General features: G+C 42.2%; 12 protein-coding genes and 3 long non-coding RNA genes across 16 annotated transcripts in view; all 15 read right to left on the minus strand.

Moving 5' to 3' along the window:
• Positions 1-2,364: 2,364 nt before the first annotated feature.
• On the minus strand, positions 2,365-5,119 carry LOC128455508 (eukaryotic translation initiation factor 4 gamma 3). Its single transcript, XM_053439179.1, has 6 exons — positions 4,991-5,119; positions 4,604-4,708; positions 4,331-4,442; positions 3,880-3,992; positions 3,425-3,559; positions 2,365-2,484 (listed from the first exon to the last, which is right to left on the minus strand). The coding sequence occupies exons 1-6, from the start codon at positions 5,117-5,119 to the stop codon at positions 2,365-2,367; spliced, it is 714 nt and encodes a 237-aa protein (XP_053295154.1).
• Positions 5,120-5,306: 187 nt separating this feature from the next.
• LOC128456526 (putative methyltransferase DDB_G0268948) lies at positions 5,307-10,587 on the minus strand. The gene is made up of 6 exons (XM_053440735.1): positions 10,322-10,587; positions 10,067-10,227; positions 9,014-9,230; positions 8,412-8,515; positions 8,165-8,302; positions 5,307-7,666 (listed from the first exon to the last, which is right to left on the minus strand). Exons 1-6 carry the CDS (start codon positions 10,430-10,432, stop codon positions 7,570-7,572), a joined length of 828 nt encoding a protein of 275 aa, XP_053296710.1. The 5' UTR covers positions 10,433-10,587; the 3' UTR covers positions 5,307-7,569.
• Positions 10,588-22,899: 12,312 nt separating this feature from the next.
• On the minus strand, positions 22,900-25,845 carry LOC128456154 (putative methyltransferase DDB_G0268948). Its single transcript, XM_053440222.1, has 6 exons — positions 25,546-25,845; positions 25,291-25,451; positions 24,394-24,610; positions 23,801-23,904; positions 23,531-23,668; positions 22,900-23,035 (listed from the first exon to the last, which is right to left on the minus strand). Exons 1-6 carry the CDS (start codon positions 25,654-25,656, stop codon positions 22,939-22,941), a joined length of 828 nt encoding a protein of 275 aa, XP_053296197.1. The 5' UTR covers positions 25,657-25,845; the 3' UTR covers positions 22,900-22,938.
• A 910-nt stretch (positions 25,846-26,755) lies between these two features.
• LOC128455509 (uncharacterized) lies at positions 26,756-29,662 on the minus strand. Its single transcript, XM_053439180.1, has 6 exons — positions 29,657-29,662; positions 29,335-29,495; positions 28,421-28,637; positions 27,680-27,783; positions 27,064-27,198; positions 26,756-26,846 (listed from the first exon to the last, which is right to left on the minus strand). Exons 1-6 carry the CDS (start codon positions 29,660-29,662, stop codon positions 26,756-26,758), a joined length of 714 nt encoding a protein of 237 aa, XP_053295155.1.
• A 382-nt stretch (positions 29,663-30,044) lies between these two features.
• On the minus strand, positions 30,045-32,992 carry LOC128456468 (uncharacterized). Of its 2 annotated transcripts, XR_008341840.1 has the most exons (5): positions 32,906-32,992; positions 32,315-32,497; positions 31,610-31,696; positions 30,702-30,849; positions 30,045-30,471 (listed from the first exon to the last, which is right to left on the minus strand). It is a non-coding gene; the product is annotated as an uncharacterized LOC128456468 (long non-coding RNA). The 2 variants fall into 2 exon arrangements; XR_008341839.1 differs by having other exon boundaries at positions 31,610-32,497.
• Positions 32,993-43,020: 10,028 nt separating this feature from the next.
• Positions 43,021-54,055, minus strand: LOC128456466 (putative methyltransferase DDB_G0268948). Its single transcript, XM_053440650.1, has 6 exons — positions 53,753-54,055; positions 53,497-53,657; positions 52,435-52,651; positions 51,842-51,945; positions 51,584-51,721; positions 43,021-44,084 (listed from the first exon to the last, which is right to left on the minus strand). The coding sequence occupies exons 1-6, from the start codon at positions 53,861-53,863 to the stop codon at positions 43,988-43,990; spliced, it is 828 nt and encodes a 275-aa protein (XP_053296625.1). The 5' UTR covers positions 53,864-54,055; the 3' UTR covers positions 43,021-43,987.
• LOC128456467 (piggyBac transposable element-derived protein 2) lies at positions 44,871-47,244 on the minus strand. Its single transcript, XM_053440651.1, has 2 exons — positions 46,938-47,244; positions 44,871-46,283 (listed from the first exon to the last, which is right to left on the minus strand). The coding sequence occupies exon 2, from the start codon at positions 45,734-45,736 to the stop codon at positions 45,059-45,061; it is 678 nt and encodes a 225-aa protein (XP_053296626.1). The 5' UTR covers positions 45,737-46,283; positions 46,938-47,244; the 3' UTR covers positions 44,871-45,058.
• A 790-nt stretch (positions 54,056-54,845) lies between the features above and the next one.
• Positions 54,846-57,692, minus strand: LOC128455510 (uncharacterized). The gene is made up of 6 exons (XM_053439181.1): positions 57,687-57,692; positions 57,353-57,513; positions 56,433-56,655; positions 55,697-55,800; positions 55,080-55,214; positions 54,846-54,936 (listed from the first exon to the last, which is right to left on the minus strand). The coding sequence occupies exons 1-6, from the start codon at positions 57,690-57,692 to the stop codon at positions 54,846-54,848; spliced, it is 720 nt and encodes a 239-aa protein (XP_053295156.1).
• Positions 57,693-63,125: 5,433 nt separating this feature from the next.
• On the minus strand, positions 63,126-65,596 carry LOC128455879 (uncharacterized). Its single transcript, XR_008341770.1, has 2 exons — positions 64,711-65,596; positions 63,126-64,560 (listed from the first exon to the last, which is right to left on the minus strand). It is a non-coding gene; the product is annotated as an uncharacterized LOC128455879 (long non-coding RNA).
• Positions 65,597-78,190: 12,594 nt separating this feature from the next.
• Positions 78,191-81,606, minus strand: LOC128455876 (putative methyltransferase DDB_G0268948). Its single transcript, XM_053439827.1, has 6 exons — positions 81,305-81,606; positions 81,049-81,209; positions 80,192-80,408; positions 79,599-79,702; positions 79,333-79,470; positions 78,191-78,837 (listed from the first exon to the last, which is right to left on the minus strand). The coding sequence occupies exons 1-6, from the start codon at positions 81,413-81,415 to the stop codon at positions 78,741-78,743; spliced, it is 828 nt and encodes a 275-aa protein (XP_053295802.1). The 5' UTR covers positions 81,416-81,606; the 3' UTR covers positions 78,191-78,740.
• A 14,627-nt stretch (positions 81,607-96,233) lies between these two features.
• On the minus strand, positions 96,234-99,320 carry LOC128455878 (putative methyltransferase DDB_G0268948). The gene is made up of 6 exons (XM_053439829.1): positions 99,036-99,320; positions 98,781-98,941; positions 97,719-97,935; positions 97,116-97,219; positions 96,869-97,006; positions 96,234-96,391 (listed from the first exon to the last, which is right to left on the minus strand). Exons 1-6 carry the CDS (start codon positions 99,144-99,146, stop codon positions 96,295-96,297), a joined length of 828 nt encoding a protein of 275 aa, XP_053295804.1. The 5' UTR covers positions 99,147-99,320; the 3' UTR covers positions 96,234-96,294.
• A 15,135-nt stretch (positions 99,321-114,455) lies between these two features.
• LOC128455877 (putative methyltransferase DDB_G0268948) lies at positions 114,456-121,100 on the minus strand. The gene is made up of 6 exons (XM_053439828.1): positions 120,767-121,100; positions 119,583-119,743; positions 118,554-118,770; positions 115,372-115,475; positions 115,088-115,225; positions 114,456-114,592 (listed from the first exon to the last, which is right to left on the minus strand). The coding sequence occupies exons 1-6, from the start codon at positions 120,875-120,877 to the stop codon at positions 114,496-114,498; spliced, it is 828 nt and encodes a 275-aa protein (XP_053295803.1). The 5' UTR covers positions 120,878-121,100; the 3' UTR covers positions 114,456-114,495.
• A 921-nt stretch (positions 121,101-122,021) lies between these two features.
• LOC128455511 (uncharacterized) lies at positions 122,022-131,218 on the minus strand. Its single transcript, XM_053439182.1, has 8 exons — positions 131,212-131,218; positions 130,944-130,965; positions 127,606-127,627; positions 124,523-124,674; positions 123,609-123,825; positions 122,867-122,970; positions 122,251-122,385; positions 122,022-122,112 (listed from the first exon to the last, which is right to left on the minus strand). Exons 1-8 carry the CDS (start codon positions 131,216-131,218, stop codon positions 122,022-122,024), a joined length of 750 nt encoding a protein of 249 aa, XP_053295157.1.
• On the minus strand, positions 125,287-127,528 carry LOC128455881 (uncharacterized). The gene is made up of 3 exons (XR_008341771.1): positions 126,829-127,528; positions 125,921-126,068; positions 125,287-125,690 (listed from the first exon to the last, which is right to left on the minus strand). It is a non-coding gene; the product is annotated as an uncharacterized LOC128455881 (long non-coding RNA).
• A 7,618-nt stretch (positions 131,219-138,836) lies between the features above and the next one.
• LOC128455880 (putative methyltransferase DDB_G0268948) overlaps positions 138,837-140,986 on the minus strand; it is a 3,694-nt gene continuing 1,544 nt past the window's right edge. Inside the window, exons 3-6 of the mRNA XM_053439831.1 lie at positions 140,941-140,986; positions 140,339-140,442; positions 140,093-140,230; positions 138,837-139,615 (exon numbers count right to left, since the gene is read on the minus strand). The exon at positions 140,941-140,986 is cut by the window's right edge and continues 171 nt beyond it. Coding sequence (XP_053295806.1) covers positions 139,519-139,615; positions 140,093-140,230; positions 140,339-140,442; positions 140,941-140,986 — 385 coding nt within the window. The 3' untranslated portion in view covers positions 138,837-139,518. The remainder of the gene's footprint in view (positions 139,616-140,092; positions 140,231-140,338; positions 140,443-140,940) is intronic.

Raw genomic sequence — 140,986 nt, forward strand, 5'->3', positions numbered from 1 at the left:
ACATATTATCTTTTACTTCTGATCAGTCTTCTTTCATTTGAATACAGCAGGAGGGAAAGTTGTTGGTTGGGACTAATACAAATGAGTTCTAAATCCTATTTATATGTTCAGCTCTTATGTAATGTGTTAAATCTATGCACATGAAATCATTGGCGACATTGACAACCTGTTATAAGAGGGAACATCCAATTGTGAAAAGAGACATCAATAGAAATGAATCACTTGAGTTGAGTGTGTATTTGTGTGAGAAGAGAGAGTCGGAGCTGCTGAAGTTTAAACTGGTGCAACTGAAACAACAAATAGAAAGGAAGGTTTGTTTGGCCCAGATCGAGCAAATGTTTTTTTTAAGTGAACACTGGGAACACTTGCATTTTGCCTCACTTGGTATTTGTAATGAAACACTTAATTAAACACAATCATTTTAAAGATTTTACTGTTTTCTTGGAGAATGCTTTTATTCTCTACGTAACAGGGGATTATATCAATTATATTTTAGTTCATCAACGTGGAAGAGGGTAAAGGCAAAGACTTTGAAAATCAAAGTGAAATGATAAAATGTTTAATTAAATATTTATAGATATCAAGAATATTTAATATGTGGAAAAATCTTTTGCAGTCTGTGACTGTTTGAAGTGTTGGACCCTCAGACATCAGCAGACTCTCCTTGAATGTTCCCTGGTGATTATCTTCCACTAGAGCCTCATTCAGCTATTCACATTGTTCTGCTCTCCACCAACTCCAACACAAAGCTGCACTGAGATCAGGTGAGTGATTCGGCCAATGGAAGATGTCGCCAGCCCATAGTGCTGCCAGGTCCAGACAGTACAGTTATGGAACCCTCTAAAATCTCTACCACCACATCTGTATCTCTGTCACATGATAAAAAGGGAGGACTTGTGTAAAACATGACAAACCTGCAGGGCACACACACTCTGAGACACTAAGGCCATGTGAATAGAGAAGTGAGAGCTAAGTTTCAGTTGGAAATCCTGCAAAGTGGCTATTGATACCTCACCTGAGAGATGGTTCTCTGGAATAACATGTCATGGGTGGAAATAAATGTACCAAGAGGCACAAGTCATCCTGAGGAACTTTTTTTTCCTTATGCACAGATCATCGGAGGTTATTGAAGGTGACTGGATGTTTTCCACTCTTTGGTGCCTCCCAGGAAACTGAGTGGGGTTAGTGCTACTGGTTTCCTGCCAAGTCACAGAGCTACAGGCAGTGTCCTCTTCAGATCATCTCACCCTGAGCCTGCGTGTCAGTGGTGATTTGCCTGTGCTCTGTTAGACTTATGTTGAGTGTTTATTCACACACATTCACACGTGGATCTGAATGGTTTGTGTTCAAATGTAGCTGTTAAAAGAAGTTTAAAAAGTGGATTCAAGCAAACATTGTGACCTCTGGTTTAAGTTTCCCCTGAACACCTGTCTGGAATCAGAGATTAGAGGAGCAGACGATCAAAGAGATCAGTGACAATCTTGGAAAGCAAGTGTGGAGATGTCTGAGAATGATTCTCCACCGAGACTCTTCTGGAGCAGAAGAAGCAAGATCCGTCTCAGCTCTGTCACCACAACACAGAGAAATTCTCCTCAAAGACTCATCTAGGATCATTTAATAAAAGTCTTGTAGAGAAAAATATTTAAAGGTTCACAGCTTTTCTAAAATTAAGACCAAATATTGGAAAATGTAAAAAGAAGGAATCGTGGGATCTTCTCGAGGAACAGAATGTTGGCTTCTTGAAATTGTTGTCACATCAAGCAGCTGAAGACGTTCTTATACTTCCATGTTTGCTTTTCTTTCACCTTCTGTCCATTTCACCTCAAACCAGCTTCATCAGGTTTAAGTTCGTAGACCAGGGGTGTCCAAACTACGGCCCGCGGGCCATCTGCGGCCCCCCATCCATTTTAAATTGGCCCGCCTCAATAAAAAAAATAATAATAATAATAAATTAAAAAAATAAAAAAATTAAATATTTTTTTTTAAACTAGCAATTTAGTAACACTTAAATGAAACTTAATTATAGCACTATGTAGTTTTGCTCCATTTTTGAAGAAATTGTACTTTCTTGATTCTTGTTGTTCGGGGTTTGTTCCCTCGGGTACCCTTGAATGCATTGATTGTGAATCGCTTTGGATTAAAGCGTCAGCTAAATGAATTGTAATGTAATGGACTATTGCCCACTGTATTGTACTTCTCAGTTTAGACACTAGGTGGCGCCCATCTCACCCCTGACCTACCAGCTGTCCCTCAGAACACCGCCACGCCCCCCGCCCTGAGCGATGCAATTGAGGGGCACTGTCAACGGTCCGCTCCAGGGCATGGGGGCGGGGCGGCGTAAGTGGCCAGAAAGGTAATTGGCTATCACCAATACCACTCGTAGACACTCGGTCTGCGTGGCATGGCTCCCTCATGCTCCAGCTCCTCCGGGGCTGGACTCTCCAGCAGCTCCTTCGAACTGGTTCCCCAGGTCAACGGATCAGGCTGAGACAAAGCAGGCGCATTGTGCAGCAGATTGTAGAGGCGATTCCTACGGTTCCTGTTCTTATTGCCTCTTCTGCGTGGGGGACGAATAAACAAAGAGTCAGGAAGGATGGCAGTGTAAATGAGAAACTCTGAATATCAAGCTTTTCCACCAATTTGGAACCTACTACAAAATTATTATCACTGACCTAAACAGAAGCAAAACTTAAATGTATTTTTAAATTAATGGATTCTAGTTAATCAAAGTTCAAAATATCCTGCTAGCAGAAAAGATTAATATCAAAATCACAGAGACACTCTTCTCAACTTTCTGAGAGACCTAACACCAACAGGATCCTTCAAATCAGACAGCGTTGTCATCTCATACCTTCCGTCGAAGTCTGCCTTCTCTTGAGGAGGGGTGGAGGGTTGTGGTGAGGGGCTGGACTGCAGCGCTGAGAAGCAGTTGAGCCCTGCAGAGATGAAACGTTAAAAGAGAGAAAAGTGAAAAATAACGATTGTGGGTGATCAGAGTCAAGGTCCAGACATTAAGAGGAAGATGCTTCACCTGACTCCATGTACAGGATATGCTGTAAGTTACTGTTTTATATCAGGGTTTCATCTAGTTCAATTTAAAACCTTTTTAAGAACATAATGAAGGAAATTCTGGTAAAATGTAATAGATATGAAAGACTATCAGACCCCCAGATTTCTAACAAGCTTCATATCTTAGATGAATCAGTGACAACTACAGCTAAACAGAGCGGAGCAGCCGAAACATTGTGAAGTGAGTGACACCCTTCCATCGTTAAGTGTTGTAGTATGAACTCCAAACAGGGACACGACTCCTGATCAGCAGGTCATGAAGTGTGAACTGCACAGTGATCTGATAGGTTTGAAAGTCATGTGGTGTGACCTCACCTGAGTCACCGGCCTTGGCTCCTCCACCACTGCCCTTCACCAATGGGACTTGAGCCCAGGGGCCCTGCTGGATCTTCTCGTCCACTTTTCTCTGCTCCTCCTTCTCTTTATTCTTTGCCTCCTTGTGGACAATGGTTAGCGGACCCTGCCTGGGTCCTCTGGACACCCAGTTGTTCTGAAAAAAAATAAATGTACATTTTCAAAGTAATTTAAATGTTTGAAGTCTGTAGCCAATTCTCCAGATTTTACCCGGCCGTCACGTCTGACACCGATTTAAGTTTCCATGGAACATGACCAGTTACCACATGGTAATTGTTTGTCATTGTTTTTGTGATTCCAATGTAGAAATATGAGCAAATCAACTATTAGGGACAGAGAGTAAATAGCAGCTTCACGTCTCCTGTATGCAGTGCATTTGTACAATCCTCACAGTAGAAGGTTAGAAAAACGTAGAATGGTAAGATCTGTGTCAAAGCCTCAGACAGCTCATCTCACCTTGGAGACCTTTGGGATATTCTTGGAGTCTCTGGTCCTTCTTTTGGTCCTATTAGGCACAGTGGTCCAGGGCTCCTCGTTCTTCACAAGCTGATCTCTCTGCTCACTTGGATCTGTGGAGACACACCCACACACAAAACAAAAAAAAAACGAACAGGGAAATATAGGTTTAAGATTAGTTCACAGGAAATACAGTGCAGTCAGACGGCTGTGAAAGTGGCAGACAGAGTGACATTTCTGACTGTTTCTGTGGCATGCTGTGTTACAAGATGAAATATTATAGCTCAGCTAGCAGATGGGAGGGAGTGAGGGGGCTTCCTGTCTGCTGTTGGGCCTGAAAGCATCTCTGCAGGTTATATGGACAGGAAGTCTACAGACTGGTTTCCTGAGTCACTATAGCTGTGTCGATGTGATTCTAAACCTTAAAGAGGATTTAGACTGCAGGACTGACCTGGCTGTCTCCCGGTGTCATTGGAGAGCAGTTGTTGTTGCACTTCTCTTGGCTCCTCCTGCTCGTCAATGGTGTTCAGACCCTGCTCGGGTCCTCCGGACACCCAGTTGTGCTGAAGAAAAAAAAATGTTCAGAACCACAATGACTTCAAACCTGAATCAGTGTTAAACAGATTTCATTGCTCTTTATCTTTGACAGATCAGAGAATTTAGGAGCATGTGTGGGTTTTATCACACAGTCCTAGATACATTTTGGCATAAACAGAGGACTCACCAATCTCAGGTCTATAATAGCCTGCAACATTAATCGTATTTGAGATGAAGTTTTCCCCTCTTCGACGATCTTTTCAATCTGGATAAAATACTCATCCATCTGAGGCTGGTGAGACACAGAGGGAGAGTGGTTAATTTGAGACATGAAGTTCATGTTCAGCATGTCTCCATTCAATCTACCAGACACTGCTGACAAAAAGTTCACATCACATCTTCATCCCTGCAAACAACGCATTTCTCTTAATATTTAGTTTTGGAAAGGGAAACCAGCCGCATATTATCCTCTAGATTATATTCGAAGCTTTCAATCTGTAGCCCTTCAGACCTTTTCTAAGACCGTAATAAAATACATTTAGGATTTATGTCAAATGTACTACTTCCAGCTCACCTTGGCCTCCTCTAAGTCAAGGACCTTGCCCATGGTGGTGAGCAGGTCACACAGACACTCTACAGACTCTTTGTCTCGGTGGTTCAGCAGCCTGACCACGCAGTCATGAATGATGGCCGCCGTTTGCATCTTGAGCTTGAAGATTTCGCTGTCCTCGGCCTTCTGCAGATTTATCAGAAGTCGGTGACGATCCGTCTAATGGGACCAAGGAAACAAACATATGGACAGAGTTGAAACCAAAACTAAAAGACGTTTCGGGAAAGATCCGGCGTCACACTTAAGTCAGGCAAATCAGGCTTGAAACAATCATTGAAACATTTAGTGTAACCAATGACACTGACACGATATGCAGATCAAGTTGCTTTCAGACATGTACATGAGAACTGAAATGTCTGTGTCAGTTGCTACGGACACTGTCTGGAACTTTTCCAACCGGTTCCTGATGAAAATGTGCAGAAATGTTGATAACATGAAAAACATATACACAAGTCAGGATGCAAAAGAGATGTAATAGACGTGGCAGACGCCATTAAAGACATCAGGGCCAAAGCCTGTGCTGTGTCGTTTCTTGATGTATCACTCAGCCCTTGGACTTAATCGGACAAAGATCATAGGCAAAGTTTGCAAATAGAACAGGGAGCTAGGCAATAAAACGATATCAATAAGTATCGTTATATAATTCTCATCAATAGCTGAATAAATAAAGTCAGTCTCTTATATCTTTATCTTCTAACACTGGGAAAATGTACGGTTACACAGACAAAGGGGTGGATCCAGGGAGTTATTTTGTCACTGTCTTTTGACATTGTGGGATAGGATTTTTTTTAAAGTTTTACCAATAACCAGGGAATAATTCGTGGATCAGGGCTTCAAATCAGAGACTTTAGGCCCCTGGTGAAGCCTTTTTTGCAAGCAGGTACCAGCAAACTATTATGATGATGATGGTGGAAGAAGAGAAGCAGGAGGGAACATACAGTTGGGTAAATTACCTGATGATGAATTGTCTGTCTCGGCTCCGTAGCAAACTTGTGGGTTTTGAGGAGATGTCCAGCAAGGTAAGAGAGGAGGGATGACATCTAAAGGTCAAGAACTTCAAAGCACATTATAGGACCGGAGCATCACTCATTTTGATAAAGGCATTAAATCTGCCTTTAAACGATTGGGCAACATCCTGTGAAAAACTGCAGTTCACTGGATGGCCACTAGTGGCCGGCTCCATGTTAAAAAGCCTGAATTAATATTCAAGGCGATAATAGAAAACAGTCCACATCATTTCTCTTCACTTCTCTGTGAAAACATAATTATATAATGAATAATAATAATAATAATAAATACACCTGTGTATTGATTTTTGTGAAGATCGGTCAATGTGAACACGTTCCGGGGGGGAGACAGTGCTGCTCCTCCATCAGTTGGAGTCTCTGCCTGGTTCCGTTCTGTTCTACTTTTTTTGAGGGTTCTCTAAAACCTTTTCACCAATTGTGTACAACATGGAAAAAGTGCATTACATTGGGTCATATATGTTTATTATGAAAATGTATGAGCTGGTGAATGCTATATTGTGACGTTCCAAGCACCAGTGGCAATAATCATAGACTTGTCATCACTTTTGATCAAATACCACCCTCTAGTGGTATTGTCTGTGTACTTCAACAAATCCCTGATGCAATTCAAACATGCTTTGTGAATGTGAGCGTCAGCACTATGAGCGGAGAGCGAGCAGAGGTTAAAAATACTGAAGAGTGCGTGCTGCTTATTTCTAAGGAATCAGTATATAGTATCAGGGATAGGTCACCCTCCTTCTCTACTCACCATTATGCCGATGGAGGAGTGGGTGAAGTGTTTGAGTCCACAAATCACTTCTGGAGTTTCAGGGGTAAACTTTGTTGCAGCAGAATTGAATCCAATAGAAGTCAAAGGTGAGTCATTATTCAGACTTAATCAAACAACAGAAAAAACACAACATGCCTCCATGTGTCCGGAAGCCCCGACATTCATATTCAACTCAAACAGGGTCATGTACATTGTGTTTTGTTTGTTTGAATGTTTAAAATTCCATTCAGGTTGTCTGACTAGTAGACTGAAATGTTGAAATACAATTTTTTTGTAAAGTATCAAGAGATATTAATAATATTCAACATTGTGTGTAGTCAGTGAAAGGTGTTTGACCCACAGCTATCAGCCGACTCTTTGCCAGTTTCTAATGTGTTTCTGTCTCCAGCAGAAGAATCCCACTATGAGGCCCATCACCTCTATCATTAAAATCTTAATTACTGCTGATAAAATCAAATGAAGATTCGACGCAAAATCAGTATTGTGGAGGAGTCAGGGCAAATAAAACTACAGTGGTCTGCAAATAAAGAGAATATACGTCTCTGAGATTATGTAAAGTGGATAAAGGCCACATGAAAAACTGCCCAACAAAATTAACATAGACAGTGAAAGCAGAGACAATAAACACATGGAGTCTTGATTCAAGTGTCACCCTCTAGTGGTATTTTATAAAACAACCTCACACATAGATCTCCTGTGTCCACGACATTGCTGGCCGGTGTTGAAAGTGTGAGAGGTGGTCGGACTCAGGCCTCCTCTGGTTTACAGGCCAGCAGGTAGTAATACTTCACAGCCACCACCACCTCTGCCTCTGCTGAGGTCACCTGCATCACGGACTTCAGCCTGGACAGAGAGGAGCATGGGAAATAAAGTGTTATGAGTCATTCAGAGAGTAAAGTCAGGGACAACATCCTGTCCCTGTGGCAGATCTTATCTCTCAGCGTGTCATATAACAACTAGAATGGTGCAAACCTCCCCCTAAGTCTCAACAGTCTCCTTAAATTCAATGAAGCTGCACCAGATGTCACACACTCATAGATATCTGTCCCTTAAATATTCATTTCTCCCTGAGTAAAAACTAAATTCGAGATTCGGATCATCACTTAAATTCAATAGGTTCTTCAATGACAAATCTCTCCAGCAAGTTTCTTTCTCACAAACAAATAAAGATACAAACCAACAAACCAACAAACAACCAGACAGGGCAGAAATATGAAATCCTTGGCACAGGTAATTTCCTAATAATACTAATAATATCATCATATGTGTCATTTTTCTTCATTTTCACGGACATGTGTGTTATTTGCATTCGTGTGCATAGTGTGGTGCATCAGTATTTACTTTTGACAGATGTCCTGGGAGAGTTGCTCGGCCTTCTGCGGGTCGGCTCTCAGCAGAATCTGATAGCTGGAGAAAGACTCCATCATCCCCATGTAGCCGGACAGAGGCATGGCCTTTCTCACTCTCACACACTCTTGCCTTTAGGAACACACACAAACACACACATCTGACTACTGTACTGCCCGAAGTGATAAAATATTGGAAAACTAATATTTAGAATTTGGCAGAGAGGAATGTGTTCACTCACCACTCCTTGTCCGGGTAAGGGATGGATTCATACGCCGCCCGGTACAACTCAATAGTGCTGGGACCAATGTGAGGGTAGCGGTAGAGTTTTAAAGCTGCATGAAACTGATCAAATCATCAGAAGAGTCCGTCAACTCACTGATGTCATTATACACAACTTGAGTCAGGTGTTTTACTAACTGATGGGCTTTGCACAATAATAACCACTAGATGGCGATGTTCTGCGATGTGATTTGCTTGTGTTGTTTGTATTTGCCCTGATGATATTTGCCTGTTTAGTTTGTGTCAGTGGGATGAATCCTGTCTGAACACGTGCAATCTTACATATTAAAGGAAAAATGCTGTCCTCATACTCACAGCCCACAGTCCTCATGGTAAATAAACACAATTGCTTGTGGTGGGACTCTGATCTTTCAATATGCAGATATACATGAACAGTTCATGACTATTAATGGATCCCTACTATTATTATTATGCTGCTACACATGCTTTTCATTTACCTTATCATGTGTCCTGACATGTAAGTATTTCTATAACAGGAAAAAACATTTGAAATTGTATTCATGTGCACATTCACAGTAACCTCTCTCACTCTGCGTGTACCTCTTTGCAGACTTGGTTGAGTGCTTGCGAGCAGCAGCCGTCGTAGCTGAGCTCCATGTCCATGGTGTAGCTGAGCAGAGCCAGGCAGCCGCGGGGCTTCAGGACTCTGTGGGCCTCCAGGAGAAAGCGTGGCCTGTCGAACCAGTGGAACGCAGTCATAACCGTCAGCAGGTCCACTGAGCTGTCAGCCAACGGCAGCTCCTCAGCCGCACACTCTCTGAAGATGGGAAGGTAGCAGGAACTGAATCAAACTCCACACACACACACACACACCAGGTGAAACCACGTTTGGGCCTTTCCACATTCTACAACTAATGAATCCTTACATACAAAAATCAAGTCAGATTAAACAATTAATTTCTGAGTTTTAATGGTGCACCAAATGCAATACATGATTAACTCCACCTTGTATCAATCCAGGTTTTACTGATATTAATGTAGATATTCTAAAATATCTCAAATACTGGGAATAAATACTGGGTTTATTAAATCAATGTGCTCCATGCTTTGCATATTAATTTTGTTAACTATTTCTGTTGCATATATTATATTTCAAACAATACATAGGGGATTATTATTCAGTTGACTCAGTGCCGGGTCTAGACAGGCATGTATGAGGGGGCAGCCACAAATCTTGAGGGGGCATTGTGCCTAACCCTAACCCTAACCCTGTTTAGTTTGAGGGGGCACAACATTTATTTGAGGGGGCCAGGCCCCCTCTTGCCCCTGCCTAGACCCGGCCCTGGTTGACTGTATGTTGGTTCTGCAGTGTGGGCCTCACAGCATGACCGACTTTCACCAGACAAGGTTCCCATTGTTCTCTCTTGTCGCCAAGTTGCTCAACAGAGCAGTAAATAAAAACATGTTAGTGTTATCTTGATATCTCGCCATGCATTTTTTGAATGGTTGGCTTGATTCCTCCCTCTGTAGCCAGGTAAACATGGAACAGACAAACTAAAAAGAGACCCATGAAGCTTGAATTAGCCTTTGACCTACGGTCTCATGTAAAATCCTAAAAATATGAATCCTGACTGCAGGTTGGTCCATGCTCACCTATATGTGATGTTTGCCTCCAGGGCATACTGGACAGCCAAATCCAGCTGGGCAGGACTCACATCTGTCCCCACCACGGAAGCAAAGTGTTGGGCCAGCAGCCGAGTGCCCTGTCCCGAGCCACAACCCACATCCACTGCCAGCTCAAAGGGACGAGCTTTCTGTCAAAATAACATCGCTGTGCAGTTAGTTTTAACATTTCTCCTCCAATAGTTATATTCCAGAGGCTGTCAGCCTCTTCCTACTTGCACTTACCCGTTTTTCCAGGAATCCAAGGACCTGTTGTATAAGATGTTCTGATGGGGAGACCCTGTACTTTAAGTAAGAAGCTGCATGCTTCTTGCCCTCAAACAGACGGTGAGCCATTGTTAACTGATGCCTCCGTGAACAGCTGATTTATTATAAGCTTCATAAAGAGCTAAAAAAAAATCGACTTTACCTTCTATTTCGTCTGCAGGCAGGCATTCAGAACCACACACACACACATACACACATGCATGGACGCACACACACAAGAGGGAAACAACGGGGTGCAAGGGAACTGGGAGGCTCCTTTATCTCTGCTGGTATGTGGTGTGTTTCATAATGAGGGTGTTTAAAGGGACAGCTCCCTCTCTGTGTGCAACAATGCTGAGTGACCTGAATGTAATAATAAAAATAACACATTTAGGCAAAGCTCACAGGTCTGGGTCGGTTCATGGGTGATGTCAGAACAAGCTGGTGAGGATTGATGTGGCTGAGGTATAATACGTAAGTGTGTAACTATAGTATTGCAATGACGTGTTGTGTGCAACTAAGTGTGTGCGTCTGTTGGCTTCTAAATCTCATGGTACTCTTTAACTAAGGTTGTTAATTATTAACAGTCACTGCTTATAAACCTCTACAGCTGCTGGTCAGCAGAATTTAGTTCAGTCCATTTCCTGCAAGGGCTGTGGGGACATTAATAATAAACTGCTCATATAATAATCATTGGAATTTTAATCTTGATTCTGCAATGTATCAGTTATATCTGGTTGTCAATTAAATATAAGAAGTACTAAGTCTTTTTTGTTGTATTATTGGCGTCTTCAGAAAGTACTTTTAATGGCAATGCAGTATGATGTCACTAGTGTCACTACACTACACATATTTTCATGTTGCACAAAGTAGAAGTGACAAGTTACCTTCAACAGAATGAAAAATAGCACAAAATAAAGAAGTCACACTGAAGTGCGGCGCCAACAGACGAGTGGTCTGGCCTGTCCCACATCCCAGATCTACTGCCATGTGGCTGTCCCTTCTGAGGATGTCAACATTGATGTTGTTGTTGTTGTTGGTGGTGGTGGTGGTGGTGCTGGTTTTGTTGATGTTGTTATTGTTATTATTATTATTATTATTATTATTATTATTATTATTATTATTATTATTATTATTATTATTACGTTGCTACAATCGCTCTAACATAAGAGTTAGGAAGAAGTACCACATGCACACTCGCATTTGTACACACACACACACACACACACAAACAAACTTACTATGGTTATTTTTGGATAAATTCATCTAATTCATTTCCAGGAGACTTATCATAACTAAGCATAATCATAACCACTACTTGCTTACAATAACCCTAACCCAACATTGACCTTGACGCTAACTTTAACCTCAACCACTGACCCACAAATTTAAAGGATGGTTGGCTGGCAGACACACACACAAACACACACACTCTCTCTCTCTCTCTCTCTCTCTCTCTCTCTCTTTGGATTTGATTTGATTTGATCTCATCTGTTTGGACAGGTGTTGGCCATAAGGCTTCCTGCGATGCTGATACACTAAAGGATTTGCCCCCGTGATAATGGTATGTATGTTCACTCCTCCTCACAGGGTGCGCTTCACAGTTTGCTTTTGTTATTCTGCCGAAGTCAAGTGAGGACAAATTGTTCAACTGTGTTTATTTATAGGAGTGGTATTAGCATATTGTAGAGAGAGATCAGAGAAGCTCTCCAACTACAACTTTATCAGCTTGAGTTAAAACATATGCAGTCAAAAGAGATAAAGTACAGTAGATGTCCTAAATTTGAATGGGATCAGGGAGGACAATATACTGAAGATAGTAACAAATAAAACTTTACAACTTATCCTCAAATGAACCGTAAAGAAAAAAGAGAAAATCCAGTTGTGAAAACAATCATTTCTGTCACTTCTGGTTCTTCAGGCTCCACAACAGTGTATAAGAGGATTCAAAGGGGGGAAAAAGCCTTTCTGGCAAAAGGGGGCAATTAACTGACAGAAAAAGCGCCTCAAGGAATTTCAGACATCTTTTCAGAAACCTTTGAAAAATTCCGATGTGGAAAATGTGGAAAATGTTCACCTATAATGTTATCTGCTGTTTGTATATCGCATACAAATATGCTAGGAATTTGTCTCCTGCTTCAATGTTGTTTGCAACACTGAGTTAGGGTTGTGTTGAAAGCTTTCAACCACTATCATCTGTGTTTTTTTGTTGGTTTTTATTTTAAATAAGTGACTTTAAAATTGATATATAAAGCAATCCTTATCACTCCAACCATTTTTCAACCCAAAACCTTTATTCTTTACTTAAACATCACAGAAGGTCTGTGGCCATGCAGCAGCTTTGTGAGGCTGGGATCAAGGCTCAGCTGTGTTTTGACAAAAGAATGTATATGGTTTCAGCTCAGGCAAATCCGACACCGGACATCTGGTGGACAGCCCAAGGGAAACCACAGCCACCCCTGACATCACAACTGCAGCCATTAAGGAAGCTCAGTCAGACAGAAGTGGATTTGACAGAAGGAAAGTCAATGCCATTCGTGGTAGAATACAATCTTGTTGTGATCACTTGTTGTGATCGGCTTCCTCCATGATCAAGATCCACTATCACAATCTCCCGTATTCAGTGTTGGGATCAAACTTGGTCCGACCATGTGGAGAGTGTTGCAGTTGTTACTGAGAAAACTTAAATTTTAATGAGTTGAGCTATAGAGAGCGAATTGGTTAACAATCTGACACCTTGAAGAAAGCTGGCAACATTCAGGAAATAAGACAAGACGTCAGGACAAGAGGAAACCAGCTGCGACATCACCCACGTGTTTGTGAGCTGCTGCTGCTTCTAAGACTTGAGTTTGGAAGTTAATCAGCAGCAACTTGTCTTTTTAAACAAGAAATAACCATATTATTGGAGCCTGACTGAGAACTCCAGGTCACTGCACACCCACCCACACCTGCAAACTACCGGAAACTTGAGATTCTAAAGTCCCAGGGAACCTTTTTACTTTGTATTAAAGTTTTCATATAGACTTCAATACAAATTTACTTATTTTTCCAACCAAAGGAGTCGCCCTCTGCTGGTCTATTGAGATAATACAGGTCTCAGGCACTCCCGTATTGGCATCACTTTTTAAACAGGCTATGATTCCAAAGTATCAGCTATAGGGTTTATATTGTCCTTACATCCAGATTGACCCTCTCAATAACAGAACCTCCTGCTGTCTTGACACCTGCAGGGTTTTCCAAAGATATCATCAAATGCATGGAATCAGATTTTCAAGCAAATATTTGACACTTATCAAAGCTTTTTACCACTTACCCTGAAGCAGCAATTATTAAACCTCTATGGTGTCCTTCATAAGGTTGTTTGTCAACAGCCTAACATCTTATAGCCCCTAAACATCTGTTTTTGATGTTTTCTAGACAAGATTTCAACCACGTCACAGAACAAGTCTTTACTGTAGATTAAGTCTTGAATGACATTCCACCTCCACAGTGGAAAAGTTCTGCAGTAAACGATTGTATGAACATGTTAACACAATTACAAAACCAAGCTTTACCTCAATGAACACAATAGGAATCGGAGAACTGGAATGATGTCTCTATTATGACATCATTCCAGTTCTCCGATTTTTAAACTGGCTTCCTGTGTGTTTAAATACATTTTCTTGTTATGATGTTTCCATTCCTCTCAGACCATCTGGGACACGTCTGCTTTCTGTTCCGAAGCTACAGTAAACATGGAGAAGCAGCACTCAATTTGTATCTATCATATATCTGGGACGAATTCCAAGAAAACTTTTGCTCCTCTACAAATACCATTTTGTTTTAATCAAAGTGTAAAACATCACAATCAATTCACTTTATAGCTACTCACAAGGTGCTTCTGAATGTCAAATGATGTTTGATCATAAACAAAAGTATTAGAGAAATTAAAAATAAGATTTGAAAGTTTTTTAATCTATATTTGGTGGCTTAATCCCACAAACAATTGGAGAATCGTGTCTTTCACTTACAACACTTACACCACTACTTACTGTGTGTGTCACATGTGGCTGTCAGTTCACATCCAGCTGTGACTGTGACAGCAGCAGTGACATCAGCCCCACCGGCCTTGAGTCTTAATCTTGCAGAAAGCGAGCCTGACACCGGGGGGGGGGGGGGGGGGGGTTCGCTCTCCCTGCTGGAAACACATGACCCAGATGTCAGCGTATCTTGTCGACTCAATTTACCGGAGAAAAACTCCTCTGCGAGAACATGACTAACGCACTTGTCATAACGATACATATCCTGTTTTATACCTTGTTTGCTTTAGTTATGCTCAGAGGCTGTTGGGAAAATTAAGAAGGGCTGTAACTCTTTTTGTAAATATAAAAGCAAACTATTAATAACCAGGCTAGGGGTCATCAAAAGAGAATATCATCAGGTGACTACATGATGAAAACAAGTGGAAAAGTAGTGGATATAGATATTTCAGTTCGGGCAAAATCATATAGTAACATAAGGAATATCTGAATATAGAACTCAGTAGTCAGGGAGGACGTTCAGCTTCAGCACATGTGAGTGGAGATGAGAACATGTGTACAACAGACCTGCTTCTTGTTTGAAGTCGCTCCAACTCTCTGAGCAGCGTTTGACCAGAGAGAGGAAACATAATCCAAGTGTGAGTTATTATCCGAGTCTGACATCACCCACGTTAATATCTCATCAATATACTCTGTCAAAAACTGTACTTGCTCCCATTTGAACTCTTAACACCCACATATTATCTTTTACTTCTGATCAGTCTTCTTTCATTTGAATACAGCAGGAGGGAAAGTTGTTGGTTGGGACTAATACAAATGAGTATTAAATCCTATTTGTATGTTCAGCTCTTATGTAATGTGTTAAATCTATGCACATGAAATCATTGGCGACATTGACAACCTGTTATAAGAGGGAACATCCAATTGTGAAAAGAGACATCAATAGAAATGAATCACTTGAGTTGAGTGTGTATTTGTGTGAGAAGAGAGAGTCTGAGCTGCTGAAGTTTAAACTGGTGCAACTGAAACAACAAATAGAAAGGAAGGTTTGTTTGTCCCAGATCGAGCAAATGTTTTTTTTAAGTGAACACTGGGAACACTTGCATTTTGCCTCACTTGGTATTTGTAATGAAACACTTAATTAAACACAATCATTTTAAAGATTTTACTGTTTTCTTGAAGAATGCTTTTATTCTCTACGTAACAGGGGATCATATCAATTATATTTTAGTTCATCAACGTGGAAGAGGGTAAAGGCAAAGACTTTGAAAAGCAAAGTGAAATGATAAAATGTTTAATTAAATATTTATAGATATCAAGAATATTTAATATGTGGAAAAATCTTTTGCAGTCTGTGACTGTTTGAAGTGTTGGACCCTCAGACATCAGCAGACTCTCCTTGAATGTTCCCAGGTGATTATCTTCCACAAGAGCCTCATTCAGCTCTTCACATTGTTCTGCTCTCCACCAACTCCAACACAAAGCTGCACTGAGATCAGGTGAGTGATTCGGCCAATGGAAGATGTCGCCAGCCCATAGTGCTGCCAGGTCCAGACAGTACAGTTATCGAACCCTTTAAAATCTCTACCACCACATCTGTATCTCTGTCACATGATAAAAAGGGAGGACTTGTGTAAAACATGACAAACCTGCAGGGCACACACACTCTGAGACACTAAGGCCATGTGAATAGAGAAGTGAGAGCTAAGTTTCAGTTGGAAATCCTGCAAAGTGGCTATTGATACCTCACCTGAGAGATGGTTATCTGGAATAACATGTCATGGGTGGAAATAAATGTCCTAAAAGGCACAAGTCATCCTGAGGAACTTTTTTTTCCTTATGCACAGATCATCGGAGGTTATTAAAGGTGACTGGATGTTTTCCACTCTTTGGTGCCTCCCAGGAAACTGAGTGGGGTTAGTGCTACTGGTTTCCTGCCAAGTCACAGAGCTACAGGCAGTGTCCTCTTCAGATCATCTCACCCTGAGCCTGCGTATCAGTGGTGATTTGCCTGTGCTCTGTTAGACTTATGTTGAGTGTTTATTCACACACATTCACACGTGGATCTGAATGGTTTGTGTTTAAATGTAGCTGTTAAAAGAAGTTTAAAAAGTGGATTCAAGCAAACATTGTGACCTCTGGTTTAAGTTTCCCCTGAACACCTGTCTGGAATCAGAGATTAGAGGAGCAGACGATCAAAGAGATCAGTGACAATCTTGGAAAGCAAGTGTGGAGATGTCTGAGAATGATTCTCCACCGAGACTCTTCTGGAGCAGAAGAAGCAAGATCCGTCTCAGCTCTGTCACCACAACACAGAGAAATTCTCCTCAAAGACTCATCTAGGATCATTTAATAAAAGTCTTGTAGAGAAAAATATTTAAAGGTTCACAGCTTTTCTAAAATTAAGACCAAATATTGGAAAATGTAAAAAGAAGGAATCGTGGGATCTTCTCGAGGAACAGAATGTTGGCTTCTTGAAATTGTTGTCACATCAAGCAGCTGAAGACGTTCTTATACTTCCATGTTTGCTTTTCTTTCACCTTCTGTCCATTTCACCTCAAACCAGCTTCATCAGGTTTAAGTTCGTAGACCAGGGGTGTCCAAACTACGGCCCGCGGGCCATCTGCGGCCCCCCATCCATTTTAAATTGGCCCGCCTCAAAAAAAATAAAATAATAATAATACTAAATTAAAAAAATTAAAAATTTTTTTTTTTTTTTTTAAACTAGCAATTTAGTAACACTTAAATGAAACTTAATCATAGCACTATGTAGTTTTGCTCCATTTTTGAAGAAATTGTACTTTCTTGATTCTTGTTGTTCGGGGTTTGTTCCCTCGGGTACCCTTGAATGCATTGATTGTGAATCGCTTCGGATTAAAGCGTCAGCTAAATGAATTGTAATGTAATGGACTATTGCCCACTGTATTGTACTTCTCAGTTTAGACACTAGGTGGCGCCCATCTCACCCCTGACCTGCCAGCTGTCCCTCAGAACACCGCCACGCCCCCCGCCCTGAGCGATGCAATTGAGGGGCACTGTCAACGGTCCGCTCCAGGGCATGGGGGCGGGGCGGCGTAAGTGGCCAGAAAGGTAATTGGTTATCACCAATACCACTCGTAGACACTCGGTCTGCGTGGCATGGCTCCCTCATGCTCCAGCTCCTCCGGGGCTGGACTCTCCAGCAGCTCCTTCGAACTGGTTCCCCTGGTCAACGGATCAGGCTGAGACAAAGCAGGCGCATTGTGCAGCAGATTGTAGAGGCGATTCCTACGGTTCCTGTTCTTATTGCCTCTTCTGCGTGGGGGACGAATAAACAAAGAGTCAGGAAGGATGGCAGTGTAATTGAGAAACTCTGAATATCAAGCTTTTCCACCAATTTGAAACCTACTACAAATTATTATCACTGACCTAAACAGAAGCAAAACAAAACCCTAATAACTGATTTATTTTTAAATTAATGGATTCTAGTTAATCAAAGTTCAAAATATCCTGCTAGCAGAAAAGATAAATATCAAAATTACAGAGACACTCTTCTCAAGTTTCAGAGAAACCTAACACCAACAGGATCCTTCAAATCAGACAGCGTTGTCATCTCATACCTTCCGTCGAAGTCTGCCTTCTCTTGAGGAGGGGTGGAGGGTTGTGGTGAGGGGCTGGACTGCAGCGCTGAGAAGCAGTTGAGCCCTGCAGAGATGAAACGTTAAAAGAGAGAAAAGTGAAAAATAATGATTGTGGGTGATCAGAGTCAAGGTCCAGTCATTAAGAGGAAGATGCTTCACCTGACTCCATGTACAGGATATGCTGTAAGTTACTGTTTTATATCAGGGTTTCATCTAGTTCAATTTAAAACCTTTTTAAGAACATAATGAAGGAAATTCTGGTAAAATGTAATAGATATGAAAGACTATCAGACCCCCAGATTTCTAACAAGCTTCATATCTTAGATGAATCAGTGACAACTACAGCTAAACAGAGCGGAGCAGCCGAAACATTGTGAAGTGAGTGACACCCTTCCATCGTTAAGTGTTGTAGTATGAACTCCAAACAGGGACACGACCTCCTGATCAGCAGGTCATGAAGTGTGAACTGCACAGTGATCTGATAGGTTTGAAAGTCATGTGGTGTGACCTCACCTGAGTCACCGGCCTTGGCTCCTCCACCACTGCCCTTCACCAATGGGACTTGAGCCCAGGGGCCCTGCTGGATGTTCTCGTCCACTTTTCTCTGATCCTCCTTCTCTTTAATTGCCTCCTTGTGGACAATGGTTAGCGGACCCTGCCCGGGTCCTCTGGACACCCAGTTGTTCTGAAAAAAAAATAAATGTACATTTTCAAAGTAATTTAAATGTTTGAAGTCTGTAGCCAATCCTCCAGATTTTACCCGGCCGTCACGTCTGACACCGATTTAAGTTTCCATGGAACATGACCAGTTACCACATGGTAATTGTTTGTCATTGTTTTTGTGATTCCAATGTAGAAATATGAGCAAATCAACTATTAGGGACAGAGAGTAAATAGCAGCTTCACGTCTCCTGTATGCAGTGCATTTGTACAATCCTCACAGTAGAAGGTTTGAAAAAGGTAGAATGGTAAGATCTGTGTCAAAGCCTCAGACAGCTCATCTCACCTTGGAGACCTTTGGGATATTCTTGGAGTCTCTGGTCCTTCTTTTGGTCCTATTAGGCACAGTGGTCCAGGGCTCCTCGTTCTTCACAAGCTGATCTCTCTGCTCACTTGGATCTGTGGAGACACAACCACACACAAAAAAAAAAAAACGAACAGGGAAATATAGGTTTAAGATTAGTTCACAGGAAATACAGTGCAGTCAGACGGCTGTGAAAGTGGCAGACAGAGTGACATTTCTGACAGTTTCTGTGGCATGCTGCGTTACAAGATGAAATATTATAGCTCAGCTAGCAGATGGGAGGGAGTGAGGGGGCTTCCTGTCTGCTGTTGGGCCTGAAAGCATCTCTGCAGGTTATATGGACAGGAAGTCTACAGACTGGTTTCCTGAGTCACTATAGCTGTGTCGATGTGATTCTAAACCTTAAAGAGGATTTAGACTGCAGGACTGACCTGGCTGTCTCCCGGTGTCATTGGAGAGCAGTTGTTGTTGCATTTCTCTTGGCTCCTCCTGCTCGTCAATGGTGTTCAGACCCTGCTCGGGTCCTCTGGACACCCAGTTGTGCTGAAGAAAAAATAATGTTCAGAACCACAATGACTTCAAACCTGAATCAGTGTTAAACAGATTTCATTGCTCTTTATCTTTGACAGATCAGAGAATTTAGGAGCATGTGTGGGTTTTATCACACAGTCCTAGATACATTTTGGCATAAACAGAGGACTCACCAATCTCAGGTCTATAATAGCCTGCAACATTAATCGTATTTGAGATGAAGTTTTCCCCTCTTCGACGATCTTTTCAATCTGGATAAAATACTCATCCATCTGAGGCTGGTGAGACACAGAGGGAGAGTGGTTAATTTGAGACATGAAGTTCATGTTCAGCATGTCTCCATTCAATCTACCAGACACTGCTGACAAAAAGTTCACATCACATCTTCATCCCTGCAAACAACGCATTTCTCTTAATATTTAGTTTTGGAAAGGGAAACCAGCCGCATATTATCCTCTAGATTATATTCGAAGCTTTCAATCTGTAGCCCTTCAGACCTTTTCTAAGACCGTAATAAAATAAATTTAGGATTTATGTCAAATGTACTACTTCCAGCTCACCTTGGCCTCCTCTAAGTCAAGGACCTTGCCCATGGTGGTGAGCAGGTCACACAGACACTCTACAGACTCTTTGTCTCGGTGGTTCAGCAGCCTGACCACGCAGTCATGAATGATGGCCGCCGTTTGCATCTTGAGCTTGAAGATTTCGCTGTCCTCGGCCTTCTGCAGATTTATCAGAAGTCGGTGACGATCCGTCTAATGGGACCAAGGAAACAAACATATGGACAGAGTTGAAACCAAAACTAAAAGACGTTTCGGGAAAGATCCGGCGTCACACTTAAGTCAGGTAAATCAGGCTTGAAACAATCATTGAAACATTTAGTGTAACCAATGACACTGACACGATATGCAGATCTAGTTGCTTTCAGACATATGAGAACTGAAATGTCTGTGTCAGTTGCTACGGACACTGTCTGGAACTTTTCCAACCGGTTCCTGAGGGAAATGTGCAGAAATGTTGATAACATGAAAAACATATATACAAGTCAGGATGCAAAAGAGATGTAATAGACGTGGCAGACGCCATTAAAGGCATCAGGGCCAAAGCCTGTGCTGTGTCGTTTCTTGATGTATCACTCAGCCCTTGGACTTAAGTGGACAAAGATCATAGCCAAAGTTTGCAAATAGAACAGGGAGCTAGGCAATAAAACGATATCAATAAGTATCGTTATATAATTCTCATCAATAGCTGAATAAATAAAGTCAGTCTCTTATATCTTTATCTTCTAACACTGGGAAATTGTACGGTTACACAGACAAAGGGGTGGATCCAGGGAGTTATTTTGTCACTGTCTTTTGACATTGTGGGATAGGATTTTTTTAAAAGTTTTACCAATAACCAGGGAATAATTTGTGGATCAGGGCTTCAAATCAGAGACTTTAGGCCCCTGGTGAAGCCTTTTTTGCAAGCAGGTACCAGCAAACTATTATGATGATGATGGTGGAAGAAGAGAAGCAGGAGGGAACATACAGTTGGGTAAATTACCTGATGATGCGTCTGTCTCGGCTCCGTAGCAAACTTGTGGGTTTTGAGGAGATGTCCAGCAAGGTAAGAGAGGAGGGATGACAACTAAAGGTCAAGAACTTCAAAGCACATTATAGGACCGGAGCATCACTCATTTTTATAAAGGCATTAAATCTGCCTTTAAACGATTGGGCAACATCCTGTGAAAAACTGCAGTTCACTGGATGGCCACTAGTGGCCAGCTCCATGTTAAAAAGCCTGAATTAATATTCAAGGTGATAATCTCCCACAGAGCTGTTGATAACAGTCCACATCATGTCTCTTCACTTCTCTGTGAAAACATAATTATATAATGAATAATAATAATAATAATAAATACACCTGTGTATTGATTTTTGTGAAGATCGGTCAATGTGAACACGTTCCGGGGTGTAGACAGTGCTGCTCCTCCATCAGTTGGAGTCTCTGCCTGGTTCCGTTCTGTTCTACTTTTTTTGAGGGTTCTCTAAAACCTTTTCACCAATTGTGTACAACATGGCAAAAGTGCATTACATTGGGTCATATATGTTTATTATGAAAATGTATGAGCTGGTGAATGCTATATTGTGACGTTCCAAGCACCAGTGGCAATAATCATAGACTTGTCATCACTTTTGATCAAATACCACCCTCTAGTGGTATTGTCTGTGTACTTCAACAAATCCCTGATGCAATTCAAACATGCTCTGTGAATGTGAGCGTCAGCACTATGAGCGGAGAGCGAGCAGAGGTTAAAAATACTGAAGAGTGCGTGCTGCTTATTTCTGAGGAATCAGTATGTAGTATCAGGGATAGGTCACCCTCCTTCTCTACTCACCATTATGCCGATGGAGGAGTGGGTGTAGTGTTTGAGTCCACAAAACACTTCTGGAGTTTCAGGGGTAAACTTTGTTGCAGCAGAATTCAATCCAATAGAAGTCAAAGGTGAGTCATTATTCAGACGTAATCAAACAACAGAAAAAACACAACATGCCTCCATGTGTCCGGAAGCCCCGACATTCATATTCAACTCAAACAGGGTCATGTACATTGTGTTTTGTTTGTTTGAATGTTTACAATTCCATTCAGGTTGTCTGACTAGTTGACTGAAATGTTGAAATACAATTTTTTTGTAAAGTATCAAGAGATATTAATAATATTCAACATTGTGTGTAGTCAGTGAAAGGTGTTTGACCCACAGCTATCAGCCGACTCTTTGAATGTCCCCTGGTGATCCAGCTTCACTGCAGCTTCCCTCAGCTCCTCCGCTTGCTGCCTCTCAGCCGCCAGTCTGCTCTTCATCAGGTGGAACGTGGCTCAGTCGAGCTGAGAACATGTGACTGACAGCTGAGGACGCACAACTTGCTGGCACAGTGTAGAGAAATACGGAGGAAAACAAACTCGTCCACTCAGAACACCATTATCAGTCAAGTGGAGTCAGGCAATGAGACAGAAGGCTTAATGCCTCCTCTCTGCCAGTTTCTAATGTGTGTCTGTCTCCAGCAGAAGAATCCCACTATGAGGTTCATCACCTCTATCATTGAAATCTTAATTACTGCTGATAAAATCAAATGAAGATTCGACGCAAAATCAGTATTGTGGAGGAGTCAGGGCAAATAAAACTACAGTGGTCTGCAAATAAAGAGAATATACGTCTCTGAGATTGTGTAAAGTGGATGAAGGCCACATGAAAAACTGCCCAACAAAATTAACATAGACAGTGAAAGCAGAGACAATGAACACATGGAGTCTTGATTCGAATGTCACCCCTAGTGGTATTTTATAAAACAACCTCACACATAGATCTCCTGTGTCCACGACATTGCTGGCCGGTGTTGAAAGTGTGAGAGGTGGTCAGACTCAGGCCTCCTCTGGTTTACAGGCCAGCAGGTAGTAATACTTCACAGCCACCACCACCTCTGCGTCTGCTGAGGTCACCTGCATCACGGACATCAGCCTGGACAGAGAGGAGCATGGGAAATAAAGTGTTATGAGTCATTCAGAGAGTAAAGTCAGGGACAACATCCTGTTCCTGTGGCAGATCTTATCTCTCAGCGTGTCATATAACAACTAGAATGGTGCAAACCTCCCCCTAAGTCTCAACAGTCTCCTTAAATTCAATGAAGGTGCACCAGATGTCACACACTCATAGATATGTGTCCCTTAAATATTCATTTCTCCCTGAGTAAAAACTAAATTCGAGATTCGGATCATCACTTAAATTGAATAGGTTCTTCAATAAATCTCTCCAGAAAGTTTCTATCTCACAAACAAATAAAGATACAAACCAACAAACCAACAAACAACCAGACAGGGCAGAAATATGAAATCCTTGGCACAGGTAATTTCCTAATAATACTAATAATATCATCATATGAGTCATTTTTCTTCATTTTCACGGACATGTGTGTTATTTGCATGCGTGTGCATAGTGTGGTGCATCAGTATTTACTTTTGACAGATGTCCTGGGAGAGTTCCTCGGCCTTCTGCGGGTCGGCTCTCAGCAGAATCTGATAGCTGGAGAAAGACTCCACCATCCCCATGTAGCCGGACAGAGGCATGGCCTTTCTCACTCTCACACACTCTTGCCTTTATGAACACACACACACACACACACACACACACACACACACACACACAAATCATACTACTGTACTGACCGAAGTGACAAAGATTGGAAATTAATATTTAGAATTGAGAGAGAGGAATGTGTTCACTCACCACTCCTTGTCCGGGTAAGGGATGGATTCATACGCCGCCCGGTACAACTCAATAGTGCTGGGACCAATGTGAGGGTCGCGGTAGAGTTTTAAAGCTGCATAAAACTGATCAAATCATCAGAAGAGTCCGTCAACTCACTGATGTCATTATACACAACATGAGTCAGGTGTTTTACTAACTGATGGGCTTAACACAATAATAACCACTAGATGGCGATGTTGTGCGATATGATTTGCTTGGGTTGTTTGTATTTGCCCTGATGATATTTGCCTGTTTGGTTTGTGTCAGTGGGATGAATCCTGTCTGAACAGGTGCAATCTTACATATTAAAGGAAAAATGCTCTCCTCAAACTCACAGCCCACAGTCCTCATGGGACTCTGGTCTTTCAATATGCAGATATACGAACAGGTCATGACTATGAATGGTTCCCTGAAGCAGGATTGATCCCTGCTATCTTTATTATGCGGGTACACATGCTTTTCATTTACCTTATCATGTGTCCTGACATGTAAGTATTTCTATAACAGGAAAAAACATTTGAAATCTGTATGTATGTGCACATTCACAGTAACCTCTCTCACTCTGCGTGTACCTCTTTGCAGACTTGGTTGAGTGCTTGCGAGCAGCAGCCGTCGTAGCTGAGCTCCATGTCCATGGTGTAGCTGAGCAGAGCCAGGCAGCCGCGGGGCTTCAGGACTCTGTGGGCCTCCAGGAGAAAGCGTGGCCTGTCGAACCAGTGGAACGCAGTCATAACAGTCAGCAGGTCCACTGAGCTGTCAGCCAACGGCAGCTCCTCAGCCGCACACTCTCTGAAGATGGGAAGGTAGCAGGAACTGAATCAAACTCCACACACACACACACACCAGGTGAAACCACGTTTGGGCCTTTCCACATTCTACAACTAATGAATCCTTACATACAAAAATCAAGTCAGATTAAACAATTAATTTCTGAGTTTTAATGGTGCACCAAATGCAATACATGATTAACTCCACCTTGTATCCATCCAGGTTTTACTGATATTAATGTAGATATTCTAAAATATCTCAAATACTGGGAATAAATACTCCATTGATACTGGGTTTATTAAACAATGTGCTCCATGCTTTGCATATTAATTTTGTTAACTATTTGTGTTGTATATATTATATTTCAAACAATACATAGGGGATTATTATTCAGTTGACTGTATGTTGGTTCTGCAGTGTGGGCCTCACAGCATGACCGACTTTCACCAGACAAGGTTCCAATTGTTCTCTCTTGTCACCAAGTGGCTCAACAGAGCAGTAAATAAAAACATGTTGGTGTTATCTTGATATCTCTCCATGCATTTTTTGAATGGTTGGCTTGATTCCTCCCTCTGTAGCCAGGTAAACATGGAACAGACAAACTAAAAAGAGACCCATGAAGCTTGAATTAGCCTTTGACCTACGGTCTCATGTAAAAACCTAAAAATATGAATCCTGACTGCAGGTTGGTCCATGCTCACCTATATGTGATGTTTGCCTCCAGGGCATACTGGACAGCCAAATCCAGCTGGGCAGGACTCACATCTGTCCCCACCACAGAAGCAAAGTGTTGGGCCAGCAGCCGAGTGCCCTGTCCCGAGCCACAACCCACATCCACTGCCAGCTCAAAGGGACGAGCTTTCTGTCAAAATAACATCGCTGTGCAGTTAGTTTCAACATTTCTCCTCCAGTAGTTATATTTCAGAGGCTGTCATCCTCTTCCTACTTGCACTTACCCGTTTTTCCAGGAATCCAAGGACCTGTTGTATAAGATGTTCTGATGGGGAGACCCTGTACTTTAAGTAAGAAGCTGCATGCTTCTTGCCCTCAAACAGACGGTGAGCCATTGTTAACTGATGCCTCCGTGAACAGCTGATTTATCATAAGCTTCATAAAGAGCTAAAAAAAAATCGACTTTACCTTCTATTTCGTCTGCAGGCAGGCATTCAGAACCACACACACACATACACACATGCATGGACGCACACACACAAGAGGGAAACAACGGGGTGCAAGGGAACTGGGAGGCTCCATTATCTCTGCTGGTATGTGGTGTGTTTCATAATGAGGGTGTTTAAAGGGACAGCTCCCTCTCTGTGTGCAACAATGCTGAGTGACCTGAATGTAATAATAAAAATAACACATTTAGGCAAAGCTCACAGGTCTGGGTCGGTTCATGGGTGATGTCAGAACAAGCTGGTGAGGATGATGTGGCCGAGGTCCGATTTGTATGTGTGTAATTATAATACTGCAAAGACGTGTTGTGTGCAGCTGTGTGTGCGTCTGTTGGCTTCTAAATGTCATGGTACTCTTTAACTAAGGTTGTTAATTATTAACAGTCACTGCTTATACACCTCTACAGCTGCTGGTCAGCAGAATTTAGTTCAGTCCATTTCCTGCAAGGGCTGTGAGGACATTAATAATAAACTGCTCATATAATAATTATTGGTATTTTAAACTTGACTCTGCAATGTATCAGTTATATCTGGTTGTCAATTAAATATAAGAAGTACTTAGTCTTTTTTGTTGTATTATTGGCGTCTTCAGAAAGTACTTTTAATGGCAATGCAGTATGATGTCACTAGTGTCATTACACTACACATATTTTCATGTTGCACAAAGTAGAAGTGACAAGTTACCTTCAACAGAATGAAAAATAGCACAAAATAAAGAAGTCACACTGAAGCAGTTACAACAAATAAGTCTGTGAAGGTTCAGCTGCTTTTGGAAATGTTTTGAATTGTAGTTTTTGTGCCAAAACACAGTGTGTTAAGGATTAGATTGGAAAGCTTTTCATACAGAGTTTACATTACATACAAAAGGTCAGTAAGAGTTTGACTGGGGAAAAACACAGAAATGTCCAAATTCAATATGCACACTCTTTAATACATCAGAGGCTTTAACATCCCAGAATCAGTTTTTCTTTTTCTGTTTCTGTATTGTTGATCATTTTGGTTTAGATGCCAGGACACAGAAATATTCCATCGTCCACTCTATTTCAGTGTCCAGAGACGTGACTCCCATTTCATCCAGAAACCTGTGAAGCAGTGAGAAACAGAGTCTGATTATATAACTTGTAGAGAACCAAGAAGACATTCAGTAAATTATTTAAAAAAAATGGATACCTGGAGAAATGCTGGTGTGTGTGTGTGTGTGTGTGTGTGTGTGTGTGTGTGTGTGTGTGTGTGTGTGTGTGTGTGTGTGTGTGTGTGTGTGTGTGTGTGTGTGTGTGTGTGTGTGTGTGTGTGTTTTACCTCTTCTCAGTGTTGAGCAGCAGGTCGTTAGCCGCCTGAGGGTCTTTCTCCTTGTAGGTTTGGAACATGGACAGGGTCTCAATAAATCCCACCAGGTTTTTCAAAGTGATGAAAGATTTCACTTCTGTTTCGATCCTGTGGTTTCAATAAAGTAGATCAATTTTTTTTATTCAAGACAAAAATGAGAATTAGAAATAATACATTTATCTGAGTCGTAACTTTCTTTATAACTTGTCTTTTAATTTATTTTATTGAGCATTTTATATGGCACTTGTATTTGTATACTAATTTATTTTACCTGTTTCTTCTAAACCTGATGATTTAATAAAGATTATTGTTATTTTATTAAAACCACATTTGAATTTACTTTATCGAGTCTTTTATTTTGGTCTTGCACAAACTCATGAATAACGTTCCCCTAAATAGGACACAGATGTTCTTTAAAGGACCAAAACTTATTCTCTGAGAAACCAAACAAAATGTTTAAACACTTTTGTTATCCGTATTTTAAAGGCTAGGATATATAATGAGGCCTAATTTGTCAGCCGACAGTTAATTCTAGGTATTACAGAGGTGTACTTGGCATTGGTCAGTTAAGTGTCTGTGTTGTAATTACCGTTCTTTGTCTGGAAAAGGGATGGCAGAGTATAACTCCTCCAGTTTACTGTTACACTGAGCTTCTGGGATGTTGCTGGTGTATGGCATCAGCAGCTGTTTCACCTGGAAGTGAATAAAGATAAAAACATGAATCCTTTACTCTATGCACTGACTTTTGTTGTGTGTCTGTATGTATGTTTAAATAATATATAATGTAAGTAATATAAACTAACATTGAAAACAAATTTAACAGTAAAAACTGCAGTTTTATAAATCTGTATGTTTGCTGTTGTTATTAATGATGGTAGTGGCAGGAGCTAGAGAGCAGCTCCAGGAGAACCTGGGGGAGTTGATTGGCTGATTAGTTGGACAATTAACTCTCCCTTGATTCAAAAGAGCGGCCACAGGGGAAGAGACACGAAAGAGACACGAAAGAGACACGAAGGAGACACATGAGGAGAAACTCATGAGAGTCACAGAGACAGACAAAGAGACAGATGACGGAGCTGAGCTGCTACGTCGTGAGAAACTGCTTGTCAATGTATGTTTAGTGATTTGGAATCTATGTTTGGTGCAGTTTAATTAATAAAAAAGAGGCTTAAAAGCAACAGGTTCACCTCTGGCAGTGGTGGGGGAGACCCCGGTGGCATCGACATGAGTCACAGTAGCATTATCTCCACTTTACTGGATACCTTTGGAAGTTGTGGTGTTCTCTTATTTTCACATTTGAATAAACAAGGATTTTAGTTATTACACCCACCTCTTCATAGAGGCTGTTAAGTTGTTCTCCACAGTTCTGGTAGGAAAGACTGTTGTTCTGATTGGTGTAACTCAGCAGAGCAATGCAGCCCCGGGGCTTCAGAACCCGATTGGCCTCAGCCAGGAACCTGGAGTGGTCAAACCAGTGGGCTGCTGCTGATGCCGTCACCAAGTCTACAGAGCCGTCAGAGAATGGAAGCTCCTCTGCTCTCCCTTTCCTGCAGGTGCAACGGACAGAACATCCTGTGAGTCCAGATAAATAGCACAGAGAGAGACAACTGGACACTGTTCACTAACACAACCATGACCACTGGTTATATGAACGCTTCTCTTGAAAGTGATTTTGCCCAAGAATAAACCACTACAGGTAGGTATCTGGGTACCATAGAAACATAACTCAACCTCACAGTTAAGTCTCCTTCAGGGGCTTATCTAGAAGGATTTCACACTTCATACATGAGAATACCCTCACTGACACCTCAGAAAAGGTGCCTAGTATTTCTGGGATTCCCGGGTGCCTGTAACACATTGGAGTTGTCGCCAAGCTGATCAGAGAGGTACACTAAGGGAAGGGGGGCCTAGTTGTGTATTGACATGACCCCATTAAGGCATTTGGCTCAATACCCAATGGTTGAGATTACTCTTACATAGGAAATTGAAGGCAGAGGCCCTCAGTCCAAGTGCTAGAGCCGTTTTGGACAAATTCGCTGTCACCAAATCATCACTGTCTAGAGATAGGGGTGGATCCTAGTAAAGCTAATTTCTGCAGCCTAGGCAGAGCACTTTATGAGAGGAACAATAAACTCCATATCACAATCAGGAGCCTCGAAGAATATTTATACAAATTAACAAACACTATTTTACACTATTTAGGTTGTTTCCAGGTTAGCGTAACACCGCCTCCAGATGTCTTACCTGTACTCGATGTTGGAGAACCCGGGCACAGCTCTGGCCTCCTCCAGCTGACACTCACTGATGTCAATTCCCACGACTTCTTTAAAGTGCGGCGCCAACAGACGAGTGGTCTGGCCTGTCCCACATCCCAGATCTACTGCCAGCACATGTGGCTGTCCCTTCTGAGGATGTCAACATTGATGTTGTTGTTGTTGGTGGTGGTGGTGGTGGTGCTGGTTTTGTTGATGTTGTTATTGTTATTATTATTATTATTATTATTATTATTACTAGGTTGCTAGAATCGCTCTAACATAACAGTTAGGAAGAAGTACCACATGCACACTCGCATTTGTACACACACACACACACACACACACAAACACACTTACTATGGTTATTTTTGGATAAATTCATCTAATTCATTTCCAGGAGACTTATCATAACTAAGCATAATCATAACCACTACTTGCTTACAATAACCCTAACCCAACATTGACCTTGACGCTAACTTTAACCTCAACCACTGACCCACAAATTTAAAGGATGGTTGGCTGGCAGACACACACACAAACACACACACACACTCTCTCTCTCTCTCTCTCTCTCTCTCTCTCTCTTTGGATTTGATTTGATTTGATCTCATCAACCAGACCTGTTTGCTTTGCTGTGACTATAAATGACTGGAACCTCAGATAAAGAAAGTTATTTTCTGACTTCCATAACTGAGGCATTCTCTACAGAATGTAATGTGCCCATTCTACTTCAGATCCATTGGATCATTGTTTGTTTATGTTGCTTAAAGAAGAGCATTCACTGCTTTAATGTAATCAGCATCTTATCTGCCAATATCATGGTGTAGAAGTGCAAGGAAATACCATTATGTTATGATCAATGTCATTTATTGTGCACAAACATTATATTAAGGCATCTGCTGGAAATGATATGATCAACAATTCTCATGCAAAAAATACTTTAAAAACTACACAAATAGTGTTTTGGAGAGGGGGGTTTCAGAGGGAGGGGGCAGCTCTGGAGAAAGGTCTGTCAATCCAGGTCTGCTGCTTGGTGTGATGGAGACATGAGGTTAGCATCAGGAGCGGAGGCTGCAGGAGGGACCGTGGAGCTGAGGCACACCTGTACTGCTTCTCTTGAGAAGAACTGAAGGACACAAACAAACCATAGTGTTAAATTATGAAGATGGTTCCCTCTGATTTTTTTTTAACATAAACGTCAGACAGGCCACTAAAAACTAAAAATGCTGAAGCTAACAGCTACCACACAGCAAGCTAATGCCTTCCTAAGGCTGCCAGGGAGTAGCATGAGTAGCATTGTAGCAAGAGAGTGTAGCTAATCACAGCCCTCACAGTTCTTCATCAGTGGAGAAGTACCTCGCCATGTTTTCATCTTCAGAGGAGTCATCTAAAGACTGTGCTGCTGTTCCAGAATATGTCAGGCCCGCTGCAGCCTGCTGGGCTTGAACTCTGAGCACGCAGAGTAGGCCCTCACGTCCCCTCTCAGTAAATGCATCAGTACTGCCTGAGAATATATGATAAAAGACAAAAACGTCTCAATTGTGCATTTGTGTGTATGTATACATACACACATACAAGGCTTTCTTTTCTACAGAAATATTTTTCCTGAGTTGATGACTCTGCTTATTGCCATCTAGAATGTGAAACCAAATATATTTTTTGGTGTACCCATACAAGATGTCCAATGTAACACCAATAAAATCCAATCTACTACACTACGGTTTTAATGCCTCTGCAATAGCGAGTCGCCGGAGGCATAACTGCATGTTTTCGGATTGTCTAACTTTGTATTTGTCTTAAAGTAAAAAGGTCAAGGCCACACTGACCTCATCTTATGGTTTCAGTTGTCAAGAGATACAGTGTCATTTATATGAGAGAAAATATGTAGAAATATGTAGACGGACACTGCTCTGGTTAGCGGAGTCATACAACGCAGTGTGGTAATTCTAGTGTAGTTTTTTTGTAATAAATGGGTTATCTATTTTTACAATCTACAAAAAGTTATCTATACATTTGGTCACGGAATGTTACACAAATAAATTGGCATTAAAGTTGGCATCTTGCTGTCTGGCCAGTCTGACGATGCAGCTGAAGCATCCATCAAGGGTGTTCTGCAGGTAATTTGGATTGTTTGTTTCTTTTGACGAGGAGAATAACATGAATTCGTACCGATATCAGTTTACAATCAAACCTTTTTGTGTTGACCTTGTTTAAACAGAGTCAAAGGACATTGTACAACAATGACACACATTTTCCCACAGTACCTGTCGTTCACTACTGAACTTCTGACACCCATTACTGGACTGTGTCTTCCTGTAGAGTGGTGATGTTCTCAACGTTCTTTTCACAGTCTGTCAAAACAAAATTAGAGTTACAAATGTTAATGCCCCACAACCCATTGCAGATACGGTTGTATTTGCACACCACATCGGATCAAAACAAAACTGCAGTCTGTGAAACAAGCAGTTTTGGTAGATATAAGGGAAATGCTAATATTTCTACATGAAACATATTCAGTCCCTTAAGCAAAATAACAATGATGGCAGGCCGCAACCTCGATGCCTTCGTCTGCTTTGCTTACAGACTAGTTTGCGGAGTCTCGTGCTGCCGCCCACTGACCGATACATCATCGCTCTTTTCTGAAACTAATGAAGGCAAATTCACACATGTAGACAGAAATAAACAGTATAAATTAAAAGGTGTAAATATTGCTAACATTATGTTTGATGGGGGTCATCATTATACATAACAGAGGAAAACTTTGCACATGTATTCCTTAAATTTACTTGCCTTCCTGTGGAAAAAGTTGTTTTCCCAGTTAAACAATCACAGCAGGGAAGCATGATTGATCAAAATTCTTTCAGTGTGATATAAACTTGTATTTCAGCAAGCGTACTTTGGGGATGTAATAAAATGTATATTTAGCACATTATATAAAATGGTGTTTCTGGTATGTAACTTAAAAGTACCTCTTTAATGGTAGGATCATCTCTCTCCCTCATCTTCCTCGTGGTACGTGGATGATGGTAGTGGGCTCAACCCGGCTTCTCTTTCTCTCCAGGCTGCCCTTCCTGCTCTTCATCAAGCAAAACAAACCGTTCGGTCCAAGTTGTTGACGTTAATGAAACTCCTGTAGCTTCACTTTGATACTCCTTGATTAAAAAACAGAACATAGCAATTGTTTTATAAAATGAATCGCAACTCCATAACATGGAAACATTATTGTCATAGTGCATACTATACATTAAACCAAATTGACCTGATATTGTGGAGTAATGGTAGACAAATACACTCCTTATTAATCTAAAGCATTCATAAATCAAATTCATGTTTATATTTATATTGTAGCGTCCCTCAATGATGAGCTAAGCGTCTTGAACTGCTTTCAACAACCATGTATTCACCTCCCAGGTAGCACAGGCTACCGTGGGCTGAAGCATGTGGCTAACAATGGCGTATTAGCTGATGAACAGCGTCCATAGTGTGGATTGACGGACTCTCTCCGCACTCGGACTGTAAACCTAGATCGTAACGATCTTTAAAAACAATAAACTACTTACCTGACAGAAGGAAGATGACATCGTGGTCTTCCAAGCGCTCCGTGTTTATAACGCAGCCCCGAGTTAAAGGGCTGGTTGTTTACAAATAGGGTTTTTACAACAGCCACACGTCATGTCCGCTCGCGCACTCGGGCCGCTCGCGCACTCGGGCCGCTCGCGCACTCGGGCCGCTCGCGCACTCGGGCCGGCCTCGGTATGAACAGACTCGCAGGTACCTTCTCATTAGAGATGTAATCTAGCCTCAAATATTACTATTATATAACATGAATAACATTCACGATCACTGAAGGACACCACGCAGGGACTGTGATTTAAACACCAAGCTGCGCCGTGGTGGCATGGCAACCGTCATAGCAACGATAAAAACATGCGTGATAACTATTAAAATATTTATCATAAGCACAAACTGGCTGAAGACTGTGGAAGCAAAGAGCCCATTTCTCGCTAGAAATGGTGTCAGAATGTATTTTTATGCCCAAACTAAGTTACAAAATTATATTTTTATCTGAAAAAACAGGGAATCTCCGCAATGTTTTCCTCTCCGCAGACGGGAGCTTGAGAGTCACGTGACGTGAGAACACGCCAATGCAAAACAAAGGGAGGACTAAATGTTACCATCTCACAATCTGGCCTCTCAGATTGTGAGATGGTAACGTCGTTCCAAATGGACCAACGTTGCCATTGAACGTTTTCTGATGAGACTGGGTTGGTGTATAAGAGGATTCAAAGGGGGGAAAAAGCCTTTCTGGCAAAAGGGGGCAATTAACTGACAGAAAAAGCGCCTCAAGGAATTTCAGACATCTTTTCAGAAACCTTTGAAAAAGCCCGATGTGGAAAATGTGGAAAATGTTCACCTATAATGTTATCTGCTGTTTGTATATCGCATACAAATATGCTAGGAATTTGTCTCCTGCTTCAATGTTGTTTGCAACACTGAGTTAGGGTTGTGTTGAAAGCTTTCAACCACTATCATCTGTGTTTTTTTGTTGGTTTTTATTTTAAATAAGTGACTTTAAAATTGATATATAAAGCAATCCTTATCACTCCAACCATTTTTCAAGCCAAAACCTTTATTCTTTACTTAAACATCACAGAAGGTCTGTGGCCATGCAGCAGCTTTGTGAGGCTGGGATCAAGGCTCAGCTGTGTTTTGACAAAAGAATGTATATGGTTTCAGCTCAGGCAAATCCGACACCGGACATCTGGTGGACAGCCCAAGGCAAACCACAGCCACCCCTGACATCATAACTGCAGCCATTAAGGAAGCTCAGTCAGACAGAAGTGGATTTGACAGAAGGAAAGTCAATGCCATTCATGGTAGAATATGTGAGCAGGCGTATTGTATATCAAGCAGTCTTGTTGTGATCACTTGTTGTGATCGGCTTCCTCCATGATCAAGATTCACTATCACAATCTCCCGTATTCAGTGTTAGGATCAAACTTGGTCCGACCGTGTGGAGAGTGTTGCAGTTGTTACTGAGAAAACTTTAATTTTAATGAGTTGAGCTATAGAGAGCGAATTGGTTAACAATCTGACACCTCGAAGAAAGCTGGCAACATTCAGGAAATAAGACAAGACGTCAGGACAAGAGGAAACCAGCTGCGACATCACCCACGTGTTTGTGAGCTGCTGCTGCTTCTAAGACTTGAGTTTGGAATTTTAATCAGCAGCATCTTGGCTTTCTTTAAATAAGAAATAACCATATTATTGGAGCCTGACAGAGAACTCCAGGGCACTGCACACCCACCCACACCTGCAAACTACCGGAAACTTGAGATTCTAAAGTCCCAGGGAACCTTTTTACTTTGTATTGAAGTTTTCATATAGACTTCAATACAAATTTAATTATTTTTCCAACCAAAGGAGTCGCCCTCTGCTGGTCTATTGAGATAATACAGGTCTCAGGCACTCCCGTATTGGCATCACTTTCTAAACAGGCTATGATTCCAAAGTATCAGCTGTAGGGTTTATATTGTCCTTACATCCAGATTGACCCTCTCAATAACAGAACTTCCTGCTGTCTTGACACCTGCAGGGTTTTCCAAAGATATCATCAAATGCATGGAATCAGATTTTCAAGCAAATATTTGACACTTATCAAAGCTTTTTACCACTTACCCTGAAGCAGCAATTATTAAACCTCTATGGTGTCCTTCATAAGGTTGTTTGTCAACAGCCTAACATCTTATAGCCCCTAAACATCTGTTTTTGATGTTTTCTAGACAAGATTTCAACCACGTCACAGAACAAGTCTTTACTGTAGATTAAGTCTTGAATGACATTCCACCTCCACAGTGGAAAAGTTCTGCAGTAAACGATTGTATGAACATGTTAACACAATTACAAAACCAAGCTTTACCTCAATGAACACAATAGGAATCGGAGAACTGGAATGATGTCTCTATTATGACATCATTCCAGTTCTCCGATTTTTAAACTGGCTTCCTGTGTGTTTAAATACATTTTCTTGTTATGATGTTTCCATTCCTCTCAGACCATCTGGGACACGTCCTGCTTCCTGTTCCGAAGCTACAGTAAACATGGAGAAGCAGCACTCAATTTGTATCTATCATATATCTGGGACAAATTCCAAGAAAACTTTTTCTCCTCTACAAATACCATTTTGTTTTAATCAAAGTGTAAAACATCACAATCAATTCACTTTATAGCTACTCACAAGGTGCTTCTGAATGTCGAATGATGTTTGATCATAAACAAAAGTATTAGAGAAATTGGGGGGGGGGGGGGGGGGGGGGGGGTTCGCTCTCCCTGCTGGAAACACATGACCCAGATGTCAGCGTATGTTGTCGACTCAATTTACCGGAGAAAAACTCCTCTGCGAGAACATGACTAACGCACTTGTCATAACGATACATAACCTGTTTTTCTACCTTTTTTGCTTTAGTTATGCTCAGAGGCGGTTGGGAAAATTAAGAAGGGCTGTAACTCTTTTTGTAAATATAAAAGCAAACTATTAATAACCAGGCTAGGGGTCATCAAAAGAGAATATCATCAGGTGACTACATGATGAAAACAAGTGGAAAAGTAGTGGATATAGATATTTCAGTTCGGGCAAAATCATATAGTAACATAAGGAATATCTGAATATAGAACTCAGTAGTCAGGGAGGACGTTCAGCTTCAGCACATGTGAGTGGAGATGAGAACATGTGTACAGCAGACCTGCTTCCTGTTTGAAGTCGCTCCAACTCCCTGAGCAGCGTTTGACCAGAGAGAGGAAACATAATCCAAGTGTGAGTTATTATCCGAGTCTGACATCACCGACGTTAATATCTCATCAATATACTCTGTCAAAAACTGTACTTGCTCCCATTTGAACTCTTAACACCCACATATTATCTTTTACTTCTGATCAGTCTTCTTTCATTTGAATACAGCAGGAGGGAAAGTTGTTGGTTGGGACTAATACAAATGAGTTCTAAATCCTATTTTTATGTTCAGCTCTTATGTAATGTGTTAAATCTATGCACATGAAATCATTGGCGACATTGACAACCTGTTATAAGAGGGAACATCCAATTGTGAAAAGAGACATCAATAGAAATGAATCACTTGAGTTGAGTGTGTATTTGTGTGAGAAGAGAGAGTCGGAGCTGCTGAAGTTTAAACTGGTGCAACTGAAACAACAAATAGAAAGGAAGGTTTGTTTGTCCCAGATCGAGCAAATGTTTCCAGTGAACACTGGGAACACTTGCATTTTGCCTCACTTGGTATTTGTAATGAAACACTTAATTAAACACAATCATTTTAAAGATTTGACTGTTTTCTTGAAGAATGCTTTTATTCTCTACGTAACAGGGGATCATATCAATTATATTTTAGTTCATCAACGTGGAAGAGGGTAAAGGCAAAGACTTTGAAAAGCAAAGTGAAATGATAAAATGTTTAATTAAATATTTATAGATATCAAGAATATTTAATGTGTGGAAAAATCTTTTGCAGTCTGTGACTGTTTGAAGTGTTGGACCCTCAGACATCAGCAGACTCTCCTTGAATGTTCCCTGGTGATTATCTTCCACTAGAGCCTCATTCAGCTCTTCACATTGTTCTGCTCTCCACCAACTCCAACACAAAGCTGCACTGAGATCAGGTGAGTGATTCGGCCAATGGAAGATGTCGCCAGCCCATAGTGCTGCCAGGTCCAGACAGTACAGTTATCGAACCCTTTAAAATCTCTACCACCACATCTGTATCTCTGTCACATGATAAAAAGGGAGGACTTGTGTAAAACATGACAAACCTGCAGGGCACACACACTCTGAGACACTAAGGCCATGTGAATAGAGAAGTGAGAGCTAAGTTTCAGTTGGAAATCCTGCAAAGTGGCTATTGATACCTCACCTGAGAGATGGTTCTCTGGAATAACATGTCATGGGTGGAAATAAATGTACTAAGAGGCACAAGTCATCCTGAGGAACTTTTTTTCCCTTATGCACAGATCATCGGAGGTTATTAAAGGTGACTGGATGTTTTCCACTCTTTGGTGCCTCCCAGGAAACTGAGTGGGGTTAGTGCTACTGGTTTCCTGCCAAGTCACAGAGCTACAGGCAGTGTCCTCTTCAGATCATCTCACCCTGAGCCTGCGTGTCAGTGGTGATTTGCCTGTGCTCTGTTAGACTTATGTTGAGTGTTTATTCACACACATTCACACGTGGATCTGAATGGTTTGTGTTCAAATGTAGCTGTTAAAAGAAGTTTAAAAAGTGGATTCAAGCAAACATTGTGACCTCTGGTTTAAGTTTCCCCTGAACACCTGTCTGGAATCAGAGATTAGAGGAGCAGACGATCAAAGAGATCAGTGACAATCTTGGAAAGCAAGTGTGGAGATGTCTGAGAATGATTCTCCACCGAGACTCTTCTGGAGCAGAAGAAGCAAGATCCGTCTCAGCTCTGTCACCACAACACAGAGAAATTCTCCTCAAAGACTCATCTAGGATCATTTAATAAAAGTCTTGTAGAGAAAAATATTTAAAGGTTCACAGCTTTTCTAAAATTAAGACCAAATATTGGAAAATGTAAAAAGAAGGAATCGTGGGATCTTCTCGAGGAACAGAATGTTGGCTTCTTGAAATTGTTGTCACATCAAGCAGCTGAAGACGTTCTTATACTTCCATGTTTGCTTTTCTTTCACCTTCTGTCCATTTCACCTCAAACCAGCTTCATCAGGTTTAAGTTCGTAGACCAGGGGTGTCCAAACTACGGCCCGCGGGCCATCTGCGGCCCCCCATCCATTTTAAATTGGCCCGCCTCAAAAAAAATAAAATAATAATAAATTAAAAAAATTAAAAAATTAAATATTTTTTTTTAAACTAGCAATTTAGTAACACTTAAATGAAACTTAATTATAGCACTATGTAGTTTTGCTCCATTTTTGAAGAAATTGTACTTTCTTGATTCTTGTTGTTCGGGGTTTGTTCCCTCGGGTACCCTTGAATGCATTGATTGTGAATCGCTTTGGATTAAAGCGTCAGCTAAATGAATTGTAATGTAATGGATTATTGCCCACTGTATTGTACTTCTCAGTTTAGACACTAGGTGGCGCCCATCTCACCCCTGACCTGCCAGCTGTCCCTCAGAACACCGCCACGCCCCCCAACCTGAGCGATGCAATTGAGGGGCATTGTCAACGGTCCGCTCCAGGGCATGGGGGCGGGGCGGCGTAAGTGGCCAGAAAGGTAATTGGCTATCACCAATACCACTCGTAGACACTCGGTCTGCGTGGCATGGCTCCCTCACACTCCAGCTCCTCCCGGGCTGGACTCTCCAGCCGCTCCTTCGAACTGGTTCCCCAGGTCAACGGATCAGGCTGAGACAAAGCAGGCGCATTGTGCAGCAGATTGTAGAGGCGATTCCTACGGTTCCTGTTCTTATTGCCTCTTCTGCGTGGGGGACGAATAAACAAAGAGTCAGGAAGGATGGCAGTGTAAATGAGAAACTCTGAATATCAAGCTTTTCCACCAATTTGGAACCTACTACAAAATTATTATCACTGACCTAAACAGAAGCAAAACAAAACCCTAATAACTGATTTATTTTTAAATTAATGGATTCTAGTTAATCAAAGTTAAAAATATCCTGCCAGCAGAAAAGATAAATATCAAAATCACAGAGACACTCTCCTCAAGTTTCAGAGAAACCTAACACCAACAGGATCCTTCAAATCAGACAGCGTTGTCATCTCATACCTTCCGTCGAAGTCTGCCTTCTCTTGAGGAGGGGTGGAGGGTTGTGGTGAGGGGCTGGACTGCAGCGCTGAGAAGCAGTTGAGCCCTGCAGAGATGAAACGTTAAAAGAGAGAAAAGTGAAAAATAACGATTGTGGGTGATCAGAGTCAAGGTCCAGTCATTAAGAGGAAGATGCTTCACCTGACTCCATGTACAGGATATGCTGTAAGTTACTGTTTTATATCAGGGTTTCATCAAGTTCAATTTAAAACCTTTTTAAGAACATAATGAAGGAAATTCTGGTAAAATGTAATAGATATGAAAGACTATCAGACCCCCAGATTTCTAACAAGCTTCATATCTTAGATGAATCAGTGACAACTACAGCTAAACAGAGCGGAGCAGCCGAAACATTGTTAAGTGAGTGACACCCTTCCATCGTTAAGTGTTGTAGTATGAACTCCAAACAGGGACACGACTCCTGATCAGCAGGTCATGAAGTGTGAACTGCACAGTGATCTGATAGGTTTGAAAGTCATGTGGTGTGACCTCACCTGAGTCACCGGCCTTGGCTCCTCCACCACTCCCCTTCACCAATGGGACTTGAGCCCAGGGGCCCTGCTGGATCTTCTCGTCCACTTTTCTCTGCTCCTCCTTCTCTTTAATTGCCTCTTTGTGGACAATGGTTAGCGGACCCTGCTCGGGTCCTCTGGACACCCAGTTGTTCTGAAAAAAAATAAATGTACATTTTCAAAGTAATTTAAATTTTTGAAGTCTGTAGCCAATTCTCCAGATTTTACCCGGCCGTCACGTCTGACACCGATTTAAGTTTCCATGGAACACGACCAGTTACCACATGGTAATTGTTTGTCATTGTTTTTGGGATTCCAATGTAGAAATATGAGCAAATCAACTATTAGGGACAGAAAGTAAATAGCAGCTTCACGTCTCCTGTATGCAGTGTATTTGTATAATCCTCACAGTAGAAGGTTAGAAAAAGGTAGAATGGTAAGATCTGTGTCAAAGCCTCGGACAGCTCATCTCACCTTGGAGACCTTTGGGATATTCTTGGAGTCTCTGGTCCTTCTTTTGGTCCTATTAGGCACAGTGGTCCAGGGCTCCTCGTTCTTCACAAGCTGATCTCTCTGCTCACTTGGATCTGTGGAGACACACCCACACACAAAACAAAAAAAAAACGAACAGGGAAATATAGGTTTAAGATTAGTTCACAGGAAATACAGTGCATTCAGACGGCTGTGAAAGTGGCAGACAGAGTGACATTTCTGACAGTTTCTGTGGCATGCTGCGTTACAAGATGAAATATTATAGCTCAGCTAGCAGATGGGAAGGAGTGAGGGGGCTTCCTGTCTGCTGTTGGGCCTGAAAGCATCTCTGCAGGTTATATGGACAGGAAGTCTACAGACTGGTTTCCTGAGTCACTATAGCTGTGTCGATGTGATTCTAAACCTTAAAGAGGATTTAGACTGCAGGACTGACCTGGCTGTCTCCCGGTGTCATTGGAGAGCAGTTGTTGTTGCACTTCTCTTGGCTCCTCCTGCTCGTCAATGGTGTTCAGACCCTGCTCGGGTCCTCCGGACACCCAGTTGTGCTGAAGAAAAAAAAATGTTCAGAACCACAATGACTTCAAACCTGAATCAGTGTTAAACAGATTTCATTGCTCTTTATCTTTGACAGATCAGAGAATTTAGGAGCATGTGTGGGTTTTATCACACAGTCCTAGATACATTTTGGCATAAACAGAGGACTCACCAATCTCAGGTCTATAATAGCCTGCAACATTAATCGTATTTGAGATGAAGTTTTCCCCTCTTCGACGATCTTTTCAATCTGGATAAAATACTCATCCATCTGAGGCTGGTGAGACACAGAGGGAGAGTGGTTAATTTGAGACATGAAGTTCATGTTCAGCATGTCTCCATTCAATCTACCAGACACTGCTGACAAAAAGTTCACATCACATCTTCATCCCTGCAAACAACGCATTTCTCTTAATATTTAGTTTTGGAAAGGGAAACCAGCCGCATATTATCCTCTAGATTATATTCGAAGCTTTCAATCTGTAGCCCTTCAGACCTTTTCTAAGACCGTAATAAAATAAATTTAGGATTTATGTCAAATGTACTACTTCCAGCTCACCTTGGCCTCCTCTAAGTCAAGGACCTTGCCCATGGTGGTGAGCAGGTCACACAGACACTCTACAGACTCTTTGTCTCGGTGGTTCAGCAGCCTGACCACGCAGTCATGAATGATGGCCGCCGTTTGCATCTTGAGCTTGAAGATTTCGCTGTCCTCGGCCTTCTGCAGATTTATCAGAAGTCGGTGACGATCCGTCTAATGGGACCAAGGAAACAAACATTTAGTGTAACCAATGACACTGACACGATATGCAGATCTAGTTGCTTTCAGACATGTACATGAGAACTGAAATGTCTGTGTCAGTTGCTACGGACACTGTCTGGAACTTTTCCAACCGGTTCCTGATGAAAATGTGCAGAAATGTTGATAACATGAAAAACATATACACAAGTCAGGATGCAAAAGAGATGTAATAGACGTGGCAGACGCCATTAAAGGCATCAGGGCCAAAGCCTGTGCTGTGTCGTTTCTTGATGTATCACTCAGCCCTTGGACTTAATCGGACAAAGATCATAGGCAAAGTTTGCAAATAGAACAGGGAGCTAGGCAATAAAACGATATCAATAAGTATCGTTATATAATTCTCATCAATAGCTGAATAAATAAAGTCAGTCTCTTATATCTTTATCTTCTAACACTGGGAAAATGTACAGTTACACAGACAAAGGGGTGGATCCAGGGAGTTATTTTGTCACTGTCTTTTGACATTGTGGGATAGGATTTTTTTACCAATAACCAGGGAATAATTCGTGGATCAGGGCTTCAAATCAGAGACTTTAGGCCCCTGGTGAAGCCTTTTTTGCAAGCAGGTACCAGCAAACTATTATGATGATGATGGTGGAAGAAGAGAAGCAGGAGGGAACATACAGTTGGGTAAATTACCTGATGATGCGTCTGTCTCGGCTCCGTAGCAAACTTATGGGTTTTGAGGAAATGTCCAGCAAGGTAAGAGAGGAGGGATGACAACTAAAGGTCAAGAACTTCAAAGCACATTATAGGACCGGAGCATCACTCATTTTGATAAAGGCATTAAATCTGCCTTTAAACGATTGGGCAACATCCTGTGAAAAACTGCAGTTCACTGGATGGCCACTAGTGGCCAGCTCCATGTTAAAAAGCCTGAATTAATATTCAAGGTGATAATCTCCCACAGAGCTGTTGATAACAGTCCACATCATGTCTCTTCACTTCTCTGTGAAAACATAATTATATAATGAATAACAATAATAATAATAAATACACCTGTGTATTGATTTTTGTGAAGATCGGTCAATGTGAACACGTTCCGGGGTGTAGACAGTGCTGCTCCTCCATCAGTTGGAGTCTCTGCCTGGTTCCGTTCTGTTCTACTTTTTTTGAGGGTTCTCTAAAACCTTTTCACCAATTGTGTACAACATGGCAAAGGTGCATTACATTGGGTCATATATGTTTATTATGAAAATGTATGAGCTGGTGAATGCTATATTGTGACGTTCCAAGCACCAGTGGCAATAATCATAGACTTGTCATCACTTTTGATCAAATACCACCCTCTAGTGGTATTGTCTGTGTACTTCAACAAATCCCTGATGCAATTCAAACATGCTCTGTGAATGTGAGCGTCAGCACCATGAGCGGAGAGCGAGCAGAGGTTAAAAATACTGAAGAGTGCGTGCTGCTTATTTCTAAGGAATCAGTATATAGTATCAGGGATAGGTCACCCTCCTTCTCTACTCACCATTATGCCAATGGAGGAGTGGGTGTAGTGTTTGAGTCCACAAATCACTTCTGGAGTTTCAGGGGTAAACTTTGTTGCAGCAGAATTCAATCCAATAGAAGTCAAAGGTGAGTCATTATTCAGACGTAATCAAACAACAGAAAAAACACAACATGCCTCCATGTGTCCGGAAGCCCCGACATTCATATTCAACTCAAACAGGGTCATGTACATTGTGTTTTGTTTGTTTGAATGTTTACAATTCCATTCAGGTCGTCTGACTATTGAACTGAAATGTTGAAATACAATTTTTTTGTTAAGTATCAAGAGATATTAATAATATTCAATATTATGTGTAGTCAGTGAGAGGTGTTTGACCCACAGCTATCAGCCAACTCTTTGAATGTCCCCTGGTGATCCAGCTTCACTGCAGCTTCCCTCAGCTCCTCCGCTTGCTGCCTCTCAGCCGCCAGTCTGCTCTTCATCAGGTGGAACGTGGCTCAGTCGAGCTGAGAACATGTGACTGACAGCTGCGGACGCACAACTTGCTGGCACAGTGTAGAGAAATGCAGAGGAAAACAAACTCGTCCACTCAGAACACCATTATCAGTCAAGTGGAGTCAGGCAATGAGACAGAAGGCTTAATGCCTCCTCTCTGCCAGTTTCTAATGTGTGTCTGTCTCCAGCAGAAGAATCCCACTATGAGGTTCATCACCTCTATCATTGAAATCTTAATTACTGCTGATAAAATCAAATGAAGATTCGACGCAAAATCAGTATTGTGGAGGAGTCACGGGAAATAAAACTACAGTGGTCTGCAAATAAAGAGAATATACGTCTCTGAGATTATGTAAAGTGGATGAAGGCCACATGAAAAACTGCCCAACAAAATGAACATAGACAGTGAAAGCAGAGACAATAAACACATGGAGTCTTGATTCAAGTGTCACCCTCTAGTGGTATTTTATAAAACAACCTCACACATAGATCTCCTGTGTCCACGACATTGCTGGCCGGTGTTGAAAGTGTGAGAGGTGGTCGGACTCAGGCCTCCTCTGGTTTACAGGCCAGCAGGTAGTAATACTTCACAGCCACCACCACCTCTGCCTCTGCTGAGGTCACCTGCATCACGGACATCAGCCTGGACAGAGAGGAGCATGGGAAATAAAGTGTTATGAGTCATTCAGGTGTTGGAGTTTACCCCGGTAGACGAGAGGGTCACCTCCCTGCGCCTAAGGGTTGTAGGGGGGAAAACTCTGACTGTTGTTTGTGCGTATGCACCAAACAGCAGCTCAGAGTACTCGACCTTCTTGGAGACCCTGAATGGAGTCCTGCATGGGGCTCCAGTAGGGGACTCCGTAGTTCTGCTGGGTGACTTCAACGCCCACGTGGGCAACGATGGAGATACCTGGAGAGGCGTGGTGGGGAGGAACGGCCTCCCTGATCTGAACCCGAGCGGTCGTTTGTTATTGGACTTCTGTGCTAGTCATGGATTATCCATAACAAACACCATGTTCGAACATAAGGGTGCTCATAAGTGTACCTGGTACCAGAGTACCCTAGCCCTGTAAGACCCAAATATAGAAAAACCAACAAAAAAAATTATTTGACCTTTCAGGTCATGTTGTATGAGGCCTTTGATGCAGAAATGAAAGATTTTTAAAAAAAATAAAGTTTATTTACGTTTTTAGAGAAATGTTGTAATATTGCAACATTGGGCTTAGTTGGGAGCAGGATTTCTGTATTTGTACTCACGTTGTGTGAACAATTCAGAACAACTAAGGGTTCATTTGCAGGGTTGATTGCTTACTTAGCCCCATAACGGTATATAACATTAATAATAATCACACATTAGTCATATTTTTATGAAGTCATTTATTAAAATTATTAAAAATATTAAACAAGATAAAACTCTTAAATAGCGCGTTTTTTCCCTCTTTTTTTCTTTTTATGACATTGGTCATGAAGACTTTCATTGGTGGTGAAAGTCCCAAAAACAGTCCCTGTTGTCTAAAAAGCAAAGGCGAACATCACACTTTCTGCATTGCGTGTTGGTGTATCCTTTATTGCACTGTCTGCAGCGTCCTCTCCCTGTCTTCCTTGGGAAATGACCAACTAGGTCCTTGCTGGGCTCCCTTTGCCTGAAGATGGCCGTCCTCTCTTTGGAGTTTGAAGTGTTGCGTTTACCTGGATAAGAGAGGATGCTAGCTGTGCCTGAAACTGTCTCCTGTTCATTGTCTCTTTGCTAGACACCTTGAGCGCTTTACAGTCCCGCTTGTAGAGCAGCCAGGCATTGATCACAGCGAGGATGATGGTGTGCCAGAAGATGTACATGTACCAGCGACGGGATTTGATGGGGAACTTATATTTGGCTGTAAATGAGTCCAACAAATCCACACCTCCCATGTACTTGTTGTAGGCACCAACAATGTAAGGCCTCTCAACTTCAATGAAGGTTTTGTTGGCTTTGTCCCAGCGTTGAATCTTCTGCACAGGTTCAGGTCCAGCAAAGGATGACACAAGTGTGACGGCCCTGCTGTCATACCATTTGACAGCACAGATGTTGTGATTCCCCTCCACTCTGACGTCATAGCTTCCTCTCCCCTTTTTCTTCAAGCTCTTCTCGTCTTCAAGGTTACAGTTGGGTAGGCGCACCTGCCTGGCTGTTCCCACGTAATGAATTCTCCGATCAAGGAGCTTCACTAATAATGGAACACAGGTGAAGTAGTTGTCTGCATACAGTTTGTAGTTCTGACCTTCTGGAAGGGTTAGGGTTAGGGTTAGGGTTGGCATCACATCAGCAACAGGGGAGTACCGCGTCTCTGTCTCTCAATACATACGGGTTCCAGCCATTTGTACCAGGCCCATCTTCAGGTACATGCCAAGCATTTTTTCAATTTCCTTTGCAGTGGTGTTTACAGATGTTCCATGCACCTGAAAGCTGTACTCATTCATGTTTTGTGTCAGAGCCTCAATCATGTCTTCGGACACAAACTTCTGGAAGTATTCCAATGGTGTGTGGAGGGAAATGTCATCTGCTGTGATATCCAGACCAGAAAAATCTGTGTTGGGACTGATGAAATCTTTTTTCAGCCAGCGATACCTGTCACGGGGCATGGTGTGTTTCCTTGTTTTTGGCTCGATGTCCACGTAATTATCAGCTGGACAGACCATGGGTGGTTGGTTTTCTTTGTCCACTTCTTTACAGACATCTTTATCTGAGTCTTCATCACTCTCATCTGTGTCACTGATTTCAATCTCAACCTCACTCTCTCCATTTTGGACCAGGTCAATAACATCCTGCACCGTGTATCGCGGCTCTCTCCTTGCTGGTGGCATTCTGAAAATAAAATATCAATTAATTAACATGAATATATGTTTTATATATTGTAGTACATAACCTGAAGGAATAGATAGGGTGGTGGACCAAGTGCTCAGGGTAGAAATGTTTTCCATGCAGACAATACTGTCTGCCTGGTAAGTCGCTTTGGACAAAAGCGTCTGCTAAATTCCCTAAATGTAAATGTAAATGTAAATGGTTTAATGGCTCTAATTATCATACTAAAAGGAAAACATGCATCCCCCCACTTACATCCACGCCCCACATTCAGGAACATTCCTGAATTGTTCCATGGACAAAGTCATGGAATTTTAGGTTAGGCTGATCAAATTAACTACATTTTTTACAGATAAAACTTTTAAATCAGTCAAATTTGACCAGAACACAACACAAGGGTAGAATGTATACTATCCATGTATAAAGAAAATACTCTGTTTCAGGCAGTGGTGTAGTGGAGGGAACACAACCTGTTTGAGCCCACTGCAACAAGCCAGCTATTTTGACTACCACATTCACCCAGTGTTGTATAATTGCAACAATTATATAATAAGCTCTAAAAGAAATTTGATGCATCTATTCCACACTAACTACATATGTACATGCTCTAGACATTATAATAACAACCAAAAAAAATATAAAAGACATTTTACTTACATGCATCTGATGAATCCAGTCCAATGAAACCAATAGATGTTGTTCGAAGGAAACCTTGAGAGGTTGTGTGAGTTCATGGCCAGAAGGCGTGACTTATAAACAAATGTACGATCCAATAACATTGTGAGACTGAACAATAGGACCCAATGACTATGTAAATGTGGTAAAAAAACAAGAAAAAAAAAGCCAGATTGTTTTTTAGGATGGTTAAAGGTAACGTTGTAATTTTACAACAAGGGGTGCTACAGGGCTAGGCCGAAGATCAATGATCGATTTTGTGATCGTGTCATCTGATCTGAGGCCGCATGTTTTGGACACTCGGGTAAAGAGAGGGGCGGAACTGTCAACCGACCACCATCTGGTTGTGAGTTGGATCAGGGAATGGGGGAAATTTCCGGATAGACCTGGTAAGCCCAAACGAGTAGTGCGGGTGAACTGGGAACGTCTGGAGGAGGCCCCCGTCCTAGGTATCTTCAACTCACACCTCCGGCGGAGTTTTTCTGGCATTCCTGTGGAGGTTGGGGACATTGAGCCGGAGTGGGCAGTGTTCAAAGCCTCCATTGCTGAAGCTGCGGCGGCTAGCTGTGGCCTCAGGGTCTTAGGTTCCTCAAGGGGCGGTAACCCTCGGACACCGTGGTGGACACCGGTGGTCAGGGAAGCCGTCCGATTGAAGAAGGAGGCCTTCCGGGATATGATATCCTGGAGGACTCCTGACTCGGTTGCAGGGTACCGACAGGCCCGAAGGGCTGCAGCTGCTGCCGTGTCGGAGGCTAAGCAGCGGGTGTGGGAGAAGTTCGGAGAGGTCATGGAGAAGGACTTTCGGTCGGCACCAAAGTGTTTCTGGAAGACTATCCGGCACCTCAGGAGGGGGAAACGGGGAACCATCCAAGCTGTGTACAGTAAGGATGGGACTCTGTTGACCTCAACTGAGGAGGTCGTCGGACGTTGGAAGGAACACTTTGAGGAACTCCTGAATCCGAATAACACGCCCTCTATGTTGGAGGCAGAGCTCGAGGTTGATGGTGTTTCGTCGTCAATTTCCCTGGTGGAGGTCACTGAGGTAGTCAAACATCTCCGCAGTGGCAAAGCCCCAGGGATTGATGAGATCCAGCCAGAAATGCTAAAGGCTCTGGGTGTTGAGGGGCTGTCATGGTTGACACGCCTATTCAACATCGCGTGGGAGTCGGGTACAGTGCCAAAGGAGTGGCAAACCGGGGTGGTGGTTCCCCTGTTAAAAAAAGGGGGACCAGAGAGTGTGTACCAATTATCGGGGTATCACACTTCTCAGCCTCCCTGGTAAAGTCTACTCCAAGGTGCTGGAAAGGAGGGTTCGGCCGATCGTCGAACCTCAGATTGAAGAGGAACAATGCGGTTTTCGCCCCGGACGTGGAACTACGGACCAGCTCTTCACTCTCGCAAGGATCCTGGAGGGGGCCTGGGAGTATGCCCATCCGGTCCACTTGTGTTTTGTGGATCTGGAGAAGGCGTATGACCGGGTCCCCCGGGAGAAACTGTGGGAGGTGCTGCGGGAGTATGGGGTAAGGGGGTCTCTCCTCAGGGCCATCCAATCTCTGTACTCCCAAAGCGAGAGCTGTGTTCGGGTCCTCGGCAGCCAGTCAGTTTCGTTCTCAGTGGGTGCTGGTCTCCGCCAGGGCTGCGCCTTGTCACCAATCCTGTTTGTGATATACATGGACAGGATATCGAGGCGTAGTCGTGGTGGGGAGGGGTTGCAGTTCGGTGGTCTGAGGATCTCGTCACTGCTTTTTGCGGATGATGTGGTCCTCATTGGATCATCGGCTTGTGACCTTCAGCACTCACTGGATCGGCTGGCGGCCGAGTGTGAAGCGGCTGGGATGAGGATCAGCACCGCTAAATCTGAGGCCATGACTCTTAGCAGGAAACCGATGGATTGCTTACTCCGGGTAGGAAATGAGTCCTTAGCCCAAGTGAAGGAGTTCAAGTACCTCGGGGTCTTGTTCGCGAGTGAGGGTACTATGGAGCGTGAGATTGGCCGGAGAATCGGAGCAGCGGGGGCGGTATTGCGTTCGCTTTACCGCACCGTTGTAACGAAAAGAGAGCTGAGCCGCAAGGCAAAGCTCTCGATCTACCGGTCGATCTTCGTTCCTATCCTCACCTATGGTCATGAGGGCTGGGTGATGACCGAAAGGACGAGATCGCGGGTACAAGCGGCCGAGATGAGTTTTCTCAGAAGGGTGGCTGGCGTCTCCCTTAGGGATAGGGTGAGAAGCTCAGTCATCCGTGAGGGACTCGGATTAGAGCCGCTGCTCCTTTACTTAGAAAGGAGTCAGCTGAGGTGGTTCGGGCATCTGGTAAGGATGCCCACTGGGCGCCTCCCTTGGGAGGTGTTTCAGGCACGTCCAGTGGGGAGGAGACCTCGGGGAAGACCCAGGACTAGGTGGAGAGATTACAGTGCCTTGCATAAGTATTCACCCCCTTTGGACTTTTCTACATTTTGTCATGGTATAACCACAGATTAAAATTTATTTCATCGTGAGTTTATGTAATGGACCAACACAAAATAGTGCATCATTTGGAAGTGGGGGGAAATATTACATGGATTTCACAATTATTTACAAATAAAAATCTGAAAAGTGTTGAGTGCATATGTATTCACCCCCTTTACTGTGAAACCCCTAACAAAGATCTGGTGCGACCAATTGCATTCACAAGTCACATTTGCAAGTCACATAATTAGTAAATAGGGTCCACCTGTCTGCAATTTAATCTCAGTATAAATACACCTGTTCTGTGACAGACTCAGAGTTTGTTGGAGATCATTACTGAACAAACAGCATCATGAAGACCAAGGAGCTCACCAAACAGGTCAGGGATAAAGTTGTGGAGAAATATGAAGCAGGGTTAGGTTATAAAAAAATATCCAGAGCTTTGAACATCTCTCTGAGCACCATAAAATCCATCATAAGAAAATGGAAAGAATATGGCACAACCGCAAACCTACCAAGAGGAGGCCGTCCACCCAAACTGAAGAGTCGGACAAGGAGAAAATTAATCAGAGAAGCAACCAGGAGGCCCATGGTTACTCTGGAGGAGTTGCAGAGATCCACAGCTGAGGTGGGAGAATCTGTCCACAGGACAACTATTAGTCGTCTACTCCACCAATCTGGCCTTTATGGAAGAGTGGCAAGAAGAAAGCCATTGTTGAAAGGGATCCATAAAAAATCCCGTTTGGAGTTTGCCAGAAGCCATGTGGGAGACACAGCAAACATGTGGAAGAAGGTGCTCTGGTCAGATGAGACCAACATTGAACTTTTTGGCCTCAATGCAAAACGCTATGTGTGGCGAAAACCCAACACTGCCCATCACCCTGAGCACACCATCCCAACAGTGAAACATGGTGGTGGTAGCATCATGCTGTGGGGATGCTTCTCTTCAGCAGGTACAGGGAAACTGGTCAGAATAGAGGGAAAGATGGATGGAGCCAAATACAGGGAAATCCTTGAAGAAAATCTGATGCAGTCTGCAAAAGACTTGAGACTGGGGCGGAGGTTCATCTTCCAGCAGGACAATGACCCTAAACATACAGCCAGAGCTACAAAGGAATGGTTTGGATTAAAGAATGTTAATGTCTTAAAATGGCCCAGTCAAAGCCCAGACCTCAATCCAATAGAGAATCTATGGCAAGACTTGAAGATTGCGGTTCACAGACGGTCTCCATCCAATCTGACTGAGCTTCATCTTTTTTGCCAAGAAGAATGGACAAACCTTTCCATCTCTAGATGTGCAAAGCTGGTAGAGACATACCCCAAAAGACTTGCAGCTGTGATTGCAGCGAAAGGGGGTTCTACCAAGTATTGACACAGGGGGGTGAATACTTATGCACCCAACAGATGTCAACTTTTTTGTTCTCATTATTGTTTGTGTCACAATAAAATTTATTTTGCACCTCCAAAGTACTATGCATGTTTTGTTGATCAAACGGGAAAAAGTTTATTTAAGTCTATTTGAATTCCAGTTAGTAACAGTACATAATGGGAAAAAGTCCAAGGGGGGTGAATACTTATGCAAGGCACTGTATATCTCAACACTGGCCTGGGAACGCCTCGGGATCCCCCCGTCAGAGCTGGTCAATGTGGCCCGGGAAAGGGAAGTCTGGGGCCCCCTGCTTGAGCTGCTCCCCCCGCGACCCGACCCCGGATAAGCGGATGACGATGAGATGAGACGATGAGATGAGATGAGTCATTCAGAGAGTAAAGTCAGGGACAATATCCTGTTCCTGTGGCAGATCTTATCTCTCAGCATGTCATATAACAAACAGTCTCCTTAAATTCAATGAAGCTGCACCAGATGTCACACACTCATAGATATGTGTCCCTTAAATATTCATTTCTCCCTGAGTAAAAACTAAATTCGAGATTCGGATCATCACTTAAATTCAATAGGTTCTTCAATGACAAATCTCTCCAGCAAGTTTCTTTCTCACAAACAAATAAAGATACAAACCAACAAACCAACAAACAACCAGACAGGGCAGAAATATGAAATCCTTGGCACAGGTAATTTCCTAATAATACTAATAATATCATCATATGAGTCATTTTTCTTCATTTTCACGGACATGTGTGTTATTTGCATTCGTGTGCATAGTGTGGTGCATCAGTATTTACTTTTGACAGATGTCCTGGGAGAGTTGCTCGGCCTTCTGCGGGTCGGCTCTCAGCAAAATCTGATAGCTGGAGAAAGACTCCACCATCCCCATGTAGCCGGACAGAGGCATGGCCTTTGTCACTCTCACACACTCTTGCCTTTATGAACACACACACACACACACACACACACACAAAAATCATACTACTGTACTGACCGAAGTGACAAAGATTGGAAATTAATATTTAGAATTGAGAGAGAGGAATGTGTTCACTCACCACTCCTTGTCTGGGTAAGGGATGGATTCATACGCCGCCCGGTACAACTCAATAGTGCTGGGACCAATGTGAGGGTCGCGATAGAGTTTTAAAGCTGCATAAAACTGATCAAATCATCAGAAGAGTCCATCAACCCACTGATGTCATTATACACAACATGAGTCAGGTGTTTTACTAACTGATGGGCTTAACACAATAATAACCACTAGATGGCGATGTTGTGCAATGTGATTTGCTTGTGTTGTTTGTATTTGCTCTGATGATATTTGCCTGTTTAGTATGTGTCAGTGGGATGAATCCTGTCTGAACACGTGCAATCTTAAATCTTAAAGGAAAAATGCTGTCCTCATACTCACAGCCCAAAGTCCTCATGGGACTCTGGTCTTTCAATATGCAGATTTACGAACAGGTCATGACTATGAATGGTTCCCTGAAGCAGGATTGATCCCTGCTATCTTTATTATGCGGGTACACATGCTTTTCATTTACCTTATCATGTGTCCTGACATGTAAGTATTTCTATAACAGGAAAAAACATTTGAAATCTGTATTCATGTGCACATTCACAGTAGCCTCTCTCACTCTGCGTGTACCTCTGTGCAGACTTGGTTGAGTGCTTGCGAGCAGCAGCCGTCGTAGCTGAGCTCCATGTCCATGGTGTAGCTGAGCAGAGCCAGGCAGCCGCGGGGCTTCAGGACTCTGTGGGCCTCCAGGAGAAAGCGTGGCCTGTCGAACCAGTGGAACGCAGTCATAACCGTCAGCAGGTCCACTGAGCTGTCAGCCAACGGCAGCTCCTCAGCCGCACACTCTCTGAAGATGGGAAGGCAGCAGGAACTGAATCAAACTCCACACACACACACACACCAGGTGAAACCACGTTTGGGCCTTTCCACATTCTACAACTAATGAATCCTTACATACAAAAATCAAGTCAGATTAAACAATTAATTTCTGAGTTTTAATGGTGCACCAAATGCAATACATGATTAACTCCACCTTGTATCCATCCAGGTTTTACTGATATTAATGTAGATATTCTAAAATATCTCAAATACTGGGAATAAATACTCCATTGATACTGGGTTTATTAAATCAATGTGCTCCATGCTTTGCATATTAATTTTGTTAACTATTTGTGTTGTATATATTATATTTCAAACAATACATAGGGGATTATTATTCAGTTGACTCAGGGCCGGGTCTAGACAGGCATGTATGAGGGGGCAGCCACAAATCTTGAGGGGGCATTGTGCCTAACCCTAACCCTAACCCTGTTTAGTTTGAGGGGGCACAACATTTATTTGAGGGGGCCAGGCCCCCTCTTGCCCCTGCCTAGACCCGGCCCTGGTTGACTGTATGTTGGTTCTGCAGTGTGGGCCTCACAGCATGACCGACTTTCACCAGACAAGGTTCCCATTGTTCTCTCTTGTCGCCAAGTTGCTCAATAGAGCAGTAAATAAAAACATGTTGGTGTTATCTTGATATCTCGCCATGCATTTTTTGAATGGTTGGCTTGATTCCTCCCTCTGTAGCCAGGTAAACATGGAACAGACAAACTAAAAAGAGACCCATGAAGCTTGAATTAGCCTTTGACCTACAGTCTCATGTAAAAACCTAAAAATATGAATCCTGACTGCAGGTTGGTCCATGCTCACCTATATGTGATGTTTGCCTCCAGAGCATACTGCACAGCCAAATCCAGCTGGGCAGGACTCACATCTGTACCAACCACGGAAGCAAAGTGTTGGGCCAGCAGCTGAGTGCCCTGTCCCGAGCCACAACCCACATCCACTGCCAGCTCAAAGGGACGAGCTTTCTGTCAAAATAACATCGCTGTGCAGTTAGTTTCAACATTTGTCCTCCAGTACTTAATATTCCAGAGGCTGTCATCCTCTTTCTACTTGCACTTACCCGTTTTTCCAGGAATCCAAGGACCTGTTGTATAAGATGTTCTGAGGGGGAGACCCTGTACTTTAAGTAAGAAGCTGCATGCTTCTTGCCCTCAAACAGACGGTGAGCCATTGTTAACTGATGCCTCCGTGAACAGCTGATTTATTATAAGCTTCATAAAGAGCTAAAAAAAAATCCACTTTACCTTCTATTTCGTCTGCAGGCAGGCATTCAGAACCACACACACACACATACACACATGCATGGACGCACACACACAAGAGGGAAACAACGGGGTGCAAGGGAACTGGGAGGCTCCTTTATCTCTGCTGGTATGTGGTGTGTTTCATAATGAGGGTGTTTAAAGGGACAGCTCCCTCTCTGTGTGCAACAATGCTGAGTGACCTGAATGTAATAATAAAAATAACACATTTAGGCAAAGCTCACAGGTCTGGGTCGGTTCATGGGTGATGTCAGAACAAGCTGGTGAGGATTGATATGGCTGAGGTATGATACGTAAGTGTGTAACTATAGTATTGCAATGATGTGTTGTGTGCAACTAAGTGTGTGCGTCTGTTGGCTTCTAAATCTCATGGTACTCTTTAACTAAGGTTGTTAATTATTAACAGTCACTGCTTATAAACCTCTACAGCTGCTGGTCAGCAGAATTTAGTTCAGTCCATTTCCTGCAAGGGCTGTGAGGAAATTAATAATAAACTGCTCATATAATAATCATTGGAATTTTAATCTTGATTCTGCAATGTATCAGTTATATCTGGTTGTCAATTAAATATAAGAAGTACTTAGTCTTTTTTGTTGTATTATTGGCGTCTTCAGAAAGTACTTTTAATGGCAATGCAGTATGATGTCACTAGTGTCATTACACTACACATATTTTCATGTTGCACAAAGTAGAAGTGACAAGTTACCTTCAACAGAATGAAAAATAGCACAAAATAAAGAAGTCACACTGAAGCAGTTACAACAAATAAGTCTGTGAAGGTTCAGCTGCTTTTGGAAATGTTTTGAATTGTAGTTTTTGTGCCAAAACACAGTGTGTTAAGGATTAACATCCCAGAATCAGTTTATTCTTTTTCTTTTTCTGTATTGTTGATCATTTTGGTTTAGATGCCAGGACACAGAAATATTCCATCGTCCACTCTATTTCAGTGTCCGGAGACGTGACTCCCATTTCATCCAGAAACCTGTGAAGCAGTGAGAAACAGAGTCTGATTATATAACTTGTAGAGCGCCAGGAAGACATTCAGTAAATTATTTTTTAAAAATCAAAAAATGGATACCTGGAGAAATGCTGGTGTGTGTGTGTGTGTGTGTGTGTGTGTTTTACCTCTTCTCAGTGTTGAGCAGCAGGTCGTTAGCCGCCTGAGGGTCTTTCTCCTTGTAAGTTTGGAACATGGACAGGGTCTCAATAAATCCCACCAGGTTTTTCAAAGTGATGAAAGATTTCACTTCTGTTTCGATCCTGTGGTTTCAATAAAGTAGATCAATTTTTTTTATTCAAGACAAAAATGAGAAATAGAAATAATACATTTATCTGAGTCGTAACTTTCTTTATAACTTGTCTTTTAATTTATTTTATTGAGCATTTTATATGGCATATGGTATTTGTATACTAATTTATTTTACCTGTTTCTTCTAAACCTGATGATTTAATAAAGATTATTGTTATTTTATTAAAACCACATTTGAATTTACTTTATCGAGTCTTTTATTTTGGTCTTGCACAAACTCATGAATAACGTTCCCCTAAATAGGACACAGATGTTCTTTAAAGGACCAAAACTTATTCTCTGAGAAACCAAACAAAATGTTTAAACACTTTTGTTATCCGTATTTTAAAGGCTAGGATATATAATGAGGCCTAATTTGTCAGCCGGCAGTTAATTCTAGGTATTACAGAGGTGTACTTGGCATTGGTCAGTTAAGTGTCTGTGTTGTAATTACCGTTCTTTGTCTGGAAAAGGGATGGCAGAGTATAACTCCTCCAGTTTACTGTTACACTGAGCTTCTGGGATGTTGCTGGTGTATGGCATCAGCAGCTGTTTCACCTGGAAGTGAATAAAGATAAAAACATGAATCCTTTACTCTATGCACTGACTTTTGTTGTGTGTCTGTATGTATGTCTAAATAATATATAATGTAAGTAATATAAACTAACATTGAAAACAAATTTAACAGTAAAAACTGCAGTTTTATAAATCTGTATGTTTGCTGTTGTTATTAATGATGGTAGTGGCAGGAGCTAGAGAGCAGCTCCAGGAGAACCTGGGGGAGTTGATTGGCTGATTAGTTGGACAATTAACTCTCCCTTGATTCAAAAGAGCGGCCACAGGGGAAGAGACACAAAAGAGACACGAAAGAGACACGAAGGAGACACATGAGGAGAAACTCATGAGAGTCACAGAGACAGACAAAGAGACAGATGACGGAGCTGAGCTGCTACGTCGTGAGAAACTGCTTGTCAATGTATGTTTAGTGATTTGGAATCTATGTTTGGTGCAGTTTAATTAATAAAAAAGAGGCTTAAAAGCAACAGGTTCACCTCTGGCAGTGGTGGGGGAGACCCCGGTGGCATCGACATGAGTCACAGTAGCATTATCTCCACTTTACTGGATACCTTTGGAAGTTGTGGTGTTCTCTTATTTTCACATTTGACTAAAACAATGATTTTAGTTATTACACCCACCTCTTCATAGAGGCTGTTAAGTTGTTCTCCACAGTTCTGGTAGGAAAGACTGTTGTTCTGATTGGTGTAACTCAGCAGAGCAATGCAGCCCCGGGGCTTCAGAACCCGATTGGCCTCAGCCAGGAACCTGGAGTGGTCAAACCAGTGGGCTGCTGCTGATGCCGTCACCAAGTCTACAGAGCCGTCAGAGAATGGAAGCTCCTCTGCTCTCCCTTTCCTGCAGGTGCAACGGACAGAACATCCTGTGAGTCCAGATAAATAGCACAGAGAGAGACAACTGGACACTGTTCACTAACACAACCATTACCACTGGTTATATGAACGCTTCTCTTGGAAGTGATTTTGCCCAAGAATAAACCACTACAGGTAGGTATCTGGGTACCATAGAAACATAACTCAACCTCACAGTTAAGTCTCCTTCAGGGGCTTATCTAGAAGGATTTCACACTTCATACATGAGAATACCCTCACTGACACCTCAGAAAAGGTGCCTAGTATTTCTGGGATTCCCGGGTGCCTGTAACACATTGGAGTTGTCGCCAAGCTGATCAGAGAGGTACACTAAGGGAAGGGGGGCCTAGTTGTGTATTGACATGACCCCATTAAGGCATTTGGCTCAATACCCAATGGTTGAGATTACTCTTACATAGGAAATTGAAGGCAGAGGCCCTCAGTCCAAGTGCTAGAGCCGTTTTGGACAAATTCGCTGTCACCAAATCATCACTGTCTAGAGATAGGGGTGGATCCTAGTAAAGCTAATTTCTGCAGCCTAGGCAGAGCACTTTATGAGAGGAACAATAAACTCCATATCACAATCAGGAGCCTCGAAGAATATTTGTACAAATTAACAAACACTATTTTACACAATTTAGGTTGTTTCCAGGTTAGCGTAACACCGCCTCCAGATGTCTTACCTGTACTCGATGTTGGAGAACCCGGGCACAGCTCTGGCCTCCTCCAGCTGACACTCACTGATGTCAATTCCCACGACTTCTTTAAAGTGCGGCGCCAACAGACAAGTGGTCTGGCCTGTCCCACATCCCAGATCTACTGCCAGCACATGTGGCTGTCCCTTCTGAGGATGTCAACATTGATGTTGTTGTTGTTGTTGGTGGTGGTGGTGGTGGTGCTGGTTTTGTTGATGTTGTTATTGTTATTATTATTATTATTATTATTATTATTATTATTATTATTAGGTTGCTAGAATCGCTCTAACATAACAGTTAGGAAGAAGTACCACATGCACACTCGCATTTGTACACACACACACACACACACAAACACACTTACTATGGTTATTTTTGGATAAATTCATCTAATTCATTTCCAGGAGACTTATCATAACTAAGCATAATCATAACCACTACTTGCTTACAATAACCCTAACCCAACATTGACCTTGACGCTAACTTTAACCTCAACCACTGACCCACAAATTTAAAGGATGGTTGGCTGGCAGACACACACACAAACACACACACACTCTCTCTCTCTCTCTCCTTCTCTCTCTCTCTCTCTCTCTCTCTCTTTGGATTTGATTTGATTTGATCTCATCTGTTTGGACAGGTGTTGGCCATAAGGCTTCCTGCGATGCTGATACACCAAAGGATTTGCCCCTGTGACAATGGTATGTATGTTCACTCCTCCTCACAGGGTGCGCTTCACAGTTTGCTTTTGTTATTCTGCCGAAGTCAAGTGAGGACAAATTGTTCAACTGTGTTTATTTATAGGAGTGGTATTAGCATATTGTAGAGAGAGATCGGAGAAGCTCTCCAACTAAAACTTTATCAGCTTGAGTTAAAACATATGCAGTCCAGAATCTAAACATCGAAAGAGATAAAGTACAGTAGATGTCCTAAATTTGAATGGGATCAGGGAGGACAATATACTGAAGATAGTAACAAATAAAACTTTCCAACTTATCCTCAAATGAACCGTAAAGGAAAAAGAGTCCAAAAAAATCCAGTGAAAACAATCATTTCTGTCACTTCTGGTTCTTCAGGCTCCACAACAGTGTATAAGAGGATTCAAAGGGGGGAAAAAGCCTTTTTGGCAAAATGGGGCAATTAACTGAGAAAAAGCGCCTCAAGGAATTTCAGACATCTTTTCAGAAACCTTTGAAAAAGCTTGATGTGGAAAATGTGGAAAATGTTCACCTATAATGTTATCTGCTGTTTGTATATCGCATACAAATATGCTAGGAATTTGTCTCCTGCTTCTATGCTGTGTACAACACTGAGTTAGGGTTGTGTTGAAAGCTTTCAACCACTATCATCTTTGTTTTTTTGGTGGTTTTTATTTTAAATAAGTGACTTTAAAATTGATATAAAGCAATCCTTATCACTCCAACCATTTTTCAACCCAAAACCTTTATTCTTTACTTAAACATCACAGAAGGTCTGTGGCCATGCAGCAGCTTTGTGAGGCTGGGATCAAGGCTCAGCTGTGTTTTGACAAAAGAATGTATATGGTTTCAGCTCAGGCAAATCCGACACCGGACATCTGGTGGGCAGCCCAAGGCGAACCACAGCCACCCCTGACATCACAACTGCAGCCATTAAGGAAGCTCAGTCAGACAGAAGTGGATTTGACAGAAGGAAAGTCAATGCCATTCATGGTGTCAGGGCCCCTGCCTCACCTGCCTTCTAGTGTCTCTCTCTCTCTCTTTCTCTCTCTCTCGCTTGTTGCAGGTGGCGTCACTAATTATTGATGAGGTCCTGGTGTGCTGGAGTTGGGGCCTTGATTGACCAGCTGCCTTTATAAGCTCCACTCCTGCTCTCAGTCGGTGCCGGACTATAGACTAAGCTTAGTCAGTTGTCACAGCCAAAGAAATCAAGTTAGACTCTGAAGCCTGTTTGTTCCCTGTCTGACCTCCTCTGTCTCCCTGCCCAGGACCAGCAGCTGGACTATTTGCCCCGACTCCAGCCCCAGCCTACCTGCCTTCCTGCCTGCCTGCCTGCCTGCCTGCCTGCCTGCCTGCCTGTTATTTGACTATTGGATTCCAATAAAGCATCCTTTAACTTTACTTCTGCCTCAGCCTCTGTCTCTGCCTCTAAGTCCCAAGACCTGGCCTTAACAGTATAGTCCGGCCACTATGGACTTGGCAGAGCGAGCTGAGGCCCTCAGACAGGCAATGGCTCTCCAAGGAGCACAGCTGGGTCACCACGATGAGGCTCTGCATGACATCCAGGACAAGGTGGATCGGATCACCACCGCCCTGTCTGCTCTCATCGCTCGGCTGGACGCGGCTCCTGCCCCCGCCGTTCAGGTCCCTGCTTCTGTTCCACAACCCCCCACAGCTGCTCCACCTACTCCATCTACAGGCGCTGCTGCCCTCGAACCCCGGATTCCCCCACCAGCTAAGTACTCCGGTGATCCCAACACCTGTCGACAGTTTCTCACACAATGCCAGCTAGCTTTCAATGCTCAGCCCATTAGATATGCTAGTGATAATGCTAGAGTTGCTTACCTGGTCAATTTACTCGAGGGTCGGCCGCTCAGCTTCTATAATGCCCTCTTTGAACAACACTCCCCGCTGGCCACATCTGCCGAGGCCTTCGCTACGGAGCTCAAGCGGATGTTCGACCACCCGGTACGGGGCCAGCAAGCCGGACAGCAGCTTTCAAAGATCCGTCAGGGAAGACTGACCGTCCGGGAGTTTGTCATTCATTTCCAGAGTTTGGCGGTGGAGTCGGGCTGGAACGATGCCGCGCTGATTACGGCGTTCCAAAATGGATTAAACCGGGAGATTGGGACGGAGATTGCACTCCGCGGGGACTTTAAAACATTGAACGAGGCAATTCAACTCGCCATTAAGACCGGTGACCATCTCCTTCTGTGGCGTGCGGAGTCCGCTTGTTCCCCGGAGTACGGAAGCCCTGAGCAGCGGACTTCCCGCGGGGCTCGCCGGGAGATGCCGGAGGTTTACGAGTCAGAGCCCATGCAACTGGACGGCCTCCATCTGTCCCCCGGGGAGAAGAACCGCAGAAGAAAGACCCAGTCCTGCCTGTACTGTGGGCGAACTGGTCATTTCCTCGCTAATTGTCCCGTCCGTCATGTAAAAGATCCGGCTCGGCAGTAGTGGGAGAGATACTGTCGAGCCGTGTGATGAGTCCCTCTTCACCGGACCGTCCGCAGCTCGAGGCCTCCCTCTGGTGGCAAGGGAGGGCATTTCCATTCACGGCTCTAATTGATTCAGGGGCTGATGAGAGCTTCATTGACAGCAGGGTTTGTCAGCAGTTGGACATCGAAACAGAGCTCCTTGATGTTCCACTGGATACCAAGGCCCTAAACGGTATACTACTGGCCAGGGTTGACCGTAGAACCGTCCCCATACCCGTAAGGTTATCTGGGAATCACCAGGAGAGGATCCAGTTTCACATTATCGACTGTCCACATGTTCCCCTACTCCTGGGATTTCCCTGGTTGAAGCTCCACAACCCACATTTCGATTGGACTACAGGAAAGATCCGTTCCTGGAGCCCATATTGCCACTCTCACTGTCTCCGTTCTGCCCAAAGCCCCACATCGGAGCCACCATCTGTAGCGAAGCCTCCAGACCTGTCCTCGGTTCCCCAAGTATACCATGACCTCGCTCCAGTCTTCAGCAAGGAGCATGCTCTCACTCTTCCTCCTCATCGGCCGTATGACTGTGCCATTGAGCTGCTTCCTGGGGCTCCTCATCCCAGCAGCCGACTATATAACCTCAATCGCCCGGAGCAGCTGGCCATGGAGAAGTACATCCAGGAGTCCCTGACGGCTGGGCTCATCCGTCCATCATCCTCTCCAGTGGGTGCTGGATTTTTCTTCGTCGGGAAGAAGGACGGCCCCTTAAGACCATGTATTGATTATAGAGGGCTCAACAACATCACAGTAAAGAACAAATATCCTCTGCCACTCATCGACTCTGCCTTTGTTCCTCTTCAGGGAGCTTCCATCTTCACCACCCTGGACCTACGCAACGCCTATCATCTGGTGCGCATCAGGAAGGGCGACGAATGGAAGACGGCTTTCAATACACCGTTGGGCCATTTCGAGTACCGGGTTATGCCTTTCGGCCTCTCCAATGCCCCAGCAGTCTTCCAAGCCCTGGTTAACGATGTGCTCTGGGATATGCTAGGTCGTTTTGTGTTCGTATATCTAGACGACATTCTTATCTACTCCCGCTCTCTTCAGGAACATCAGGATCATGTTCGCACAGTGCTGCAGCGACTTCTGGAGAACAAACTCTATGTAAAGACCGAGAAATGTGAGTTTCATGCCACCACCACATCCTTTCTCGGTTTTGTCATCGCTCAGGGGGAGCTCCGGATGGATCCTGCCAAGGTCTCGGCTGTCGCAGACTGGCCCACTCCCACCAATCGCAAACAGCTGCAGCGGTTCAATGGGTTTGCGAACTTCTACAGGAGGTTTGTGAGAAACTTCAGCACTATAACAGCTCCTCTGACAGCACTCACTTCCTCCTCAGTCCCTTTCCACTGGAATGCTAAAGCCGAGGCGGCCTTCTCCGATCTCAAGCGCCGGTTCATCTCCTCACCCATCCTGATCTACCCTGACCAGTCACGGCAATTCGTTGTGGAGGTGGATGCGTCGGAGACTGGGGTAGGTGGTATACTCTCTCAGCGCTCTCCCGACGATAACAAGATGCATCCTTGTGCTTTCTTCTCCCACAAGCTGGATCCCCCGGAGAGGAATTATGATGTCGGGAATCGGGAGCTACTTGCTGTGGTGTTGGCGCTGGAGGAGTGGCGACACTGGCTTGAGGGTGCAGAGCACCCCTTCCTTGTGTGGACAGACCACAGGAACCTGTCCTATATTCAGACGGCCAAGCGTCTGAACTCTCGCCAGGCAAGGTGGGCCCTGTTCTTGGGAAGATTCAATTTCACCCTGACTTTCCGCCCAGGTTCCAGGAACGTGAAGCCAGATGCCCTGTCCCGCCAGTTCACGGTGGAGGAGGGTCTCGCGGAACCAGAGACCATCATTCCTCCTTCCTGCATTGTTGCGGTCCTCACCTGGGAGATCGAAGCCACGATCCGTCGGGCTCAGACCACTCAGCCAGATCCAGGTACTGGTCCTCCTAACTGTCTCTTTGTCCCAGACACTGTCCGCTCTCAGGTCCTGCAGTGGGCCCACTCCTCCCGCCTTACCTGTCATCCAGGGATCCACCGTACCATCTCGTTCCTCAAGCGTCGCTTCTGGTGGCCGACCATGGACAAGGATACGCGCTTGTTTGTAGCAGCCTGCACCATCTGTTCCCGTAATAAGACCTCCACCAAGCGCAGTTCTGGTTTGCTCCGTCCCCTGCCGATCCCTGGCCGTCCGTGGTCTCATATTGCCCTGGACTTTGTGACCGGTCTTCCCCCCTCTGGAGGCAATACGGTGGTCCTCACGGTTATTGACCGGTTCTCCAAGGCTGCGCACTTCATTGCTCTGCCCAAACTACCCTCTGCTCTGGAGACTGCTGAACTATTGGTGCAGAATGTCTTCCGCATCCATGGTCTACCTTCAGACATCGTCTCCGACAGAGAGCCACAATTTACGTACCAGGTGTGGAGGGCTTTCTGCACGGCCCTGGGAGCGACCGCAAGCCTGACTTCAGGATATCACCCCCAATCCAAAGGCCAGACCGAACGGGCCAATCAGGTGTGATGGAAATTCATCTTGAGATTTGAAATAATGAAATCAGACTGGAGTTGCCATTGAGTCTTTATAATAGTAATCTCTGCAGAGATACACAACAAGCACGGGTGCTCAGGATGGAACAACTGGCTGCGAAGGTGAAAAAGCCAGGACTTATACAAAGAGGCGTTTCACAAGACAGCATGAGAAAAAGAAGACATTCCAGAATTAATACAAAAAGGTGCTTCATAAAACTTAATATGAAAAAGATATGAAATCCTCCTCAGTGCTCATCTGCTGTGTCCGTCCGCTGTAGCAAACTCCCAGTTTGCCAAGGCCACAGTAGTGAGACACCTGGTCTGTTGAATTTTCCCTCACACTCCCCCATTTGATCATCAATAAAAATATGATCACTAACGAAAATAATCAAGAAACATCATAATCATTATCAATAACAAACATCAAATCATAGAAGAAAAATCGACGAGTCTGCAACCCTGGTACCTTGCATACATACAGAATCACTGGCGATGAGGCCACAATAGGTAGCCACTGCTGTTTTTGTGGAAAGGAAACAAAAAAAAAAAATTCTTTCCCTGTAATGGAGCAAGCGTCCAAAATGAAAAAAATATGGAAGGAAATCAGGTCAAACAAAATCATTTTCTCATTAACCATTATCAAAATGTAACACACTGTATTGATTGGCAAAAGTAACTCATATTAAAATGTAATAAAACGTTAAATGTCAACATAAAGTATATCTAAGGTTGAAAATATCATAGGCCTTTAACATGGTGTGACATCTTCTGCCCTTAACCCTCATAAAGCGTAAGGAAGAAAACTACTCAAAAAACCCTTTTCACAGGGTGAAAAATAAGTAGAAACCTTAGAGAGAGCCACATGTGAGGGATTCCTCACCCAGGACGGACAGAAGTGGTATGTATATATTATTAAGTATGTACAAACTTCATAAAGTAACACATCAACCTTAAAAATTCAGAGATTTAAATTAAGGCATCAGAAAATATGAAGTTGAAAGGATAATTGCAGTAGCTGTTTTTTGTCTAGTGAAATCACTAAGAAACACATAAGCAAGCTGGAGGGAGAAAATAACATAAAAATGAAAATGAAAATGAAAAATAAAAAGAGTAAAATAAAACTAAATTTGAGTATCGTCATCAGAATCATCTGTGCTGTCAGTGTCCAGGTAAGTAGTGATGTGGAATAGGTTACAGATCAAGGGGACCTGAATCACTTTTCTCGTGTCTAGTAAATTTGCATGTGCTGGACGGGTCTGAGAGGACACTGTAGGTAAAGAGGAGTTTGTTAGATCATCAGAAGCTTTTCTAGGAGGGTGTCTCGACAAAATAATTGGAAAAACAATAATTAAGGAGATCATGGATAACACGAATAGTGAGCCTCTGAGGCTTTTGTCTCTGATCTTCTTAACTGGGAACAGTGGAGTGTGGACCGGTGCATCAGGGAAGGGGACATTTACACCAGCCTGCAAAAAAGATTCAGAAACAGGACGTATACCCTCCACTGCTTCTTGTCTGAGTGGATATTGTTGTTTACATGGTCTATAATCAGATTTTGGAGTGATTTTGACTGGATCACAGTTTCTGATGAGGCCCACATCAGATTTGTCCTTTACCTACAATGTTTCAGGCAGATCTGAAAGTAGAGGAGAAACATCAGAGGGGCTGGTCAACATCGCATAAGAATGAAGGTGATTTTCAGTCACAACAAATGAGCATGTGTCTGTCACATGTGAAGTGCAGTGCAATGAATCCGTGTGCATAACATCAGAAAAAAGGGTGATAAGAGAGTGTGACGTGGAGAGCAGATCAGTGGAGGCATTTATAGGAAGTTGCAACTGATATGCAAACAGCTGCTCATGTGTGGTCTGTGACATTGTGAAGGTGGGTGAAGAAGAATTGTGTGTAACCGTCACTCCATCAGGGGAGGATACTAAATTGAGGCCTAACACAATCATCAAATCTCTTCCTAATAGATTAACTGGCCAACAGGTAGACAACAGAAAATCATGTTCAAACCTTATGGGATGTTTGTCTAACTGAGCGGCGCATTTGAAAGAATATAAAGCGACCATTCAGCTCAGGAGATGTGGGCAAATCTGACATCCTAACCACAGAATAACCTGCACCAGAGTCGACCATTACATTAAGTTTGTGACCGTTAACTTGGAGTTAAGGCATTTTCTTAAAGGCATTACTATTGTACTTAACATAAGAACCACAAAGTTGTGTGTAATCTGGTGTGTGTGTGTGTGTGTGTGTGTGCGGTTAGTAATGCAAGCTGATACTTCTTTGCAGTGGCATGTATTTGTGTGTGTGCTGGAGCTTCTGTGTGTGTGTTTCCCTTCCCTTCTCTGATCCTCGGTGGGTAGGCTGGACGTCTCCTCCCCGTCTGCCCCCCCCTCACTTTCTGCAAAGTTCAGTCGGCAGTGAAAGTTCTTGTCTCCCCGTCCCTTCGCCGTTGGGGGCATTTCGTTGCCCAGTGTCCTTTTCCTCTGCAGATGAAACACTCATCTTTGTGAATTTGGGGTCGTCGAGAGAGCTTCTCCCACGGCCACGTCCCCCTCTTCCTGGTTCAGTGAAGTTGGCTCTGCTATCAGTGCTATCTTGTCTGCTTAGCCTTGACAGGGTGGACACAGCCTGCATCATAACGCTGTGTTGATTAAACAGGACAGTCAGACTTGTGAGGAAATCTCCTAAGATTTCGTCTGGTTGTTGTTTGCACCCCGTTATTTTGGACATGTCACTTTTATTGGGGAAGGCGGTCCTCAGGGCGTTGAGGAGTGTGTTGAGAGCGTTGACGTATGTTGCATTACCCGCATCATCCCAGTCTGGTGGAGTCAGACGGAGATCTCCCCCACAGTGCGGACACATCTTTGCAAAGTCAGTGGGGCCTAAGGATGAGGAAGAGGTGGCGTCATGATTCAGTCCTCCCGCTGCCCTGTCTCCATAGACTGGGAGAGCGGTGGGTGGCGTCTGAGATGGGCCTGAGCATTGATTGGTGGAGTCTGGTCTCTGCATCATGTGGAGGAGGGTTTTGTCGTTGGTGAGGAGAAGGCAGGCGTTGAGAAGAGGACTGCCACACCCTTTCAAAAGGAGAATACAGAGATCTATATGATTACTTTTCAACATTCTTTCCAACATTATCACTTTCCTTCTTGTCAACCTTAGACAGAAAACGACCTTTAAATTATCGTTTTCTGTCCCTACACTCTTTATTTATGTTATTTTTTGTTGCCCTTTTTTTTTTTTTGATTCTTCCTCTTTCTCGAGGAGTTTCTCTCTTAAAAGTAAAAAAAATTTAATGTCGACACTGAATGACCCGTTATGAGGAAAAGCAAAGTCTCTGGACCATACTGGAAGAAATGTCACACTATCCCATCCGTGCCTTGCAACCACAGAGTCCACAATAGGACCCTCTGGGCTTTGGGGTCCTTGACTTCCCTTGTTACCCATCCTATCTGGTCTATGAAATTGGCTTATCAACAATTTTCATAACCTTATTAATTAGCTGTGTGAAAAAGGACTCATCAACTATTTTCACAACACTCTAATTTAAGACGTGGACGTCTCCACGAATCCTTGTTTCTTTCTCCGGCAAAACAGGAAAAATGCCTTCAACTAGGATGATTGCCACAAGATGGGTCAGATTAACATTAATAATCCACAGTAATCCAGAGAGAATGACTAATACACCTGTTCCAAATAAAACCCTTTAAATGTATTATTTCTTATGTTTGATTTCGTATTTGAGAAATCATCTAAACAGTCGTGAAAATCAGAATTTCAACATCTCACCAGATTTAAGATGACCAAAGAGAGGTCTTTGGATCCCTGTGAAGAAGGTCCAGAACCCCAGTTTTTTTCGGTCCTCTCTTCTCTTCAGTGTTGGAGGTAGAGGCAGAAGATTTTCTCTCCTGGGTGATCAGCCACCGAAGACTTCTCGGGTCCAGACGATCTTTCAAGGGATCCTGTTCGTGACGCCAAAATTGTGATGGAAATTCATCTTGAGATTTGAAATAATGAAATCAGACTGGAGTTGCCATTGAGTCTTTATAATAGTAATCTCTGCAGAGATACACAACAAGCACGGGTGCTCAGGATGGAACAACTGGCTGCGAAGGTGAAAAAGCCAGGACTTATACAAAGAGGCGTTTCACAAGACAGCATGAGAAAAAGAAGACATGCCAGAATTAATACAAAGAGGTGCTTCATAAAACTTAATATGAAAAAGATATGAAATCCTCCTCAGTGCTCATCTGCTGTGTCCGTCCGCTGTAGCAAACTCCCAGTTTGCCAAGGCCACAGTAGTGAGACACCTGGTCTGTTGAATTTTCCCTCACACAGGAGATGGAGGCGGCACTCCGCTGCGTCTCCGCTGCTGAGCCATCATCCTGGAGTGCTCGTCTGCCATGGGTGGAGTACGCCCACAACACACTTCCTAACGCCTCCTCTGGTATGTCACCCTTCCTCTGTTCCCTGGGCTATGAAACCCCGCTGTTTCCAGATCAGGAGGGAGAGATCACCGTCCCTTCGGTCCAGGCCAATATGCGTCGTTGCCGTGGTACTTGGAGGCGTGCCCGTGCAGCCCTGCTCCGTGCTTCCTCCAGGACCCAAATCCAGGCCAACCGTCACCGTGCCCCGGCACCCGCTTATGCTCCTGGGGAGAAGGTTTGGCTCCTGTCCAGGGATCTTCCCCTACAGGTGGACTCCAGGAAACTTGCCCCCCGGTATGTTGGGCCATTTGAAGTAGAGGCTGTCGTGAACCCCTGTGCTGTCCGGCTGAAGCTCCCTGCCTCCTTTCGTAGGGTTCACCCCACTTTTCATGTGTCCCAGCTAAAACCGGTTCAGTCGAGTCCCCTCTCTCCACCTGATGCTGCCCCCCCTCCCCCCCGGATGGTGGACGGCGGGCCCGTTTACACAGTGCGGCGCATCCTTGATATGCGGCGCATGGGGCGTGGCTTCCGCTACTTGGTGGACTGGGAGGGTTATGGTCCAGAGGAACGCTGTTGGGTGCCCAGGCGGGACATCTTTGACAACTCCCTCATCACCGACTTCCGTCGGGATCACCCCGACCGGTTTCTAGGGGCGCCAGGTGGTGCCCGTAGAGGGGGGGGTACTGTCAGGGCCCCTGCCTCACCTGCCTTCTAGTGTCTCTCTCTCTCTCTTTCTCTCTCTCTCGCTTGTTGCAGGTGGCGTCACTAATTATTGATGAGGTCCTGGTGTGCTGGAGTTGGGGCCTTGATTGACCAGCTGCCTTTATAAGCTCCACTCCTGCTCTCAGTCGGTGCCGGACTATAGACTAAGCTTAGTCAGTTGTCACAGCCAAAGAAATCAAGTTAGACTCTGAAGCCTGTTTGTTCCCTGTCTGACCTCCTCTGTCTCCCTGCCCAGGACCAGCAGCTGGACTATTTGCCCCGACTCCAGCCCCAGCCTGCCTGCCTGCCTGCCTGCCTGCCTGCCTGCCTGCCTGCCTGCCTGCCTGCCTGCCTGCCTGCCTGCCTGCCTGCCTGCCTGCCTGCCTGCCTGCCTGTTATTTGACTATTGGATTCCAACAAAGCATCCTTTAACTTTACTTCTGCCTCAGCCTCTGTCTCTGCCTCTAAGTCCCAAGACCTGGCCTTAACACATGGTAGAATATGTGAGCAGGCGTATTGTATATCAAGCAGTCTTGTTGTGATCACTTGTTGTGATCGGCTTCCTCCATGATCAAGATCCACTATCACAATCTCCCGTATTCAGTGTTAGGATCAAACTTGGTCCGACCGTGTGGAGAGTGTGGCAGTTGTTACTGAGAAAACTTAATGAGTTGAGCTATAGAGAGCGAATTGGTTAACAATCTGACACCTTGAAGAAAGCTGGCAACATTCAGAAAATAAGACAAGACGTCAGGACAAGAGGAAACCAGCTGCGACATCACCCACGTGTTTGTGAGCTGCTGCTGCTTCTAAGACTTGAGTTTGGAATTTTAATCAGCAGCATCTTGGCTTTCTTTAAATAAGAAATAACCATATTGTTGGAGCCTGACTGAGAACTCCAGGTCACTGCACACCCACCCACACCTGCAAACTACCGGAAACTTGAGATTCTAAAGTCCCAGGGAACCTTTTTACTTTGTATTGAAGTTTTCATATAGACTTCAATACAAATTTACTTATTTTTCCAACCAAAGGAGTCGCCCTCTGCTGGTCTATTGAGATAATACAGGTCTCAGGCACTCCCGTATTGGCATCACTTTCTAAACAGGCTATGATTCCAACGTATCAGCTATAGGGTTTATATTGTCCTTACATCCAGATTGACCCTCTCAATAACAGAACCTCCTGCTGTCTTGACACCTGCAGGGTTTTCCAAAGATATCATCAAATGCATGGAATCAGATTTTCAAGCAAATATTTGACACTTATCAAAGCTTTTTACCACTTACCCTGAAGCAGCAATTATTAAACCTCTATGGTGTCAACAGCCTAACATCTTCTAGCCCCTAAACATCTGTTTTTGATGTTTTCTAGACAAGATTTCAACCACGTCACAGAACAAGTCTTTACTGTAGATTAAGTCTTGAATGACATTCCACCTCCACAGTGGAAAAGTTCTGCAGTGAACGATTGAATGAACATGTTAACACAATTACAAAACCAAGCTTTACCTCAATGAACACAATAGGAATCGGAGAACTGGAATGATGTCTCTATTATGACATCATTCCAGTTCTCCGATTTTTAAACTGGCTTCCTGTGTGTTTAAATACATTTTCTTGTTATGATGTTTCCATTCCTCTCAGACCATCTGGGACACGTCTGCTTCCTGTTCCGAAGCTACAGTAAACATGGAGAAGCAGCACTCAATTTGTATCTATCATATATCTGGGACGAATTCCAAGAAAACTTTTGCTCCTCTACAAATCCCATTTTGTTTTAATCAAAGTGTAAAACATCACAATCAATTCACTTTATAGCTACTCACAAGGTGCTTCTGAATGTCAAATGATGTTTGATCATAAACAAAAGTATTAGAGAAATAAAAAATAAGATTTGAAAGTTTTTTAATCTATATTTGGTGGCTTAATCCCACAAACAATTGGAGAATTGTGTCTTTCATTTACAACACTTACACCACTACTTACTGTGTGTGTCACATGTGGCTGTCAGTTCACATCCAGCTGTGACTGTGACAGCAGCAGTGACATCAGCCCCCCCAGCCTTGAGGGGGGGGGGGGGGGGGGGGGGTTCGCTCTCCCTGCTGGAAACACATGACCCAGATGTCAGCGTATCTTGTCGACTCAATTTACCGGAGAAAAACTCCTCTGCGAGAACATGACTAACGCACTTGTCATAACGATACATATCCTGTTTTATACCTTGTTTGCTTTAGTTATGCTCAGAGGCTGTTGGGAAAATTAAGAAGGGCTGTAACTCTTTTTGTAAATATAAAAGCAAACTATTAATAAGCAGGGTAGGGGTCATCAAAAGAGAATATCATCAGGTGACTACATGATGAAAACAAGTGGAAAAGTAGTGGACATAGATATTTCAGCTCTGGCAAAATCATATAGTAACATAAAGAATATCTGAATATAGAACTCAGTAGTCAGGGAGGACGTTCAGCTTCAGCACATGTGAGTGGAGATGAGAACATGTGTACAGCAGACCTGCTTCCTGTTTGAAGTCGCTCCAACTCCCTGAGCAGCGTTTGACCAGAGAGAGGAAACATAATCAAAGTGTGAGTTATTATCCGAGTCTGACATCACCGACGTTAATATCTCATCAATATACTCTGTCAAAAACTGTACTTGCTCCCATTTGAACTCTTAACACCCACATATTATCTTTTACTTCTGATCAGTCTTCTTTCATTTGAATACAGCAGGAGGGAAAGTTGTTGGTTGGGACTAATACAAATGAGTTCTAAATCCTATTTGTATGTTCAGCTCTTATGTAATGTGTTAAATCTATGCACATGAAATCATTGGCGACATTGACAACCTGTTATAAGAGGGAACATCCAATTGTGAAAAGAGACATCAATAGAAATGAATCACTTGAGTTGAGTGTGTATTTTTGTGAGAAGAGAGAGTCTGAGCTGCTGAAGTTTAAACTGGTGCAACTGAAACAACAAATAGAAAGGAAGGTTTGTTTGTCCCAGATCGAGCAAATGTTTTTTTTAAGTGAACACTGGGAACACTTGCATTTTGCCTCACTTGGTATTTGTAATGAAACACTTAATTAAACACAATCATTTTAAAGATTTTACTGTTTTCTTGAAGAATGCTTTTATTCTCTACGTAACAGGGGATTATATCAATTATATTTTAGTTCATCAACGTGGAAGAGGGTAAAGGCAAAGACTTTGAAAAGCAAAGTGAAATGATAAAATGTTTAATTAAATATTTATAGATATCAAGAATATTTAATATGTGGAAAAATCTTTTGCAGTCTGTGACTGTTTGAAGTGTTGGACCCTCAGACATCAGCAGACTCTCCTTGAATGTTCCCTGGTGATTATCTTCCACTAGAGCCTCATTCAGCTCTTCACATTGTTCTGCTCTCCACCAACTCCAACACAAAGCTGCACTGAGATCAGGTGAGTGATTCGGCCAATGGAAGATGTCGCCAGCCCATAGTGCTGCCAGGTCCAGACAGTACAGTTATCGAACCCTTTAAAATCTCTACCGCCACATCTGTATCTCTGTCACATGATAAAAAGGGAGGACTTGTGTAAAACATGACAAACCTGCAGGGCACACACACTCTGAGACACTAAGGCCATGTGAATAGAGAAGTGAGAGCTAAGTTTCAGTTGGAAATCCTGCAAAGTGGCTATTGATACCTCACCTGACAGATGGTTCTCTGGAATAACATGTCATGGGTGGAAATAAATGTACTAAGAGGCACAAGTCATCCTGAGGAACATTTTTTTTACTTATGCACAGATCATCGGAGGTTATTGAAGGTGACTGGATGTTTTCCACGCTTTGGTGCCTCCCAGGAAACTGAGTGGGGTTAGTGCTACTGGTTTCCTGCCAAGTCACAGAGCTACAGGCAGTGTCCTCTTCAGATCATCTCACCCTGAGCCTGCGTGTCAGTGGTGATTTGCCTGTGCTCTGTTAGACTTCTGTTGAGTGTTTATTCACACACATTCACACGTGGATCTGAATGGTTTGTGTTCAAATGTAGCTGTTAAAAGAAGTTTAAAAAGTGGATTCAAGCAAACATTGTGACCTCTGGTTTAAGTTTCCCCTGAACACCTGTCTGGAATCAGAGATTAGAGGAGCAGACGATCAAAGAGATCAGTGACAATCTTGGAAAGCAAGTGTGGAGATGTCTGAGAATGATTCTCCACCGAGACTCTTCTGGAGCAGAAGAAGCAAGATCCGTCTCAGGTCTGTCACCACAACACAGAGAAATTCTCCTCAAAGACTCATCTAGGATCATTTAATAAAAGTCTTGTAGAGAAAAATATTTAAAGGTTCACAGCTTTTCTAAAATTAAGACCAAATATTGGAAAATGTAAAAAGAAGGAATCGTGGGATCTTCTCGAGGAACAGAATGTTGGCTTCTTGAAATTGTTGTCACATCAAGCAGCTGAAGACGTTCTTATACTTCCATGTTTGCTTTTCTTTCACCTTCTGTCCATTTCACCTCAAACCAGCTTCATCAGGTTTAAGTTCATAGACCAGGGGTGTCCAAACTACGGCCCGCGGGCCATCTGCGGCCCCCCATCCATTTTAAATTGGCCCGCCTCAAAAAAAATGAAATAATAATAATAATAAATTAAAAAAATTAAAAAATTAAATATTTTTTTTTAAACTAGCAATTTAGTAACACTTAAATGAAACTTAATTATAGCACTATGTAGTTTTGCTCCATTTTTGAAGAAATTGTACTTTCTTGATTCTTGTTGTTCGGGGTTTGTTCCCTCGGGTACCCTTGAATGCATTGATTGTGAATCGCTTTGGATTAAAGCGTCAGCTAAATGAATTGTAATGTAATGGACTATTGCCCACTGTATTGTACTTCTCAGTTTAGACACTAGGTGGCGCCCATCTCACCCCTGACCTACCAGCTGTCCCTCAGAACACCGCCACGCCCCCCGCCCTGAGCGATGCAATTGAGGGGCACTGTCAACGGTCCGCTCCAGGGCATGGGGGCGGGGCGGCGTAAGTGGCCAGAAAGGTAATTGGCTATCACCAATACCACTCGTAGACACTCGGTCTGCCTGGCATGGCTCCCTCATGCTCCAGCTCCTCCGGGGCTGGACTCTCCAGCAGCTCCTTCGAACTGGTTCCCCTGGTCAACGGATCAGGCTGAGACAAAGCAGGCGCATTGTGCAGCAGATTGTAGAGGCGATTCCTACGGTTCCTGTTCTTATTGCCTCTTCTGCGTGGGGGACGAATAAACAAAGAGTCAGGAAGGATGGCAGTGTAAATGAGAAACTCTGAATATCAAGCTTTTCCACCAATTTGGAACCTACTACAAAATTATTATCACTGACCTAAACAGAAGCAAAACAAAACCCTAATAACTGATTTATTTTTAAATTAATGGATTCTAGTTAATCAAAGTTAAAAATATCCTGCTAGCAGAAAAGATAAATATCAAAATCACAGAGACACTCTCCTCAAGTTTCAGAGAAACCTAACACCAACAGCATCCTTCAAATCAGACAGCGTTGTCATCTCATACCTTCCGTCGAAGTCTGCCTTCTCTTGAGGAGGGGTGGAGGGTTGTGGTGAGGGGCTGGACTGCAGCGCTGAGAAGCAGTTGAGCCCTGCAGAGATGAAACGTTAAAAGAGAGAAAAGTGAAAAATAACGATTGTGGGTGATGAGAGTCAAGGTCCAGTCATTAAGAGGAAGATGCTTCACCTGACTCCATGTACAGGATATGCTGTAAGTTACTGTTTTATATCAGGGTTTCATCAAGTTCAATTTAAAACCTTTTTAAGAACATAATGAAGGAAATTCTGGTAAAATGTAATAGATATGAAAGACTATCAGACTCCCAGATTTCTAACAAGCTTCATATCTTAGATGAATCAGTGACAACTACAGCTAAACAGAGCGGAGCAGCTGAAACATTGTGAAGTGAGTGACACCCTTCCATCGTTAAGTGTTGTAGTATGAACTCCAAACAGGGACACGACTCCTGATCAGCAGGTCATGAAGTGTGAACTGCACAGTGATCTGATAGGTTTGAAAGTCATGTGGTGTGACCTCACCTGAGTCACCGGCCTTGGCTCCTCCACCACTGCCCTTCACCAATGGGACTTTAGCCCAGGGGCCCTGCTGGATCTTCTCGTCCACTTTTCTCGGTTCCTCCTTCTCTTTATTCTTTGCCTCCTTGTGGACAATGGTTAGCGGACCCTGCCTGGGTCCTCTGGACACCCAGTTGTTCTGAAAAAAAAATAAATGTACATTTTCAAAGTAATTTAAATGTTTGAAGTCTGTAGCCAATCCTCCAGATTTTACCCGGCCGTCACGTCTGACACCGATTTAAGTTTCCATGGAACATGACCAGTTACCACATGGTAATTGTTTGTCATTGTTTTTGGGATTCCAATGTAGAAATATGAGCAAATCAACTATTAGGGACAGAGAGTAAATAGCAGCTTCACGTCTCCTGTATGCAGTGCATTTGTACAATCCTCACAGTAGAAGGTTTGAAAAACGTAGAATGGTAAGATCTGTGTCAAAGCCTCAGACAGCTCATCTCACCTTGGAGACCTTTGGGATATTCTTGGAGTCTCTGGTCCTTCTTTTGGTCCTATTAGGCACAGTGGTCCAGGACTCCTCGTTCTTCACAAGCTGATCTCTCTGCTCACTTGGATCTGTGGAGACACACCCACACAAAAAAAAAAAAAACGAACAGGGAAATATAGGTTTAAGATTAGTTCACAGGAAATACAGTGCATTCAGACGGCTGTGAAAGTGGCAGACAGAGTGACATTTCTGACAGTTTCTGTGGCATGCTGCGTTACAAGATGAAATATTATAGCTCAGCTAGCAGATGGGAGGGAGTGAGGGGGCTTCCTGTCTGCTGTTGGGCCTGAAAGCATCTCTGCAGGTTATATGGACAGGAAGTCTACAGACTGGTTTCCTGAGTCACTATAGCTGTGTCGATGTGATTCTAAACCTTAAAGAGGATTTAGACTGCAGGACTGACCTGGCTGTCTCTTGGTGTCATTGGAGAGCAGTTGTTGTTGCACTTTCGGACCCTGCTCGGGTTCTCTGGACACCCAGTTGTGCTGAAGAAAAAAAAATGTTCAGAACCACAATGACTTCAAACCTGAATCAGTGTTAAACAGATTTCATTGCTCTTTATCTTTGACAGATCAGAGAATTTAGGAGCATGTGTGGGTTTTATCACACAGTCCTAGATACATTTTGGCATAAACAGAGGACTCACCAATCTCAGGTCTATAATAGCCTGCAACATTAATCGTATTTGAGATGAAGTTTTCCCCTCTTCGACGATCTTTTCAATCTGGATAAAATACTCATCCATCTGAGGCTGGTGAGACACAGAGGGAGAGTGGTTAATTTGAGACATGAAGTTCATGTTCAGCATGTCTCCATTCAATCTACCAGACACTGCTGACAAAAAGTTCACATCACATCTTCATCCCTGCAAACAACGCATTTCTCTTAATATTTAGTTTTGGAAAGGGAAACCAGCCGCATATTATCCTCTAGATTATATTCGAAGCTTTCAATCTGTAGCCCTTCAGACCTTTTCTAAGACCGTAATAAAATAAATTTAGGATTTATGTCAAATGTACTACTTCCAGCTCACCTTGGCCTCCTCTAAGTCAAGGACCTTGCCCATGGTGGTGAGCAGGTCACACAGACACTCTACAGACTCTTTGTCTCGGTGGTTCAGCAGCCTGACCACGCAGTCATGAATGATGGCCGCCGTTTGCATCTTGAGCTTGAAGATTTCGCTGTCCTCGGCCTTCTGCAGATTTATCAGAAGTCGGTGACGATCCGTCTAATGGGACCAAGGAAACAGACATATGGACAGAGTTGAAACCAAAACTAAAAGACGTTTCGGGAAAGATCCGGCGTCACACTTAAGTCAGGTAAATCAGGCTTGAAACAATCATTGAAACATTTAGTGTAACCAATGACACTGACACGATATGCAGATCTAGTTGCTTTCAGACATATGAGAACTGAAATGTCTGTGTCAGTTGCTACGGACACTGTCTGGAACTTTTCCAACCGGTTCCTGATGAAAATGTGCAGAAATGTTGATAACATGAAAAACATATATACAAGTCAGGATGCAAAAGAGATGTAATAGACGTGGCAGACGCCATTAAAGACATCAGGGCCAAAGCCTGTGCTGTGTCCTTTCTTGATGTATCACTCAGCCCTTGGACTTAAGTGGAAAAAGATCATAGCCAAAGTTTGCAAATAGAACAGGGAGCTAGGCAATAAAACGATATCAATAAGTATCGTTATATAATTCTCATCAATAGCTGAATAAATAAAGTCAGTCTCTTATATCTTTATCTTCTAACACTGGGAAATTGTACGGTTACACAGACAAAGGGGTGGATCCAGGGAGTTATTTTGTCACTGTCTTTTGACATTGTGGGATAGGATTTTTTTAAAAGTTTTACCAATAACCAGGGAATAATTCGTGGATCAGAGCTTCAAATCAGAGACTTTAGGCCCCTGGTGAAGCCTTTTTTGCAAGCAGGTACCAGCAAACTATTATGATGATGATGGTGGAAGAAGAGAAGCAGGAGGGAACATACAGTTGGGTAAATTACCTGATGATGCGTCTGTCTCGGCTCCGTAGCAAACTTGTGGGTTTTGAGGAGATGTCCAGCAAGGTAAGAGAGGAGGGATGACAACTAAAGGTCAAGAACTTCAAAGCACATTATAGGACCGGAGCATCACACATTTTGATAAAGGCATTAAATCTGCCTTTAAACGATTGGGCAACATCCTGTGAAAAACTGCAGTTCACTGGATGGCCACTAGTGGCCGGCTCCATGTTAAAAAGCCTGAATTAATATTCAAGGCGATAATCTCCCACAGAGCTGTTGATAACAGTCTACATCATTTCTCTTCACTTCTCTGTGAAAACATAATTATATAATGAATAATAATAATAATAATAATAAATACACCTGTGTATTGATTTTTGTGAAGATCGGTCAATGTGAACACGTTCCGGGGTGTAGACAGTGCTGCTCCTCCATCAGTTGGAGTCTCTGCCTGGTTCCGTTCTGTTCTACTTTTTTTGAGGGTTCTCTAAAACCTTTTCACCAATTGTGTACAATATGGAAAAAGTGCATTACATTGGGTCATATATGTTTATTATGAAAATGTATGAGCTGGTGAATGCTATATTGTGACGTTCCAAGCACCAGTGGCAATAATCATAGACTTGTCATCACTTTTGATCAAATACCACCCTCTAGTGGTATTGTCTGTGTACTTCAACAAATCCCTGATGCAATTCAAACATGCTTTGTGAATGTGAGCGTCAGCACTATGAGCGGAGAGCGAGCAGAGGTTAAAAATACTGAAGAGTGCGTGCTGCTTATTTCTAAGGAATCAGTATATAGTATCAGGGATAGGTCACCCTCCTTCTCTACTCACCATTATGCCGATGGTGGAGTGGGTGTAGTGTTTGAGTCCACAAATCACTTCTGGAGTTTCAGGGGTAAACTTTGTTGCAGCAGAATTCAATCCAATAGAAGTCAAAGGTGAGTCATTATTCAGACGTAATCAAACAACAGAAAAAACACAACATGCCTCCATGTGTCCGGAAGCCCCGACATTCATATTCAACTCAAACAGGGTCATGTACATTGTGTTTTGTTTGTTTGAATGTTTAAAATTCCATTCAGGTCGTCTGACTAGTAGACTGAAATGTTGAAATACAATTTTTTTGTAAAGTATCAAGAGATATTAATAATATTCAATATTATGTGTAGTCAGTGAGAGGTGTTTGACCCACAGCTATCAGCCGACTCTTTGAATGTCCCCTGGTGATCCAGCTTCACTGCAGCTTCTCCGCAGCTTCTCCGCTTGCAGACTGGCGGCCTCTCAGCCGCCAGTCTGCTCTTCATCAGGTGGAACGTGGCTCAGTCGAGCTGAGAACATGTGACTGACAGCTGAGGACGCACAACTTGCTGGCACAGTGTAGAGAAATGCAGAGGAAAACAAACTCGTCCACTCAGAACACCATTATCAGTCAAGTGGAGTCAGGCAATGAGACAGAAGGCTTAATGCCTCCTCTCTGCCAGTTTCTAATGTGTGTCTGTCTCCAGCAGAAGAATCCCACTATGAGGTTCATCACCTCTATCATTGAAATCTTAATTACTGCTGATAAAATCAAATGAAGATTCGACGCAAAATCAGTATTGTGGAGGAGTCAGGGCAAATAAAACTACAGTGGTCTGCAAATAAAGAGAATATACGTCTCTGAGATTATGTAAAGTGGATGAAGGCCACATGAAAAACTGCCCAACAAAATTAACATAGACTGTGAAAGCAGAGACAATAAACACATGGAGTCTTGATTCGAATGTCACCCTCTAGTGGTATTTTATAAAACAACCTCACACATAGATCTCCTGTGTCCACGACATTGCTGGCCGGTGTTGAAAGTGTGAGAGGTGTCGGACTCAGGCCTCCTCTGGTTTACAGGCCAGCAGGTAGTAATACTTCACAGCCACCACCACCTCTGCCTCTGCTGAGGTCACCTGCATCACGGACTTCAGCCTGGACAGAGAGGAGCATGGGAAATAAAGTGTTATGAGTCATTCAGAGAGTAAAGTCAGGGACAACATCCTGTTCCTGTGGCAGATCTTATCTCTCAGCGTGTCATATAACAACTAGAATGGTGCAAACCTCCCCCTAAGTCTCAACAGTCTCCTTAAATTCAATGAAGCTGCACCAGATGTCACACACTCATAGATATGTGTCCCTTAAATATTCATTTCTCCCTGACTAAAAACTAAATTCGAGATTCGGATCATCACTTAAATTTAATAGGTTCTTCAATAAATCTCTCCAGAAAGTTTCTATCTCACAAACAAATAAAGATACAAACCAACAAACCAACAAACAACCAGACAGGGCAGAAATATGAAATCCTTGGCACAGGTAATTTCCTAATAATACTAATAATATCATCATATGAGTCATTTTTCTTCATTTTCACGGACATGTGTGTTATTTGCATGCGTGTGCATAGTGTGGTGCATCAGTATTTACTTTTGACAGATGTCCTGGGAGAGTTGCTCGGCCTTCTGCGGGTCGGCTCTCAGCAGAATCTGATAGCTGGAGAAAGACTCCACCATCCCCATGTAGCCGGACAGAGGCATGGCCTTTCTCACTCTCACACACTCTTGCCTTTATGAACACACACACACACACACACACACACACACACACACACAAATCATACTACTGTACTGACCGAAGTGACAAAGATTGGAAATTAATATTTAGAATTGAGAGAGAGGAATGTGTTCACTCACCACTCCTTGTCCGGGTAAGGGATGGATTCATACGCCGCCCGGTACAACTCAATAGTGCTGGGACCAATGTGAGGGTCGCGGTAGAGTTTTAAAGCTGCATAAAACTGATCAAATCATCAGAAGAGTCCATCAACCCACTGATGTCATTATACACAACATGAGTCAGGTGTTTTACTAACTGATGGGCTTAACACAATAATAACCACTAGATGGCGATGTTGTGCGATGTGATTTGCTTGTGTTGTTTGTATTTGCTCTGATGATATTTGCCTGTTTGGTTTGTGTCAGTGGGATGAATCCTGTCTGAACACGTGCAATCTTACATATTAAAGGTAAAATGCTGTCCTCATACTCACAGCCCACAGTCCTCATGGGACTCTGGTCTTTCAATATGCAGATTTACGAACAGGTCATGACTATGAATGGTTCCCTGAAGCAGGATTGATCCCTGCTATCTTTATTATGCGGGTACACATGCTTTTCATTTACCTTATCATGTGTCCTGACATGTAAGTATTTCTATAACAGGAAAAAACATTTGAAATCTGTATGTATGTGCACATTCACAGTAACCTCTCTCACTCTGCGTGTACCTCTGTGCAGACTTGGTTGAGTGCTTGCGAGCAGCAGCCGTCGTAGCTGAGCTCCATGTCCATGGTGTAGCTGAGCAGAGCCAGGCAGCCGCGGGGCTTCAGGACTCTGTGGGCCTCCAGGAGAAAGCGTGGCCTGTCGAACCAGTGGAACGCAGTCATAACCGTCAGCAGGTCCACTGAGCTGTCAGCCAACGGCAGCTCCTCAGCCGCACACTCTCTGAAGATGGGAAGGCAGCAGGAACTGAATCAAACTCCACACACACACCAGGTGAAACGCAATATGGGCCTTTCCACATTGTACAACTAATGGATTTTTAAGTACAAAAATCACTAAATCAGATTAAACTATTCATTTCTGAGTTTTAATGTTGCACCAATGCAATACATGATTAAGTCCACCATGTAACCATCTAGGTTTTACTGATACTAATATAGATATTCTAAAATATCTCAAACATTGGGAATAAATACTCCATTGATACTGGGTTTATTTAATCAATGTTCTCCATGCTTTGCGTATTCATTTTTTAAATATTTGTGTTCTTTATATTATATTGCCAAACAATACATAGGGGATTATTATTCAGTTGACTGTATGTTGGTTCTGCAGTGTGGGCCTCACAGCATGACCGACTTTCACCAGACAAGGTTCCCATTGTTCTCTCTTGTCGCCAAGTGGCTCAACAGAGCAGTAAATATAAAATATTGGTGTTATCTTGATATCTCGCCATGCATTTTTGGAATGGTTGGCTTGATTTCTCCCTCTGTAGCCAGGCAAACATGGCACAAACAAACTAACAACTGTTAAGTTCAAGAATAAAAATATGAATCCTGATTGCAGGTTAGTCCATGCTCACCTATATGTGATGTTTGCCTCCAGGGCATACTGGACAGCCAAATCCAGCTGGGCAGGACTCACATCTGTCCCCACCACGGAAGCAAAGTGTTGGGCCAGCAGCTGAGTGCCCTGTCCCGAGCCACAACCCACATCCACTGCCAGCTCAAAGGGACGAGCTTTCTGTCAAAATAACATCGCTGTGCAGTTAGTTTTAACATTTCTCCTCCAGTACTTAATATTCCAGAGGCTGTCATCCTCTTCCCACTTGCACTTACCCGTTTTTCCAGGAATCCAAGGACCTGTTGTATAAGATGTTCTGATGGGGAGACCCTGTACTTTAAGTAAGAAGCTGCATGCTTCTTGCCCTCAAACAGACGGTGAGCCATTGTTAACTGATGCCTCCGTGAACAGCTGATTTATCATAAGCTTCATAAAGAGCTAAAAAAAAATCGACTTTACCTTCTATTTCGTCTGCAGGCAGGCATTCAGAACCACACACACACACATACACACATGCATAGACACACACACACAAGAGGGAAACAACGGGGTGCAAGGGAAATGGGAGGCTCCTTTATCTCTGCTGGTATGTGGTGTGTTTCATAATGAGGGTGTTTAAAGGGACAGCTCCCTCTCTGTGTGCAACAATGCTGAGTGACCTGAATGTAATAATAAAAATAACACATTTAGGCAAAGCTCACAGGTCTGGGTCGGTTCATGGGTGATGTCAGAACAAGCTGGTGAGGATTGATGTGGCTGAGGTATGATACGTAAGTGTGTAACTATAGTATTGCAAAGACGTGTTGTGTGCAACTAAGTGTGTGCGTCTGTTGGCTTCTAAATCTCATGGTACTCTTTAACTAAGGTTGTTAATTATTAACAGTCACTGCTTATAAACCTCTATAGCTGCTGGTCAGCAGAATTTAGTTCGGTCCATTTCCTGCAAGGGCTGTGAGGACATTAATAATAAACTGCTTATATAATAATCATTGGAATTTTAATCTTGATTCTGCAATGTATCAGTTATATCTGGTTGTCAATTAAATATAAGAAGTACTTAGTCTTTTTTGTTGTATTATTGGCGTCTTCAGAAAGTACTTTTAATGGCAATGCAGTATGATGTCACTAGTGTCATTACACTACACATATTTTCATGTTGCACAAAGTAGAAGTGACAAGTTACCTTCAACAGAAATTTAGAAAAATAGCACAAAATAAAGAAGTCACACTGAAGCAGTTACAACAAATAAGTCTGTGAAGGTTCAGCTGCTTTTGGAAATGTTTTGAATTGTAGTTTTTGTGCCAAAACACAGTGTGTTAAGGATTAGATTGTAAAGCTTTTCATACAGAGTTTACATTACATACAAAAGGTCAGTAAGAGTTTGACTGGGTAAAAACACAGAAATGTCCAAATTCAATATGCACACTCTTTAATACATCAGAGGCTTTAACATCCCAGAATCAGTTTATTCTTTTTCTTTTTCTGTATTGTTGATCATTTTGGTTTAGATGCCAGGACACAGAAATATTCCATCGTCCACTCTATTTCAGTGTCCGGAGACGTGACTCCCATTTCATCCAGAAACCTGTGAAGCAGTGAGAAACAGAGTCTGATTATATAACTTGTAGAGCGCCAGGAAGACATTCAGTAAATTATTTTTTAAAAAATAAAAAAATGGATACCTGGAGAAATGCTGGTGTGTGTGTGTGTGTGTGTGTGTGTGTGTGTGTGTGTGTGTGTGTGTGTGTGTGTTTTACCTCTTCTCAGTGTTGAGCAGCAGGTCGTTAGCCGCCTGAGGGTCTTTCTCCTTGTAGGTTTGGAACATGGACAGGGTCTCAATAAATCCCACCAGGTTTTTCAAAGTGATGAAAGATTTCACTTCTGTTTCGATCCTGTGGTTTCAATAAAGTAGATCAATTTTTTTTATTCAAGACAAAAATGAGAAATAGAAATAATAAATTTATCTGAGTCGTAACTTTCTTTATAACTTGTCTTTTAATTTATTTTATTGAGCATTTTATATGGCACTTGTATTTGTATACTAATTTATTTGACCTGTTTCTTCTAAACCTGATGATTTAATAAAGATTATTGTTATTTTATTAAAACCACATTTGAATTTACTTTATCGAGTCTTTTATTTTGGTCTTGCACAAACTCATGAATAACGTTCCCCTAAATAGGACACAGATGTTCTTTAAAGGACCAAAACTTATTCTCTGAGAAACCAAACAAAATGTTTAAACACTTTTGTTATCCGTATTTTAAAGGCTAGGATATATAATGAGGCCTAATTTGTCAGCCGACAGTTAATTCTAGGTATTACAGAGGTGTACTTGGCATTGGTCAGTTAAGTGTCTGTGTTGTAATTACCGTTCTTTGTCTGGAAAAGGGATGGCAGAGTATAACTCCTCCAGTTTACTGTTACACTGAGCTTCTGGGATGTTGCTGGTGTATGGCATCAGCAGCTGTTTCACCTGGAAGTGAATAAAGATAAAAACATGAATCCTTTACTCTATGCACTGACTTTTGTTGTGTGTCTGTATGTATGTTTAAATAATATATAATGTAAGTAATATAAACTAACATTGAAAACAAATTTAACAGTAAAAACTGCAGTTTTATAAATCTGTATGTTTGCTGTTGTTATTAATGATGGTAGTGGCAGGAGCTAGAGAGCAGCTCCAGGAGAACCTGGGGGAGTTGATTGGCTGATTAGTTGGACAATTAACTCTCCCTTGATTCAAAAGAGCGGCCACAGGGGAAGAGACACGAAAGAGACACGAAGGAGACACATGAGGAGAAACTCATGAGAGTCACAGAGACAGACAAAGAGACAGATGACGGAGCTGAGCTGCTACGTCGTGAGAAACTGCTTGTCAATGTATGTTTAGTGATTTGGAATCTATGTTTGGTGCAGTTTAATTAATAAAAAAGAGGCTTAAAAGCAACAGGTTCACCTCTGGCAGTGGTGGGGGAGACCCCGGTGGCATCGACATGAGTCACAGTAGCATTATCTCCACTTTACTGGATACCTTTGGAAGTTGTGGTGTTCTCTTATTTTCACATTTGACTAAAACAATGATTTTAGTTATTACACCCACCTCTTCATAGAGGCTGTTAAGTTGTTCTCCACAGTTCTGGTAGGAAAGACTGTTGTTCTGATTGGTGTAACTCAGCAGAGCAATGCAGCCCCGGGGCTTCAGAACCCGATTGGCCTCATCCAGGAACCTGGAGTGGTCAAACCAGTGGGCTGCTGCTGATGCCGTCACCCAGTCTACAGAGCCGTCAGAGAATGGAAGCTCCTCTGCTCTCCCTTTCCTGCAGGTGCAACGGACAGAACATCCTGTGAGTCCAGATAAATAGCACAGAGAGAGACAACTGGACACTGTTCACTAACACAACCATTACCACTGGTTATATGAACGCATCTCTTGGAAGTGATTTTGCCCAAGAATAAACCACTACAGGTAGGTATCTGGGTACCATAGAAACATAACTCAACCTCACAGTTAAGTCTCCTTCAGGGGCTTATCTAGAAGGATTTCACACTTCATACATGAGAATAGCCTCACTGACACCTCAGAAAAGGTGCCTAGTATTTCTGGGATTCCCGGGTGCCTGTAACACATTGGAGTTGTCGCCAAGCTGATCAGAGAGGTACACTAAGGGAAGGGGGGCCTAGTTGTGTATTGACATGACCCCATTAAGGCATTTGGCTCAATACCCAATGGTTGAGATTACTCTTACATAGGAAATTGAAGGCAGAGGCCCTCTGTCCAAGTGCTAGAGCCGTTTTGGACAAATTCGCTGTCACCAAATCATCACTGTCTAGAGATAGGGGTGGATCCTAGTAAAGCTAATTTCTGCAGCCTAGGCAGAGCACTTTATGAGAGGAACAATAAACTCCATATCACAATCAGGAGCCTCGAAGAATATTTATACAAATTAACAAACACTATTTTACACTATTTAGGTTGTTTCCAGGTTAGCGTAACACCGCCTCCAGATGTCTTACCTGTACTCGATGTTGGAGAACCCGGGCACAGCTCTGGCCTCCTCCAGCTGACACTCACTGATGTCAATTCCCACGACTTCTTTAAAGTGCGGCGCCAACAGACGAGTGGTCTGGCCTGTCCCACATCCCAGATCTACTGCCAGCACATGTGGCTGTCCCTTCTGAGGATGTCAACATTGATGTTGTTGTTGTTGTTGGTGGTGGTGGTGGTGGTGCTGGTTTTGTTGATGTTGTTATTGTTATTATTATTATTATTATTATTATTATTATTATTATTATTATTATTATTATTAGGTTGCTAGAATCGCTCTAACATAACAGTTAGGAAGAAGTACCACATGCACACTTGCATTTGTACACACACACACACACACACACACACACACACACACAAACACACTTACTATGGTTATTTTTGGATAAATTCATCTAATTCATTTCCAGGAGACTTATCATAACTAAGCATAATCATAACCACTACTTGCTTACAATAACCCTAACCCAACATTGACCTTGACGCTAACTTTAACCTCAACCACTGACCCACAAATTTAAAGGATGGTTGGCTGGCAGACACACACACAAACACACACACATACTCTCTCTCTCTCTCCTTCTCTCTCTCTCTCTCTCTCTCTCTTTGGATTTGATTTGATTTGATCTCATCTGTTTGGACAGGTGTTGGACATAAGGCTTCCTGCGATGCTGATACACCAAAGGATTTGCCCCCGTGATAATGGTATGTATGTTCACTCCTCCTCACAGGGTGCGCTTCACAGTTTGCTTTTGTTATTCTGCCGAAGTCAAGTGAGGACAAATTGTTCAACTGTGTTTATTTATAGGAGTGGTATTAGCATATTGTAGAGAGAGATCGGAGAAGCTCTCCAACTACAACTTTATCAGCTTGAGTTAAAACATATGCAGTCCAGAATCTAAACATCGAAAGAGATAAAGTACAGTAGATGTCCTAAATTTGAATGGGATCAGGGAGGACAATATACTGAAGATAGTAACAAATAAAACTTTCCAACTTATCCTCAAATGAACCGTAAAAAAAAAAGAGAAAATCCAGTTGTGAAAACAGTCATTTCTGTCACTTCTGGTTTTTCAGGCTCCACAACAGTGTATAAGAGGATTCAAAGGGGGGAAAAAGCCTTTCTGGCAAAAGGGGGCAATTAACTGACAGAAAAAGCGCCTCAAGGAATTTCAGACATCTTTTCAGAAACCTTTGAAAAAGCCCGATGTGGAAAATGTGGAAAATGTTCACCTATAATGTTATCTGCTGTTTGTATATCGCATACAAATATGCTAGGAATTTGTCTCCTGCTTCAATGTTGTTTGCAACACTGAGTTAGGGTTGTGTTGAAAGCTTTCAACCACTATCATCTGTGTTTTTTTGTTGGTTTTTATTTTAAATAAGTGACTTTAAAATTGATATATAAAGCAATCCTTATCACTCCAACCATTTTTCAACCCAAAACCTTTATTCTTTACTTAAACATCACAGAAGGTCTGTGGCCATGCAGCAGCTTTGTGAGGCTGGGATCAAGGCTCAGCTGTGTTTTGACAAAAGAATGTATATGGTTTCAGCTCAGGCAAATCCGACACCGGACATCTGGTGGACAGCCCAAGGCGAACCACAGCCACCCCTGACATCATAACTGCAGCCATTAAGGAAGCTCAGTCAGACAGAAGTGGATTTGACAGAAGGAAAGTCAATGCCATTCGTGGTAGAATACAATCTTGTTGTGATCACTTGTTGTGATCGGCTTCCTCCATGATCAAGATCCACTATCACAATCTCCCGTATTCAGTGTTAGGATCAAACTTGGTCCGACCGTGTGAAGAGTGTTGCAGTTGTTACTGAGAAAACTTTAATTTTAATGAGTTGAGCTATAGAGAGCGAATTGGTTAACAATCTGACACCTCGAAGAAAGCTGGCAACATTCAGGAAATAAGACAAGACGTCAGGACAAGAGGAAACCAGCTGCGACATCACCCACGTGTTTGTGAGCTGCTGCTGCTTCTAAGACTTGAGTTTGGAATTTTAATCAGCAGCATCTTGTCTTTTTAAACAAGAAATAACCATATTGTTGGAGCCTGACTGAGAACTCCAGGTCACTGCACACCCACCCACACCTGCAAACTACCTGAAACTTGAGATTCTAAAGTCCCAGGGAACCTTTTTACTTTGTATTGAAGTTTTCATATAGACTTCAATACAAATTTACTTATTTTTCCAACCAAAGGAGTCGCCCTCTGCTGGTCTATTGAGATAATACAGGTCTCAGGCACTCCCGTATTGGCATCACTTTCTAAACAGGCTATGATTCCAAAGTATCAGCTATAGGGTTTATATTGTCCTTACATCCAGATTGACCCTCTCAATAACAGAACCTCCTGCTGTCTTGACACCTGCAGGGTTTTCCAAAGATATCATCAAATGCATGGAATCAGATTTTCAAGCAAATATTTGACACTTATCAAAGCTTTTTACCACTTACCCTGAAGCAGCAATTATTAAACCTCTATGGTGTCCTTCATAAGGTTGTTTGTCAACAGCCTAACATCTTCTAGCCCCTAAACATCTGTTTTTGATGTTTTCTAGACAAGATTTCAACCACGTCACAGAACAAGTCTTTACTGTAGATTAAGTCTTGAATGACATTCCACCTCCACAGTGGAAAAGTTCTGCAGTGAACGATTGTATGAACATGTTAACACAATTACAAAACCAAGCTTTACCTCAATGAACACAATAGGAATCGGAGAACTGGAATGATGTCTCTATTATGACATCATTCCAGTTCTCCGATTTTTAAACTGGCTTCCTGTGTGTTTAAATACATTTTCTTCTTATGACGTTTCCCTTCCTCTCAGACCATCTGGGACACGTCTGCTTCCTGTTCCGAAGCTACAGTAAACATGGAGAAGCAGCACTCAATTTGTATCTATCATATATCTGGGACGAATTCCAAGAAAACTTTTGCTCCTCTACAAATCCCATTTTGTTTTAATCAAAGTGTAAAACATCACAATCAATTCACTTTATAGCTACTCACAAGGTGCTTCTGAATGTCAAATGATGTTTGATCATAAACAAAAGTATTAGAGAAATTGGGGGGGGGGGGGGGGGGGGGGTTTCGCTCTCCCTGCTGGAAACACATGACCCAGATGTCAGCGTATGTTGTCGACTCAATTTACCGGAGAAAAACTCCTCTGCGAGAACATGACTAACGCACTTGTCATAACGATACATATCCTGTTTTTCTACCTTGTTTGCTTTAGTTATGCTCAGAGGCGGTTGGGAAAATTAAGAAGGGCTGTAACTCTTTTTGTAAATATAAAAGCAAACTATTAATAACCAGGCTAGGGGTCATCAAAAGAGAATATCATCAGGTGACTACATGATGAAAACAAGTGGAAAAGTAGTGGATATAGATATTTCAGTTCGGGCAAAATCATATAGTAACATAAGGAATATCTGAATATAGAACTCAGTAGTCAGGGAGGACGTTCAGCTTCAGCACATGTGAGTGGAGATGAGAACATGTTTACAACAGACCTGCTTCCTGTTTGAAGTCGCTCCAACTCCCTGAGCAGCGTTTGACCAGAGAGAGGAAACATAATCCAAGTGTGAGTTATTATCCGAGTCTATCATCACCGACGTTAATATCTCGTCAATATACTCTGTCAAAAACTGTACTTGCTCCCATTTTAACTCTTAACACCCATATATTATCTTTTACTTCTGATCAGTCTTCTTTCATTTGAATACAGCAGGAGGGAAAGTTGTTGGTTGGGACTAATACAAATGAGTTCTAAATCCTATTTGTATGTTCAGCTCTTATGTAATGTGTTAAATCTATGCACAGGAAATCATTGGCGACATTGACAACCTGTTATAAGAGGGAACATCCAATTGTGAAAAGAGACATCAATAGAAATGAATCACTTGAGTTGAGTGTGTATTTGTGTGAGAAGAGAGAGTCGGAGCTGCTGAAGTTTAAACTGGTGCAACTGAAACAACAAATAGAAAGGAAGGTTTGTTTGTCCCAGATCGAGCAAATGTTTTTTTTAAGTGAACACTGGGAACACTTTGTATTTGTAAAGAAACACTTAATTAAACACAATCATTTTAAAGATTTTACTGTTTTCTTGAAGAATGCTTTTATTCTCTACGTAACAGGGGATTATATCAATTATATTTTAGTTCATCAACGTGGAGGAGGGTAAAGGCAAAGACTTGGAAAAGCAGAGTGAAATGATCAAATGTTTAATATTTAATATGTGGAAAAATCTTTTGCAGTCTGTGACTGTTTGAAGTGTTGGACCCTCAGACATCAGCAGACTCTCCTTGAATGTTCCCTGGTGATTATCTTCCACTAGAGCCTCATTCAGCTCTTCACATTGTTCTGCTCTCCACCAACTCCAACACAAAGCTGCACTGAGATCAGGTGAGTGATTCGGCCAATGGAAGATGTCGCCAGCCCATAGTGCTGCCAGGTCCAGACAGTACAGTTATCCAACCCTTTAAAATCTCTACCACCACATCTGTATCTCTGTCACATGATAAAAAGGGAGGACTTGTGTAAAACATGACAAACCTGCAGGGCACACACACTCTGAGACACTAAGGCCATGTGAATAGAGAAGTGAGAGCTACGTTTCAGTTGGAAATCCTGCAAAGTGGCTATTGATACCTCACCTGAGAGATGGTTCTCTGGAATAACATGTCATGGGTGGAAATAAATGTACTAAGAGGCACAAGTCATCCTGAGGAACTTTTTTTTCCTTATGCACAGATCATCGGAGGTTATTGAAGGTGACTGGATGTTTTCCACTCTTTGGTGCCTCCCAGGAAACTGAGTGGGGTTAGTGCTACTGGTTTCCTGCCAAGTCACAGAGCTACAGGCAGTGTCCTCTTCAGATCATCTCACCCTGAGCCTGCGTGTCAGTGGTGATTTGCCTGTGCTCTGTTAGACTTATGTTGAGTGTTTATTCACACACATTCACACGTGGATCTGAATGGTTTGTGTTCAAATGTAGCTGTTAAAAGAAGTTTAAAAAGTGGATTCAAGCAAACATTGTGACCTCTGGTTTAAGTTTCCCCTGAACACCTGTCTGGAATCAGAGATTAGAGGAGCAGACGATCAAAGAGATCAGTGACAATCTTGGAAAGCAAGTGTGGAGATGTCTGAGAATGATTCTCCACCGAGACTCTTCTGGGGCAGAAGAAGCAAGATCCGTCTCAGCTCTGTCACCACAACACAGAGAAATTCTCCTCAAAGACTCATCTAGGATCATTTAATAAAAGTCTTGAAGAGAAAAATATTTAAAGGTTCACAGCTTTTCTAAAATTAAGACCAAATATTGGAAAATGTAAAAAGAAGGAATCGTGGGATCTTCTCGAGGAACAGAATGTTGGCTTCTTGAAATTGTCGTCACATCAAGCAGCTGAAGACGTTCTTATACTTCCATGTTTGCTTTTCTTTCACCTTCTGTCCATTTCACCTCAAACCAGCTTCATCAGGTTTAAGTTCGTAGACCAGGGGTGTCCAAACTACGGCCCGCGGGCCATCTGCGGCCCCCCATCCATTTTAAATTGGCCCGCCTCAAAAAAAATAAAATAATAATAATAATAAATTAAAAAAATTTAAAAATTAAATATTTTTTTTTAAACTAGCAATTTAGTAACACTTAAATGAAACTTAATTATAGCACTATGTAGTTTTGCTCCATTTTTGAAGAAATTGTACTTTCTTGATTCTTGTTGTTCGGGGTTTGTTCCCTCGGGTACCCTTGAATGCATTGATTGTAAATCACTTTGGATTAAAGCGTCAGCTAAATGAATTGTAATGTAATGGACTATTGCCCACTGTATTGTACTTCTCAGTTTAGACACTAGGTGGCGCCCATCTCACCCCTGACCTGCCAGCTGTCCCTCAGAACACCGCCACGCCCCCCGCCCTGAGCGATGCAATTGAGGGGCACTGTCAACGGTCCGCTCCAGGGCATGGGGGCGGGGCGGCGTAAGTGGCCAGAAAGGTAATTGGCTATCACCAATACCACTCGTAGACACTCGGTCTGCGTGGCATGGCTCCCTCACACTCCAGCTCCTCCCGGGCTGGACTCTCCAGCAGCTCCTTCGAACTGGTTCCCCTGGTCAACGGATCAGGCTGAGACAAAGCAGGCGCATTGTGCAGCAGATTGTAGAGGCGATTCCTTCGGTTCCTGTTCTTATTGCCTCTTCTGCGTGGGGGACGAATAAACAAAGAGTCAGGAAGGATGGCAGTGTAAATGAGAAACTCTGAATATCAAGCTTTTCCACCAATTTGGAACCTACTACAAAATTATTATCACTGACCTAAACAGAAGCAAAACAAAACCCTAATAACTGATTTATTTTTAAATTAATGGATTCTAGTTAATCAAAGTTAAAAATATCCTGCTAGCAGAAAAGATAAATATCAAAATCACAGAGACACTCTCCTCAAGTTTCAGAGAAATCTAACACCAACAGGATCCTTCAAATCAGACAGCGTTGTCATCTCATACCTTCCGTCGAAGTCTGCCTTCTCTTGAGGAGGGGTGGAGGGTTGTGGTGAGGGGCTGGACTGCAGCGCTGAGAAGCAGTTGAGCCCTGCAGAGATGAAACGTTAAAAGAGAGAAAAGTGAAAAATAACGATTGTGGGTGATCAGAGTCAAGGTCCAGACATTAAGAGGAAGATGCTTCACCTGACTCCGTGTACAGGATATGCTGTAAGTTACTGTTTTATATCAGGGTTTCATCAAGTTCAATTTAAAACCTTTTTAAGAACATAATGAAGGAAATTCTGGTAAAATGTAATAGATATGAAAGACTATCAGACCCCCAGATTTCTAACAAGCTTCATATCTTAGATGAATCAGTGACAACTACAGCTAAACAGAGCGGAGCAGCCGAAACATTGTGAAGTGAGTGACACCCTTCCATCGTTAAGTGTTGTAGTATGAACTCCAAACAGGGACACGACTCCTGATCAGCAGGTCATGAAGTGTGAACTGCACAGTGATCTGATAGGTTTGAAAGTCATGTGGTGTGACCTCACCTGAGTCACCGGCCTTGGCTCCTCCACCACTGCCCTTCACCAATGGGACTTGAGCCCAGGGGCCCTGCTGGATCTTCTCGTCCACTTTTCTTGGTTCCTCCTTCTCTTTAATTGCCTCCTTGTGGACAATGGTTAGCGGACCCTGCCTGGGTCCTCTGGACACCCAGTTGTTCTGAAAAAAAATAAATGTACATTTTCAAAGTAATTTAAATGTTTGAAGTCTGTAGCCAATCCTCCAGATTTTACCCGGCCGTCACGTCTGACACCGATTTAAGTTTCCATGGAACATGACCAGTTACCACATGGTAATTGTTTGTCATTGTTTTTGTGATTCCAATGTAGAAATATGAGCAAATCAACTATTAGGGACAGAAAGTAAATAGCAGCTTCACGTCTCCTGTATGCAGTGCATTTGTACAATCCTCACAGTAGAAGGTTTGAAAAACGTAGAATGGTAAGATCTGTGTCAAAGCCTCAGACAGCTCATCTCACCTTGGAGACCTTTGGGATATTCCTGGAGTCTCTGGTCCTTCTTTTGGTCCTATTAGGCACAGTGGTCCAGGGCTCCTCCTTCTTCACAAGCTGATCTCTCTGCTCACTTGGATCTGTGGAGACACACCCACACACAAAACAAAAAAAACGAACAGGGAAATATAGGTTTAAGATTAGTTCACAGGAAATACAGTGCAGTCAGACGGCTATGAAAGTGGCAGACGGAGTGACATTTCTGACAGTTTCTGTGGCATGCTGCGTTACAAGATGAAATATTATAGCTCAGCTAGCAGATGGGAGGGAGTGAGGGGGCTTCCTGTCTGCTGTTGGGCCTGAAAGCATCTCTGCAGGTTATATGGACAGGAAGTCTACAGACTGGTTTCCTGAGTCACTATAGCTGTGTCGATGTGATTCTAAACCTTAAAGAGGATTTAGACTGCAGGACTGACCTGGCTGTCTCTTGGTGTCATTGGAGAGCAGTTGTTGTTGCACTTTCGGACCCTGCTCAGGTCCTCTGGACACCCAGTTGTGCTGAAGAAAAAAAAATGTTCAGAACCACAATGACTTCAAACCTGAATCAGTGTTAAACAGATTTCATTGCTCTTTATCTTTGACAGATCAGAGAATTTAGGAGCATGTGTGGGTTTTATCACACAGTCCTAGATACATTTTGGCATAAACAGAGGACTCACCAATCTCAGGTCTATAATAGCCTGCAACATTAATCGTATTTGAGATGAAGTTTTCCCCTCTTCGACGATCTTTTCAATCTGGATAAAATACTCATCCATCTGAGGCTGGTGAGAAACAGAGGGAGAGTGGTTAATTTGAGACATGAAGTTCATGTTCAGCATGTCTCCATTCAATCTACCAGACACTGCTGACAAAAAGTTCACATCACATCTTCATCCCTGCAAACAACGCATTTCTCTTAATATTTAGTTTTGGAAAGGGAAACCAGCCGCATATTATCCTCTAGATTATATTCGAAGCTTTCAATCTGTAGCCCTTCAGACCTTTTCTAAGACCGTAATAAAATAAATTTAGGATTTATGTCAAATGTACTACTTCCAGCTCACCTTGGCCTCCTCTAAGTCAAGGACCTTGCCCATGGTGGTGAGCAGGTCACACAGACACTCTACAGACTCTTTGTCTCGGTGGTTCAGCAGCCTGACCACGCAGTCATGAATGATGGCCGCCGTTTGCATCTTGAGCTTGAAGATTTCGCTGTCCTCGGCCTTCTGCAGATTTATCACAAGTCGGTGACGATCCGTCTAATGGGACCAAGGAAACAAACATATGGAAAGAGTTGAAACCAAAACTAAAAGATGTTTCGGGAAAGATCCGGCGTCACACTTAAGTCAGGTAAATCAGGCATGAAACAATCATTGAAACATTTAGTGTAACCAATGACACTGACACGATATGCAGATCTAGTTGCATTCAGACATATGAGAACTGAAATGTCTGTGTCAGTTGCTACGGACACTGTCTGGAACTTTTCCAACCGGTTCCTGATGAAAATGTGCAGAAATGTTGATAACATGAAAAACATATATACAAGTCAGGATGCAAAAGAGATGTAATAGACGTGGCAGACGCCATTAAAGGCATCAGGGCCAAAGCCTGTGCTGTGTCCTTTCTTGATGTATCACTCAGCCCTTGGACTTAAGTGGACAAAGATCATAGCCAAAGTTTGCAAATAGAACAGGGAGCTAGGCAATAAAACGATATCAATAAGTATCGTTATATAATTCTCATCAATAGCTGAATAAATAAAGTCAGTCTCTTATATCTTTATCTTCTAACACTGGGAAATTGTACGGTTACACAGACAAAGGGGTGAATCCAGGGAGTTATTTTGTCACTGTCTTTTGACATTGTGGGATAGGATTTTTTTAAAAGTTTTACCAATAACCAGGGAATAATTTGTGGATCAGGGCTTCAAATCAGAGACTTTAGGCCCCTGGTGAAGCCTTTTTTGCAAGCAGGTACCAGCAAACTATTATGATGATGATGGTGGAAGAAGAGAAGCAGGAGGGAACATACAGTTGGGTAAATTACCTGATGATGCGTCTGTCTCGGCTCCGTAGCAAACTTATGGGTTTTGAGGAGATGTCCAGCAAGGTAAGAGAGGAGGGATGACAACTAAAGGTCAAGAACTTCAAAGCACATTATAGGACCGGAGCATCACTCATTTTGATAAAGGCATTAAATCTGCCTTTAAACGATTGGGCAACATCCTGTGAAAAACTGCAGTTCACTGGATGGCCACTAGTGGCCAGCTCCATGTTAAAAAGCCTGAATTAATATTCAAGGTGATAATCTCCCACAGAGCTGTTGATAACAGTCCACATCATGTCTCTTCACTTCTCTGTGAAAACATAATTATATAATGAATAATAATAATAATAATAAATACACCTGTGTATTGATTTTTGTGAAGATCGGTCAATGTGAACACGTTCCGGGGTGTAGACAGTGCTGCTCCTCCATCAGTTGGAGTCTCTGCCTGGTTCCGTTCTGTTCTACTTTTTTTGAGGGTTCTCTAAAACCTTTTCACCAATTGTGTACAACATGGCAAAAGTGCATTACATTGGGTCATATATGTTTATTATGAAAATGTATGAGCTGGTGAATGCTATATTGTGACGTTCCAAGCACCAGTGGCAATAATCATAGACTTGTCATCACTTTTGATCAAATACCACCCTCTAGTGGTATTGTCTGTGTACTTCAACAAATCCCTGATGCAATTCAAACATGCTCTGTGAATGTGAGCGTCAGCACCATGAGCGGAGAGCGAGCAGAGGTTAAAAATCCTGAGTGCGTGCTGCTTATTTCTAAGGAATCAGTATATAGTATCAGGGATAGGTCACCCTCCTTCTCTACTCACCATTATGCCGATGGAGGAGTGGGTGAAGTGTTTGAGTCCACAAATCACTTCTGGAGTTTCAGGGGTAAACTTTGTTGCAGCAGAATTCAATCCAATAGAAGTCAAAGGTGAGTCATTATTCAGACGTAATCAAACAACAGAAAAAACACAACATGCCTCCATGTGTCCGGAAGCCCCGACATTCATATTCAACTCAAACAGGGTCATGTACATTGTGTTTTGTTTGTTTGAATGTTTACAATTCCATTCAGGTTGTCTGACTAGTAGACTGAAATGTTGAAATACAAATTTTTTGTAAAGTATCAAGAGATATTAATAATATTCAACATTGTGTGTAGTCAGTGAAAGGTGTTTGACCCACAGCTATCAGCCGACTCTTTGCCAGTTTCTAATGTGTGTCTGTCTCCAGCAGAAGAATCCCACTATGAGGCCCATCACCTCTATCATTGAAATCTTAATTACTGCTGATAAAATCAAATGAAGATTCGACGCAAAATCAGTATTGTGGAGGAGTCAGGGCAAATAAAACTACAGTGGTCTGCAAATAAAGAGAATATACGTCTCTGAGATTATGTAAAGTGGATGAAGGCCACATGAAAAACTGCCCAACAAAATGAACATAGACAGTGAAAGCAGAGACAATAAACACATGGAGTCTTGATTCAAGTGTCACCCTCTAGTGGTATTTTATAAAACAACCTCACACATAGATCTCCTGTGTCCACGACATTGCTGGTCGGTGTTGAAAGTGTGAGAGGTGGTCGGACTCAGGCCTCCTCTGGTTTACAGGCCAGCAGGTAGTAATACTTCACAGCCACCACCACCTCTGCCTCTGCTGAGGTCACCTGCATCACAGACTTCAGCCTGGACAGAGAGGAGCATGGGAAATAAAGTGTTATGAGTCATTCAGAGAGTAAAGTCAGGGGCAACATCCTGTCCCTGTGGCAGATCTTATCTCTCAGCGTGTCATATAACAACTAGAATGGTGCAAACCTCCGCCTAAGTCTCAACAGTCTCCTTAAATTCAATGAAGCTGCACCAGATGTCACACACTCATAGATATCTGTCCCTTAAATATTCATTTCTCCCTAAGTAAAAACTAAATTAGAGATTCGGATCATCACTTAAATTCAATAGGTTCTTCAATGACAAATCTCTCCAGCAAGTTTCTTTCTCACAAACAAATAAAGATACAAACCAACAAACCAACAAACAACCAGACAGGGGAGAAATGTTAAATCCTTGGTAGAGATAATGTCATCATATCAGTACTTTTTTACATTTTCACAAACACATGTGTGATGTGCATGCGTGTGTATAGTGTGGTGAATAAGTATTTACTTTTGACAGATGTCCCGGGAGAGTTGCTCGGCCTTCTGCGGGTCGGCTCTCAGCAGAATCTGATAGCTGGAGAAAGACTCCATCATCCCCATGTAGCCGGACAGAGGCATGGCCTTTGTCACTCTCACACACTCTTGCCTTTAGGAACACACACAAACACACACATCTGACTACTGTACTGCCCGAAGTGATAAAATATTGGAAAACTAATATTTAGAATTTGGCAGAGAGGAATGTGTTCACTCACCACTCCTTGTCCGGGTAAGGGATGGATTCATACGCCGCCCGGTACAACTCAATAGTGCTGGGACCAATGTGAGGGTAGCGGTAGAGTTTTAAAGCTGCATGAAACTGATCAAATCATCAGAAGAGTCCGTCAACTCACTGATGTCATTATACACAACTTGAGTCAGGTGTTTTACCCACTGATGGGCTTTGCACAATAATAACCACTAGATGACGATGTTGTGCAATGTGATTTGCTTGTGTTGTTTGTATTTGCCCTGATGATATTTGCCTGTTTGGTTTGTGTCAGTGGGATGAATCCTGTCTGAACACGTGCAATCTTAAATCTTAAAGGAAAAATGCTGTCCTCATACTCACAGCCCACAGTCCTCATGGTAAATAAACACAATTGCTTGTGGTGGGACTCTGATCTTTCATTATTCAGATATACATGAACAGTTCATGACTATTAATGGATCCCTACTATTATTATTATGCTGCTACACATGCTTTTCATTTACCTTATCATGTGTCCTGACATGTAAGTATTTCTATAACAGGAAAAAACATTTGAAAACTGTATTCATGTGCACATTCACAGTAACCTCTCTCACTCTGCGTGTACCTCTTTGCAGACTTGGTTGAGTGCTTGCGAGCAGCAGCCGTCGTAGCTGAGCTCCATGTCCATGGTGTAGCTGAGCAGAGCCAGGCAGCCGCGGGGCTTCAGGACTCTGTGGGCCTCCAGGAGAAAGCGTGGCCTGTCGAACCAGTGGAACGCAGTCATAACCGTCAGCAGGTCCACTGCGCTGTCAGCCAACGGCAGCTCCTCAGCCGCACACTCTCTGAAGATGGGAAGGCAGCAGGAACTGAATCAAACTCCACACACACACACACACCAGGTGAAACCACGTTTGGGCCTTTCCACATTCTACAACTAATGAATCCTTACATACAAAAATCAAGTCAGATTAAACAATTAATTTCTGAGTTTTAATGGTGCACCAAATGCAATACATGATTAACTCCACCTTGTATCCATCCAGGTTTTACTGATATTAATGTAGATATTCTAAAATATCTCAAATACTGGGAATAAATACTCCATTGATACTGGGTTTATTAAATCAATGTGCTCCATGCTTTGCATATTAATTTTGTTAACTATTTGTGTTGTATATATTATATTTCAAACAATACATAGGGGATTATTATTCAGTTGACTCAGGGCCGGGTCTAGACAGGCATGTATGAGGGGGCAGCCACAAATCTTGAGGGGGCATTGTGCCTAACCCTAACCCTAACCCTGTTTAGTTTGAGGGAGCACAACATTTATTTGAGGGGGCCAGGCCCCCTCTTGCCCCTGCCTAGACCCGGCCCTGGTTGACTGTATGTTGGTTCTGCAGTGTGGGCCTCACAGCATGACCGACTTTCACCAGACAAGGTTCCCATTGTTCTCTCTTGTCGCCAAGTTGCTCAACAGAGCAGTAAATAAAAACATGTTGGTGTTATCTTGATATCTCGCCATGCATTTTTTGAATGGTTGGCTTGATTCCTCCCTCTGTAGCCAGGTAAACATGGAACAGACAAACTAAAAAGAGACCCATGAAGCTTGAATTAGCCTTTGACCTACGGTCTCATGTAAAAACCTAAAAATATGAATCCTGACTGTAGGTTGGTCCCTGCTCACCTATATGTGATGTTTGCCTCCAGGGCATACTGGACAGCCAAATCCAGCTGGGCAGGACTCACATCTGTCCCCACCACGGAAGCAAAGTGTTGGGCCAGCAGCCGAGTGCCCTGTCCCGAGCCACAACCCACATCCACTGCCAGCTCAAAGGGACGAGCTTTCTGTCAAAATAACATCGCTGTGCAGTTAGTTTTAACATTTCTCCTCCAGTAGTTATATTCCAGAGGCTGTCATCCTCTTCCTACTTGCACTTACCCGTTTTTCCAGGAATCCAAGGATCTGTTGTATAAGATGTTCTGATGGGGAGACCCTGTACTTTAAGTAAGAAGCTGCATGCTTCTTGTCCTCAAACAGACGGTGAGCCATTGTTAACTGATGCCTCCGTGAACAGCTGATTTATCATAAGCTTCATAAAGAGCTAAAAAAAAATCGACTTTACCTTCTATTTCGTCTGCAGGCAGGCATTCAGAACCACACACACACACATACACACATGCATAGACACACACACACAAGAGGGAAACAACGGGGTGCAAGGGAAATGGGAGGCTCCTTTATCTCTGCTGGTATGTGGTGTGTTTCATAATGAGGGTGTTTAAAGGGACAGCTCCCTCTCTGTGTGCAACAATGCTGAGTGACCTGAATGTAATAATAAAAATAACACATTTAGGCAAAGCTCACAGGTCTGGGTCGGTTCATGGGTGATGTCAGAACAAGCTGGTGAGGATTGATGTGGCTGAGGTATGATACGTAAGTGTGTAACTATAGTATTGCAATGACGTGTTGTGTGCAACTAAGTGTGTGCGTCTGTTGGCTTCTAAATCTCATGGTACTCTTTAACTAAGGTTGTTAATTATTAACAGTCACTGCTTATACACCTCTACAGCTGCTGGTCAGCAGAGTTTAGTTCAGTCCATTTCCTGCAAGGGCTGTGAGGACATGTCAACTCTGACTTCATAGGATTAATAATAAACTGCTCATATAATAATTATTGGTATTTTAAACTTGACTCTGCAATGTATCAGTTATATCTGGTTGTCAATTAAATATAAGAAGTACTTAGTCTTTTTTGTTGTATTATTGGCGTCTTCATAAAGTACTTTTAATGGCAATGCAGTATGATGTCACTAGTGTCATTACACTACACATATTTTCATGTTGCACAAAGTAGAAGTGACAAGTTACCTTCAACAGAATGAAAAATAGCACAAAATAAAGAAGTCACACTGAAGCAGTTACAACAAATAAGTCTGTGAAGGTTCAGCTGCTTTTGGAAATGTTTTGAATTGTAGTTTTTGTGCCAAAACACAGTGTGTTAAGGATTAGATTGGAAAGCTTTTCATACAGAGTTTACATTACATACAAAAGGTCAGTAAGAGTTTGACTGGGGAAAAACACAGAAATGTCCAAATTCAATATGCACACTCTTTAATACTTCAGAGGCTTTAACATCCCAGAATCAGTTTATTCTTTTTCTTTTTCTGTATTGTTGATCATTTTGGTTTAGATGCCAGGACACAGAAATATTCCATCGTCCACTCTATTTCAGTGTCCGGAGACGTGACTCCCATTTCATCCAGAAACCTGTGAAGCAGTGAGAAACAGACTCTGATTAAATAACTTGTAGAGCACCAAGAAGACATTCAGTAAATAATTTAAAAAAAATCAAAAAATGGATACCTGGAGAAATGCTGGTGTGTGTGTGTGCGTGTGTGTGTGTGTGTGTGTGCGTGTGTGTGTGTGTGTTTTACCTCTTCTCAGTGTTGAGCAGCAGGTCGTTAGCCGCCTGAGGGTCTTTTTCCTTGTAGGTTTGGAACATGGACAGGGTCTCAATAAATCCCACCAGGTTTTTCAAAGTGATGAAAGATTTCACTTCTGTTTCGATCCTGTGGTTTCAATAAAGTAGATCAATTTTTTTTATTCAAGACAAAAATGAGAATTAGAAATAATACATTTATCTGAGTTGTAACTTTCTTTATAACTTGTCTTTTAATTTATTTTATTGAGCATTTTATATGGCACTTGTATTTGTATACTAATTTATTTTACCTGTTTCTTCTAAACCTGATGATTTAATAAAGATTATTGTTATTTTATTAAAACCACATTTGAATTTACTTTATCGAATCTTTTATTTTGGTCTTGCACAAACTCATGAATAACGTTCCCCTAAATAGGACACAGATGTTCTTTAAAGGACCAAAACTTATTCTCTGAGAAACCAAACAAAATGTTTAAACACTTTTGTTATCCGTATTTTAAAGGCTAGGATATATAATGAGGCCTAATTTGTCAGCCGACAGTTAATTCTAGGTATTACAGAGGTGTACTTGGCATTGGTCAGTTAAGTGTCTGTGTTGTAATTACCGTTCTTTGTCTGGAAAAGGGATGGCAGAGTATAACTCCTCCAGTTTACTGTTACACTGAGCTTCTGGGATGTTGCTGGTGTATGGCATCAGCAGCTGTTTCACCTGGAAGTGAATAAAGATAAAAACATGAATCCTTTACTCTATGCACTGACTTTTGTTGTGTGTCTGTATGTATGTTTAAATAATATATAATGTAAGTAATATAAACTAACATTGAAAACAAATTTAACAGTAAAAACTGCAGTTTTATAAATCTGTATGTTTGCTGTTGTTATTAATGATGGTAGTGGCAGGAGCTAGAGAGCAGCTCCAGGAGAACCTGGGGGAGTTGATTGGCTGATTAGTTGGACAATTAACTCTCCCTTGATTCAAAAGAGCGGCCAGAGGGGAAGAGACACGAAAGAGACACGAAGGAGACACGAAGGAGACACATGAGGAGAAACTCATGAGAGTCACAGAGACAGACAAAGAGACAGATGACGGAGCTGAGCTGCTACGTCGTGAGAAACTGCTTGTCAATGTATGTTTAGTGATTTGGAATCTATGTTTGGTGCAGTTTAATTAATTAAAAAAGAGGCTTAAAAGCAACAGGTTCACCTCTGGCAGTGGTGGGGGAGACCCCGGTGGCATCGACATGAGTCACAGTAGCATTATCTCCACTTTACTGGATACCTTTGGAAGTTGTGGTGTTCTCTTATTTTCACATTTGACTAAAACAATGATTTTAGTTATTACACCCACCTCTTCATAGAGGCTGTTAAGTTGTTCTCCACAGTTCTGGTAGGAAAGACTGTTGTTCTGATTGGTGTAACTCAGCAGAGCAATGCAGCCCCGGGGCTTCAGAACCCGATTGGCCTCAGCCAGGAACCTGGAGTGGTCAAACCAGTGGGCTGCTGCTGATGCCGTCACCAAGTCTACAGAGCCGTCAGAGAATGGAAGCTCTTCTGCTCTCCCTTTCCTGCAGGTGCAACGGACAGAACAGCCTGTGAGTCCAGATAAATAGCACAGAGAGAGACAACTGGACACTGTTCAATAACACAACCATTACCACTGGTTATATGAACGCTTCTCTTGGAAGTGATTTTGCCCAAGAATAAACCACTACAGGTAGGTATCTGGGTACCATAGAAACATAACTCAACCTCACAGTTAAGTCTCCTTCAGGGGCTTATCTAGAAGGATTTCACACTTCATACATGAGAATACCCTCACTGACACCTCAGAAAAGGTGCGTAGTATTTCTGGGATTCCCGGGTGCCTGTAACACATTGGAGTTGTCGCCAAGCTGATCAGAGAGGTACACTAAGGGAAGGGGGGCCTTGTGTATTGACATGACCCCATTAAGGCATTTGGCTCAATACCCAATGGTTGAGATTACTCTTACATAGGAAATTGAAGGCAGAGGCCCTCAGTCCAAGTGCTAAGGCGTTTTGGACAAATTCGCTGTCACCAAATCATCACTGTCTAGAGATAGGGGTGGATCCTAGTAAAGCTAATTTCTGCAGCCTAGGCAGAGCACTTTATGAGAGGAACAATAAACTCCATATCACAATCAGGAGCCTCGAAGAATATTTGTACAAATTAACAAACACTATTTTACACTATTTAGGTTGTTTCCAGGTTAGCGTAACACCGCCTCCAGATGTCTTACCTGTACTCGATGTTGGAGAACCCGGGCACAGCTCTGGCCTCCTCCAGCTGACACTCACTGATGTCAATTCCCATGACTTCTTTAAAGTGCGGCGCCAACAGACGAATGGTCTGGCCTGTCCCACATCCCAGATCTACTGCCAGCACATGTGGCTGTACCTTCTGAGGATGTCAACATTGATGTTGTTGTTGTTGTTGGTGGTGGTGGTGGTGGTGGTGCTGGTTTTGTTGATGTTGTTATTGTTATTATTATTATTATTATTATTATTATTATTATTATTATTATTATTATTAGGTTGCTAGAATCGCTCTAACATAACAGTTAGGAAGAAGTACCACATGCACACTCGCATTTGTACACACACACACACACACACACACAAACACACTTACTATGGTTATTTTTGGATAAATTCATCTAATTTATTTCCAGGAGACTTATCATAACTAAGCATAATCATAACCACTACTTGCTTACAATAACCCTAACCCAACATTGACCTTGACGCTAACTTTAACCTCAACCACTGACCCACAAATTTAAAGGATGGTTGGCTGGCAGACACACACACAAACACACACACACACACTCTCTCTCTCTCTCTCCTTCTCTCTCTCTCTCTCTCTCTCTCTTTGGATTTGATTTGATTTGATCTCATCTGTTTGGACAGGTGTTGGCCATAAGGCTTCCTGCGATGCTGATACACCAAAGGATTTGCCCCCGTGATAATGGTATGTATGTTCACTCCTCCTCTCAGGGTGCGCTTCACAGTTTGCTTTTGTTATTCTGCCGAAGTCAAGTGAGGACAAATTGTTCAACTGTGTTTATTTATAGGATTGGTATTAGCATGTTGTAGAGAGAGATCGGAGAAGCTCTCCAACTACAACTTTATCAGCTTGAGTTAAAACATATGCAGTCCAGAATCTAAACATCGAAAGAGATAAAGTACAGTAGATGTCCTAAATTTGAATGGGATCAGGGAGGACAATATACTGAAGATAGTAACAAATAATACTTTCCAACTTATCCTCAAATGAACCGTAAAAAAAAAAGAGAAAATCCAGTTGTGAAAACAGTCATTTCTGTCACTTCTGGTTTTTCAGGCTCCACAACAGTGTATAAGAGGATTCAAAGGGGGTAAAAAGCCTTTCTGGCAAAAGGGGGCAATTAACTGACAGAAAAAGCGCCTCAAGGAATTTCAGACATCTTTTCAGAAACCTTTGAAAAAGCCCGATATGGAAAATGTGGAAAATGTTCACCTATAATGTTATCTGCTGTTTGTATATCGCTTACAAATATGCTAGGAATTTGTCTCCTGCTTCAATGTTGTTTGCAACACTGAGTTAGGGTTGTGTTGAAAGCTTTCAACCACTATCATCTGTGTTTTTTTGTTGGTTTTTATTTTAAATAAGTGACTTTAAAATTGATATATAAAGCAATCCTTATCACTCCAACCATTTTTCAACCCAAAACCTTTATTCTTTACTTAAACATCACAGAAGGTATGTGGCCATGCAGCAGCTTTGTGAGGCTGGGATCAAGGCTCAGCTGTGTTTTGACAAAAGAATGTATATGGTTTCAGCTCAGGCAAATCCGACACCGGACATCTGGTGGACAGCCCAAGGCGAACCACAGCCACCCCTGACATCACAACTGCAGCCATTAAGGAAGCTCAGTCAGACAGAAGTGGATTTGACAGAAGGAAAGTCAATGCCATTCGTGGTAGAATACAATCTTGTTGTGATCACTTGTTGTGATCGGCTTCCTCCATGATCAAGATCCACTATCACAATCTCCCGTATTCAGTGTTGGGATCAAACTTAGTCCGACCGTGTGAAGAGTGTTTCAGTTGTTACTGAGAAAAACTAAAATTTTAATGAGTTGAGCTATAGAGCGAATTGTCAGTCAGAAACCTCGAAGAAAGCTGGCAACATTCAGAAAATAAGACAAGACGTCAGGACAAGAGGAAACCAGCTGCGACATCACCCACGTGTTTGTGAGCTGCTGCTGCTTCTAAGACTTGAGTTTGGAATTTTAATCAGCAGCATCTTGTCTTTTTAAACAAGAAATAACCATATTGTTGGAGCCTGACTGAGAACTCCAGGTCACTGCACACCCACCCACACCTGCAAACTACCGGAAACTTGAGATTCTAAAGTCCCAGGGAACCTTTTTACTTTGTATTGAAGTTTTCATATAGACTTCAATACAAATTTACTTATTTTTCCAACCAAAGGAGTCGCCCTCTGCTGGTCTATTGAGACAATACAGGTCTCAGGCACTCCCGTATTGGCATCACTTTCTAAACAGTCTATGATTCCAAAGTATCAGCTATAGGGTTTATATTGTCCTTACATCCAGATTGACCCTCTCAATAACAGAACCTCCTGCTGTCTTGACACCTGCAGGGTTCTCCAAAGATATCATCAAATGCATGGAATCAGATTTTCAAGCAAATATTTGACACTTATCAAAGCTTTTTACCACTTACCCTGAAGCAGCAATTATTAAACCTCTATGGTGTCCTTCATGAGGTTGTTTGTCAACAGCCTAACATCTTCTAGCCCCTAAACATCTGTTTTTGATGTTTTCTAGACAAGATTTCAACCACGTCACAGAACAAGTCTTTACTGTAGATTAAGTCTTGAATGACATTCCACCTCCACAGTGGAAAAGTTCTGCAGTGAACGATTGTATGAACATGTTAACACAATTACAAAACCAAGCTTTACCTCAATGAACACAATAGGAATCGGAGAACTGGAATGATGTCTCTATTATGACATCATTCCAGTTCTCCGATTTTTAAACTGGCTTCCTGTGTGTTTAAATACATTTTCTTGTTATGATGTTTCCATTCCTCTCAGACCATCTGGGACACGTCTGCTTCCTGTTCCGAAGCTACAGTAAACATGGAGAAGCAGCACTCAATTTGTATCTATCATATATCTGGGACGAATTCCAAGAAAACTTTTGCTCCTCTACAAATACCATTTTGTTTTAATCAAAGTGTAAAACATCACAATCAATTCACTTTATAGCTACTCACAAGGTGCTTCTGAATGTCAAATGATGTTTGATCATAAACAAAAGTATTAGAGAAATTAAAAATAAGATTTGAAAGTTTTTTAATCTATATTTGGTGGCTTAATCCCACAAACAATTGGAGAATCGTGTCTTTCACTTACAACACTTACACCACTTCTTACTGTGTGTGTCACATGTGGCTGTCAGTTCAAATCCAGCTGTGACTGTGACAGCAGCAGTGACATCAGCCCCACCGGCCTTGAGTCTTAAAGTTCGCTCTCCCTGCTGGAAACACATTACCCAGATGTCAGCGTATCTTGTCGACTCAATTTACCGGAGAAAAACACCTCTGCGAGAACATGACAAACGCACTTGTCATAACGATACATATCCTGTTTTATACCTTGTTTGCTTTAGTTATGCTCAGAGGCTGTTGGGAAAATTAAGAAGGGCTGTAACTCTTTTTGTAAATATAAAAGCAAACTATTAATAACCAGGCTAGGGGTCATCAAAAGAGAATATCATCAGGTGACTACATGATGAAAACAAGTGGAAAAGTAGTGGATATAGATATTTCAGTTCGGGCAAAATCATATAGTAACATAAGGAATATCTGAATATAGAACTCAGTAGTCAGGGAGGACGTTCAGCTTCAGCACATGTGAGTGGAGATGAGAACATGTTTACAACAGACCTGCTTCCTGTTTGAAGTCGCTCCAACTCCCTGAGCAGCGTTTGACCAGAGAGAGGAAACATAATCCAAGTGTGAGTTATTATCCGAGTCTATCATCACCGACGTTAATATCTCGTCAATATACTCTGTCAAAAACTGTACTTGCTCCCATTTGAACTCTTAACACCCACATATTATCTTTTACTTCTGATCAGTCTTCTTTCATTTGAATACAGCAGGAGGGAAAGTTGTTGGTTGGGACTAATACAAATGAGTTCTAAATCCTATTTGTATGTTCAGCTCTTATGTAATGTGTTAAATCTATGCACATGAAATCATTGGCGACATTGACAACCTGTTATAAGAGGGAACATCCAATTGTGAAAAGAGACATCAATAGAAATGAATCACTTGAGTTATGTGTGTATTTGTGTGAGAAGAGAGAGTCGGAGCTGCTGAAGTTTAAACTGGTGCAACTGAAACAACAAATAGAAAGGAAGGTTTGTTTGTCCCAGGTCGAGCAAATGGTTTTTTTAAGTGAACACTGGGAACACTTGCATTTTGCCTCACTTGGTATTTGTAATGAAACACTTAATTAAACACAATCATTTTAAAGATTTTACTGTTTTCTTGGAGAATGCTTTTATTCTCTACGTAACAGGGGATTATATCAATTATATTTTAGTTCATCAACGTGGAAGAGGGTAAAGGCAAAGACTTTGAAAAGCAAAGTGAAATGATAAAATGTTTAATTAAATATTTATAGATATCAAGAATATTTAATATGTGGAAAAATCTTTTGCAGTCTGTGACTGTTTGAAGTGTTGGACCCTCAGACATCAGCAGACTCTCCTTGAATGTTCCCTGGTGATTATCTTCCACTAGAGCCTCATTCAGCTCTTCACATTGTTCTGCTCTCCACCAACTCCAACACAAAGCTGCACTGAGATCAGGTGAGTGATTCGGCCAATGGAAGATGTCGCCAGCCCATAGTGCTGCCAGGTCCAGACAGTACAGTTATCGAACCCTTTAAAATCTCTACCACCACATCTGTATCTCTGTCACATGATAAAAAGGGAGGACTTGTGTAAAACATGACAAACCTGCAGGGCACACACACTCTGAGACACTAAGGCCATGTGAATAGAGAAGTTAGAGCCAAGTTTTAGTTGGAAATCCTGCAAAGTGGCTATTGATACCTCACCTGAGAGATGGTTCTCTGGAATAACATGTCATGGGTGGAAATAAATGTACTAAGAGGCACAAGTCATCCTGAGGAACTTTTTTTTCCTTATGCACAGATCATCGGAGGTTATTAAAGGTGACTGGATGTTTTCCACTCTTTGGTGCCTCCCAGGAAACTGAGTGGGGTTAGTGCTACTGGTTTCCTGCCAAGTCACAGAGCTACAGGCAGTGTCCTCTTCAGATCATCTCACCCTGAGCCTGCGTGTCAGTGGTGATTTGCCTGTGCTCTGTTAGACTTATGTTGAGTGTTTATTCACACACATTCACACGTGGATCTGAATGGTTTGTGTTCAAATGCAGCTGTTAAAAGAAGTTTAAAAAGTGGATTCAAGCAAACATTGTGACCTCTGGTTTAAGTTTCCCCTGAACACCTGTCTGGAATCAGAGATTAGAGGAGCAGACGATCAAAGAGATCAGTGACAATCTTGGAAAGCAAGTGTGGAGATGTCTGAGAATGATTCTCCACCGAGACTCTTCAGGAGCAGAAGAAACAAGATCCGTCTCAGGTCTGTCACCACAACACAGAGAAATTCTCCTCAAAGACTCATCTAGGATCATTTAATAAAAGTCTTGTAGAGAAAAATATTTAAAGGTTCACAGCTTTTCTAAAATTAAGACCAAATATTGGAAAATGTAAAAAGAAGGAATCGTGGGATCTTCTCGAGGAACAGAATGTTGGCTTCTTGAAATTGTTGTCACATCAAGCAGCTGAAGACGTTCTTATACTTCCATGTTTGCTTTTCTTTCACCTTCTGTCCATTTCACCTCAAACCAGCTTCATCAGGTTTAAGATCGTAGACCAGGGCTGTCCAAACTACGGCCCGCGGGCCATCTGCGGCCCCCCATCCATTTTAAATTGGCCCGCCTTAAAAAAAATAAATAAATAATAATAATAAATTAAAAAAATTAAAAAATTAAATATTTTTTTTTAAACTAGCAATTTAGTAACACTTAAATGAAACTTAATTATAGCACTATGTAGTTTTGCTTCATTTTTGAAGAAATTGTACTTTCTTGATTCTTGTTGTTCGGGGTTTGTTCCCTCGGGTACCCTTGAATGCATTGATTGTAAATCACTTTGGATTAAAGCGTCAGCTAAATGAATTGTAATGTAATGGACTATTGCCCACTGTATTGTACTTCTCAGTTTAGACACTAGGTGGCGCGCATCTCACCCCTGACCTGCCAGCTGTCCCTCAGAACACCGCCACGCCCCCCGCCCTGAGCGATGCAATTGAGGGGCACTGTCAACGGTCCGCTCCAGGGCATGGGGGCGGGGCGGCGTAAGTGGCCAGAAAGGTAATTGGCTATCACCAATACCACTCGTAGACACTCGGTCTGCGTGGCATGGCTCCCTCATGCTCCAGCTCCTCCGGGGCTGGACTCTCCAGCAGCTCCTTCGAACTGGTTCCCCAGGTCAACGGATCAGGCTGAGACAAAGCAGGCGCATTGTGCAGCAGATTGTAGAGGCGATTCCTACGGTTCCTGTTCTTATTGCCTCTTCTGCGTGGGGGACGAATAAACAAAGAGTCAGGAAGGATGGCAGTGTAAATGAGAAACTCTGAATATCAAGCTTTTCCACCAATTTGGAACCTACTACAAAATTATTATCACTGACCTAAACAGAAGCAAAACTTAAATGTATTTTTAAATTAATGGATTCTAGTTAATCAAAGTTCAAAATATCCTGCTAGCAGAAAAGATTAATATCAAAATCACAGAGACACTCTTCTCAACTTTCTGAGAGACCTAACACCAACAGGATCCTTCAAATCAGACAGCGTTGTCATCTCATACCTTCCGTCGAAGTCTGCCTTCTCTTGAGGAGGGGTGGAGGGTTGTGGTGAGGGGCTGGACTGCAGCGCTGAGAAGCAGTTGAGCCCTGCAGAGATGAAACGTTAAAAGAGAGAAAAGTGAAAAATAACGATTGTGGGTGATCAGAGTCAAGGTCCAGTCATTAAGAGGAAGATGCTTCACCTGACTCCATGTACAGGATATGCTGTAAGTTACTGTTTTATATCAGGGTTTCATCTAGTTCAATTTAAAACCTTTTTAAGAACATAATGAAGGAAATTCTGGTAAAATGTAATAGATATGAAAGACTATCAGACCCCCAGATTTCTAACAAGCTTCATATCTTAGATGAATCAGTGACAACTACAGCTAAACAGAGCAGAGCAGCCGAACCATTGTGAAGTGAGTGACACCCTTCCATCGTTAAGTGTTGTAGTATGAACTCCAAACAGGGACACGACTCCTGATCAGCAGGTCATGAAGTGTGAACTGCACAGTGATCTGATAGGTTTGAAAGTCATGTGGTGTGACCTCACCTGAGTCACCGGCCTTGGCTCCTCCACCACTGCCCTTCACAAATGGGACTTGAGCCCAGGGGCCCTGCTGGATCTTCTCGTCCACTTTTCTCTGCTCCTCCTTCTCTTTATTCTTTGCCTCCTTGTGGACAATGGTTAGCGGACCCTGCCTGGGTCCTCTGGACACCCAGTTGTTCTGAAAAAAAAATAAATGTACATTTTCAAAGTAATTTAAATGTTTGAAGTCTGTACCCAATCCTCCAGATTTTACCCGGCCGTCACGTCTGACACCGATTTAAGTTTCCATGGAACATGACCAGTTACCACATGGTAATTGTTTGTCATTGTTTTTGTGATTCCAATGTAGAAATATGAGCAAATCAACTATTAGGGACAGAAAGTAAATAGCAGCTTCACGTCTCCTGTATGCAGTGTATTTGTACAATCCTCACAGTAGAAGGTTTGAAAAACGTAGAATGGTAAGATCTGTGTCAAAGCCTCAGACAGCTCATCTCACCTTGGAGACCTTTGGGATATTCTTGGAGTCTCTGGAACTTCTTTTGGTCCTATTAGGCACTGTGGTCCAGGGCTCCTCGTACTTCACAAGCTGATCTCTCTGCTCACTTGGATCTGTGGAGACACACCCACACAAAAAAAAAAAAAAACGAACAGGGAAATATAGGTTTAAGATTAGTTCACAGGAAATACAGTGCAGTCAGACGGCTGTGAAAGTGGCAGACAGAGTGACATTTCTGACAGTTTCTGTGGCATGCTGCGTTACAAGAGGAAATATTATAGCTCAGCTAGCAGATGGGAGGGAGTGAGGGGGCTTCCTGTCTGCTGTTGGGCATGAAAGCATCTCTGCAGGTTATATGGACAGGAAGTCTACAGACTGGTTTCCTGAGTCACTATAGCTGTGTCGATGTGATTCTAAACCTTAAAGAGGATTTAGACTGCAGGACTGACCTGGCTGTCTCTTGGTGTCATTGGAGAGCAGTTGTTGTTGCACTTTCGGACCCTGCTCGGGTCCTCTGGACACCCAGTTGTGCTGAAGAAAAAAAAATGTTCAGAACCACAATGACTTCAAACCTGAATCAGTGTTAAACAGATTTCATTGCTCTTTATCTTTGACAGATCAGAGAATTTAGGAGCATGTGTGGGTTTTATCACACAGTCCTAGATACATTTTGGCATAAACAGAGGACTCACCAATCTCAGGTCTATAATAGCCTGCAACATTAATCGTATTTGAGATGAAGTTTTCCCCTCTTCGATGATCTTTTCAATCTGGATAAAATACTCATCCATCTGAGGCTGGTGAGACACAGAGGGAGAGTGGTTAATTTGAGACATGAAGTTCATGTTCAGCATGTCTCCATTCAATCTACCAGACACTGCTGACAAAAAGTTCACATCACATCTTCATCCCTGCAAACAACGCATTTCTCTTAATATTTAGTTTTGGAAAGGGAAACCAGCCGCATATTATCCTTTAGATTATATTCGAAGCTTTCAATCTGTAGCCCTTTAGACCTTTTCTAAGACCGTAATAAAATAAATTTAGGATTTATGTCAAATGTACTACTTCCAGCTCACCTTGGCCTCCTCTAAGTCAAGGACCTTGCCCATGGTGGTGAGCAGGTCACACAGACACTCTACAGACTCTTTGTCTCGGTGGTTCAGCAGCCTGACCACGCAGTCATGAATGATGGCCGCCGTTTGCATCTTGAGCTTGAAGATTTCGCTGTCCTCGGCCTTCTGCAGATTTATCAGAAGTCGGTGACGATCCGTCTAATGGGACCAAGGAAACAGACATATGGACAGAGTTGAAACCAAAACTAAAAGACGTTTCGGGAAAGATCCGGCGTCACACTTAAGTCAGGTAAATCAGGCTTGAAACAATCATTGAAACATTTAGTGTAACCAATGACACTGACACGATATGCAGATCAAGTTGCTTTCAGACATATGAGAACTGAAATGTCTGTGTCAGTTGCTACGGACACTGTCTGGAACTTTTCCAACCGGTTCCTGATGAAAATGTGCAGAAATGTTGATAACATGAAAAACATATATACAAGTCAGGATGCAAAAGAGATGTTATAGACGTGGCAGACGCCATTAAAGACATCAGGGCCAAAGCCTGTGCTGTGTCCTTTCTTGATGTATCACTCAGCCCTTGGACTTAAGTGGACAAAGATCATAGCCAAAGTTTGCAAATAGAACAGGGAGCTAGGCAATAAAACGATATCAATAAGTATCGTTATATAATTCTCATCAATAGCTGAATAAATAAAGTCAGTCTCTTATATCTTTATCTTCTAACACTGGGAAAATGTACGGTTACACAGACAAAGGGGTGGATCCAGGGAGTTATTTTGTCACTGTCTTTTGACATTGTGGGATAGGATTTTTTTTAAAGTTTTACCAATAACCAGGGAATAATTCGTGGATCAGGGCTTCAAGTCAGAGACTTTAGGCCCCTGGTGAAGCCTTTTTTGCAAGCAGGTACCAGCAAACTATTATGATGATGATGGTGGAAGAAGAGAAGCAGGAGGGAACATACAGTTGGGTAAATTACCTGATGATGCGTCTGTCTCGGCTCCGTAGCAAACTTGTGGGTTTTGAGGAGATGTCCAGCAAGATAAGAGAGGAGGGATGACAACTAAAGGTCAAGAACTTCAAAGCACATTATAGGACCGGAGCATCACACATTTTGATAAAGGCATTAAATCTGCCTTTAAACGATTGGGCAACATCCTGTGAAAAACTGCAGTTCACTGGATGGCCACTAGTGGCCGGCTCCATGTTAAAAAGCCTGAATTAATATTCAAGGTGATAATCTCCCACAGAGCTGTTGATAACAGTCCACATCATTTCTCTTCACTTCTCTGTGAAAACATAATTATATAATGAATAATAATAATAATAATAATAAATACACCTGTGTATTGATTTTTGTGAAGATCGGTCAATGTGAACACGTTCCGGGGTGTAGACAGTGCTGCTCCTCCATCAGTTGGAGTCTCTGCCTGGTTCCGTTCTGTTCTACTTTTTTTGAGGGTTCTCTAAAACCTTTTCACCAATTGTGTACAATATGGAAAAAGTGCATTACATTGGGTCATATATGTTTATTATGAAAATGTATGAGCTGGTGAATGCTATATTGTGACGTTCCAAGCACCAGTGGCAATAATCATAGACTTGTCATCACTTTTGATCAAATACCACCCTCTAGTGGTATTGTCTGTGTACTTCAACAAATCCCTGATGCAATTCAAACATGCTTTGTGAATGTGAGCGTCAGCACTATGAGCGGAGAGCGAGCAGAGGTTAAAAATACTGAAGAGTGCGTGCTGCTTATTTCTAAGGAATCAGTATATAGTATCAGGGATAGGTCACCCTCCTTCTCTACTCACCATTATGCCGATGGAGGAGTGGGTGTAGTGTTTGAGTCCACAAATCACTTCTGGAGTTTCAGGGGTAAACTTTGTTGCAGCAGAATTCAATCCAATAGAAGTCAAAGGTGAATCATTATTCAGACGTAATCAAACAACAGAAAAAACACAACATGCCTCCATGTGTCCGGAAGCCCCGACATTCATATTCAACTCAAACAGGGTCATGTACATTGTGTTTTGTTTGTTTGAATGTTTACAATTCCATTCAGGTTGTCTGACTAGTAGACTGAAATGTTGAAATACAATTTTTTTGTAAGTATCAAGAGATATTAATAATATTCAACATTGTGTGTAGTCAGTGAAAGGTGTTTGACCCACAGCCATCAGCCGACTCTTTGAATGTCCCCTGGTGATCCAGCTTCACTGCAGCTTCCCTCAGCTCCTCCGCTTGCTGCCTCTCAGCCGCCAGTCTGCTCTTCATCAGGTGGAACGTGGCTCAGTCGAGCTGAGAACATGTGACTGACAGCTGCGGACGCACAACTTGCTGGCACAGTGTAGAGAAATACGGAGGAAAACAAACTCATCCACTCAGAACACCATTATCAGTCAAGTGGAGTCAGGCAATGAGACAGAAGGCTTAATGCCTCCTCTCTGCCAGTTTCTAATGTGTGTCTGTCTCCAGCAGAAGAATCCCACTATGAGGTTCATCACCTCTATCATTGAAATCATAATTACTGCTGATAAAATCAAATGAAGATTCGACGCAAAATCAGTATTGTGGAGGAGTCAGGGCAAATAAAACTACAGTGGTCTGCAAATAAAGAGAATATACGTCTCTGAGATTATGTAAAGTGGATGAAGGCCACATGAAAAACTGCCCAACAAAATGAACATAGACAGTGAAAGCAGAGACAATAAACACATGGAGTCTTGATTCAAGTGTCACCCTCTAGTGGTATTTTAAAAAACAACCTCACACATAGATCTCTTGTGTCCACGACATTGCTGGCCGGTGTTGAAAGTGTGAGAGGTGGACGGACTCAGGCCTCCTCTGGTTTACAGGCCAGCAGGTAGTAATACTTCACAGCCACCACCACCTCTGCGTCTGCTGAGGTCACCTGCATCACGGACATCAGCCTGGACAGAGAGGAGCATGGGAAATAAAGTGTTATGAGTCATTCAGAGAGTAAAGTCAGGGACAACATCCTGTTCCTGTGGCAGATCTTATCTCTCAGCGTGTCATATAACAACTAGAATGGTGCAAACCTCCGCCTAAGTCTCAAAAGTCTCCTTAAATTCAATGAAGCTGCACCAGATGTCACACACTCATAGATATCTGTCCCTTAAATATTCATTTCTCCCTGACTAAAAACTAAATTCGAGATTCGGATCATCACTTAAATTTAATAGGTTCTTCAATAAATCTCTCCAGAAAGTTTCTATCTCACAAACAAATAAAGATACAAACCAACAAACCAACAAACAACCAGACAGGGCAGAAATATGAAATCCTTGGCACAGGTATTTTCCTAATAATACTAATAATATCATCATATGAGTCATTTTTCTTCATTTTCACGGACATGTGTGTTATTTGCATGCGTGTGCATAGTGTGGTGCATCAGTATTTACTTTTGACAGATGTCCTGGGAGAGTTGCTCGGCCTTCTGCGGGTCGGCTCTCAGCAGAATCTGATAGCTGGAGAAAGACTCCACCATCCCCATGTAGCCGGACAGAGGCATGGCCTTTCTCACTCTCACACACTCTTGCCTTTATGAACACACACACACACACACACACACACACACACACACACACACACACACACACACACAAATCATACTACTGTACTGACCGAAGTGACAAAGATTGGAAATTAATATTTAGAATTGAGAGAGAGGAATGTGTTCACTCACCACTCCTTGTCTGGGTAAGGGATGGATTCATACGCCGCCCGGTACAACTCAATAGTGCTGGGACCAATGTGAGGGTCGCGGTAGAGTTTTAAAGCTGCATAAAACTGATCAAATCATCAGAAGAGTCCATCAACCCACTGATGTCATTATACACAACTTGAGTCAGGTGTTTTACCCACTGATGGGCTTAACACAATAATAACCCCACACACCCAAATTTGAAGTGTCCAGATAAATAATCTTTAATTGACTTGGTCTTGACTAATGTACCACACAAGTATTCGATGTCAGGTGTTTTTGCAAATGATATTAGTGACCACTGTGTGATTGCTGCAGTCAGAAATGCCAAAGTTCCAAAATCCAAACCTCGTATTCTGATAAAACGTAATATGAGGGCCTTTGTTGAACAGGCGTTCTTCCGTGATTTATATGATCTTAACTGGGATCGTATTGAATTAATTAATGATGTAGAGACTGCATGGCAATTTTTCTCTGAAGGTTTATCTTCCCTGCTTGATAAGCATGCTCCCTTCAGAAAATATAAGGTTAAGGGGAGGGATAATCCCTGGTTCACGCCCGATTTAGCCGATCTACTGCATAATAGAAATCTTGCATGGGCTAAGGCCAGAAAGACACAGTCTGAGGCAGATAAACTTATATTTAGGCAACTCAGAAATAGTTTTACCTTTCTTATTAAAAAAGCAAAATCTAGCTTTTATCTCTCTGCAATAACGAAAAATTTAAACGACCCTAAAAAATTTTGGAAAGTGATCAAATCTATCTCAGCCACTGAAAATCATAGCGAACTCCCACCCTGTATTGTTAATGATGCTACCACTGTAACTGACAGGGCAACTATACTTGATTGTTTTAATACTCATTTTTCTGCCTCTGGCTCCTTATTCTCTCGGTCTTCTTCCACGATTGCTATGCCTGCCCTTAATATTGCGTCTTCTGCCCCAGATGTTGGAAACATGTCTCAAGGCCTTATCCCTGCTGGTCAACCTTCCTTTGTTTTTAGGTTGTTTTCAGTGGAAGAGGTCCATAGAGCTCTTTGCTCTCTTGATATCAGTAAATCTGCAGGTCCAGATTATTTGGAACCATATTTCTTAAAGTTAGCAGCTGATTTTATTGCCAAACCGCTCCAATATCTTTTTAACCTCACTATCACCACAAATTGTATTCCTGAAATTTGGAAAGTCGCTTACGTCCTTCCCCTTTTGAAAGGAGGGGACCCTACTTGCTTGAATAATTATCGACCCATCTCCAAGTTGTCCATCCTGTCAAAGGTCCTTGAAGGTCTAGTAAACAATCAGTTGAAAGATTTTCTCCATACTAACAACATTCTCTCCCCATACCAATCCGGCTTTAGGAAACAACACAGCACAACTACAGCCTCACTCAAACTCACTAATGATATAATAGACAGGCTGGATCAAAAGAAAGTGTGCACAGCTCTCTTTGTTGACCTTTCTAAGGCCTTTGACACAGTGGATCATTCCATTCTGAAGCAACGCCTGCTTGATATAGGTTTATCTGAGCAGGCTGTTGGCTGGTTTAATAATTATCTGTCTAATAGAAAACAATGTGTTTGTTTTGAAGGCAGCTCATCCACACTGCTAAATGTCTCTACTGGTGTGCCACAGGGCTCAGTTCTTGGCCAGATTCTGTTTGTTATTTATGTAAATACATTGGGCAGTAACGTCCCAAATGCCAAATCTCATTTTTATGCTGATGACACAGTTATATACTGTTGTGGCATCACTCTTGCCGAAGCCCTTGGCAACTTACAAATTGCTTTTAACCTTGTGGAAAATCAGCTCATTGAACTTAGACTTGTCTTGAATGCCGCCAAAACCAACCTGATGATATTTTCCAATGGCAGAAAAGTGCCTGTGTCTCCACCCAGCATTTTGTCATTGCAAGGGTATGAAATTGAACTTGTGAACTGTTACAAGTATCTCGGCATTTTAATTGATGATCGACTTTCTTTTAAACCACATGTAGAAAATCTGGTAAAAATATTAAGAGTGAAACTGGGATTCTTCTTCCGTCACAAATCTTGTTTTTCTTTTTTTACCAGAAAAAAGTTGATTGCTACCACTTTCCTCCCTGTACTTGATTACAGTGATCTCTTATATATGAATGCCCCAGCAAACTGTCTGCGTTCTCTAGACACTGTATATCATGGTGCCTTAAGGTTTGTCACTGGTTGTAAAGCCCTCACTCACCGCTGCATCTTATATGCTCGAGTTGAGTGGCCATCTCTGGCAGCACGCCGCCTTATACATTGGCATATTTTTATTTATAAAGCTATCTTGGGTCTGCTCCCCCACTACTTATGTAAGTACATCTTTAAATCCCAGAGCAATTACTGCTTACGTTCAAATGAGCTTTATTTATTAATTATGCCCAAAGTAAACACTGAATTTGGTAAGCACTGTTTTAAGTTCGCTGCACCTGCTGCTTGGAATGTACTGCAAAAAACCCTAAAGTTAAAGGAGCTCATAAACCTTGACACTTTGAAGACTTGGTGAGAGAAATTGGAGCGGCTTCATACCACACTTGTTCTTGTTTTGGTGGGAATCCGGAGCTTTAGTCCTGTTGCCTTATCTTAAGGGAACAGGGAACTTATCTTGTTTGATCTGTGTTATGTGATTTGTGTGTGTCTTGTGACTGTTTGACATTTTGTATGCTGCTGTCTTGGCCAGGCTTCCCTTGCAAAAGAGGTCATTGTATCTCAACGGGACCGACCTGGTTAAATAAAGGCAAATAAAAAAAATAAAAATAACCACTAGATGGCGATGTTGTGCAATGTGATTTGCTTGTGTTGTTTGTATTTGCTCTGATGATATTTGCCTGTTTAGTATGTGTCAGTGGGATGAATCCTGTCTGAACACGTGCAATCTTACATATTAAAGGAAAAATGCTGTCCTCATACTCACAGCCCACAGTCCTCATGGGACTCTGGTCTTTCAATATGCAGATTTACGAACAGGTCATGACTATGAATGGTTCCCTGAAGCAGGATTGATCCCTGCTATCTTTATTATGCGGGTACACATGCTTTTCATTTACCTTATCATGTGTCCTGACATGTAAGTATTTCTATAACAGGAAAAAACATTTGAAATCTGTATGTATGTGCACATTCACAGTAGCCTCTCTCACTCTGCGTGTACCTCTGTGCAGACTTGGTTGAGTGCTTGCGAGCAGCAGCCGTCGTAGCTGAGCTCCATGTCCATGGTGTAGCTGAGCAGAGCCAGGCAGCCGCGGGGCTTCAGGACTCTGTGGGCCTCCAGGAGAAAGCGTGGCCTGTCGAACCAGTGGAACGCAGTCATAACCGTCAGCAGGTCCACTGAGCTGTCAGCCAACGGCAGCTCCTCAGCCGCACACTCTCTGAAGATGGGAAGGTAGCAGGAACTGAATCAAACTCCACACACACACACACACCAGGTGAAACCACGTTTGGGCCTTTCCACATTGTACAACTAATGGATTTTTAAGTACAAAAATCACTAAGTCAGATTAAACTATTCATTTCTGAGTTTTAATGTTGCACCAATGCAATACATGATTAAGTCCACCTTGTATCCATCTAGGTTTTACTGATACTAATATAGATATTCTAAAATATCTCAAACATTGGGAATAAATACTCCATTGATACTGGGTTTATTAAATCAATGTTCTCCATGCTTTGCGTATTCATTTTTTAAATATTTGTGTTCTTTATATTATATTGCCAAACAATACATAGGGGATTATTATTCAGTTGACTGTATGTTGGTTCTGCAGTGTGGGCCTCACAGCATGACCGACTTTGAGATTATGTAAAGTGGATGAAGGCCACATGAAAAACTGCCCAACAAAATTAACATAGACTGTGAAAGCAGAGACAATAAACACATGGAGTCTTGATTCGAATGTCACCCTCTAGTGGTATTTTATAAAACAACCTCACACATAGATCTCCTGTGTCCACGACATTGCTGGCCGGTGTTGAAAGTGTGAGAGGTGTCGGACTCAGGCCTCCTCTGGAGCAGTAAATATAAAATGTTGGTGTTATCTTGATATCTCGCCATGCATTTTTGGAATGGTTGGCTTGATTTCTCCCTCTGTAGCCAGGTAAACATGGCACAAACAAACTAACAACTGTTAAGTTCAAGAATAAAAATATGAATCCTGATTGCAGGTTAGTCCATGCTCACCTATATGTGATGTTTGCCTCCAGAGCATACTGCACAGCCAAATCCAGCTGGGCAGGACTCACATCTGTACCCACCACGGAAGCAAAGTGTTGGGCCAGCAACTGAGTGCCCTGTCCCGAGCCACAACCCACATCCACTGCCAGCTCAAAGGGACGAGCTTTCTGTCAAAATAACATCGCTGTATCAGAGCCTGAATAAGCACGAAACTCTTGAGACAATGAATAAATTTGATCCGGCTACTCGCGGGGCGGTTTCCTTCTTTTACAAAATTCTTCATAAGGGAGCTGTGCTGGGTACCGAGGAGCGTAGGCAGGCATGGGCAGATGAGTTAAATTTGGAACTGAGTGATGATATTTGGGACGAATGTTTGCGGAATGTGCACAGATGTTCAGTTAATGTTAGACACAATCTTATACAGTTTAAAACAGTCCACAGACTTTATTATTCCCTGGAGAAGCTAAACAAATTTTACCCTAATGTCTCACCTGTCTGTAATCAATGTAAGTCCATGATAGGTAATTTAGCACACTCATTTTGGTTATGTAGCAAACTCCATTCATATTGGAAAAGTATTTTTCAATGCTTCTCTGAGGCTTTTGGGAAACGTTTGGAACCTGACCCACTTGTGGCAATTCTGGGAGCTACAAGTCCCTTGTCTTTTATTAATAAATACGAGAAGAAGGCTATTGAATTTGGGATGGTGCTTGCCAAGAAATTGATATTACGTGTGTGGAAGTTGGACTCTGTGCCTACATACGACCTGTGGTTAGGAGAAATGTCTAACACACTGCATTTGGAGCGACTGAGATACTATAACGATGATAGAGGAGATGTGTTTGATAAGATTTGGGACCCTGTACTAGGATTCTTTAATGGGTAGGCCGCTCTATAGTGCTTTACTATGCATATGTAAGTGTATTTTTCTTTTTTATTGTACTCTGACATTCACTTGACAAAACTTCTGATCCTTTTACTTAATATTTATGTTTTGACCATGGGCTACTAATTTTGATGTGCTTTGTTCTGTATGTTATATGTGTTTGTATGCTCTGTCTGTTCTAAAAACTGAAAACTTCAATAAACATATTTAAAATAAAATAACATCGCTGTGCAGTTAGTTTCAACATTTGTCCTCCAGTACTTAATATTCCAGAGGCTGCCATCCTCTTCCTACTTGCACTTACCCGTTTTTCCAGGAATCCAAGGACCTGTTGTATTAGATGTTCTGATGGGGAGACCCTGTACTTTAAGTAAGAAGCTGCATGCTTCTTGCCCTCAAACAGACGGTGAGCCATTGTTAACTGATGCCTCCGTGAACAGCTGATTTATTATAAGCTTCATAAAGAGCCTAAAGCAATCGATGTAACCTTCTATTTCGTCTGCAGGCAGGCAGTCAGAACCACACACACACACACACACACACACACACACACAAAAAACACTTGCATGGACGCACACACACAAGAGGGAAACAACGGGGTGCAAGGGAAATGGGAGGCTCCTTTATCTCTGCTGGTATGTGGTGTGTTTCATAATGAGGGTGTTTAAAGGGACAGCTCCCTCTCTGTGTGCAACAATGCTGAGTGACCTGAATGTTATAATAAAAATAACACATTTAGGCAAAGCTCACAGGCATGTGTCGGTTCAAGGGTCATGTCAGAACAAGCTGGTGAGGACGATGTGGCCGAGGTCCGATTTGTATGTGTGTAATTATAATACTGCAAAGACGTGTTGTGTGCAGCTGTGTGTGCGTCTGTTGGCTTCTAAATGTCATGGTACTCTTTAACTAAGGTTGTTAATTATTAACAGTCACTGCTTATACACCTCTACAGCTGCTGGTCAGCAGAGTTTAGTTCAGTCCATTTCCTGCAAGGGCTGTGAGGACATGTCAACTCTGACTTCATAGGATTAATAATAAACTGCTCATATAATAATTATTGGTATTTTAAACTTGACTCTGCAATGTATCAGTTATATCTGGTTATCAATTAAATATAAGAAGTACTTAGTCTTTTTTGTTGTATTATTGGCGTCTTCAGAAAGTACTTTTAATGGCAATGCAGTATGATGTCACTAGTGTCATTACACTACACATATTTTCATGTTGCACAAAGTAGAAGTGACAAGTTACCTTCAACAGAATGAAAAATAGCACAAAATAAAGAAGTCACACTGAAGCAGTTACAACAAATAAGTCTGTGAAGGTTCAGCTGCTTTTGGAAATGTTTTGAATTGTAGTTTTTGTGCCAAAACACAGTGTGTTAAGGATTAGATTGGAAAGCTTTTCATACAGAGTTTACATTACATACAAAAGGTCAGTAAGAGTTTGACTGGGGAAAAACACAGAAATGTCCAAATTCAATATGCACACTCTTTAATACATCAGAGGCTTTAACATCCCAGAATCAGTTTATTCTTTTTCTTTTTCTGTATTGTTGATCATTTTGGTTTAGATGCCAGGACACAGAAATATTCCATCGTCCACTCTATTTCAGTGTCCAGAGACGTGACTCCCATTTCATCCAGAAACCTGTGAAGCAGTGAGAAACAGACTCTGATTATATAACTTGTAGAGCACCAAGAAGACATTCAGTAAATTATTTAAAAAAACATCAAAAAATGGATACCTGGAGAAATGCTGGTGTGTGTGTGTGTGTGTGTGTTTTACCTCTTCTCAGTGTTGAGCAGCAGGTCGTTAGCCGACTGAGGGTCTTTCTCCTTGTAGGTTTGGAACATGGACAGGGTCTCAATAAATCCCACCAGGTTTTTCAAAGTGATGAAAGATTTCACTTCTGTTTCGATCCTGTTGTTTCAATAAAGTAGATCAATTTTTTTTATTCAAGACAAAAATGAGAAATAGAAATAATAAATTTATCTGAGTCGTAACTTTCTTTATAACTTGTCTTTTAATTCATTTTATTGAGCATTTTATATGGCACTTGTATTTGTATACTAATTTATTTTACCTGTTTCTTCTAAACCTGATGATTTAATAAAGATTATTGTTATTTTATTAAAACCACATTTGAATTTACTTTATCGAGTCTTTTATTTTGGTCTTGCACAAACTCATGAATAACGTTCCCCTAAATAGGACACAGATGTTCTTTAAAGGACCAAAACTTATTCTCTGAGAAACCAAACAAAATGTTTAAACACTTTTGTTATCCGTATTTTAAAGGCTAGGATATATAATGAGGCCTAATTTGTCAGCCGACAGTTAATTCTAGGTATTACAGAGGTGTACTTGGCATTGGTCAGTTAAGTGTCTGTGTTGTAATTACCGTTCTTTGTCTGGAAAAGGGATGGCAGAGTATAACTCCTCCAGTTTACTGTTACACTGAGCTTCTGGGATGTTGCTGGTGTATGGCATCAGCAGCTGTTTCACCTGGAAGTGAATAAAGATAAAAACATGAATCCTTTACTCTATGCACTGACTTTTGTTGTGTGTCTGTATGTATGTTTAAATAATATATAATGTAAGTAATATAAACTAACATTGAAAACAAATTTAACAGTAAAAACTGCAGTTTTATAAATCTGTATGTTTGCTGTTGTTATTAATGATGGTAGTGGCAGGAGCTAGAGAGCAGCTCCAGGAGAACCTGGGGGAGTTGATTGGCTGATTAGTTGGACAATTAACTCTCCCTTGATTCAAAAGAGCGGCCACAGGGGAAGAGACACAAAAGAGACACGAAAGAGACACGAAGGAGACACATGAGGAGAAACTCATGAGAGTCACAGAGACAGACAAAGAGACAGATGACGGAGCTGAGCTGCTACGTCGTGAGAAACTGCTTGTCAATGTATGTTTAGTGATTTGGAATCTATGTTTGGTGCAGTTTAATTAATAAAAAAGAGGCTTAAAAGCAACAGGTTCACCTCTGGCAGTGGTGGGGGAGACCCCGGTGGCATCGACATGAGTCACAGTAGCATTATCTCCACTTTACTGGATACCTTTGGAAGTTGTGGTGTTCTCTTATTTTCACATTTGACTAAAACAAGGATTTTAGTTATTACACCCACCTCTTCATAGAGGCTGTTAAGTTGTTCTCCACAGTTCTGGTAGGAAAGACTGTTGTTCTGATTGGTGTAACTCAGCAGAGCAATGCAGCCCCGGGGCTTCAGAACCCGATTGGCCTCAGCCAGGAACCTGGAGTGGTCAAACCAGTGGGCTGCTGCTGATGCCGTCACCAAGTCTACAGAGCCGTCAGAGAATGGAAGCTCCTCTGCTCTCCCTTTCCTGCAGGTGCAACGGACAGAACAGCCTGTGAGTCCAGATAAATAGCACAGAGAGAGACAACTGGACACTGTTCACTAACACAACCATTACCACTGGTTATATGAACGCTTCTCTTGGAAGTGATTTTGCCCAAGAATAAACCACTACAGGTAGGTATCTGGGTACCATAGAAACATAACTCAACCTCACAGTTAAGTCTCCTTCAGGGGCTTATCTAGAAGGATTTCACACTTCATACATGAGAATACCCTCACTGACACCTCAGAAAAGGTGCCTAGTATTTCTGGGATTCCCGGGTGCCTGTAACACATTGGAGTTGTCGCCAAGCTGATCAGAGAGGTACACTAAGGGAAGGGGGGCCTAGTTGTGTATTGACATGACCCCATTAAGGCATTTGGCTCAATACCCAATGGTTGAGATTACTCTTACATAGGAAATTGAAGGCAGAGGCCCTCAGTCCAAGTGCTAGAGCCGTTTTGGACAAATTCGCTGTCACCAAATCATCACTGTCTAGAGATAGGGGTGGATCCTAGTAAAGCTAATTTCTGCAGCCTAGGCAGAGCACTTTATGAGAGGAACAATAAACTCCATATCACAATCAGGAGCCTCGAAGAATATTTATACAAATTAACAAACACAATTTTACACTATTTAGGTTGTTTCCAGGTTAGCGTAACACCGCCTCCAGATGTCTTACCTGTACTCGATGTTGGAGAACCCGGGCACAGCTCTGGCCTCCTCCAGCTGACACTCACTGATGTCAATTCCCACGACTTCTTTAAAGTGCGGCGCCAACTGACGAGTGGTCTGGCCTGTCCAACATCCCAGATCTACTGCCAGCACATTTGGCTGTCCCTTCTGAGGATGTCAACATTGATGTTGTTGTTGTTGTTGGTGGTGGTGGTGGTGGTGCTGGTTTTGTTGATGTTGTTATTGTTATTATTATTATTATTATTATTATTATTATTATTATTATTATTAGGTTGCTAGAATTGCTCTAACATAACAGTTAGGAAGAAGTACCACATGCACACTCGCATTTGTACACACACACGCACACACACACAAACACACTTACTATGGTTATTTTTGGATAAATTCATCTAATTCATTTCCAGGAGACTTATCATAACTAAGCATAATCATAACCACTACTTGCTTACAATAACCCTAACCCAACATTGACCTTGACGCTAACTTTAACCTCAACCACTGACCCAAAAATTTAAAGGATGGTTGGCTGGCAGACACACACACAAACACACACTCTCTCTCTCTCTCTCTCTCTCTCTCCTTCTCTCTCTCTCTCTCTCTCTCTCTCTCTTTGGATTTGATTTGATTTGATCTCATCAACCAGACCTGTGTGCTTTGCTGTGACTATAAATGACTGGAACCTCAGATAAAGAAAGTTATTTTCTGACTTCCATAACTGAGGCATTCTCTACAGAATGTAATGTGCCCATTCTACTTCAGATCCATTGGATCATTGTTTGTTTATGTTGCTTAAAGAAGAGCATTCACTGCTTTAATGTAATCAGCATCTTATCTGCCAATATCATGGTGTAGAAGTGCAAGGAAATACCATTATGTTATGATCAATGTCATTTATTGTGCACAAACATTATATTAAGGCATCTGCTGGAAATGATATGATCAACAATTCTCATGCAAGAAATACTTTAAAAACTACACGAATAGTGTTTTGGAGAGGGGGGTTTCAGAGGGAGGGGGCAGCTCTGGAGAAAGGTCTGTCAATCCAGGTCTGCTGCTTGGTGTGATGGAGACATGAGGTTAGCATCAGGAGCGGAGGCTGCAGGAGGGACCGTGGAGCTGAGGCACACCTGTACTGCTTCTCTTGAGAAGAACTGAAGGACACAAACAAACCATAGTGTTAAATTATGAAGATGGTTCCCTCTGATTTTTTTTTAACATAAACGTCAGACAGGCCACTAAAAACTAAAAATGCTGAAGCTAACAGCTACCACACAGCAAGCTAATGCCTTCCTAAGGCTGCCAGGGAGTAGCATGAGTAGCATTGTAGCAAGAGAGTGTAGCTAATCACAGCCCTCACAGTTCTTCATCAGTGGAGAAGTACCTCGCCATGTTTTCATCTTCAGAGGAGTCATCTAAAGACTGTGCTGCTGTTCCAGAATATGTCAGGCCCGCTGCAGCCTGCTGGGCTTGAACTCTGAGCACGCAGAGTAGGCCCTCACGTCCCCTCTCAGTAAATGCATCAGTACTGCCTGAGAATATATGATAAAAGACAAAAACGTCTCAATTGTGCATTTGTGTGTATGTATACATACACACATACAAGGCTTTCTTTTCTACAGAAATATTTTTCCTGAGTTGATGACTCTGCTTATTGCCATCTAGAATGTGAAACCAAATATATTTTTTGGTGTACCCATACAAGATGTCCAATGTAACACCAATAAAATCCAATCTACTACACTACGGTTTTAATGCCTCTGCAATACTGAGTCGCCGGAGGCATAACTGCATGTTTTCGGATTGTCTAACTTTGTATTTGTCTTAAAGTAAAAAGGTCAAGGCCACACTGACCTCATCTTATGGTTTCAGTTGTCAAGAGATACAGTGTCATTTATATGAGAGAAGATATGTAGAAATACGTAGACGGACACTGCACTGGTTAGCGGAGTCATACAACGCAGTGTGGTAATTCTAGTGTAGTTTTTTTGTAATAAATGGGTTATCTATTTTTACAATCTACAAAAAGTTATCTATACATTTGGTCACAGAATGTTACACAAATAAATTGGCATTAAAGTTGGCATCTTGCTGTCTCGCCAGTCTGACAATGCTCCTGAAGCGTCCATCAAGGGCGTTCTGCAGGTAATTTGGATTGTTTGTTTCTTTTGACGAGGAGAATAACATGAATTCGTACCGATATCAGTTTACAATCAAACCTTTTTGTGTTGACCTTGTTTAAACAGAGTCAAAGGACATTGTACAACAATGACACACATTTTCCCACAGTACCTGTCGTTCACTACTGAACTTCTGACACCCATTACTGGACTGTGTCTTCCTGTAGAGTGGTGATGTTCTCAACGTTCTTTTCACAGTCTGTCAAAACAAAATTAGAGTTACAAATGTTAATGCCCCACAACCCATTGCAGATACGGTTGTATTTGCACACCACATCGGATCAAAACAAAACTGCAGTCTGTGAAACAAGCAGTTTTTGTAGATATAAGGGAAATGCTAATATTTCTACATGAAACATATTCAGTCCCTTAAGCAAAATAACAATGATGGCAGGCCGCAACCTCGATGCCTTCGTCTGCTTTGCTTACAGACTAGTTTGCGGAGTCTCGTGCTGCCGCCCACTGACCGATACATCATCGCTCTTTTCTGAAACTAATGAAGGCAAATTCACACATGTAGACAGAAATAAACAGTATAAATTAAAAGGTGTAAATATTGCTAACATTATGTTTGATGGGGGTCATCATTATACATAACAGAGGAAAACTTTGCACATGTATTCCTTAAATTTACTTGCCTTCCTGTGGAAAAAGTTGTTTTCCTAGTTAAACAATCACAGCAGGGAAGCATGATTGATCAAAATTCTTTCAGTGTGATATTAACTTGTATTTCAGCAAGTGTACTTTGGGGATTTAATAAAAATGTATATTTGGCAAAGTATATAAAATGTTTTTTCTGGTATGTAACTTAAAAGTACCTCTTTAATGGTAGGATCATTTCTCTCCCTCATCTTCCTCGTGGTACATGGATGATGGTAGTGGGCTCAACCCGGCTTCTCTTTCTGTCCAGGCTGCCCTTCCTGCTCTTCATCAAGCAAAACAAACCGTTCGGTCCAAGTTGTTGACGTTAATGAAACTCCTGTAGCTTCACTTTGATACTCCTTGATTAAAAAACAGAACATAGCAATTGTTTTATAAAATGAATCGCAACTCCATAACATGGAAACATTATTGTCATAGTGCATACTATACATTAAACCAAATTGACCTGATATTGTGGAGTAATGGTAGACAAATACACTCCTTATTAATCTAAAGCATTCATAAATCAAATTCATGTTTATATTTATATTGTAGCGTCCCTCAATGATGAGCTAAGCGTCTTGAACTGCTTTCAACAACCATGTATTCACCTCCCAGGTAGCACAGGCTACCGTGGGCTGAAGCATGTGGCTAACAATGGCGTATTAGCTGATGAACAGCGTCCATAGTGTGGATTGACGGACTCTCTCCGCACTCGGACTGTAAACCTAGATCGTAACGATCTTTAAAAACAATAAACTACTTACCTGACAGAAGGAAGATGACATCGTGGTCTTCCAAGCGCTCCGTGTTTATAACGCAGACCCGAGTTAAAGGACTGGTTGTTTACAAATAGGGTTTTTACGACAGCCACACGTCATGTCCGCTCGCGCACTCGGTCCGGTCGCGCACTCGGGCCGCTCGGCTCGCGCCGCTCGGGCCGCTCGGCTCGCGCCACTCGGGCCGGTCGCGCACTCGGGCCGGCCTCGGTATGAACAGACTCGCAGGTTCCTTCTCATTAGAGATGTAATCTAGCCTCAAATATTACTATTATATAACATGAATAACATTCACGATCACTGAAGGACACCACGCAGGGACTGTGATTTAAACACCAAGCTGCGCCGTGGTGGCATGGCAACCATCATAGCAACGATAAAAACATGCGTGATAACTATTAAAATATTTATCATAAGCACGAACTGGCTGAAGACTGTGGAAGCAAAGAGCACATTTCTCGCTAGAAATGGTGTCAGAATGTATTTTTATGCCCAAACTAAGTTACAAAATTATATTTTTATCTGAAAAAACAGGGAATCTCCGCCATGTTTTCCTCTCCGCAGACGGGAGCTTGAGAGTCACGTGACGTGAGAACACGCCAATGCAAAACAAAGGGAGGACTAAATGTTACCATCTCACAATCTGGCCTCTCAGATTGTGAGATGGTAACGTCGTTCCAAGTGGACCAACGTTGCCATTGAACGTTTTCTGATGAGACTGGGTTGGTGTATAAGAGGAATCAAAGGGGGGGAAAAGCCTTTCTGGCAAAAGGGGGCAATTAACTGACAGAAAAAGCGCCTCAAGGAATTTCAGACATCTTTTCAGAAACCTTTGAAAAAGCCCGATGTGGAAAATGTGGAAAATGTTCACCTATAATGTTATCTGCTGTTTGTATATCGCATACAAATATGCTAGGAATTTGTCTCCTGCTTCAATGTTGTTTGCAACACTGAGTTAGGGTTGTGTTGAAAGCTTTCAACCACTATCATCTGTGTTTTTTTGTTGGTTTTTATTTTAAATAAGTGACTTTAAAATTGATATATAAAGCAATCCTTATCACTCCAACCATTTTTCAACCCAAAACCTTTATTCTTTACTTAAACATCACAGAAGGTCTGTGGCCATGCAGCAGCTTTGTGAGGCTGGGATCAAGGCTCAGCTGTGTTTTGACAAAAGAATGTATATGGTTTCAGCTCAGGCAAATCCGACACCGGACATCTGGTGGACAGCCCAAGGCGAACCACAGCCACCCCTGACATCACAACTGCAGCCATTAAGGAAGCTCAGTCAGACAGAAGTGGATTTGACAGAAGGAAAGTCAATTCCATTCATGGTAGAATATGTGAGCAGGCGTATTGTATATCAAACAGTCTTGTTGTGATCACTTGTTGTGATCGGCTTCCTCCATGATCAAGATCCACTATCACAATCTCCTGTATTCAGTGTTAGGATCAAACTAGGTCCGACCGTGTGAAGAGTGTTGCAGTTGTTACTGAGAAAACTTAAATTTTAATGAGTTGAGCTATAGAGAGCGAATTGGTTAACAATCTGACACCTCGAAGAAAGCTGGCAACATTCAGGAAATAAGACAAGACGTCAGGACAAGAGGAAACCAGCTGCGACATCACCCACGTGTTTGTGAGCTGCTGCTGCTTCTAAGACTTGAGTTTGGAATTTTAATCAGCAGCATCTTGGCTTTCTTTAAATAAGAAATAACCATATTATTGGAGCCTGACAGAGAACTCCAGGGCACTGCACACCCACCCACACCTGCAAACTACCGGAAACTTGAGATTCTAAAGTCCCAGGGAACCTTTTTACTTTGTATTGAAGTTTTCATATAGACTTCAATACAAATTTAATTATTTTTCCAACCAAAGGAGTCGCCCTCTGCTGGTCTATTGAGATAATACAGGTCTCAGGCACTCCCGTATTGGCATCACTTTCTAAACAGGCTATGATTCCAACGTATCAGCTATAGGGTTTATATTGTCCTTACATCCAGATTGATCCTCTCAATAACAGAACCTCCTGCTGTCTTGACACCTGCAGGGTTTTCCAAAGATATCATCAAATGCATGGAATCAGATTTTCAAGCAAATATTTGACACTTATCAAAGCTTTTTACCACTTACCCTGAAGCAGCAATTATTAAACCTCTATGGTGTCCTTCATAAGGTTGTTTGTCAACAGCCTAACATCTTATAGCCCCTAAACATCTGTTTTTGATGTTTTCTAGACAAGATTTCAACCACGTCACAGAACAAGTCTTTACTGTAGATTAAGTCTTGAATGACATTCCACCTCCACAGTGGAAAAGTTCTGCAGTAAACGATTGTATGAACATGTTAACACAATTACAAAACCAAGCTTTACCTCAATGAACACAATAGGAATCGGAGAACTGGAATGATGTCTCTATTATGACATCATTCCAGTTCTCCGATTTTTAAACTGGCTTCCTGTGTGTTTAAATACATTTTCCTGTTATGATGTTTCCATTCCTCTCAGACCAACTGGGACACGTCTGCTTCCTGTTCCGAAGCTACAGTAAACATGGAGAAGCAGCACTCAATTTGTATCTATCATATATCTGGGACGAATTCCAAGAAAACTTTTGCTCCTCTACAAATCCCATTTTGTTTTAATCAAAGTGTAAAACATCACAATCAATTCACTTTTTAGCTACTCACAAGGTGCTTCTGAATGTCAAATGATGTTTGATCATAAACAAAAGTATTAGAGAAATTAAAAATAAGATTTGAAAGTTTTTTAATCTATATTTGGTGGCTTAATCCCACAAACAATTGGAGAATCGTGTCTTTCACTTAAAACACTTACACCACTACTTACTGTGTGTGTCACATGTGGCTGTCAGTTCACATCCAGCTGTGACTGTGACATCAGCAGTGACATCAGCCCCACCGGCCTTGAGTCTTAATCTTGCAGAAAGCGAGCCTGACACGGGGGGGGTTCGCTCTCCCTGCTGGAAACACATGACCCAGATGTCAGCGTATCTTGTCGACTCAATTTACCGGAGAAAAACTCCTCTAAGAGAACATGACTAACGCACTTGTCATAACGATACATATCCTGTTTTATACCTTGTTTGCTTTAGTTATGCTCAGAGGCTGTTGGGAAAATTAAGAAGGGCTGTAACTCTTTTTGTAAATATAAAAGCAAACTATTAATAACCAGGCTAGGGGTCATCAAAAGAGAATATCATCAGGTGACTACATGATGAAAACAAGTGGAAAAGCAGTGGACATAGATATTTCAGTTCGGGCAAAATCATATAGTAACATAAGGAATATCTGAATATAGAACTCAGTAGTCAGGGAGGACGTTCAGCTTCAGCACATGTGAGTGGAGATGAGAACATGTGTACAGCAGACCTGCTTCCTGTTTGAAGTCGCTCCAACTCCCTGAGCAGCGTTTAACCAGAGAGAGGAAACATAATCAAAGTGTGAGTTATTATCCGAGTCTGACATCACCGACGTTAATATCGCGTCAATATACTCTGTCAAAAACTTTACTTGCTCCCATTTGAACTCTTAACACCCACATATTATCTTTTACTTCTGATCAGTCTTCTTTCATTTGAATACAGCAGGAGGGAAAGTTGTTGGTTGGGACTAATACAAATGAGTTCTAAATCCTATTTGTATGTTCAGCTCTTATGTAATGTGTTAAATCTATGCACATGAAATCATTGGCGACATTGAGAACCTGTTATAAGAGGGAACATCCAATTGTGAAAAGAGACATCAATAGAAATGAATCACTTGAGTTGAGTGTGTATTTGTGTGAGAAGAGAGAGTCGGAGCTGCTGAAGTTTAAACTGGTGCAACTGAAACAACAAATAGAAAGGAAGGTTTGTTTGTCCCAGATCGAGCAAATTTTTTTTTAAGTGAACACTGGGAACACTTGCATTTTGCCTCACTTTGTATTTGTAATGAAACACTTAATTAAACACAATCATTTTAAAGATTTTACTGTTTTCTTGAAGAATGCTTTTATTCTCTACGTAACAGGGGATTTATATCAATTATATTTTAGTTCATCAACGTGGAAGAGGGTAAAGGCAAAGACTTTGAAAAGCAAAGTGAAATGATAAAATGTTTAATTAAATATTTATAGATATCAAGAATATTTAATATGTGGAAAAATCTTTTGCAGTCTGTGACTGTTTGAAGTGTTGGACCCTCAGACATCAGCAGACTCTCCTTGAATGTTCCCTGGTGATTATCTTCCACTAGAGCCTCATTCAGCTCTTCACATTGTTCTGCTCTCCACCAACTCCAACACAAAGCTGCACTGAGATCAGGTGAGTGATTCGGCCAATAGAAGATGTCGCCAGCCCATAGTGCTGCCAGGTCCAGACAGTACAGTTATGGAACCCTTTAAAATCTCTACCACCACATCTGTATCTCTGTCACATGATAAAAAGGGAGGACTTGTGTAAAACATGACAAACATGCAGGGCACACACACTCTGAGACACTAAGGCCATGTGAATAGAGAAGTGAGAGCTAAGTTTCAGTTGGAAATCCTGCAAAGTGGCTATTGATACCTCACCTGAGAGATGGTTCTCTGGAATAACATGTCATGGGTTGAAAAAAATGTACCAACAGGCACAAGTCATCCTGAGGAACATTTTTTTCCTTATGCACAGATCATCGGAGGTTATTGAAGGTGACTGGATGTTTTCCACTCTTTGGTGCCTCCCAGGAAAGTGAGTGGTGTTAGTGCTACTGGTTTCCTGCCAAGTCACAGAGCTACAGGCAGTGTCCTCTTCAGATCATCTCACCCTGAGCCTGCGTGTCAGTGGTGATTTGCCTGTGCTCTGTTAGACGTATGTTGAGTGTTTATTCACACACATTCACACGTGGATCTGAATGGTTTGTGTTCAAATGTAGCTGTTAAAAGAAGTTTAAAAAGTGGATTCAAGCAAACATTGTGACCTCTGGTTTAAGTTTCCCCTGAACACCTGTCTGGAATCAGAGATTAGAGGAGCAGACGATCAAAGAGATCAGTGACAATCTTGGAAAGCAAGTGTGGAGATGTCTGAGAATGATTCTCCACCGAGACTCTTCTGGAGCAGAAGAAGCAAGATCCGTCTCAGCTCTGTCACCACAACACAGAGAAATTCTCCTCAAAGACTCATCTAGGATCATTTAATAAAAGTCTTGTAGAGAAAAATATTTAAAGGTTCACAGCTTTTCTAAAATTAAGACCAAATATTGGAAAATGTAAAAGGAAGGAATCGTGGGATCTTCTCGAGGAACAGAATGTTGGCTTCTTGAAATTGTTGTCACATCAAGCAGCCGAAGACGTTCTTATACTTCCATGTTTGCTTTTCTTTCACCTTCTGTCCATTTCACCTCAAACCAGCTTCATCAGGTTTAAGTTCGTAGACCAGGGGTGTCCAAACTACGGCCCGCGGGCCATCGGCGGCCCCCCATCCATTTTAAATTGGCCCGCCTCAAAAAAAAAAAAAAATAATAATAATAAATTAAAAAAATAAAAAAATTAAATATTTTTTTTTAAACTAGCAATTTAGTAACACTTAAATGAAACTTAATTATAGCACTATGTAGTTTTGCTCCATTTTTGAAGAAATTGTACTTTCTTGATTCTTGTTGTTCGGGGTTTGTTCCCTCGGGTACCCTTGAATGCATTGATTGTGAATCGCTTTGGATTAAAGCGTCAGCTAAATGAATTGTAATGTAATGGACTATTGCCCACTGTATTGTACTTCTCGGTTTAGACACTAGGTGGCGCCCATCTCATCCCTGACCCGCCAGCTGTCCCTCAGAACGCCGCCACGCCCCCCGCCCTGAGCGATGCAATTGAGGGGCACTGTCAACGGTCTGCTCCAGGGCATGGGGGCGGGGCGGCGTAAGTGGCCAGAAAGGTAATTGGCTATCACCAATACCACTCGTAGACACTCGGTCTGCGTGGCATGGCTCCCTCATGCTCCAGCTCCTCCGGGGCTGGACTCTCCAGCAGCTCCTTCGAACTGGTTCCCCAGGTCAACGGATCAGGCTGAGACAAAGCAGGCGCATTGTGCAGCAGATTGTAGAGGCGATTCCTACGGTTCCTGTTCTTATTGCCTCTTCTGCGTGGGGGACGAATAAACAAAGAGTCAGGAAGGATGGCAGTGTAAATGAGAAACTCTGAATATCAAGCTTTTCCACCAATTTGGAACCTACTACAAAATTATTATCACTGACCTAAACAGAAGCAAAACAAAACCCTAATAACTGATTTATTTTTAAATTAATGGATTCTAGTTAATCAAAGTTAAAAATATCCTGCTAGCAGAAAAGATAAATATCAAAATCACAGAGACACTCTCCTCAAGTTTCAGAGAAACCTAACACCAACAGGATCCTTCAAATCAGACAGCGTTGTCATCTCATACCTTCCGTCGAAGTCTGCCTTCTCTTGAGGAGGGGTGGAGGGTTGTGGTGAGGGGCTGGACTGCAGCGCTGAGAAGCAGTTGAGCCCTGCAGAGATGAAACGTTAAAAGAGAGAAAAGTGAAAAATAACGATTGTGGGTGATCAGAGTCAAGGTCCAGACATTAAGAGGAAGATGCTTCACCTGACTCCATGTACAGGATATGCTGTAAGTTACTGTTTTATATCAGGGTTTCATCAAGTTCAATTTAAAACCTTTTTAAGAACATAATGAAGGAAATTCTGGTAAAATGTAATAGATATGAAAGACTATCAGACCCCCAGATTTCTAACAAGCTTCATATCTTAGATGAATCAGTGACAACTACAGCTAAAAAGAGCGGAGCAGCCGAAACATTGTGAAGTGAGTGACACCCTTCCATCGTTAAGTGTTGTAGTATGAACTCCAAACAGGGACACGACTCCTGATCAGCAGGTCATGAAGTGTGAACTGCACAGTGATCTGATAGGTTTGAAAGTCATGTGGTGTGACCTCACCTGAGTCACCGGCCTTGGCTCCTCCACCACTGCCCTTCACCAATGGGACTTGAGCCCAGGGGCCCTGCTGGATCTTCTCGTCCACTTTTCTCGGTTGCTCCTTCTCTTTAATTGCCTCCTTGTGGACAATGGTTAGCGGACCCTGCCTGGGTCCTCTGGACACCCAGTTGTTCTGAAAAAAAATAAATGTACATTTTCAAAGTAATTTAAATGTTTGAAGTCTGTAGCCAATCCTCCAGATTTTACCCGGCCGTCACGTCTGACACCGATTTAAGTTTCCATGGAACACGACCAGTTACCACATGGTAATTGTTTGTCATTGTTTTTGTGATTCCAATGTAGAAATATGAGCAAATCAACTATTAGGGACAGAAAGTAAATAGCAGCTTCACGTCTCCTGTATGCAGTGCATTTATACAATCCTCACAGTAGAAGGTTTGAAAAACGTAGAATGGTAAGATCTGTGTCAAAGCCTCAGACAGCTCATCTCACCTTGGAGACCTTCCGGATATTCTTGGAGTCTCTGGTCCTTCTTTTGGTCCTATTAGGCACAGTGGTCCAGGGCTCCTCGTACTTCACAAGCTGATCTCTCTGCTCACTTGGATCTGCGGAGACACACCCACACAAAAAACAAAAAAAAAAACGAACAGGGAAATATAGGTTTAAGATTAGTTCACAGGAAATACAGTGCATTCAGACGGCTGTGAAAGTGGCAGACGGAGTGACATTTCTGACAGTTTCTGTGGCATGCTGCGTTACAAGATGAAATATTATAGCTCAGCTAGCAGATGGGAGGGAGTGAGGGGGCTTCCTGTCTGCTGTTGGGCCTGAAAGCATCTCTGCAGGTTATATGGACAGGAAGTCTACAGACTGGTTTCCTGAGTCACTATAGCTGTGTCGATGTGATTCTAAACCTTAAAGAGGATTTAGACTGCAGGACTGACCTGGCTGTCTCCCGGTGTCATTGGAGAGCAGTTGTTGTTGCACTTTCGGACCCTGCTCGGGTTCTCTGGACACCCAGTTGTGCTGAAGAAAAAAAAATGTTCAGAACCACAATGACTTCAAACCTGAATCAGTGTTAAACAGATTTCATTGCTCTTTATCTTTGACAGATCAGAGAATTTAGGAGCATGTGTGGGTTTTATCACACAGTCCTAGATACATTTTGGCATAAACAGAGGACTCACCAATCTCAGGTCTATAATAGCCTGCAACATTAATCGTATTTGAGATGAAGTTTTCCCCTCTTCGACGATCTTTTCAATCTGGATAAAATACTCATCCATCTGAGGCTGGTGAGACACAGAGGGAGAGTGGTTAATTTGAGACATGAAGTTCATGTTCAGCATGTCTCCATTCAATCTACCAGACACTGCTGACAAAAAGTTCACATCACATCTTCATCCCTGCAAACAACGCATTTCTCTTAATATTTAGTTTTGGAAAGGGAAACCAGCCGCATATTATCCTCTAGATTATATTCGAAGCTTTCAATCTGTAGCCCTTCAGACCTTTTCTAAGACCGTAATAAAATAAATTTAGGATTTATGTCAAATGTACTACTTCCAGCTCACCTTGGCCTCCTCTAAGTCAAGGACCTTGCCCATGGTGGTGAGCAGGTCACACAGACACTCTACAGACTCTTTGTCTCGGTGGTTCAGCAGCCTGACCACGCAGTCATGAATGATGGCCGCCGTTTGCATCTTGAGCTTGAAGATTTCGCTGTCCTCGGCCTTCTGCAAATTTATCAGAAGTCGGTGACGATCCGTCTAATGGGACCAAGGAAACAAACATATGGACAGAGTTGAAACCAAAACTAAAAGACGTTTCGGGAAAGATCCGGCGTCACACTTAAGTCAGGTAAATCAGGCTTGAAACAATCATTGAAACATTTAGTGTAACCAATGACACTGACACGATATGCAGATCTAGTTGCTTTCAGACATGTACATGAGAACTGAAATGTCTGTGTCAGTTGCTACGGACACTGTCTGGAACTTTTCCAACCGGTTCCTGATGAAAATGTGCAGAAATGTTGATAACATGAAAAACATATATACAAGTCAGGATGCAAAAGAGATGTAATAGACGTGGCAGACGCCATTAAAGGCATCAGGGCCAAAGCCTGTGCTGTGTCCTTTCTTGATGTATCACTCAGCCCTTGGACTTAAGTGGACAAAGATCATAGCCAAAGTTTGCAAATAGAACAGGGAGCTAGGCAATAAAACGATATCAATAAGTATCGTTATATAATTCTCATCAATAGCTGAATAAATAAAGTCAGTCTCTTATATCTTTATCTTCTAACACTGGGAAAATGTACGGTTACACAGACAAAGGGGTGGATCCAGGGAGTTATTTTGTCACTGTCTTTTGACATTGTGGGATAGGATTTTTTAAAAAGTTTTACCAATTACCAGGGAATAATTCGTGGATCAGGGCTTCAAATCAGAGACTTTAGGCCCCTGGTGAAGCCTTTTTTGCAAGCAGGTACCAGCAAACTATTATGATGATGATGGTGGAAGAAGAGAAGCAGGAGGGAACATACAGTTGGGTAAATTACCTGATGATGCGTCTGTCTCGGCTCCGTAGCAAACTTGTGGGTTTTGAGGAGATGTCCAGCAAGGTAAGAGAGGAGGGATGACAACTAAAGGTCAAGAACTTCAAAGCACATTATAGGACCGGAGCATCACTCATTTTGATAAAGGCATTAAATCTGCCTTTAAACGATTGGGCAACATCCTGTGAAAAACTGCAGTTCACTGGATGGCCACTAGTGGCCGGCTCCATGTTAAAAAGCCTGAATTAATATTCAAGGCGATAATCTCCCACAGAGCTGTTGATAACAGTCCACATCATTTCTCTTCACTTCTCTGTGAAAACATAATTATATAATGAATAATAATAATAATAATAAATACACCTGTGTATTGATTTTTGTGAAGATCGGTCAATGTGAACACGTTCCGGGGTGTAGACAGTGCTGCTCCTCCATCAGTTGGAGTCTCTGCCTGGTTCCGTTCTGTTCTACTTTTTTTGAGGGTTCTCTAAAACCTTTTCACCAATTGTGTACAACATGGCAAAAGTGCATTACATTGGGTCATATATGTTTATTATGAAAATGTATGAGCTGGTGAATGCTATATTGTGACGTTCCAAGCACCAGTGGCAATAATCATAGACTTGTCATCACTTTTGATCAAATACCACCCTCTAGTGGTATTGTCTGTGTACTTCAACAAATCCCTGATGCAATTCAAACATGCTTTGTGAATGTGAGCGTCAGCACTATGAGCGGAGAGCGAGCAGAGGTTAAAAATACTGAAGAGTGCGTGCTGCTTATTTCTAAGGAATCAGTATATAGTATCAGGGATAGGTCACCCTCCTTCTCTACTCACCATTATGCCGATGGAGGAGTGGGTGTAGTGTTTGAGTCCACAAATCACTTCTGGAGTTTCAGGGGTAAACTTTGTTGCAGCAGAATTCATTCCAATAGAAGTCAAAGGTGAGTCATTATTCAGACGTAATCAAACAACAGAAAAAACACAACATGCCTCCATGTGTCCGGAAGCCCCGACATTCATATTCAACTCAAACAGGGTCATGTACATTGTGTTTTGTTTGTTTGAATGTTTACAATTCCATTCAGGTCGTCTGACTATTGAACTGAAATGTTGAAATACAATTTTTTTGTAAAGTACCAAGAGATATTAATAATATTCAACATTATGTGTAGTCAGTGAAAGGTGTTTGACCCACAGCTATCAGCCGACTCTTTGAATGTCCCCTGGTGATCCAGCTTCACTGCAGCTTCCCTCAGCTCCTCCGCTTGCTGCCTCTCAGCCGCCAGTCTGCTCTTCATCAGGTGGAACGTGGCTCAGTCGAGCTGAGAACATGTGACTGACAGCTGAGGACGCACAACTTGCTGGCACAGTGTAGAGAAATACGGAGGAAAACAAACTCGTCCACTCAGAACACCATTATCAGTCAAGTGGAGTCAGGCAATGAGACAGAAGGCTTAATGCCTCCTCTCTGCCAGTTTCTAATGTGTGTCTGTCTCCAGCAGAAGAATCCCACTATGAGGCCCATCACCTCTATCATTGAAATCTTAATTACTGCTGATAAAATCAAATGAAGATTCGACGCAAAATCAGTATTGTGGAGGAGTCAGGGCAAATAAAACTACAGTGGTCTGCAAATAAAGAGAATATACGTCTCTGAGATTATGTAAAGTGGATGAAGGCCACATGAAAAACTGCCCAACAAAATTAACATAGACAGTGAAAGCAGAGACAATAAACACATGGAGTCTTGATTCGAATGTCACCCTCTAGTGGTATTTTATAAAACAACCTCACACATAGATCTCCTGTGTCCACGACATTGCTGGCCGGTGTTGAAAGTGTGAGAGGTGTCGGACTCAGGCCTCCTCTGGTTTACAGGCCAGCAGGTAGTAATACTTCACAGCCACCACCACCTCTGCCTCTGCTGAGGTCACCTGCATCACAGACTTCAGCCTGGACAGAGAGGAGCATGGGAAATAAAGTGTTATGAGTCATTCAGAGAGTAAAGTCAGGGGCAACATCCTGTTCCTGTGGCAGATCTTATCTCTCAGCGTGTCATATAACAACTAGAATGGTGCAAACCTCCCCCTAAGTCTCAACAGTCTCCTTAAATTCAAGGAAGCTGCACCAAACGTCCCACACTCATAGATATCTGTCCCTTAAATATTCATTTCTCCCTAAGTAAAAACTAAATTAGAGATTCGGATCATCACTTAAATTCAATAGGTTCTTCAATGAAAAATCTCTCCAGCAAGTTTCTTTCTCACAAACAAATAAAGATACAAACCAACAAACCAACAAACAACCAGACAGGGGAGAAATGTTAAATCCTTGGTAGAGATAATGTCATCATATCAGTACTTTTTTACATTTTCACAAACACATGTGTGATGTGCATGCGTGTGTATAGTGTGGTGAATAAGTATTTACTTTTGACAGATGTCCTGGGAGAGTTGCTCGGCCTTCTGCGGGTCGGCTCTCAGCAGAATCTGATAGCTGGAGAAAGACTCCATCATCCCCATGTAGCCGGACAGAGGCATGGCCTTTGTCACTCTCACACACTCTTGCCTTTAGGAACACACACAAACACACACATCTGACTACTGTACTGCCCGAAGTGATAAAATATTGGAAAACTAATATTTAGAATTGAGAGAGAGGAATGTGTTCACTCACCACTCCTTGTCCGGGTAAGGGATGGATTCATACGCCGCCCGGTACAACTCAATAGTGCTGGGACCAATGTGAGGGTAGCGGTAGAGTTTTAAAGCTGCATGAAACTGATCAAATCATCAGAAGAGTCCATCAACTCACTGATGTCATTATAAACAACTTGAGTCAGGTGTTTTACCCACTGATGGGCTTTGCACAATAATAACCACTAGATGACGATGTTGTGCAATGTGATTTGCTTGTGTTGTTTGTATTTGCCCTGATGATATTTGCCTGTTTGGTTTGTGTCAGTGGGATGAATCCTGTCTGAACATGTGCAATCTTAAATCTTAAAGGAAAAATGCTGTCCTCATACTCACAGCCCACAGTCCTCATGGTAAATAAACACAATTGCTTGTGGTGGGACTCTGATCTTTCAATATGCAGATATACATGAACAGTTCATGACTATTAATGGATCCCTACTATTATTATTATGCTGCTACAGATGCTTTTCATTTACTTTATCATGTGTCCTGACACGTAAGTATTTCTATAACAAGAAAAGCATTTGAAAATTGTATTCATGTGCACATTCACAGTAACCTCTCTCACTCTGCGTGTACCTCTTTGCAGACTTGGTTGAGTGCTTGCGAGCAGCAGCCGTCGTAG

This window comes from Pleuronectes platessa, chromosome 14, assembly GCF_947347685.1.
Source record: "Pleuronectes platessa chromosome 14, fPlePla1.1, whole genome shotgun sequence".
In the NCBI taxonomy this organism is placed as follows: Eukaryota; Metazoa; Chordata; class Actinopteri; order Pleuronectiformes; family Pleuronectidae; genus Pleuronectes; species Pleuronectes platessa.

Bases quoted from the DNA above. Each gene is read 5' to 3' on its own strand.
- LOC128455508 (XM_053439179.1), bottom strand. From the start codon at position 5,119: ATGCAAACGGCGGCCATCATTCATGACTGCGTGGTCAGGCTGCTGAAC. The intron at 3,993-4,330 runs GTCAGTCCTGCA...GTGTCTCCACAG, and splicing joins TGACACCGGGAGACAGCCAG to ATCCAAGTGAGCAGAGAGAT. The intron at 2,485-3,424 runs GTGAAGGGCAGT...GCTTTGTCTCAG, and splicing joins CCTGGGCTCAAGTCCCATTG to CCTGATCCGTTGACCTGGGG.
- LOC128456526 (XM_053440735.1), bottom strand. From the start codon at position 10,432: ATGGCTCACCGTCTGTTTGAGGGCAAGAAGCATGCAGCTTCTTACTTA. The intron at 8,303-8,411 runs GTGAGTGAACAC...GTGTTCCTAAAG, and splicing joins CCTTACCCGGACAAGGAGTG to GCAAGAGTGTGTGAGAGTGA. The intron at 7,667-8,164 runs GTAAATACTGAT...CTCTCTGTCCAG, and splicing joins TCCCAGGACATCTGTCAAAA to GCTGAAGTCCGTGATGCAGG.
- LOC128456154 (XM_053440222.1), bottom strand. From the start codon at position 25,656: ATGGCTCACCGTCTGTTTGAGGGCAAGAAGCATGCAGCTTCTTACTTA. The intron at 23,905-24,393 runs GTACACGCAGAG...TGATTTGATCAG, and splicing joins TCAACCAAGTCTGCAAAGAG to TTTTATGCAGCTTTAAAACT. The intron at 23,036-23,530 runs GTAAATACTGAT...CTCTCTGTCCAG, and splicing joins TCCCAGGACATCTGTCAAAA to GCTGATGTCCGTGATGCAGG.
- LOC128455509 (XM_053439180.1), bottom strand. The intron at 28,638-29,334 runs GTAAGACATCTG...TTGCACCTGCAG, and splicing joins TTCTCCAACATCGAGTACAG to GAAAGGGAGAGCAGAGGAGC. The intron at 26,847-27,063 runs GTAAAACACACA...ACTGCTTCACAG, and splicing joins CTGCTCAACACTGAGAAGAG to GTTTCTGGATGAAATGGGAG.
- LOC128456467 (XM_053440651.1), bottom strand. From the start codon at position 45,736: ATGCCAACCCTAACCCTAACCCTAACCCTTCCAGAAGGTCAGAACTAC.
- LOC128456466 (XM_053440650.1), bottom strand. From the start codon at position 53,863: ATGGCTCACCGTCTGTTTGAGGGCAAGAAGCATGCAGCTTCTTACTTA. The intron at 53,658-53,752 runs GTAAGTGCAAGT...TTATTTTGACAG, and splicing joins TTGGATTCCTGGAAAAACGG to AAAGCTCGTCCCTTTGAGCT. The intron at 51,946-52,434 runs GTACACGCAGAG...TGATTTGATCAG, and splicing joins TCAACCAAGTCTGCACAGAG to TTTTATGCAGCTTTAAAACT.
- LOC128455510 (XM_053439181.1), bottom strand. The intron at 56,656-57,352 runs GTAAGACATCTG...TTGCACCTGCAG, and splicing joins TTCTCCAACATCGAGTACAG to GAAAGGGAGAGCAGAGGAGC. The intron at 54,937-55,079 runs GTAAAACACACA...ACTGCTTCACAG, and splicing joins CTGCTCAACACTGAGAAGAG to GTTTCTGGATGAAATGGGAG.
- LOC128455876 (XM_053439827.1), bottom strand. From the start codon at position 81,415: ATGGCTCACCGTCTGTTTGAGGGCAAGAAGCATGCAGCTTCTTACTTA. The intron at 80,409-81,048 runs GTGAGCATGGAC...TCCCATCTTCAG, and splicing joins GAGGCAAACATCACATATAG to AGAGTGTGCGGCTGAGGAGC. The intron at 79,703-80,191 runs GTACACGCAGAG...TGATTTGATCAG, and splicing joins TCAACCAAGTCTGCACAGAG to TTTTATGCAGCTTTAAAACT.
- LOC128455878 (XM_053439829.1), bottom strand. From the start codon at position 99,146: ATGGCTCACCGTCTGTTTGAGGACAAGAAGCATGCAGCTTCTTACTTA. The intron at 97,936-98,780 runs GTGAGCAGGGAC...TCCCATCTTCAG, and splicing joins GAGGCAAACATCACATATAG to AGAGTGTGCGGCTGAGGAGC. The intron at 97,220-97,718 runs GTACACGCAGAG...TGATTTGATCAG, and splicing joins TCAACCAAGTCTGCAAAGAG to TTTCATGCAGCTTTAAAACT.
- LOC128455877 (XM_053439828.1), bottom strand. From the start codon at position 120,877: ATGGCTCACCGTCTGTTTGAGGGCAAGAAGCATGCAGCTTCTTACTTA. The intron at 118,771-119,582 runs GTGAGCATGGAC...TCCCATCTTCAG, and splicing joins GAGGCAAACATCACATATAG to AGAGTGTGCGGCTGAGGAGC. The intron at 115,226-115,371 runs GTGAGTGAACAC...GTGTTCATAAAG, and splicing joins CCTTACCCAGACAAGGAGTG to GCAAGAGTGTGTGAGAGTGA.
- LOC128455511 (XM_053439182.1), bottom strand. The intron at 127,628-130,943 runs GTTTGTGGGATT...CAGGAAGGGCAG, and splicing joins AAAGACACGATTCTCCAATT to CCTGGACAGAAAGAGAAGCC. The intron at 122,386-122,866 runs GTAATTACAACA...TTGAAACAACAG, and splicing joins CCTTTTCCAGACAAAGAACG to GATCGAAACAGAAGTGAAAT.